Here is a 121,896-nt window from a genome sequence, read left to right on the forward strand (position 1 = left end):
TTGATACGTTTCCCTCAGTTTTAAAACAATGTTTAATTTTGTAACCCGGATTTGTTTTTTTCTCAATCGATTTATGAATTTCTAAAAGCGGTATACTATTGTTGCCTTTATTTATAGCGCTAAACAGCTAACACACTCTGATATTAAGAAGTAATCCTGCATTGCATAGCACACACAATCATATTCTAATCTAAAAGTACTAGACAATTTTAAACAAGAGGGGCGAGAGATACCAAAGGACATTTAAACTCATAGATAAAAATTAAACTGAAAATGCCATGGCCAAAAAAACAAAGACAAATAATAGCACACAAGACACAACATAGAAAACTAAAGACAAAGCAACATTAACCCCAAAAATCTGGGGGTAATGTCAGGTCCTCCGGAAGGGTAAACAGATCCTGCTTTACAAAAAATGTGAACCATTATGACAAAACATAATAACTTTTATCCTGTGGTGCAGGATCTGCTAACCCTTCCGAAGTACCTGAGATCACCCCACGTTTTTGGTGGATTTCGTGTTGATTAGTCTTTAGTTTTCTATGTTGTATCTTCTGTACTATTATTTGTCTGTTTGTCTATTTATTATAAGCCTTGGCGTTGTCTGTTTATTTTCTATCCATGAGTTTGACTCTCCCTCTGGTATCTTTCGTCCCTCTTTAATACATATCATATGCAACTTAAATCTGCGGATATCTTGTCTTAATATACTTGTTAGTATTCATAATCATAATACAATATGTATCGGTCTTAGTTATTCATATACAAAAATAGCAATAAATCTGTTTATTTAATTATATGTCTCATTCCCATAGGGATATTTTTTCCAAGACACCTGCAAAATAAGCAATTCGATTGACTGATTCGGTTTTCCAAAACAATTAAAACGATAAATGTTTACCAGGTTAATTTATACTTTTTTTACGCTTTCATTTATCGTTTAATGTTTCCTTTGTAAACATTTATTACTAGTATTCTGGTAAATATTTCAGAATAAAATCAAATTTGTGATTAATTTAGCGGTCGGGAATTTTGTAGCAAATGCCCTTTTAACCATAATGATTTGCTTCATATCTAAATTGCATAAGTTATCTGTTATTCTATAGAACATGATATTCTTTAAAATTCATTCCGACAATTTTATATATATTAAAGTGTGTATGTCGTTTGTAAATATTATAGTTTATATTTTTATTTATTTTTATTTATTTAAATAATTTCATACGGAACACAAATACCAGTCATAAGTAAAATCACAAAAAAACTGAAATTCAATCGGAAAATCCCTAATCACATGGAAAAATCAAATGACAAAACATATCAAACGAATGGACAACAACTGACATATTCCTGACTTGGTGCAGGCATTTTCAAATGTATAAAATTGTGGATTGAACCTACATGGTTTTATAGCGCTAAACCTTTCACTTCAATTGTATGACAGTCCATGTTAAGTTCCAGCAGCTGTTTTTCAATATTCATCGTATCTGAATTTTTCAGTTTTTTCATTTTCAATTTTACAGATGAAAAACCTAGCCTCGTGTGAATTAAAAAAATTTCGAGCGTTAAACAGAACAGACCCGACATAACATTTTATAAAAAGACAACCGTCCTAAAAGTATCCATATTATTTTGGCGTATACAATTTTGATCATTGTATTTATGATGAGTTTATTTCTAAACAACTGTATCAATTCCAGTTGTTGTCCATTCGTTTGATGTGTTTTATCCTTTGATTTTGCCATTAGGTTAGGGACTTTCCATTTTTAATTTTCCTCGGAGTTCAGTATTTTTGTGATTTTACTTTTCCACTTTTCGGGATTCAGGGTCCTCAATGCTTTTCAACTTTGTACTTTATGTTGCCTTTTTAACATTAACTTTGTTGATTTGAGCGTCACTGATGAGTCTTTTGTACACAAAACGAGTGTCTGGCGTATACATTTTCAATCCTGGTTCTATAGTAATTCCCCATTTCCATTCTCAATTTTATTATTTATTACTTTTACAAATGGTTAAATAATAATAGAGCTCAGCGTTATGTACATAAATGATTCATCCGCTTTAAACACACTATTTTGTATTCTACGTTATCCTCAAATAAAATTTTAATTAACTAACCGATTAACCGGCTGTTTTTATATATGCCAGACTGGGTATCTTGTACAATAAATAACACATAAATTATCGTTTCTCCATAAAAAAAAAACCAATACTCCTGTGTTATTTCAATGATCTTACAAAATGATTTCTTAAGATTAATTAAAAGCGATACAAGGTATTCATCAGTAAGGTAGCAGCCCAACGGAAGAAGTCTAGAAGCCGTTGAAATGTTTCTGACATTCACAGGTGTTAATTCAATACATCAGTTGGTTAAGGATGTACGGGGGTCTTTCGCCATCTTGCATTGTGAATAACAGTGAACCTCAGGTCTAGATTTTCATTTAAATTACCCAAAGTCGATGAGGAATGTAGATAACTAATTTGAAATTTCATTTAAATGATTATTTATCTTATAAATATTAATATTTTAACAAGAGTATATTATTTTGCTTGATTGTTTAAAATATTTAAAAAATTATTGTTTAAGGGGGGATAACTCCGAAATAGTGCATTTCTGAAGGAATCTACTTGAAATTTTGCTACTTTACAAATATTTTACCTGGAAAAACGAACTATGACCCTATCTTTTCTTTTTACATTCTCAAAGCATGTAATAAAAGCTATCATCTCGTATCTTATTTAGTTAAGCTTCTGATCACATAATGATGGTTTTTCTGTATAATCATACAACCGTTGTCATTTCGTCACAACCTGTAGCTGGAGAAAATGCCTGGTGACCTATCATTTTATCATAATTTTTTATCATATCCCTATATATACTACATTTAAGAAAAAGTATGAACAAATTCTACTATTTTTAATTTGGACACCTATACCGCCTTAATCTATCTGAATATCGTTTGTCTTTTTGTCGTGTTTCGTTCTTTTTTTTTTGCAATGGCATGGCAACACAAATAAGAACTTTGGTATAAGTGCAAACTTTCGATCCAAGTCACAATTTATAAATAATTTACAATTATAGGCCAGAGTACAGCATTCAGCACGGAGATTTGGCTCTTAGCGAACAAGCTGGCTATAAAGTCCCCCAAAATGACTAATGTAAATCAATTAAAAATAAGCTATATAAAAACGAGACACAAAATGACAACAGGCTCCTGACTTGTTTTCGATTTTTGAAGTTAATATCCTTTGGTATATTTCTTAATTCAAATAATTACACCATTACAGACACAATTATAAATTAATGGTTAGATATTGCATAACATAACACCATTACAAACTCAATCCTAATTTGATAGTCTATTTAATGAAAATTTATCTGTGATAAGATATACGTAACAAAACATACGTCACGTGTTGTGGCGTTGAAACATTCATGTGACGCATAGTTAATTATTCTATTGATGTTTACTGGTGTAGTGTCGTAAATTAATGTCAGATAGATGTTCGATGGTTTTTTTTTTAACATTGCGATATCAGAAATGGAAGATTCTAATATGAGGCAGGTGATACCTGTAAATGGGGACGAGGTCAGAAATTTAGAATACTCTATTTTTCTCCCGTGGTATGGAAGTATATAAATAAAATATAAAGAATTTGTTCATATCATAGCTGGCAAAGCCAGATCCAAAAAGACCGGGGGGGGGGGGGGGTACTTTTGTTTGAAAAATTGGGTTGATCAGATATGGAATCACTGTACATAGCATTGCTTGAGTGGTCCCATATAGTAATGTAAACTTGTTAATTGGTGACATGTTATAATTAAATCAGAGAACCTAAATGTTTTTTATCATGTTTATTCATGTAGAAGTAAAACTATATAAATGTTGTCATTATGCATTTGTTAATCAGTTATATCTTTCAAATGACTTCGGATGTCTCAGTAAATGAAAGACATTTTATGCACATGTACAAAATATATGTGTCTGCATTTTCATGTAACAAGGGCGCATCTTAAATGTTATAATAGGTATATGTCCTTGATTTACCTTAATTTTAAAAAATATATAAGATCAATAACACATTCTCAATTAAAGAGGTACATTTGTATTGTATTTTGACCAATAGATTTAAAGGGTGTAAAAAAACATAAAACGGAAAAGACCTTAAGCTTGTTGTGTCAGAATTACTGACTAAATCAAGTACCTGTACACAGTGTCCACAATGCTAAGCACTGGAGAAGAACTGAATGTAACACAAGACAATAAAATGATACCTGCTTTATGACATGTATGTAACTCCTGTGAAGATTATTGGAAATCAGTCACCTTATGATGTACATGAACATTTATGAGTTATGCTAATTGCGTTAATACTTGCAAAGTCAACCTGAAGGGTAAATTCCCAAGCTGCGAGGTTACATTTGATATTTCTAGAACCATTGATATAATAGTCTAAAGTTATATGTAATGTGGAACGTGATGTGCAGTACTTTTAAATTTTGATGACAGACATGACTGACAAACCAATACAATAGACAATACCAGAATTGAAGCTAGCGAAGTGCAATTAGTTAAAACTTGAACAGACCTGTGCTTATTATTCATGTTGACTGCATGTCCCATACCCTTTAAATATTTCTGGTCTTCAATGAATAGAACATATTAACAAGAACATTTCAAACGAGACAAAGTATCAGCTAAATTTCGGTACAAAACAATTATGATATGCACTGCACCAAAAACCAATAACCGCAAAATTAAGGGCTCTAATTTAGAACAAGAGCATGCATAACATTGTACTAAAATCCCCATTTAAAAGTCAGTTAAAAAGGGCTTAATTCAACTTATCGATATATACATGATATTCATTGTTTCTTCACCATGATAACTGCATCGCAGTTCAACACATCTTTCTCACTTCTCACTATTAGAATTGATGATGTATAGTTGAATTCGCTTTTAACATCTTATTGCATCATTTTTTATACTCTTTTCTGATACTTAGGCTACAGCCTTACATGTAGTTTAAAAAATTAAGATGTGTTACTTTTCATACTCAATACCTGTAGCTTGTATGTTCATTATATATGAAGATATGTAGATGTTAATAACATGCATGTACTACATTTATCTTATGTAGAAAGATTTAATAATTTTGAATAAGAAAAATATATCTTAATTGTACGTTATTGTCAAAATTTCGGCTTCGTTTAAAAAAGGGGCAACAGATTCCAGAGGGACAGTCAAACTCATAAATCGTGGAAAATAAACTGACGACGCCATGGCTAAAAATAAAAAGACGAACAGATAAATAATAGTACACACGACACATCATAGAGTGCTAAATAAGGACTTAGCAACACGAACCCCACCAGAAACTTGGAGTGGTCTCAGGTGCTCTAGAAGGATAAGCAGATACTACTCAGTCCACATGCATGTGGCACCCGTCGTGTTGGTCATTATATTCTAAACCCAGTAAATAGTCTCATTTAGTAGGTCACATCCGTGAAAGGAGAGGGGATTGTAGTTACGACATAAGGAACAGATCATTTACATCTGTGAAACAGTTATTTCATATCGGTCAAGCAACTTGCGATAGCTATGAGACTTCACAATTGACGAAGGGTTGACTACAACTTTACAATTTGGAACTCTTGGTTTAATAGCTTATTTGTGAGCAGCAACCCTCTATCAAGGAAATCATGATAGGAAAGATTCATTTCTTTTTCTATAGCAAGTAAGTTTTGTAACTAATAAAACTATTGAAATACATGTATGTGATAAAAAAAAAGTTGGTTTGTGTGTGTGAGTTCGTTTTTTAATTATTTTATTAGGTATGATTTAAAACAATGATTGTTTATAACAATGGATTTTTTTTATTTTTTTTTTGCTTATTTTTGTATCCATACCACGGGATAAAATAAAGTATTCTAAAAAATATGTATGAGAATAAAAAGTTCTCCATTCTTTATGTTTGCCTCTCCGTTTTTTTTTCCATTCTTTATATTTGAGAGCCCTATTTTTTTGGGGTATTTGAATGCCCAATTTTCATTGTATATTTGAGTGCCCTATTATCCTCAATCTTTTAACTTTTTCATTTGTAATAATTTTTCTTAATTCTTATGTTTTTGTCATCTATTCTGCACATTTTGTCCATTACTCACAATTAGTCTTTCAAACAAAACATAGTGATATCATGCACTACTTTAAACAAAACCTACGCGAGCGGCGAGTTTCCCAAGAGAACTCAAGGGGAAATCTTTTGAAAGAGAAACGAAAATAATGCAACGTTTTCGATGTTGGTTCAACTTTTTAGAAATTTATTTGTGACGTCATTTCGACATTTGCAATGTAAACAAAGAAACGCTTTCATCAGGTATTTTTTTTTTATTATATTAGAATCGTAATTTTTGACATGAAAAGTTCTTCACATTTTATTGTAATGGTGCTGTCGTCCATATTTTCTAATGGTAGTCATACATAGGAATTTGAGGGAAATGGAATGACTTGCATTGCAGCGTCCACCAGGGGCAAATGCAACTGTTTGAAAGTTTGGAAACACGTTTACGATTGTAATTTCATTAGTACAATTTTTTTTTATTTTGATTTTAGTCGTTTAATTGATGTGCTTACTGTTATAATAAGTACTTAAGTATTTAAGGGGGCTCGCGGGTATAAGATTTTCAGAAAAAAATTAAACATTAAATTTTCATTACAAAGTTTATTTATTACCTTAAGTAGTTGTTACTTTATCATATGGTACAAAAATGATTCCAAAAAATCAATTCGTGTTGGCCCCAGCGGACTTTTAAAATGTAGATATCACTTAAAAAGCTGCAAATTGTCTCCCTTTGGTGCAAAAATGCCATTTTTTTGCATTAAAATTGAAATAACTTCTTTAACTCATCGGTGACCTATATTTTTTATTGTTGTTTTCGAATAAGCTGTACATAAACTAAATAATTATAAAATTTTAGCGATTTCTGTAATTTAGTTCTTTTTTTATTTCGATATTACCGCTATTTCTCCTATTAGTTCAACAGAAAAAAAGGACATTAACAAAAATGTATGCTTCTTTCGAAAGCAGATTGTGAGCGTAAATGAACGGTGACCCCATTTTTTTATTTCATTTTTCTATTAAGTATAAGATAAAGTTCATTTATAGAAAAATATAGAGAAATCCTATATTAAATAAAAAAAATCATTTAGACCCGCGAGCCGCCTTAAGTACGTTGTCATAACATTTTACTCAAATCCCGAGCTCTAATCGATACCGGAAAAGATATCTGCGCAACTGCTACACAACCGCAAACGATATCTGCGCAGATCCGGAAATTGAAAAACGCGACAATTTTTTAACGATTTTGAGTTCACTAGCACAATGAAAAATTTCGGGAAAATTTTCCCGATATTTTTTTTTTATTATTATTGATTTTTCTACTGTTTTTGTAGACTTTGCCACCAAATTTGCGTAGAAACAAATAGAATTAAACAAACTAGAGAACCGTACACAACAACATTATATAGGGAAGATAATTAAATGTCTCTGTGGTATCTACCACAAACCTTGAAGTTAATCATTTCATTATTTACTTGATGCATACAATCTGATATTGTCTATATTCTTTAGAAACTTTCTATAAATGTTTCATCTATTCTTAATCCTATGCGATGAATTCAGTAATATAGACGTACATGTGGAATGTTATAGACGGCATGTTTAAATCGCCATTAGTAGTCAGACCTTACTTGTTTACAAAAGTTCAGAAGGTATTGTAGCCCATGTCCCAAAAACGTTCATTCTTAATGGTACCTATCCCCACTGTAATACAATCTTTTTTTCTATCATACAAATCAATAAAGATAATCGTTTTTTCTATATTATCATTATTTTTTTGCCGATTATCCCTTTTTATTCATAACATTATTCTCGAACTTTAGCCATTTTTTCTATTATTGCCTATTTTCGTATTTTCTGACTTTGTTTGTATATGTCTTACATACCCTATCTTAATAGATCATTGAACTCTGTCATAAGACTGTTTAATTTCTATTCGTCATAAACATTGTAGCTCAAATTTGCGTTAAATAGTAAACTTACATTCACATCCTAAGACGGTAATTTCAATAACATGACTATTTTCTATATATGTTTTCATTTACATTATTATAACAATAACCCTGAAAGTGTAATCACTATAATTTTGCGTTCTCTGTTATCAATTATAATCATTTGCAAATATTTCCCAGTCTAATTATTTCAAACTGGATGGCCATCCTTTAACAAGTTACAGTATTTAATGTCTGGTTAGTTTTTTTAACAATTTGTTTATCTAAAATAAAAAAAAAAAATTGTCTCTTTCAAATTTGAAAATCAATTTCATGTTTTAACAATATGCCTGACTACTTATTAATCGTTGGATAATATTACCAATGTTATTTCTGATGGGGCGGAGCTTACATTTTAATTTGCATAAGGATAGTCTATTTGAAGATGTGTGTGATAAAGACTATTGCCGTTATAATTATAATTGATTTCTAATCACCTATCAGTGTCATCAAAGGAATTTAATAAATAATGACTGGACACTTCATTAATGAGTTAATCCTGTAACACCTATCTATAAATGGACTGGTTTATTATGAGCGAACCGGTTAAACTCCGCCCAGTCAAGTGGAATAAATCGAGTAATAATTGTCTTAGATTTCGTGGGTACAGGTGAACTACGAATTTAAATGTTCAACGAATAACATATTTTCTATATAATTGCAATTGTATGCACACCAGGACAAATCAACGCACTTATACATCCACAAACATGCAAGTTTTCGGAATACTTTTAAACTGAGTTTTGCTGTTCGTATTGCTGTTAAGTTTTTATTCTACATTGGCAAGAGGTATAGGGGTAGGATGAGAGCTCACATTACATGTTTAATCCCGCCATATGTTTGATCCTGTCAGGAACTCTTGGTCTTTGTTAGTCTTTTGTTATTTTAAACAGGACGTCAATTTTCACAAATAAGTACAAACTTTTGTTTAGGGCTAACCGAAGCCCGCCTCCGGGTGCGTGATTTTCTCGCTAAATGAAATGTGATCTTCTGTTGTGTTCAGCTCTATGGTCGGGTTGTTGTCTCTTTGACCCATTTTCATTCTCAATTTTATTCGACCTTTAGTATCAGAGGTTGCTGCGTATTTTCTAATCAAGACATTTGCGGTGTTTGCAATGATCATTGTTATAAATAAATGGAAAAAATCATGCCACATATCGGTATAATAAGTTTGTATTATGTTGCTGTTGTCATACTGTGAAATATGCGTAGTTTACATTATTCATGACCAGCCGTACAGCTCTCAGATAAATGATCAATATTATTAAGTTACAAAATAAACTAACGAAGTAGTTATATTGCATGAAAAGGATGAACCAACACTGTTTTATTACTTCTTTTGTCGTTAAAGATATAGGTAACATAGTTATGAATCTAACGGACTCCAAAGCAAAATTGAAAACGGTTTTCCGCAGCATAAGCGACTCTTGATTTGCATAGCTATCCAAGAGTGTTAACATCATGTATAAGTAATTTAAAACCAATTACAATCAATTAATTGTCATTTCCTTCGTCATCATCTACCTCATCGTTGTGTAATAAGTAAACAAATACTAGAGAGTATTATTAGAATTGGGATGAGATATTAAACAAGTAAACACAAACTTTTTATTTCTTTTCCATGCCAAGCAAACATATAGGGCCAATTCTTATTCTCCTCAAAACCCTTTTCCTCAATCTTTTGATCCAGTTGATTGTGAATTTATTTTTTTTCATCATTTTACTTTTGTGACCTTTTATATATATATATATATATATATATATATATATATATTTTATTGTTAATTGTGGACTAAGATCTGGTTTTATTATATCATTATCATAGGTAGAAGTATTTTGATTTATTGCTCCATTTGTTTTAGATTAATATTGAAAACTCATGTTTGATTGTCACTCGAGGTGTAATCCCCCATCTTGTTTGTTATCTTTGATAGTGATATTGATGCACAACCAATCAATTAAATATCTTTTGATTTAGAAAAAAAAACTCTTATTGGCATTTAACATAAATCAACAATATTTGATTAAAATTTGCCCAAGGTTTATACTGATTTAATTATAATAAGTCATTTTTGGTGATTTTATTTATTTTTAATGTTCTAAATTTAATTAAGTTGTTGATTTTCGGTGTTATCAGAAATTTAACCTCAAATATAAAAAGTGCTTCAGTTTTAATTTGTTAACAAAAGAATGGACAGATGGGTTTATATGTTTTGTTTAACAAATAAAGATATATATGTAGTAAATTAGTGAGTTTTTATGTTAAACAAGGGAATATCTGGAATCAAAACAGCTATCACGACACTGCCGTATGAATTAACGTGTTCAATTTATTTCATTTTCTTTATCAAAAAAGGAAAATATGAATACAAAGGTGTCCTATTAAATAGGACTAATGTTTTGTTTTTCTGTATAACCGTAAAAGTAATTTCTAATACGTGATGCATGTTGTGTTATTGTTGCTTCTTTTTGTATTCCGAAGTGCTCAAGACATTCCGATTTTGAATATGCTTACTTTAGATAAAGTGGATAATTTTGGATATACTGTATTAACCGTCACCAATATGTCTCTTGCTAAAGTGGACCAATTGTATGGAGATGTTTTCAAAATTAACTATACATTTAAATATGCAGGGGAGAGATGTACTCCGAAAGGGAAAATGACAACCATAGCGGAGACAAAATATTCGACTGGAATAGACGTCTTCATCGGACCAGGTATATATAAGTTTATGTTCGAAATTTTTCTGTAATGAACAAAAATCATTTAATGACCTTTCGCACGGTATTTACTGAAACACATGGATACTGCACACGTTGTCGTGCAAAAAATATATTACCATTCGTAATTTAAAGTAATGGAAACACGAGGGTGTCTAATCGATCACAAAATCTCACACACATTACACCCGTTAATCGACTGTTGCCCTATTAAGTTATTCATTGCAGCAGTTTCAAGGAAAAGTGTGCCGAAAATATTTGGGTTTTTTTTATTCCAAATTTGTAAACAATTGGTATTGTTGATCAAGACGCAAGTGTATTAAGTAAAAAGTAAAATCACAAAATACTTAACTCCGAGAAAATGTCAAAACGGAAAGTCCCTAATCAAATGGCAACATCAAAGGATAAAACACATCAAACGAATGGACAACAACTGTCATATTCCTGACTTGGTACAGGCATTTTCAAATGTAGAAAATGCTTGGTTGAACCTGGCTTTATAGCGCTAAACCTCTTACATTTATGACAGTTGCATCAAATTTCGTTATATTTTACAACTGTATATAAGTAATAATTCATCACCTTCATGCTGCTGAAAAAAATACTACTTTATATAGGTATGTCATTCCATAGAGAAACCGGTGTTTGGCTTTGAAACATTAACTCCAAATCTACATCCAATACAATTTTTTTTTTTAATTTGAGTGTCAATTTGTATACGTACAATAATTAGTATTTTATTGACGAAATGCGCCTAGCGCATAAAATTATCAGCCTGGTATCTTTTTTTACATATACTGCGGACACTTGTTCATGTTGTTCAATGCACAATTAAGAATTCTTTGTAATTTTAAGTGCATTAATAATCATCTCACATTACCGTTATCTAACCATTCGTGTAGATATAAGTTACATCGAGGTGATTAATTTATGAATGTAAAGTGTCTCTGCATTTTTGTATTTTTTCTGATTATCTTATTTTCCAAGATTTCATTAACTAAACGTGTTCTCTTGTAGTGTGTGGGACCGATCTAGAAATTGCCGCTTGTATGGCGTCTTCGTGGAATATACCTATCATATCTACTTCCGGTTCCAGTGACCTAGTAACAAATAAGACAGAGTTCTCTACCCTTACAAACATGGCTTTTACAATGGAGAAATTTGCTTTCTTTTATGTTCGTATATTTAATTTTTATCATTGGAAAAATATTATATTAATTTACGAAGAAAAACATCCTTTACTTAGCTTGCTTGCTAAAAGTCTATATGATGTGTTCATAAGAATGAATATAACAACGATAATTCTACCGTTTAAGGAAAGAAACTTTGAACCTTTGTTGCAAGAAGGACACAAACACTCTAGAGGTAACTTATCATTCTTAGATCATTTTTCTTTTTTCTTATTTATTTGTTATAATTAAGACATAGGTTTCAAGGAAATAAACAATCTTAAGTATTAGGAGGAATAGCAAGAATGTTTTGTTGGTTTTTATGCCCCATTTATGAGCATTATGTTATCTGGTCTGTGCGTCCGTTCGTTCATCCGTCCGTCCGTTCGTTCGTTCGTTCGTCCGTCCATCTGTCCCGCTTCAGATTTACGTTTATGGTCAAGAGTTTTGATCCCAGTTTCACAGTTTACTGAACATAGAAAATGATAATGCGATTAGGGCATCCGTGTACTATGAACACATCATTGTTTCCTTTAATTCAACGGACATAAAAAGCAGATATTTTTTCATAAATCAAAACTGCTCAAGCAATGTTTCGAGGAAAACAGCTAGTTGGTTATTAAAGGTACCAGGATTATAATTTGGTACGCCAGACGCGCGTTTCGTCTACATAAGAATCATCAGTCATCGGTGACGCTCATATCATCAAAATATTTATAAAGCCAAACAATTTCAAAGTTGAAGAGCATTGAGGATACAAAATTCTAAAAAGTTGTGCCAAATACGGTTAAAGTAATCTATGCATGGGATGAGAAAATCCTAAGTTTTTCGAAACATTCAAAGTTTTGTAAACAGGAAGTTTCTAAAAATGACCACATTATTGGTATTCATGTCAACACCGAGGTGTTGACTACTGGGCTGGTAATACCCTCGGTGATGAAACGTTCACCAGCAGTGGCATCGACCCAGTTGTTTATATAGCAAAAGTACCAGGATTATAGCTAAAATTGTTTTACAAAAGTTTTACGGACACCTCTGTGATTTAGTTGACCAACAAAAGACATGTGTGTGAGATTAAATGATACATACAGAATCGTCTATTATGTAATTGAATCAATTGTTTCCATTTCCCTGTTGTGTCATTTTGACATTTCTTCGAATGGTGTGTGATGCATTCATATCCCAATACGCTCATCCTGTTTGACTCATGAATTCATGTGGTTGTCTCATAGTTTTTTTCGATCTTGATTTGCATATTTTTAATGGACTTTGAACATCAGTAAACCTCTTTGAGATATTTATTTCAATTAAGATGACATGAAAAGAGTATTTAAAATACAAGCTGGATAAAGGATAACAACGAAATAATGAAAAGAAAACAGTGAGAGGACTAACAAAATAGTGTACGGGGTAAAAAATTAACAGTCTCCTTAATTAGGAGTTTATCTGATAGTTGTCCCATTTACAAATATACCTTATCTTCTTCTTTTATACCTTTTACTCTTGACTTGAAATAAAACCTTGTTCTATAACAGGAACCGTAATAATACACATGAAACTTTAATATGCATGGCTATTTGTTGCTTTACATCATCTCATCATAGATACCAGGATTAAAATTGTGTTACCGGCCTCATCAGTCTATCGAATCAAAACGTCTTAAAGGCCAGTAAAGTGAAATTGATAATCAAGACTCCGAAATGTTTTGTCAAAAGGATATGACGTAGGCAAAGTAACTCTAGACTTGTAGATTTAATTTTTACTCATGTATTGTAGTATTTGCAACCATATCCACAGACGACGATTTTCGGAAGCTTATTTTAGCTGCACAGTCGTTGGGAATGACAAATGGAGAGTATGTACATTTGTTTATTCGATTCTATGAAGTCGAGCATACAGGACTTCATAGTTGGGAAAGAATGGATGAATTTGATGAGGTATATACATGAGCTAATCTTTTTTTAGAGTTAAATTTATTTATAACTCATATTAAGGACATAAAACATATAAATTAGTTAGTAATGCAAAGTAGTTCGTATAAACCAAAGACTGAAAATTGAAACAGCTGCTGTAGAAAAGGGATATGAAGTATGCCGGCAAACTTTGTTTTTATCTGAAATGAATGTGTTTAGAAAGAATATGAAAACGTGAAGCCTATTTCTGGGAGTAAGACACGTGTTCAATATCCCGTTACACTCGAGACCAAAAGTTCAAGGGACCAAATATGTTACACACCATTATAATTAAAATATAAAAGCCATATCAAAACGAACAAATCCGAGCGATGACTCTTTTCATTAATTCATTTGCAATTGCAATCTAGGCTTTATATGAGTTTGAATCAACATAAATGTATATATATTTTTAAAAGTCCATTTCTTGATATTTGAAGTGAAGTCCGATATCATGTGATTCAGATAATTTTCTTTTGAAATAATAACAAAGATAATGATAACGACTTTATTTTAAAAAGATGGCTCAATAAGCATTCACCAATCTACATTGCAGCCCTCAAAACCGGTGATAAGAAAATAACAATCAAAACCAAGGAGTAAACAAAGACTCATAAAACCAAAAGACATTTACATCAACAGATACAAATAATAAATAAGAAACAATACGAACTCCACTAAAAACCGGGAGTGAAATCATTTGCTCCGGAAGGGTAAGCATTTCCTGCACTGTGTATCAATCTTTGTTTTGTTTCCTAGGTAGCTAGATCTGCTTATGACTCAGTCCTTGTTCTGCAACCGAGCAGACCCGAAAGTAAACTATTCACTCAATTTGTGAAAGACGTTAAAGAGACGGCATTCAACGAGTACAATTATACAATGCACAACGAAGAGGTAGGAATCCTTTATTTAATGTACACAATCAATGTAAACATACCATATTTCTAATAAATATGCGTGCTTCTATTTTTAAATTATCTAACCACACAATCATAAAAACGGGAGGATTTATGACAAAAGATGACATACTCAGAAAACCATTAAAAAATAAACAGTATTTTCCCTAAATATTAATATATAATTAAGTCATCATAGGCACCTAGATTGAAATTTTGCGCCAGACGCGCGCTTCGTAAAATAAAATGACGCACGAATAAAACAAAGTTTAAAAGGCCAAGAGTAAGAGAGTAACTTAAGTTGATTGTTTTAAGAGTTTTATCATGACCAGATCTGATGCATCCCAGTACCAGACGTTGTCATCATTCATAACTCTTCCAGGACGGCTCTTTGCAAGTCATTATTATAAACGTATATATAAAGCATGAAACAAATACAACTGCATCATTTGGTTTCTCGATGGTGAGTTGTCATCTTCATATTTTTTGATAACTACAAAAATTAGCTACAAAAAAGAAAATAAATACGACTATTTTACACGTACCACGCAACTGTTCTCGAAAAAGGGATCAGTGTTTTCTGAATTTGAAAGACGCGTGATATAATTGAAGTCATTATACAGTCGTGAAACATAAAATCAGATTGTTTTAGTCCGATAAGGGAAAAGTTGGATACGCTGGCTTAAAGTATGGTGACCTATAGTTGTTAATTTCTGTGTCATTAGTCTATCATGGAGAGTTCTTTAATTAAAAAGCATACTACATCTTCTTTTTTATAATAAGCTTCGATACATTTATTTCTCATTATGTTTTTTTTTAACCTAGATATATTTGATTACGGTCAATCAAGTATAGCATTAACCTAATTGAGGGGCGTAAAGGGGGTATATGCACGGAAGAACGCGAAAAAAAATTGCCATTTCACGATGAACGAATAATGAAAAATGTCTTGCACGTTGATCTTTTTACCGATTTCACGAAACACGGTGAATAACGAACCTTTTTCACGGCAGCACGTGAAATCAAAATGGCAAAACACGTTGCACGAAAATAACCCTTTACCATCCCCCTAATTGTTAGTTATAAGATTTATCTCAGCAAACTATCTTTACCATTGATTTATGTCTCAGGTGTGAAATCCTAACGATTGAACATTTTTCATTATGATATTGATTTCAAAGATGTATCTTTAATTGACAAAACGGATTTCGTGCAGTGCTTAACACGAGTATTAGCAATTCTTTTTTATTCTGTTGATTTTATAAGCTCTGATGACCTGTTTTCTTTAGATGAAGTACGTGACTAACTGAAGGACATATTTTCAGGCACTTAGGCAAGTTTAACTATTCAAACTGAATATACCACGGGTGTTCTACATGGCAGCAGACAATCTTGAATGTCATTTATTGATAAGGCTCATGGCTGTTTCTCGTTTCTGATTCTTTATTCCCGATTCAGTTGTCTTCCTTATTTACTTATTTAACAATTTTTATTTTGTGTCCCTTTATAGCTTGCTGTTAGGTGTTAGCCAAGGCTCTTTGTTTACTTTTTACTCGTTGTGAATTGGATTGAGAGTTGTCTCATTGGAACTCATACAACATCTTATTTTTATTAAACAGTATATTGAAACGCTAATCATTTTCAAAAAAAAATTGATTTGCCTTATATTTAAACCACCCTACCAGAATTATAGATTTAACTTATACATTGAAAAATAAAAATTTCTCCTGGATCATATCAAATGTTGAGAAAATCAGATTTTAAGGATCAGCATTTAAAATGACGTTTGTAGCGAAGATGAGCGAAAAAAAAATTGATTTTTTTATTTATTAATTCAAAACGAGTTTGAATCAATTTAATTGAGAAAATTGATAAAAGGAGATAAATGATAATGTTACGAGTCGAACAAATAACAACAACAGTCAACGAAAGTTAAAATATGATTAAGCAACAAAAATCCTTGACGTAAACCTGTGTTGAATCCATGCGCTCTGGAAACGAAAGCATTAATTTAGATATTGTTCATGTCAGCCAAATAAAGATATTTAAGAAGTTTAGATATTTTATACAAATTAAAACAATAACTAGTGCAGAAACCTAACCGACTTATTAAGAAATATGCTATTCATCGTCAAAAATGTCTTATAGAAGTTCGTCGTTTTCACGAATGTCACCGGGGCCAATCAAACTTTCAAAACTTTAATGTGTCTCTAATCCACCAACGTTTGTCAAAAATGTCTTATAGAAGTTCGTCGTTGTCATAAATGACACCTGGGCCAATCAAACTTTCAAAACTTTAATGTGTCTCTAATCCACCACCGTTTATCAAAGTCAATGAGAAACATAAACATCTTCATAAAATGTTTGCGTCCGAAGCGCTTTCCTGGATTAACCTTCATCAGGAAAAATAAAAGCAAAATAAAAAACTGGTATAAGATTTAATCACAAAAAATATTGAACTCCGAAGAATATTAAAAACGGAAATTTCCTAATCAAATGGCAAAATGAAAAGTTCACACACACCAAACGAATGGACAGCAACTGTCATATTCCTAACTTGGTACAGGCATTTTCGTATGTAGAAAATGGTAGATTAAACCTTGTTTTATATCTAGCTTAACCTCTCACTTGTATGACAGTCGCATTTTTGGAATTTTCTATTACCAGGTAAATATATTCACGACTGCTTTTTATGACTCAATCTCTGTGTATGCTCAAATCATCAATGAAACAATAGCGGACGGAGGAGATATACGAGATGGTCTTAATATAAGTAAAAGAATGAAAAATCGAGTGTTTCATGGTAAGTAGACATCTATACTATTAAACGAGAAGACCTCATTTTGGGTGTCGCTTCTCTTCTTTCCACAATAAATTAATCAACACGCCTTTGTGTCCTATAGGTACAGTGCATAGTCGCATTTTTCATCCATTCATATGATTATTCAGATTTAGTTATTTTGGGAGAAAAACGAGAAAAAGGGCATCCGGATATTGTCCCGTCATTGCACAAAATTTTAAGTCAGATTATATTTCCGGTTTGCGTTTTTCTGTATACTTTGAACATACATATACTACGAATAAAGTGTATTTTCAGAATTCTATCTGCTATCATTTTCAAGTTTACTATCCACGGTGGTCACAGAGTTTATTGAATAGAGAGGGTCTGTATACTATATCAATGACCACCATGGATCGATTAGAAAACTTAGAATTGAAAGTAAATACACTTTATTTATATATAGATACAGATAAGCGCTAAAATTATTCATGTGCACTTTTGATACCTTTTCTCCAGTCATTAAATCTTTTTCAAAATTCATTGATTACAAAAAAAAGAAGATATGGTATGATTGCCATGTTGACAACTCTCCACAAGAGACCAAAATGACACAGAAATTAACAACTATAGGTCATCTTGACGGCCTCCAACAACGAGCAAAGACCATACCGCATACTCAGCTTTAAAAGGCACCGAAATGACGATGTAAAACAATTCAAACGAGAAGACTAGCGGCCTTATTTATGTACAAAAAATGAACGAAAAACAAATATGTAACACATAAACAAACGACAACCACTGAATTACAGGCTCCTTACTTAAATGTTCATAACATACTAAATGTATATTCATATTGAAATTGATAGAAAACCACACATTGGGAATTTTGGAAATAAAGGAGGAGGGATTAAAAAAAACATTTTCCTGTCCCCAATAACCTATGATTTATGATACTTTTGCTGAAATTCTCCAGTCATTCAATATTTCACAAAATTCTTCAAACAACACTTTACATACTTTAAACTACGCTCTGAATGCCCGCGATTTCGCGGGTGTGTTCTAGTATGTATTGAAAATATCAAACTTGTTAAAATTTAACAACGGATACTCAAAGTTAATAGTGATCTGTTTGATAAATTTTGTGGAAATCAAACATAGGAAGTACATACTTAGGAATAAGCAGAAAATAAACAAAATATTACAGATCAGCATCAAACCAGTTGTTAGATTTTCCACGTCTACTAACTCAAATTTCGCACTTTACAAAAATATCAAGACAGAATTCATATTTTCAAATGTTTGAAGATATATTTAAAGCAAGGTCATATGCACCTAAGGACATATATAAAGACAACAGTAGTATACCGCTGTTCGAAACTCATAAATCGATAGATAAAAAAACAAATCCGGGTTACAAACTAAAACTGAGGGAAACGCACAACATTAAAATGTAACACACATAGAAACGAACTAAGCATTAGACAAAATCCGATGAGAATAACAAATATAACATCAAAACTAAATACATAAATTTAGGATAGAAAAGTACCGTGACATGTCTATATTAAAATTAGCCTGAAAGGTTAAACATTTTCCTCTTGTGCCTAATAAACTAAGTTTAGATTTTCTAAAGATATTGATACAACGAACAAAGATTCACATTTTTCAGATAAATTATTTTCCAAACATTAAGGTGGTACCCAACACTTTCACTAAAATTTATTTGTCTCGTTTAATTGTCATAAAATTTTGACAAAGTATTTACTTTGAACCTTTAACAAAACTATAAAAATTTCAAAAATTTTGAACCAACCGTTTTGTCAGAAAAATTACACTGGTTATATAGCAGTTTTTGATCATTGAGAAGCTTAATATTCCCTTTACAAAACAACGTGATTAAAACGTTTAGCTGACTTTACGGAGTTATCTCCCTGTAGTGTTAGGTACCACCTTAAGTAGAAATGTTAATCATAGAAGTAAAGTACTGGATAACTTGACACTCTCATTCATAAACTAGTAAAGTACTGGATAACTTGACACTCTCTCTCATAAACTCTATACAGTTCAAAGAACTGCATGTCAAATTTGTGCCGTCAATGTGGTATACAGTATTGGATTATTGACAAAAAGAATAAACTCATTTTGGAAAGTTCACTAATTATTAAAAAAATCTTGTTAAATATCTTGCAATGTTAAAGAAAGGCATAATCTGTATCGGTTATGAATACGGAAGTATTATTTTTTTATTTAGATTCAAATATAACATTACAAACATAAGCTGTTCAGAGCTTTTAACCAAATATATAAAATAACATTAACACAACATTAAAACTCACAACATGCAGACAAAATATATAACAGCAAAACCATATTGAAATAAATGCAAAGCATTAAATAAATAAATATTTTAAACATGCCGAAACTAAAGCACAAATAAAATTTAAGCACAATTAGAATCAAGCACTTATAAAAATACAGCACAAGTGTAAAGTTTAAGGCATGATAACATTAAGAGCTATTACTAAAGTTTAAAAAAGCGTATCTACATGCAGAACAACAGCATTTTGAACCATTCCAGGACTGTATAAGGCTTTTAAAACACGGTTTTCGTCCTGAAATGGGCAGGTTCTTTTTTCAAAGTATTCATATTGTTTACTAGGTATCAGTGGTAAAATATCCATTGATAAGAATGGGGATAGAGAACCAGATTTTCAGCTTTTAGACATGAACATGGATTCTGGGGATTTTGTTGTAAGTACAGACTGAGTAGCATAGAAAAACTACGTTTACTTTTTGTTTTTCCAGTTAATATAATAACATGAGCAACACGACGGGTGCAACATGTGGAGCAGGATCTGCTTAATCTCCGGAGCATTTGAGATCACATAAGGTCTTTAGTGGGGATCGAATTGCTTAGTCAGGTATCTTTCGCCCCTCTTTTAGACATATGTTTTACTGCAGGGTTTGTTGCTCGTGCTGTGTGGATGCAGTATTATGTATCAAAGTAATTTTTTGCAATTATAGGCTGTTTATCTGTATTATAGTATGGGCCCTTTATAGCTTAACGATCGCTATGAGTCATGACTCCGCGTTGAAGACCTATAATGTTTACCTTATAAATATTATGACTTGGATGGAATGTTATCTCCTTTGCACTCATTCTACATCTTCTTATTTCTATCTTATTATAATTTAATTTTGGATGCAATGCGTCTTCTGATTGGCTGACGTTATTCTGTTATTAGCCCATAGACATAATTTAGTCATGTGACCGTGACGTCATCAACGTTTTTTCATGGTTATCTAAGGTTTAAAATGGAATTTAAAATTAAATTATAAGAAATGACTGTAATATTTTTTCTGTCTATTCAAAATAACATAAAAAATGTGGTGCACACTGTTAAATAACCCGCTACGCGCGTAATTCAGTGTGCACCAAATGTTTTATGTTATTTCTTCATTGACAGAAAAAATACTACAGTCATTCCGTAAATAAAATTACATATGCATTACATTTGTTTCTGGAAAATAGAGTCCACTAGAGACAAATAGTATGGGTTAGAATGGTAAATTATGGTTTTAATGTATCAAGCAATAACTATAACACGTCAAGATTTCAAAGTATGGCGGTGGAACTAATTTAATCAATGGATTAAAGATCTCCAAAAGACTACTTTTAAGATTGTACCAAACAGAATGACTAGATCTAATTTGGCTCGTTTAATTTTTTTCACCTTAACTGAAAAAAACCAACATTTGTATTATTGTTCATTTATTAATCATGATTGTTTTGTAATAAACTTGTTATTCCATGTTCATTGGTATGTTTTGGAGTTGCTGTCTTTATAAACGAAAATACATTTAAAATTTATCAATGTTCATGAGCCTGTTATGGTTTGAAACATTAGGATGATTTGAAAACTAAATGTTCCAGTAGCACTCATGACTTCATTGTAAATTACGTTATTTAGTTATTTCCTTTTAGCACTATTTTGCAGTTCATCTTATTACATCTTTCTTATACTATTTGCAGATTGTTGCAGAATATTTTGGCTCCATTGGAACTATGGTATTTAGAAATGAGACTTCAATACATTGGCCGTCAGATCGAGGACCACCAAAGAACATTCCAGATTGTGGATTCAAGGGAGATAATCCCCACTGTAAAGTGAAAGGTTTGGTTATGATTTTTCATCAACGTGTCAGAAAAACAGCAGTTTTTTTCATGTTGATTAAAATACTGCACATGGGAAAAAACTCAGATGACCAATTAGTTTTTAATGTCACGCTACAGTCTAAATCGCAATTTGATTTATGTTAGAGAATCACAAACACAATAGGTCAAATATATAGAAAAAATTGAACTGGCAAAGGTAAGTTTTGTCTGGGAGGGATATGATAGTTTATGCACATAATTACTAAATGTGCAATAGCAATGGTTCGTCATTATATGGCTAGTCATGGACTTACAGTCATTAAACGATTATCATAATAAATAATCAACCAATAAAAATAATGAATTTTGTGTTTTGATCACAAAATTTGTACTCCGGGTACTGAGTAATTGTTTGTGACAGAAATGTCAGAAGAAGTTGCTAAACAGCAGTAACAATAATTAATTTGATGATGTCAAGACAATAATGCTCCATGCAAATCAACTATGCAATTTGTAAAACTATTTTCCCCATTTTGTTTATAGAATTTAACTCTACTGGACTAATAGCTGGCTTGTTTGTTGCTGTTTTTCTTGTAGTAGTTGTAGCAGGACTTATAATGAACAGGTTAAGTATTATCAAAAAGTTATATATAAAAGTAAGGGGGAAAGTCCGCTTTCTGATAGCGAAAAAAACACTGATATGCCAGTACGCAAATAGTGAAGAATTCCCAAGGTACAATATAAAACCGTAAATCGAAATAAACAAACAACACAATACACAAATACAATCATATACTCTTTTCAAGCAATGGAAACAAATGGAAAGCAAATGGAAATAGTGAAAACATCTGCCATATTTCTAACTTGGTACAGTCATTTTCCGGGGTTTATTCTGTCCTTCACCACATCTAACACTTCCTCTTTTTTCTAAAATGATTGAATGTCTACAGCATTATATGAAAAAAGAAAATATATCTCACGAATACATATAAATAAAGGCAACAGAAGCATAAAGTAAAATCAAAAAAATTCTGAACTCCGAGGAAAATTCAAAAAGTCCCTAATCAAATGGCAAAATAAAAAGCTCAAACACATCAAACGAATGGATAACAATGGTAATATTCCTGACATGGCACGTAGAAAATGGTACCTAGCTAAACCTCTCACTTTTATGACTGTCGTATCAAATTCCATTATATTGTCAACGATGTTCAAACAAATCAAACAGACATAATATGTAAAAAATAAATAAATAAGAAAATAAGGGAACAGCACTCAGCATATTGTTATAATCTTAATTACTATAAACAAAAATACACCGTTGTTCGAAGGTCATAAATCGATATTTTAGTAGAGGGAAGAGAAATAGAAATCAGTTGAGAATTGAAGGAAATAATTTATGATTGACAATCTATCACTTTTTTAGACGATTGAAAAAGGAAGCTGATTTGAAGAGTCAGTGGTGGAATATTCGATTAGAGGATATCATATTCAGGTCACAAGTGGTCGGTAGTAAACACAGCAAATTTTCCATGCTGATGGTAGGGTACTTATCATAAAGTAAAGACATTTGCCTCGTTTAAGATTTCTAGTTTACATATTGAATGTTTTGAACTATCACTCTAGCGGTACTGTTTTTGATGGAGTATAAGTTCCTTATTAATCATCAGCACATTTTCGCTGGTCAAGGTTTCGATCCACTCTCTTCCTCTTCACCCTTGGCGGATTAAGAACTTCGAATCAACGAGGTAATGATTTTCATTGGTTGCAGTCGTAACTGACTGCATCCAATCAAAAAGAGAATATAACATGATCACGTGTTAATGTAGAAAATGTATGTACACAATCGTCACGTGCTAATTGAAGTCTTTATCCCAGAAACATACGACGATATTAAGTAACAATTGAAATGTTCTTAATCAACAAATAAAAGTTCCTGTGTTTGTTTCGTGTACCAATGTAAGAATGTCAAACATACATTTTCGTTTCCTACTCCACCAAGTTTGTAGACTCTAGACATTACCGTGTTTACATCTTAACACTGAAGAGAGTTCAAATGCTACAATTGCTAAAGAAAAGTGTATCCTGAATGGGCGTGACTTTAATCAATCGATAGATGGCCCAACGTTGTTATCACAAATGTTGACTTCATCTGCAAGGGAGTAGAGGGAGGCGTGGATCGTAACCCTTGGCTAGCGAAAATGCCATCAGCCAAGTTATCATTCGATGGTCTTGGCATTATTTAAATAATACACTTTTCTGAAAATTTCATCTTTACAAAAAATATTTTCTAAAGATGTTGATCATTGAAGATTATGCAAATTATGCAGTACCTACAAAAGAGCAACTGGCTTGAAGTAGAAATGTGGTAAGTTTTGTGAACAGCGTAGAATATTAACATCTTTTTTTTCCTACAAAAATATTTGTTTATGATATATTGATTTTTCTAGAGCACTGATGAGTTACGTTCCTTGCAAAATGAGATAACAAGCACCACAACTGACTTCACATCACATAATAAGAAACCAGCTTTATATAAGGTAAAGGTGTATGAAAACCACTGTTTAAGGATGATTGCTCCTCTTGTTTTTGTATTTTTGCCAGACATTTGGAATCCTCTTGTTTTATCCATGTGGTTCCATTATATAAATTTCCACACTAACCCTTATATTTCTTTTTTATAATTATATTACATATAGTTTAAATAGCTATATTTAAAAATATCCTGAAGTCCTTTTTATTTTTTCATAGTTTTTAAAAAAAGAGAAAAGTGGCTCAAGTTAAAAGTAAGAAAAACTAAAGACTCATTTCCCTCAAAATTTATATTGGCTTATATTTTAAAAATAAGCACACGGACCCTTAATGTTTTCTGCTTTTTGTTCCTTTACTTGTATAATATCATTTAATACAAGTCTTTTGAAAAGCTTGTTATTTTGAAACACAGTAACAAACATACTTTATACAGAATCGAGATTTGTAGGGCGGGTGATGCAATCATAGCAAAATATGTGGGGTCTGAATATGTGTGGAATATATACAAATTATTAAAGTTAATATTTCCTATGGATCTACGAATTTCATCATTTTTAACGTGCCTCATTTCCTAGAACATAGTCTTAACTTACATGTGGGCCCATTTTATAATAGTTTTCAATTTTGTTCCCATTATTTCATTATTTATCTAAACTCGATAAAGATTCTTGTCGATAGTGGAAAACTGTATAAGTTGTATAGTTGGTTTTTCGTTGTGCCGTTGAAATCCTTTTTTATTTTTATATCAACTATTTACAGGGTACTTTAGTTGCAGTAATGAAGACTAATTGTCTCAAAATGGTTGTAAACAGAAAATTCCTGATAGAGTTAAAAAATGTAGGTACGCCACGTTATTTTGTGGGGAAAGCATGTTCAGTATTATCATTATTTCGATTTCTGTAATAATAATCAATAATGTCAATAAGACAACTCTCCACTAGAGACAAAGTCAGGGAGAAGTAAGCAAGTAAGGGTCACCGTACGGTCTTTAACACCAAAACCTCCATTGTGAGTTGAATTAACTTCCCTCTTATGATGATAGTTGTTACTACTATGGATTAATTAATATTCGTGGGATACTAATTATCGTGGATTTAGTGGTTTCATGTGATGGATCAGGAATTAAGATGTTCAACAAAACACAAAATTTCAATTGGCCTGTATACAGACTTTAGAAAAACACGAAGTCAAACAACCACGAAAATTCATTTTTTTCTCAAACAACGAAAATTGTAGCCACCATAATAAATGAATCCACAGTTTACTAATAGTGATCGTCTTCCAAATAAAAAAAAGATATTGAGAGATAAATTAAAAAAAATCAACGTTGAAGAACAAACTGCATTGATTTTGGCTTAAGCACAAACAACAAACAACATAAAAACCAATGATATAGGAGTCAGATCCATCCAAACTATTGTCAGCCCTCCTGTACGTATTACAGAGTAAAAACTTGGGATACATTAGAGTAAACACATGATTGTAACTATTTGACTATCATACATGTGAGAAGTTTAGCTAGCTATACAACAAGGTTTGATCAACCATATTCTACATAATAAGATACCGGTGCCAAGACAGGAACATGACAGTTGTTATCCATTCGTTTGATGTGTTTGGGCTATTGAATTTGCCATTTAATTAGGAACTTTGCGTTTTGAATTTTCCTCAGGGTTTCAGATTTTTTGTGATTTTACCTGTTTGTTCAAGAAATCGTTATAAATAAAGGCAACAGTAGTATATCGCTGTTCAAAAGTATCAAACCGATTGAGAGAAAAAAAATGGGGTTACAAACTAAAGTTGAGGGACACACTTCAGCTATAAGAGGAAAACAACGAAACAACACAAACACTCCAAACAATGAAGCGCAACAAAATTTTAACCACAATGCAATATACATAGAAACAAAATATCAGATAACAAATGTTAGTATTTTTTTTTAATTCAGATGAAAGACCTACAATGTAACAATTTGGTTAAATTCTTCGGATTATATAGGACTCTTAGAGGTGTATTCCTAGTAATGGAAGATTGTTCTAGAGGAAGTTTACAGGTACGTCTACTTTTCACTTTTGCAAAACAAAAATCACCGCATTGTAGTTTATTTACATATAAGGTATTAAATGTGATGCTGATTAGTACCAAGATTATAATTTGATACACCAGACGCGCGTTTCGTCTACATAAATAAACTCATCATAGATACCAGGACTAAATTTTATATATACGCCAGACGCGCGTTTCGTCTACAAAAGACTCATCAGTGACGCTCGAATTCAAAAAAGTTAAAAAAAAAAAAAAAAAAAAAAAAAAAAAAAGCTAAATAAATTACGAAGTTGAAGAGCATTTAGAACTCAAAATTGCAAAAGGTTGAGCCAAATACATCACTGGTAATCTATGTATGGGATATGACAATCCTCGGTTTTTCAAATAATTCATACTTTTTCAAACAGTTAATTTATAAAATTACCCTATAATTGATATTCATGTCACAATCGAAGTGCTGACTTCTGGGTTGCTGATATTCTCGGGGACGAAACGTCCACCAGCAGTGACATCGACCCATATTTTTTAAATAGTTGTATAGGTGATATTGAAAAGGGACCATTACCTTGTTTCCAGGTTCTTTTTTGTCTACAAGTAAAATGAATGAGTTTCGAGATCTTGACATCTTATCTTATGAAATATTATCTTGTGGAATATTGTGTCTCATACACTTTTCTTCTCTGCTTATCTTCAGTAACAAATTATCCAGTATTTTTTTAAATTCATTGCATTTTAGTAAACAGAATTGAAAAATCAGTATAATTTGTATTTGATTTCGACATCACCACACTTTTTGTTCGAAAAATTTGAAGTGATTTATCTAGTCATCTTTTAAAAGCTTTTACTCGAGTTAAATGAATCAAAATAACGTTGTCAATCAATTGGTTGACTTCGGCTGCTGTCTGTTCTATGGTCGGGTTGTTGTCTCTTTGAATTGACACCTTTCTTATTTCCATTCTTAATTTTATTGTCAATGTTTATACTGTAATATTCGTGATAAATCGTTCATATTTCCAAATAAAAATCTTCATCCTATTCATACATGTATTGGAATGTGAGCTTCCTCTTATATAAAGCTGCATTGTATTTTCGTTTCATGATATAAGATGATAGATAGCCAAGGGCCAGGATCTTTTATTAACAAAAGATAGAAGAGCTTTGTTTGTCAGAAGTAGTTGTTTGATATTACGTGCATGTTTTTTTTATTATTATTTTCAGGATATCTTACAGAATGACTCATTAAATCTTGATTGGGATTTCAAAGCAGCTTTAGTGACTGACCTAGCCAATGTAAAGTATTTTTCCCCCACTATTTTTTTAATTTTTTGGTATTTTTAACGACACTTTTAAGCACCGCCATAATGAGCGAGTAATTATATATTTTGCTTACGCTTTTAATATGTTTATAACAAAGTTTTAGTATCTAAAACGGTCAATTGTGTTCAACTATTGGTGCCTGCTATTTAAATCTGCACGTTTTGTTTTGTAATTTTTGGTTTTCAAATGTGCTTGAAAGATGGATAAAGGCAAAATTAGTATACCGCTGTTCAAACGTCGTAAATCAGCTGAGAGAAAAGAAATCCAGGCTACAAACTCAAACCAATGGCAAAACATCAGTTATAAGAGGAAAACAAAGAAACAACAGGAACACTGAAGTGCAACAAAAACAAACGCCAACATACATAGATACGAACATTTTGATAACAGTGGTTGGTGAGACATGTAAAAATTGGAATACATACATGTATTTTCAATAGTTACATGTACAATTTTTTCAATATAAAATAATGGGAATGTCTTAACTTCATGCTTCACTAATTTTAAACCACGGTCGATTGAATAGTCTTTTTTTCAATATCTATTTTAAGGGGATGTCTTACCTTCACGCATCAAAAACTTTAAATCACGGTCGATTGATTAATATTTTTTCAATATCTAATTTTAGGGGATGTCTTACCTTCACGCTTCACCAATTTTAATTCATGGTCGACTGAACAGCGATAGATGTATAATCGACAGTCGGTTTGTCCTGAAAATATCCGAGTTTGGATTACCTTCTATTTTGGGAAGCAATCATCTCGAATGTGTGGAAAATGAAAAAGGTAAGAATATATATCATATGCGTTTCTGCTCCTGAGAAATATGCAACGAAAATTGCATTGGAATGACGGACAGAGTTCAAGTTGAAGTATAAGAATTTATGAGGTGTTGGTTTTTGTCACATTCAATTATCATTCATAAAAGTTTCTTAATGATTAATCAATACAGAATATATAAATTAGAATATAAATTAGAATATAGAGTATAAATTAGAATATAGAGTATAAATTAGAATATAGAGTATAAATTAGAATATAGAGTATAAATTAGAATATAGAAAATGGAATATAGAATATAGAAAATGGAATATAGAAAATGGAATATAGAAAATGGAATATAGAAAATGGAATATAGAATATGGAATATAGAATAGAGATTTGAATATAGAATACAAATTAGAATATAAAAATGGAATATGGAATATAAAATATAAATTAGAATATAGAATGTAGAATACAAATCAGAATATAGAATATGGAATATAGAATATAGATTGCTATATATAAGATACACATGTTAAATGCATGTCAATATGTCTCTAAGCAAATAAATCTAATTAAGACTATAAAATGGTGAATAAAATGTGCTGTAAGGCTTATAAGTGGGATAGGCTGCAAAATGTGCAAGAGATGAATAGAACTTTACCATCTTTATTTTTCATGTTTTTAAAGGTGCTATAACCCCATCTTCAAAATTGTTTCATTATATTGTATGGAACTTCCTACTCATGTTTTGTTAAAGAGCAAATATAATTCTACTAATGACAGCATAAATTCTTTTCAATTTAGTTTCCTGTAAGTTTTGCAATGAATTTAAACTGGTATTAGACACGCTTTAATTTATTTTCAGAATGTATATGGTTTGCCCCAGAATGTTTGAGAGGAGACAAAGTCTCCCAATCGTCAGATGTGTACAGCTTTGCAATGATAATGTTTGAGATTCTCACAAGAATGTCTCCATTTGAAGAGGAAACAGAGAAAACATCAATCCACGGTATATACATAAGGGAGCTATCATTTGATATTAAAGGGGACAAGGACGAAATTTGAAAAAAATAGGCAGGGCAGGAGTTTCAGTTTAAAAAACAAATGCTGGATGAGACACTGTGCCATAAAATACAGGGTGACAATTTAAGTAAAAAAAAGATACGATCGAATTAATTGAAAAATTAAAAAACAAGATAACAACTTAAAATAAATGCAGGACAAAATTTGTCATCTACACCCTCCCCCTTCATCATTAAAATCAAATTGAAGCTCCATAATGTGCATAATGGTTCAAAATATGTCTTAAACTTAGGCAAGATTTCGTAATTGGTTCCTAGTATTTCATTAAAAAAACTACCTTATTGTATGACCTTTCAACAAACATACAAACTATCAAGTTTTCAAAAATCAAGACAGAAGAATGAAGACTTCAACGAATAAAAACAAGACATGTTATTGAAGACCTACCCGGTACCTTTAATAACTCCTAATAAAAAAAATTATTTCAACTGCTTTTTTTTGTTCTTTTTTTTTGGTTATATCATAGATGTTATTTGAAAAATGAAGACAAAGGGAAACAACCCGTTCAGACCATCTCTCTCAGCATTGTCAAATGACGTTTTAGGTTTGTAACCCGGATGTGTGTTCTCTCACTCGATTTATGACTTCTTTTGAACACCGGTATATTACTGTGGCATTTTTGTTACGAACTATCATGTTATTAAAACAAGATATATATTTGAAAATCTAAGCTAATACAAAAAAATTTCAATATTATTTCTCTTCTTTATATTGTTGGTACCGCAGATGTTATTCGAAAAGTAAAGACGAAGGGAGATAACCCGTTTAGACCATCTCTCCCATCATTGTCAGATGACGTACCTAGGATGATTGATTTGATGCAGGCCTGTTGGGATGAAAGTTTATTCAAGCGACCAACGTTTCGTTCCATCAAGAAACAGCTGAAAGAAATTACCGGGTATGTACATTATTCAGTGCGATAACGGAAAATAAGGAATTTACCGTCATCGTTTATTTTTTTCCGTCCTAGTAAAATGTCCCGAGTTTTTGGTGGGATGATACGTCATGGTCAAATAAAATTGTTTTAAACTATTAACTTTATTTTTTATTTAACCTTCCATCTATTGGTGCGCTTCATATGTCTAATGTGTTTTGGATTTTTAAATATTTTGCGTCAGTCATCACTAAATTAAGAGACATTCGTTGTCGAAATGGCCATATGGCGTTGAAAAATTGTTACCGTTAATGTTGTTATCACAGATGAGCTAGTGTATAAAAAAAATGCCTGTCCGTCGTAACAAATTATATGCCGGGTATCTTGATCGATTTGTATTTAAATCATGAAATTATAGAACGAATTTTCAAATACAAAAAATCATTTTTGTACTGTCAATTGTTTTTGTTTATATAAATGTCTTCCAATACTAAATATAAATATAAATATCTATACATTTATATCAACGAATATCTGTGAAACAGTTAACCCGGTAGGAAATTTTGGAGAACATTTTTGAACAATAATTTGATAGTTGTAATAGACAAGATGTGAATACTCATATTGAATATAAACATTTGGTGCATTTTCATCCTTTTTTTCCTTATTTTATGAACAGCGTGGACAAATTTTGAAACTTTTCAATATCTTTGTTCATATAACAGATATCATCGAACATAGAATCACAAACGCGGTACCGAAAATCAATCATTCAACGACGAAATGTATGATTTCTGTGAGAGCAACACATCAATGTTTTCTTGCTAGTGTTAAAAATCGGTTTGTAAAACACCTGCAACCATAGATATATACCAACAACAACAAAAAAAAAAACGGCTTGCCATTTATATCTTCGTTACAATAATGTTATGTTATAAGAAATATTGAAATAAATCTAAGTGTTGCTTTTCCTTGTAACTCTTATTAAATAAGTATAGGAAACGGAAATGAGATGTTTTACTAAATTCATAAATTAATACACGCATTTATTATTTTGAATTTTTATGATGTTAAATGTATTGATATGTAATTATAATGCAAGATTTGATCACCTAAGCTGTATTAAGCCATATCTTTCTAAACGCACGTCCAGCTTACAAAATTTTATGATGAATGTATCTCCTTACTTTTTATAGTTTCAACTTTTGTATTTCCCAATCAACCATTCAATCGTCAAATATCTTTCAAGACTGTAATTTTTTTAATTTTTTTTTATCCTCTGTTTTTGCCTGGCTTTCCAAAGAATATCAGCTAGTCACAACATCTTAGATGCATTATTAAGACGTATGGAACAATATGCTAACAATCTTGAAGAATTAGTAGGACAGAGGACTGAAGCTTTTCTTGAAGAAAAGAAGAAATCTGATCAATTACTTGAACAATTATTACCAAAGTAAGTTATAGAGAGCAGTAAAACTTCTAACAAAAACAAAAAAGTGAGTGGTGTAATGAACTTTGGAAATATCTATACCAATTTAGTAGATTTAGCACTTTGAGTTGGAGGATTCAAAAATCCTCTCTTTATTTTTTGAAATACTAAGGCTTTTCTACCTCTGGAATAGATAACCTTAGCTGTACTTGGCAAACTGGAAGGAACTTTTGGTCATCAATGCTCTTCAACTTCATTTTTTATTTGGCATTTTTAACATATTTATGACAAACCAGACGATTTTAATTTTGAAATGATAAATTTCACCCATCTTAGTAGCAATATACAAACTACACCTGCATATGAGATATACATTTCACAACTTATTCGATATTCAAGAGCTCGCAGCTCCTACTCAGACTTTGTAAAACGTCATCAGTGTCTGAGCAGAAAGTTCATAAACCAGGGGTTTGTCAAAGAACGTCTCGTCTTTTTTCTAAAAAAAGTTCATCGGAAGGTAGCAAGACCTTGTTGATAAATATTCCGAATCTACTTCACAAATAATACATGATGGTCTTGGTGTATAGATTCTGTGTACTAACGTTGTTTATCATCTTAACAACATGCTATATTGTTTTTTCATTTGTCTTTGTTCTATTATTAATATTGCTTTTACTGTTGGATTGTTTTCTGTAATATCCATTTAACGTGGCTCGGTACTCATACATCCCGTCAATGTGTTTGTATTATCTTTCATTGTTGCTGGTGCGTTTTATATATGCAACTTTTTGTAATTCGTTGGTTCTTATAACGTGACTTTGTACTTTAAAAGATCCTGTCACTATGCTATTGTTCTATAATATGTCATTATGTTAAATTTCTATTATAAATTGGAAAATACGTGGAACCACAAACGTCAAAACTATCTAATTACGTAGTGGAATGAATCATTTGTAGATTCTTATAAGTTTTATAGAACTTTTGGACTATTTTAAATCTTGGTCTATTTCTGAAATTAATTCTGACATACTTTTGATTTTTTTAATCCTGTATGATAACATTGCCCATGTGAAATTTTATAAATTTGTTTGTATAAACATTGAACGAAAAAAAATGTGACGTATACATTTTCTGACGTCAGACACGCGAAAGTATTTCTTTTAAAATTGTAACATGATGATGACTGCTGTACCCATATTTTGACTATTTAATTTATTATGTCTGTTAAGTTCACGCATCATTGTGAATATAACGGAATTTGATGAGACTGTCGTACAAAGTGAGAGGTTTAGCGCTATAAAACCAGATTTAATCCACCATTTTCTACCTTTGAAAATTACTGTACTAAGTCAGATATATGACAGTTGTTGTCCATTCGTTTATGATGTGTTTTGTCATTTGATTTTGCCATGTGATTAGGGACATTCCAATTTGAGTTCAGTATTTTTGTGATCTTACTTTTTGATTCGAGCGTCACTGATTAGTCATTTGTAGATGAAACACGCATCTGGCGCAAATATACAATTTCAATCCTGGTAAAGTATCAATCATCAGTTTATTTATTAATAAGGACGTCCGATGTGTGATAATTTGTATCGTTCCAGAAGGTCCATAAAAGGACCAAAACCGGATAAGCTGTATTTCATTATCAGACACTGTTAAGTTGTAACAGCATACTTTTTCCTATATTCTATTCAGTAAATTAAGACAAAATTAAACCATACAATGAGTCTCGACATTTGATTAACGCTGTCAAAATTCGATCACATTATAATCGTAAGAATTTCAAAATAATTACTATTTCACTACAGAACAGTTGCAGACAAACTGAAGAACAACCAGATAGTAGAGCCAGAGGCTTATGATAGTGTTACAATCTACTTTAGTGATATTGTAGGATTCACTACTATATCGGCAGCGAGTTCGCCAATGGAGGTACAATTTGTTATATATGAAATTTAAAAAAACACTTGAATTACGAAAAACGAACAAATTAAAAAAAAATTTAAAAAACACACTACAAAGAAAAGTAAAAATTAAACAACACACACCCCATCAAAGTGGTAAACTCAGGTGCTGGGAAAGGTAAGCTGTTTGTGCTCCATGACTAGGAACACTTTAGAGCTTGGCGTAATGTAAAAGTTCTTGTCTACTGTTAAAGACATTGGATGTTTTCTAGATATATTTGGGTTATTTGATTATTGGGTTTCTGTCTTATCGAACTCATTTCATTTTGTTCACACTAACAACGGATATCTCTTAAAATGTTTGTTTTTATGTATGTTGCATTGTCGTTTGTTTTTGTTGCACTTCAGTTTTCTGTTGCTTCGTTGTTTTCTTCTTGTTGTGATCCCCTCGGTTTTGGTTTGTAACCCGGATTTGTTTTCTCTTAATCGATTTAAGACTTTTGAATAGCGGTATACTACTGTTTATTTAACACATTAACTAAATTTAATTTGGCTCGTTTAATTTTCTTAATATTTTGACAAAGTATTTACTTTGACCCTTTGACAAAAATATAAAAATTTCAAAAAATTTGAACCAACCGTTTAATCAGAAAAATTACACTGGTTATATAGCAGTTTGACAAACATTTATTTTGATCATTGAGAAGCTTGATATTCCCTTATGAACACAACGTCATTAAAACATTCTGCTGATTTTACAGAGTTATCTCCCTGTAGTGTTAGGTACCACCTTAATGCAGTATATCTTTATGTATTTACTTTTTATATACCTCTACGTTAATAAACAGCATCATGATAAGTCCTATTTCAGGTTGTGGACCTGTTGAATGATTTGTATTGTGTTTTTGATGCTATCATCGAACGATATGACGTTTACAAGGTAAGCTTTATAGCTAACAATTCGCTGTTTACGAATGTAATGCATTCTGGGTAATATTTTCAAAAAACATTGTGATTGGTTTAAAACGTTCTAAACAATGGAAATTCAACCAATGACGTAACGTTACGTTCATTTTGTGTACGGACAATGAGATAATCTATAGTCATTTAGATCCTGAAAAAGCGAATGAACCGTTAGATGTTAGACATGCGACAAGTTTCGATCATATAGTGTTCGAAAAAAGATACATGTAAGTAAACAGACGTACATACAATAATAACTTGTCAAATATTGCTGATTTTGTGCATTCTAATGTAATTTCATTTGTTCATATTATTTCTAACTTCAATCTTCACATAAATGAACGATAAGAAATCTTCATACATGACACACCAACTAAAAGTTACCAGACTGGACATCGTGTCTTCTTTTGAATCACAGTCAGATTTATACATAACATTATACATGTATTTAAAAGATATGTTCTGTGCCTCTATTTGTTAGCTATCAGTTATAAGTTTGATACTGTATTATTAATTTTAACAAATGAAAATGTCCTCAGAATGAAGTGTCTTTTAATAAAAAGCTGCATTCCAATAAATCCATCATGCAACAAAATTGACTTTGAGGAATGAAGTTGTTCCAAATAGAAAGAAATTTCAAAACTAGCTTTCGTCTTATGTGCAATATCTAGATGTACAAGAAAACGAATACAAATAAAACCGAATAAGTTTGTATTTTCTGATCACTGAAATACTTCTGGAAACATGATTATTGTTTCTGAATACTTAATAATATTTCAAATATATCATATCGTTTTGTGAATATATAATATCTGAATACATATTGTTTAAAGTAACATTATCCAATATGAAAGCACTGGATAAATTCGAATTTAAAAGGCAACTTCATCATCGCATAAACAATAACAATTACACGTGTGATGTGTGCATAATCTGCATATGAAGTACTTCTATACCATTTTGCAGGTTGAAACTATTGGCGATGCCTACATGGTAGTATCTGGTCTTCCTACACGGAATGGAGACGACCACGTTCGTCAGATAGCCATGATGTCACTAGAAATAGTTCAGAATGTTGGAATATTTAAAATTAGACATTTCCCTGGAAAACACCTACAAGCTAGGATAGGAATTCATTCGGGTATATTATTTGCATGTTCTGTTTTCTCTGTCTCTCTCTCTCCGGCTTTGAACTGACGAGTCTCGTGTAGACGAATCATGCAGCCGACAAAATTACAAGCTTGATATCTTTTATGAGTTTTGGGAACCATTTGTCGATATCTCTGCTTTATGCTGTTTCGTCCTGCAGCTCTGTAGATAGAGCCCTTTTCTGTTGACATACACAATTATCAATGTGCTATTTCTAAAACATATTTACTGTCTGTAACATATTGAATTATTCGTTACACTACCGATTGCCTTGGAAGTATTTGCACTCATTTTTGGCACGGTTTTGAAACGCTTCTTCTACCTTTTAATACAATGCTTACATTATTCTATGAAATTTAATTATTAAAATAAAAATTGCGTTGCAAAAATACAACACAACACCTTTTACAGGACCAGTATGTGCCGGAGTTGTTGGAACCAAAATGCCTAGATTCTGTTTGTTTGGAGATACTGTGAACACTGCCTCCAGAATGGAATCACACGGAGAAGGTATACAAATCTTAAAAGTCAATCATTGATTATCCTCTTGAAATTCAACACCATCTCAGTTGCCAACAAGGTGCCATCCTGATTTTTGTAGTCAAGCGGAAACGTTATACTGAATCCTCAATTAATTGACAAAAAGAAGCGTTTAATTCTTTATTTGGATAAAATGCCTATGATTGCTGAAAATAGCAAAAAAATAGTTGAAAAGCAAAGAGTAATGGTTTAAATTGTAGGTGAAATACGACATTTCCTCAAGTACCGAGGCAAACTTCCAAACTCCCCGTTATCTGATTCAAGGATGTCCAAAGCCCAAAGCATGTAAAGAAAAGGAAAAGTAGTTATTTTGGAAGCAATTAGACCAAAAGGGATTACAATTCATTTACAAAGAGATTAAACACTTTATTAGAAATTATAATTATAAATTTACAAGGATCAAGGTTCCGATTAGATGCGCACATTTTTTTCGTCAAAACGTATTCGAAATGTACTAATGCCAAACATTATTCAGAGGAGCGTTTCACCATACTAATCAAAATATTACATATTCATTTCAGCCATGAAGATACATGTTAGTCCTGATACAAAGAGTCTGTTAGATAAACATGGCGGCTTTAATTTAGAGCCTCGGGGAAATATCGAAATAAAGGTCGGTGCGAAAATTATACTTATACTGATATCTGATACTGATAAGTAAGCGTATATATAAAAAAAAAAGTACAAGATTTTTCTCCCTGAGTGACTTTATAGATTTACTTTTATTAGGAACGCCCTACGCCAAATATGTGAAAGCAAAGGATGCATAAGAACAGAAACAGTCAAGGATAGAATTTCAATTATAACTGGTACCCAGAAATTTAAAATGGATGAATATAGCTTCATTTATTTTAAAAACAAAAATGTGTTCATTGTACACTGATGCCCTATCTGCACTATCATTTTCTATGTTCAGTAGACCGTTAAAATAGGGGACAATCTCCAATATGGCAAAAAAAGATCATATCATAGGGAACATGTGTACCAAGTTTCAAGTTGATTGGACTGCAACTTCATCAAAAAGTTAACAACCTCGACCAAAAACTTTAATTGAAGCGGGACAGACGGACGAACGGAAGCACAGACGAGACAACATAATGCCCATGAATAGGGAATGAAAGGATAACATGTGCATAAACTTACGGTAATGTTTGATATAATGGACAACTTTAAGATATTGCAATTGATCCTGTCCATAACAGTGCAAGTCTTATTCTTAAATGGTGTCGCTTCTTCGGAGTGAAATATCAAGGAAAATTACCTATGCACAAAACGATACACAGAAAAACCTAATTGTCAACAGGACCAATATGATTGACAAAGTGTTGTCAGATTCTTAAGGTGGTACCAAACACTTTCACTAAAATTAATTTGGCTCGTTTAATTTTCATAAAATTTTGTCAAAGTATTTACTTTGAGACTCTAATAAAAATATAAAAATTTAAAATTTTTTGAACCAACCGTTTTGTCAGAAAAATTACACTGGTTATATCACAGGGAAAGTGCCACGCATGTTTTACACATGTTTTACATATGTAAAACATGTGTTTGGTAACGCATGGGAAACGTCTTTTTCCTACCAAGCATGTAAAACGCATGTTTTAAAAATGCGTTATTCATGCGTTTTACGCATGAACAATACATGTTATGTAAAACGCATGTTTACAACATGCGTTATTCATGCGTTTTACGCATGAAAAATACATGTTATGTAAAACTCATGTTTTAAACATGCGTTATTCGTGCGTTTTACGCATGAAAAATACATGTTATGTAAAACTCATGTTTTAAACATGCGTTATTCGTGCGTTTTACACATGAAAAATATATGTGATGTAAAACGCATGTTTCAAAACCATGTGTTAAACATATGTTGTAGGAAACATGCGAATAATATGTGTTTATAATGATGTGTATAACGTGTGTAACAAACATATGTATAATACATATTTCAAACTAATGAAAAGTGTTTTACCAATCATTCATAATTTTTTTTTAGCCAGTTATCTAGTTCATTCTCCTATATTCCATACAAACAGAAAAGGTTCTATTCATAAAGGATGTAATGTGACATATAATTGCTGAGATGTGCTTCTTTTGGAATCTGTTGAATTCAAGTCTATTTGGCAATCATACCAAATCTCTTCACAAAGTGATATTGAACACAATTCTCCATTTGACAGGCAATATATATATAAATATATGAAAATAAAATTACAGACCAAAAATGACTGTTTGTCTATTTTCAATTGGATTTATTCGAAAAGCAAACCTGTTATATGATTTTACGATACGATTTACAATAAATAGCTCCCCCTCTTTTTGTGCCTTTCTTGGAGAAGGCAGCCAACATATATCCTTGTATACAAATGTATCTATAAAATTCTAACTCATTTGAACAAAAAGTTTTCTGTGAACAAATAATGTCAGGCCTATATATGGTTAACAGATTGAATGGTTTGGTGAAAATCTGGAAAGAATACTTGTTGCACAAATGGACGTACAAACAGGAGAATTCATCATAGCCACATATTTTTAGTTTGGTTAAAATATTTGATGTGAACAAGTTTAAATGAAGCAATTGTCTTAAATGCTATAAATTTATTTAAGCTAATGGTGAAACAGTCATTGTTATTAGCTCTATGGTTCTGTAGTCTATTGTTCTTTTTCTTTTGTTTATGTTTCTTTATCTGAAAAAAATAAACAAACAAAAAATGCATTACTTTTTATGCTAATCAATAGCTAAAAGGTTTCTTTACTTCAATTACTCTTTTTAAATATGTCTCGGGTATCATTTGAGAATGTAAATGTGTCAATTAAGCGACAACAATCTGGTCATACAGCAGAAAACAGCCGAAGGCCACCGATAGGTTAATAAGCATTTTATATTTTCTGTCAACTGTAAATTTCTTTGTTCTAACTAAGAAAGACAATGTACCTATATTTTGTTTATCCTGAAATTACTTCCATGTTACACTTGAAACTTTAATTATTAAAATCTTAATCATTGTCTTTAATTTCTTTAAAAATTTGACATTCTCGATCAAATTCAACATACATTTCAACATGCTTCTCAACGGTTGTCACTAAAATGCATAGTACATTTTACACTCTTATAATATTACAAGAAGCTTTTATACAATTCTTAAATACTCTTAAAACAGATATATATTTGAATTTTGTCAACTATCCTGATAAATCAGTGATATATCACCTTGAATGTTTAATCATTTATTTATTTCTTACTTCTTCTTGACAATGGTTACAATTTGTTGATGCGTAAGGAGGCTTAAGGGTACAAACAAAGTCATTAAAAATTAAAACATTTGTTTTTTCATTACAAATTTATTTATTACACTACTATAGTTGTTACTCTATGATATGGTACAAAAGTTAACTAAAAAATCAATTTGATTTGACCCCAGATGACGTTTGAAATGTTTATATACATTTGTATCATTAAAAAAGCTCCAAATTATCTCCCTTAGGTGAAAAAAATGCCATTTTTTGGCATAAAAATTGAAATACTTTTATAAAACATCGGTGACCTATATTTTTTATTATTTTTCAAATGTACTGTACTTAAACTAGACTTTTGTTAAATATAATCGATTTCTGTAATTCAGTTCTTTTTGTATTTCAATTTCACCTTTTTTCTCCTATATTTAGTTCAACATAAATGCATGCTTCAATAGTTACATTAGATGTATGTTTCATTATAATACTTTATTCTGATTAGCTTACTGCACATCACATGTTATTCCGTAAGCAGTTGCAGTGCTCAATACAACTTTTCATTCATGATAACACGTGGTCCAACAATAAAGTGCACAGGTGAATTAAATAAAAAATATATAAAATTCGTGTTTTCATGATCATAGCTAAAAAATGTAATTATAAGTATTGAATGCTTCTTTTTGTAACTTTATAGGGTTGTAAAAGCGTTGACCGTGCACACATTTTAAGAATGAAGCGCTTCCGCGCTTCATACAAAATGTACTTCGGTCAACGCTTTTACACCCCAATAAATTTACAAAAAGAAGCATTCATTTCTTAATTAAAAAGCAGATTGTGAGCTTAAAGAAAGATGACCCCATATTTTTATTTAATTTTTCCATGAAGTATAAGATAAAGTTTATTTATTGAAAAAATAGCAAAATTCTATATTTAAAATAAATTTGATTCAGACCCGCAAGCCCCCGTTACTTTTCCATAAAGATTTCCCTGACTAAATGATTATGGAAAGAAAAGTGTTGTTCATTTATTCAATTCAAATGTATAATTTAAAATAATTGTTTAGTAAATAACAATTACAATGAGATAGCAGCTTATCAACCCACAAAAATTGTAAACGTAAAACTGAATATAAATTTGAAAACCAACTTCAGTCTTGCTGGAAAACAGTGCTTTTTTAAACAGACATACTGCAATATGGGTCTGCTCATTATTGAAGGCTGTACATAAACCTTAAGCTGACAGTAACTTCTATGTCATTTGTCCTCTGGTGGTTTCATTGACAATTTTATCACATTTTAGTTTTAAACATATTAATAATCTTAAAGTTGTTAATCTACCTTGTTTGGAACGTCTATTAATCATCCTTTTCTTGTCTATGCCAGCCAGCACCTCCCACTTCCTGGGGCAATCAGCTGATGACATGTTTTCTTCATAGAAGTCCTTGAAGTACTGCCAAAAATCAGCAGTCACTTCAAGGACTTCACATGAGTCCAGCATATTTTTCTTATGCATAAAAGATCTCTGTAAAAAAAAAATTAAATTAGCTAATTTCAAGGTTCTATTTTTAGGGTGGAAATATATCTTTTTTATTATGACTGTTTAAAGAGTATTTCTAATAAATGAAATTTCACTTTAATAGATACATTAGACTAGCCATACTCAGTTTAACCATTCAATTATACTACTAGTATTCAAAATGATATGCAATGAATAGTTTATGTTCCACTTTTTTCTTTCTATAAAAACAAATAACAGTTTTCTCATTACATAAGCAGGTGTTGCTTTTTTACATTATTTTTAATAAAGTATGATAAAACATTTGAGTTTATAAATTCAAAGTCAATGGTACAGGATAATGATGATATCTGGTGGACGATCTCAGAATTGATGACAAGCTGATATGTACTGATGTAATACAACTGTATACAAAATATCATTCATTTGTTCTTTTAAGGTGGTACCCAACCCTTCACTAACATTAATTTGGTTTGTTTAATTGTCATAAAATTTTGACAAAGTATTCAATTTGACCCTTGGGTTGTTGCATCTTTGACACATTCCCCATTTCCATTTCTGTTTTATCCACTAGATAATATAGATGTAATTAGTACAAGTCATCATGTCATATGGCTTTTAACAATGATTTGATCGAATATTGCATCCTTCATACATTTAAGGTTTTATTTCACAAGTCTTGGACTCTTTTGTATTTGCATTTTTAAATTTATTTTGCTTCAATTGATTATTTGGTGCTCATACTGTTTTTATTATATACTGAAAATCATTTTGTTATTTTCATTTTATCATCTCATCCAAAATTGTATGTAATTTTTAAAAGCAAGACCGTTCTTACTAATGAACACTATCATCCATCTGAATTGATGATTTCAATATATTTCTACATTTTGTATTATTACACTAAACTAAATAGTTGCTTCTGTTCATATGTATTGCAAATTCAAATCTCAAAAGAAAATTTTAATTCATATATGAATGCTGAATTATACAATTTTATTCTCAAATATTTGAAACAAAAATTAAAAGTAAATATGGTGAAAAAAAAGTATTCAAAAATACCTTTTACAGTAATATGTATGTAAAACATGCGTAAAACATATATTTTACATGTGTATGAAAAAACACATGTTTTATACATGTGATATTTTACATGTGTTTTGTAACACATGTTAAACATATGTTATTTAACGCCTGTTATACGCATGATGTAAAAAACATGTGTTAAACGCACAAAAAACATGCGTTTCACGCATATTTTGTCACATGCGTAGAACATGCGTAGAACATGCGTGGCACTTTTTGCTGTGTATAGCAATTTGACAAACACCAATTTTAATCATTGAGAAGCTTAATAAAATCAACGGTACCAATTTTGTTGCACCAGATGCGCATTTCGACAATACATGTCTCTTCAGTGATGCTCGTGGCCAAAATATTTGAAATCCAAAGCTTATATAAAACATGAAGAGCTATAATCCAAAAGGTCCAAAAAGTATAGCCAAATTCGTGAAAGGAATCAGAGCTTTGCATGAGGGAGATACATTCCTTAATTTATAATAATTTCTAATATTTTGTAACAGCAAATTTTAATAACACAAAAAAATCCGTATTTTCATGCCAGTACCGAAGTACTGGCTACTGGGCTGGTGATACCCTCGGGGACTAATAGTCCACCAGCAGAGGCATCGACCCAGTGGTAGTAATAAAATCAACGGTACCAATTGTGTTGCACCAGATGCGCATTTCGACAATACATGTCTCTTCAGTGATGCTCGTGGCCAAAATATTTGAAATCCAAAGCTTATATAAAACATGAAGAGCTATAATCCAAAAGGTCCAAAAAGTATAGCCAAATTCGTGAAAGGAATCAGAGCTTTGCATGAGGGAGATACATTCCTTAATTTATAATAATTTCTAATATTTTGTAACAGCAAATTTGAATAACACAAAAAAATCCGTATTTTCATGCCAGTACCGAAGTACTGGCTACTGGGCTGGTGATACCCTCGGGGACTAATAGTCCACCAGCAGAGGCATCGACCCAGTGGTAGTAATAAAATCAACGGTACCAATTTTGTTGCACCAGATGCGCATTTCGACAATACATGTCTCTTCAGTGATGCTCGTGGCCAAAATATTTGAAATCCAAAGCTTATATAAAACATGAAGAGCTATAATCCAAAAGGTCCAAAAAGTATAGTCAAATTCGTGAAAGGAATCAGAGCTTTGCATGAGGGAGATACATTCCTTAATTTATAATAATTTCTAATATTTTGTAACAGCAAATTTTAATAACACAAAAAAAATCCGTATTTTCATGCCAGTACCGAAGTACTGGCTACTGGGCTGGTGATACCCTCGGGGACTAATAGTCCACCAGCAGAGGCATCGACCCAGTGGTAGTAATAAAATCAACGGTACCAATTTTGTTGCACCAGATGCGCATTTCGACAATACATGTCTCTTCAGTGATGCTCGTGGCCAAAATATTTGAAATCCAAAGCTTATATAAAACATGAAGAGCTATAATCCAAAAGGTCCAAAAAGTATAGTCAAATTCGTGAAAGGAATCAGAGCATTGCATGAGGGAGATACATTCCTTAATTTATAATAATTTCTAATATTTTGTAACAGCAAATTTTAATAACACAAAAAAAATCCGTATTTTCATGCCAGTACCGAAGTACTGGCTGCTGGGCTGGTGATACCCTCGGGGACTAATAGTCCACCAGCAGAGGCATCGACCCAGTGGTAGTAATAAAATCAACGGTACCAATTTTGTTGCACCAGATGCGCATTTCGACAATACATGTCTCTTCAGTGATGCTCGTGGCCAAAATATTTGAAATCCAAAGCTTATATAAAACATGAAGAGCTATAATCCAAAAGGTCCAAAAAGTATAGCCAAATTCGTGAAAGGAATCAGAGCTTTGCATGAGGGAGATACATTCCTTAATTTATAATAATTTCTAATATTTTGTAACAGCAAATTTTAATAACACAAAAAAATCCGTATTTTCATGCCAGTACCGAAGTACTGGCTACTGGGCTGTGATACCCTCGGGGACTAATAGTCCACCAGCAGAGGCATCGACCCAGTGGTAGTAATAAAATCAACGGTACCAATTTTGTTACACCAGATGCGCATTTCGACAATACATGTCTCTTCAGTGATGCTCGTGGCCAAAATATTTGAAATCCAAAGCTTATATAAAACATGAAGAGCTATAATCCAAAAGGTCCAAAAAGTATAGCCAAATTCGTGAAAGGAATCAGAGCTTTGCATGAGGGAGATACATTCCTTAATTTATAATAATTTCTAATATTTTGTAACAGCAAATTTTAATAACACAAAAAAATCCGTATTTTCATGCCAGTACCGAAGTACTGGCTACTGGGCTGGTGATACCCTCGGGGACTAATAGTCCACCAGCAGAGGCATCGACCCAGTGGTAGTAATAAAATCAACGGTACCAATTTTGTTGCACCAGATGCGCATTTCGAATATTCCTTTTACAACACAACGTAATTAAAACGTTTGGCTGACTTTACAAAGTTATCTCCCTGTAGTGTTAGGTACCACCTTAAGGCGAAAGGTTGATGCAAGATCTGCATGTTACTCAGATTTGTTAACACATAAGGTGAACTGGAGTGCTTCTTAAAATCAGTTTCTGCTCCACTACTAACAGATTTGAGTTCCTCATGACATGTTCATGTAATAAAGCAATCTAATTAGTTATCAAAGGTACCAGGATTATAATTTAATACGCCAGACGCGCGTTTCGTCTACATAAGACTCATCAGTGACGCTCAGATCAAAACAGTTAAAAAGCCAAACAAATACAAAGTTGAAGAGCATTGAGGAAATAGACAGCTTGCTCCTTTCTGTGACTAAATTAAAATCATGTCAGCTTTGCTGTTCTGAAAGGTCTTTTTAAAACGCTTGTTCATCTAAAATTTCACATCTAGGTACTTAGAATATTATATTCTTTGGTTGAGCGTTTCTTTTGTTCCGTTATTATTCCCCTCGGAATGGCTTTGTGACCCACACTTGCTTTCGGTTAATCGATATATGATTAATGAACATCGGTTAATTATAGCCTGGCATCCTGACCCAATATAATCCTTCGTTTCCTGTCGAGCAATGACCCAGGATCGCTGGTATACTACTCGTGCCTTTATTATACAGCGTAAAGGGTTAATGAAGACACATTGGCTTATCAAGAAAATTAAAATTAGTCGGGTCATACCAGATCACCATCTCACGTCTTTCCCTATTTCTAATTTTACTAATAAAAATAATTAAAACTTTTTGTTTGCAGGGTAAAGGGTTAATGAAGACACATTGGCTTATCAAGAAGATTAAATTAGTCGAGTCATACGTCTTTCCCTATTTCCATTCTCAATTTTACTTAAAAATAATTAAAACTTTTTGTTTGCAGGGTAAAGGGTTGATGAACACATATTGGCTTATCAAGGTAATACAAACAAGTTGGGTCAAACCAAACCATCATCTATCAGAATACGACTCAAAGATCATAATCACTGATGATGAAAGTGATGAAATGCAGCCGCAATTTCTTAACACTGCAACAACCTTAAAACCATTAGAAGAGGATCAAAGATCAATATTCAATGGAATCATATAAGCAAATGACATCCATTGATTAAAACTTTATTTTTAAATCTATTTGAATTAACTAATAACAAGATGTGTTTTGTAATAGAAAATTTCATTAGCAACCAGTAATATATTTATTAATTTATTCAAATAAATTCTTACTGTTGCATGAAACACGTATAAATATTTTTATATATATCAAAGCATGGTTTTAATATTTTTTTCATTTTATACACAAGAAAATGGCTGTACCAAGTCAGGAATATGACAGTTGTTTTCCATTCGTTAGATTTACAAATGTATTGTAGCCTTTTACTTTGCAATTTTTTAAAGGACTTTCGTTTTGAACTTTTCCTAGAGTTCGATATTTTGTAATTCTACATTTTTTTCATTCTCTCATTTTGGGTACAAATGTATGGACACAAATATTTGCTACCAATCTGCCAATTTCATTTCAAGTCCGCTTCATTTTGAACATTTCTATTGAAATTTCTTATTGACAGAAAAATTCAAAAAACCTTTATACTGTTTAAAGATTGTTCAAGGTTCACTAATCTGCTTAACCCTTCCACAAAATTTAACATAATCGTGCATTTGCTTGTTGTCTTTATCCTATATTTTAATATTCAGTGTTAAATGTCTGCATGCATTTATTTGATTTACAAAATTATAAGTCTGGTATCCTTGATTACTCTTTTAGCTCACCTGGCCCAAAGGGACAAGTGAGCTTTTCTCATCACTTGGCGTCCGGCGTCCGTCGTCGTCCGTCGTCCGTCGTCCGTCGTCGTCCTGCGTTAACTTTTACAAAAATCTTCTCCTCTGAAACTACTGGGCCAAATTTAACCAAACTTGGCCACAATCATCATTGGGGTATTTAGTTTAAAAAATGTGTCCGGTGACCCGGCCAACCAACCAAGATGGCCGCCATGGCTAAAAATAGAACATAGGGGTAAAATGCAGTTTTTGGCTTATAACTCAAAAACCAAAGCATTTAGAGCAAATCTGACATGGGGTAATATTGTTCAACAGGTCAAGATGTATCTGCCCTGAAATTTTCAGATGAATCGGACATTTCGTTGTTGGGTTGCTGCCCCTGAAATGGTAATTTTAAGGAAATTTTGCTGTTTTTGGTTATTATCTTGAATATTATTATAGATAGAGATAAACTGCAATAATGTTCAGCAAAGTAAGATCTACAAATAAGTCAACATGACCAAAATGGTCAGTTGACCACTTTAAGAGTTATTGCCCTTTATAGTCAATTTTTTAACCATTTTTCGTAAATCTTAGTAATCTTTTAGAAAAATCTTCTCCTCTGAAACTACTGGGCCAAATTTAACCAAACTTAGCCATAATCATCATTGTGGTATCTAGATTTAAAAATGTGTCCGGTGACCCGGCCAACCAACCAAGATGGCCGCCATGGCTAAAAATTGAACATAGGGGTAAAATGCAGTTTTTGGCTTACAACTCAAAAACCAAAGCATTTAGAGCAAATCTGACATGAATAAAATTGTTCATCAGGTGAAGGTCTGTCTGCCCTGAAATTTTCAGATGAATCGGACATTCCGTTGTTCGGTTGCTGCCCCTGAAATGGTAATTTTAAGGAAATTTTGCCGTTTTTGGTTATTATCTTGAATATTATTATAGATAGAGATAAACTGTAAACAGCAATAATGTTCAGCAAAGTAAGATCTACAAATACGACAACATGACCAAAATGGTCAGTTGACCACTTTAGGAGTTATTGCCCTTTATAGTCAATTTTTAACCATTTTTCGTAAATCTTAGTAATCTTTTAGAAAAATCTTCTCCTCTGAAACTACTGTGCCAAATTTAACCAAACTTAGCCATAATCAACATTGGGTATCTAGTTAAAAAAATGTGTCCGGTAACTCGGCCAACAAACCAAGATGGCCACCTTGGCTAAAAATAGAACATGGGGGTAAAATGCAGTTTTTGGCTTATAACTCAAAAACCAAAGCATTAAGAGCAAATCTGAGAGGAAGTAAAATTGTTGATCAGGTCACGATCTATCTGCCCTGAAATTTTCAGATGAATCGGATAATCGGTTGTTAGGTTGCTGCCCCTGAATTGGTAATTTTGAGGAAATTTTGCTGTTTTTTGCTATTATCTTGAATATTATTATAGATAGAGATAAACTGTAAACAGCAATAATGTACAGCAAAGTAAAAACTAAAAATAAGTCAGTCTGACCAAAATAGTCAATTGACCCCCTAAGGAGTTATTGCCCTTCATAGTCAATTTTTAACAATTTTCTTAAAATTTGAAGATTTTCAATAACATTTTCCACAGAAAGTACTGTTATAGATAGGGATAATTGTAAGCAGCAAGAATGTTTAGTAAAGTAAGATCTACAAACACATCACCATCACCAAAACACAATTTTGTCATGAATCCATCTGTGTCCATTGTTTAATATTCACATGGACCAAGGTGAGCGACACAGGCTCTTTAGAGCCTCTAGTTTATGTCTTAATCTTAGAAGAGACAAACACTTTTATTAAACTGAAACATTCTTCCTCAAATATATTTCGAGCCCAAGTTTATTGCTTTTATTTTTGTTCAACTTAACAGTTACAGTGTGGTCTATAAAAAAAAACATTATACAGAATTCTCTATAAAAGTGCTATTCCTAATTCAATTAAATGAATTCATTGGAATGTCACCTTTCTTTCTAATCTAGTTCAATTTCATGGTGTTGTGTGTTGTTATGATATTGTAATTAGTGTATTTATTTATGTTGGCCTGATTTGTGTTGTGTGGCCTGATAGTTGTTTACAGAATAATCTTAGAACTGTGCAGTTTAGAAATCACTGGAACAATTACAGAATGATTGGAACTTTCCAGAATGATCCTAATAAAAGATGCGTTATATAAACTTCTACATTTTACTAGAAACTTCCGTTGTAAATTTCTAGGACGTTCCATTCTAGAGTGTTCTAGTATTTTCCGTGACAACTATATATATATAGACACTAAAATTCTCACACTTAGACTTAGACATCGATAAACATGTATACTCATATTTTGACAGTTAAGTTGACAGTAATATTTGTGTAATACTTTTTGTAAACTTTTGTATAATAAATATTGTTAAATTTTATTATTGATTTGTGTCTTTTGTTGGCTAAAATTTAAAGGTAATTTCTGGCCGTAACAGTGTTATATAAAATTTAGAGATTTTTTCTCCAATGAACACTTATAACTTTCAAGAAAATGTTTAATTGTATAACATGTATAAGTGATAACTGTAATATAGAATGGTTCACCAGGTTTCTTGGTTAGATCAAGGTCCTTTGCAAGTTCGTGTGGTTCTGTAATGTGTTTTGTGGAATTGTTGTGTCCTTTTTTGGAACTTTTGGCCATGGTGTCTTCAACATGTAGACAAAATTTGATTGCCCTTTTCTATGTTGATATTTTTCTTTTTTATATTTCACTCCTTCATTTTTGAATTTAAGTCTGAATGGTTTTGCCATTTATCTACATTTTTCTGGTCATAAAAAAGACTCTCAACAACCTTCTCACACTTGTGTTCACACACGTATAGATGTGTTAAAAATGTTCAACAAAAGCAAAAAGGGCATGCTAAGATAGATTGACATCCTTGAAAGAGCAATCAATGGTAAATCATACAAGTGAGAGGTTTAGCTAGCTGTAAAACCAGGTTTAATCAACCATTTCTACATCTGAAAATGCCTGTACCAAGTCAGGAATATGACAGTTGTTAATTCATTCGTTTGATGTGTTTGAGCTTTTGATTTTCCCATGTGATTAGGGACTTTCTGTTTTGAATTTTCCTTTGAGTTCAGTATTTTTGTGATTTCACTTTGAATATTACATTACTTCCATCACTAATAGGCAAATAAAATATCAAAGTTAAATGTGTTTATTATGATTAACAAATTATAAACAAAATATCATTAATAACAAGATAACAAAAATACTGCATCATTATCACAATATTGTATAGGTATAAAAAAGAGGTTTATAGCACTTACTTTGTAATATTTGTTATATTTGTAAATTTCCAAGTTCAGAAGTTGAATTCAAATTGGGGATTTTTAATTGAATATGATAAAATATGGTAGTGAGAGTAAATTTTTGAGCATAATTTGACCTGGAAACTGATATTTAGTTGCTTTAAGTCTCTTCAACCTCACTCAAATAAATGTAATGTGGTCTTGAATGTCTCAAGAAAATTTGGTAATGAACTAAGTGAAAAAAAAAAGACCATGTTAAGTGAGTTAGCTCTATTTTCTTTAAAATATTGATAACAAGAATGTGTCAATAGTACACGGATGCCCCACTTGCACTATCATTTTACATGTTCAGTGGACCGTGAAATTGGGGTCAATACTATAATTTGGCATTAAAATTAGAAAGATCATAACATGGGGAACATGTGTACTAAGTTTCAAGTTGATGTAACTTTAACTTCATCAAAAATTACCTTGACCAAAAACTTTAACCTGAACTTCGCACTACATTTTCTATGTTTGGTGGACCATGAAATTGGGGTCAAAACTATAATTTGGCATTAAAATTAGAAAGATCATAACATGGGGAACATGTGTACTTTGTTTCAAGTTGATTGGACTTAACTTCATCAAAAACTACCTTGACCAAAAACTTTAACCTTAAGCAAAAGAACACACGGACGGACGAACATAAGGACAGAGGCACAGACCAGAAAACATAATGCCCATCTACTATCATAGGTGGGGCATAAAAACACCATCAGGAACAAGTAAATAAAATATATTTTAAATTATGAATTCACATAGTTGTATTTCATAAGAAAATACTATATTAAACATGCTAAAAGTAAACAATGTTCTTTCCATATAAACAACTCAAATAATGAGAACAGAAATTTAAACAAATGAAAACTATTTCTGACCTGCACAAAAATAAAATCAATGCTTCGTATGCTACTTTCTTAACTGGAAAAAGATGTTCCATTCAAATTCTATTCTATTCAATGAAGATTAGAATAAACAATTCTCACAACCTTATAGCCTTTTTTCAGCCTTTTTACATTTGTAGGACATCCTTTCAGACATTGTCTATTGTTTTGTCCTCATAAAAAAATTATAAATTCTTTAATATCTGTGTTACAACATAAGCTGATTACATCATTTGTAGTACATCCCTTAAGACACGGTCTTATTTTTTTCTTCATAGAAAAATTATACATTAATTAATATTTGTGTTACGATCGTGCTGACATGAGCTGATTCAATGTGATTGGTGGAAATAAAACACTAGAGACACGTGATAAATGAGTCAGTTCCTTTGGTAACTTTAGCTTCTCTGGAATGGCTTTCTTTACTTCTACTCTCGGAAGTGATGACTTTATTGTATGGCTTCCCCGTGTTTTCTAAAAAAAGAAAAAAAAAAGAAAACAAATTAGTTGGTTTAAAAAGATAAAACTATCCAGGTTTACGAAAAATGGAAAAGTAGGATCACAAAGACCCAATACTGAACTGTACATTCAAATTTGAAGCTATAAACATCATTAAAAAGCGGATTTCCCAATGCTTGTAACAAAGTTTTGGTTGGAATGCTTGCTTTGTATGTATAAATGTTTGCTCAAACGTTGTAATTAAGATTGACATCTGCAATCAATATAGATAGGCAATGTTAAACCTGTATATATTATATTTTAGGTTGATAGAACCTATTACGAATATATTATACAGATATAAAGCTAGCAAGCTAACCTAAGTGCATTAGGAAATTAGCTTTACAAGGGAATAACAATGTCTTGAAAATACTACCATTATTGAGCTAAAACTAGAGGCTCTAAAGAGCCTGTGTCGCTCACCTTGGTCTATGTGCATATTAAACAAAGGACACAAATGGATTCATGACAAAATTGTATTTTGGTGATGGTGATGTGTTTGAAGTTCTTACTTTACTGAACGATTTTGCTTCTTACAATAATATCTATAATGAACTTTGCTCATTAGTAACAGAAGACTATATTTGGTAAAAATTTACATAAATTTACCAAATTAATGAAAATTGTTAAAAATTGACTATAAAGGGCAATAACTCCTTAAGGGGTCAATTGACCATTTAGGTCATGTTGACTTATTTGTAGATCTTACTTTGCTGAACATTATTGCTGTTTACAGTTTATCGCTATCTATAATAGTATTCAAGATAACCAAAAACGGCAAAACTTCTTTAAAAATTACCAATTGGAGGGCAGCAACCCAACAACCAGTTGTCCAATTCATCTGAAAAATTCAGGGCAGATAGATATTGACTTGATTAACAATTTAACTTCTTGTCAGATTTGCTCTAGATGCTTTGGTTTCATACCCCAGGAGTAGATTACCTTAGCCGTATTTGGCACAACTTTTTGGAATTTTGGGTCCTCAATGCTCTTCAACTTTGTATTTGTTTGGCTTTTTAACTTTTTTGATCTGAGCGTCACTGATGAGTCTTATGTAGACGAAACGCGCGTCTGGCGTATAAAATTATAATCCTGGTACTTTTGATAACTATTCATAGTTATAAGCCAAAAACTGCATTTTACCCCTATGTTCTATTTTTAGCCGTGGCGGCCATCTTGGTTGAATGGCCAGGTCATCGGACACATTTTTCAAACTAGATACCCCAAAGATGATTGTGGCCTAGTAGTTTCAGTGGAGATTTTGTAAAAGATTACTTAGATTTATGAAAAATGGTTAAAGATTGACTATAAAGGGCAATAACTCCTAAAGGGGTCAACTGACCATTTTGGTCATGTTGACTTATTTGTAGATCTTACTTTGCTGAACATTATTGCTGTTTACAATTTATCTCTATCTATAACAATATTCAAGATAATAACCAAAAACAGCAAAATTTCCTCAAAATTACCAATTCAGGGGCAGCAACCCAACAACCGATTGACCGATTCATCTGAAAATTTCAGGGCAGATAGATCTTGACCTGATAAACATTTTTATCCCATGTCAGATTTCCTCAAAATGCTTTGGTTTTTGAGTTATAAGCCAAAAACTGCATTTTACCCCTATGTTCTATTTTTAGCGGTGGCGGCCATCTTGGTTGGTTGACCAGGTCACGCCACACATTTTTTAAACTAGATACCCCAAAGATGATTGTGGCCAAGTTTGAATTAATTTGGCCCAGTAGTTTCAGAGGAGAAGATTTTTGTAAAAGATTACTTTAATTTACGAAAAATGGTTAAAAATTGACTATAAAGGGCAATAACTCCTAAACGGGTCAACTGACCATTTTGGTCATGTTGACTTATTTGTAAATCTTACTTTGCTGAACATTATTGCTGTTTACAGTTTATCTCTATCTATAATAATATTCAAGATAATAACCAAAAACAGCAAAATTTCCTCAAAATTACCAATTCAGGGGCAGCAACCCAACAACCGATTGACCGATTCATCTGAAAATTTCAGGGCAGATAGATCTTGACCTGATAAACATTTTTACCCCATGTCAGATTTGCTCTAAATGCTTTGGTTTCTGAGTTATAAGCCAAAAACTGCATTTTACCCCTATGTTCTATTTTTAGCCGTGGCGGCCATCTTGGTTGGTTGACCGGGTCACGCCACACATTTTTTAAACTAGATACCCCAATGATGATTGTGGCCAAGTTTGGTTTGATTTGGCCCAGTAGTTTCAGAGGAGAAGATTTTTGTAAAAGTTAACGACGACGGACGACGACGGACGACGGACGACGGACGACGACGACGACGACGGACGCCGGACGCAAAGTGATGGGAATAGCTCACTTGGCCCTTCGGGCCAGGTGAGCTAAAAATGAAGATCAAGGTTGTCTATTTTTCACTTTATACTATAGAAACATTTTTTTTCCATCATACAAGTTTTTCATTCTAATGTCTGTTCACCATGTGGTATGAGTGCCAATGATACAATTTGTAAAAGTAAACCATTATAGGTCAAAGTAAGGTCTTCACAGAGCCCTAGAAAGTTTACATAAAAAATGTTCACTTTGAACTTGAGAAAAGAAGCTTGAATATTTTTTTCTTTCAGTAATTGTCCTTTAAACAACTTCGTGTATATCAAATATTGATACAAATCATGCAAAAATAATGTGCTAGATTGTCAAATAAGCCTTATTGAGCAATTACATGCTTACCAATATTGCAATTCATTGCCTCATATGCACAGTCCACTAAACACTGCCATGGATGAAGCTTTTTATATAATGACTAATTTCAAAAGTTTTCGATCCTTTGGTTCTATGTATACACAAATTTGACTGCAGAACTTCATTGACAGAAAAAAATCTTTACAGTGTGATAAAAAATCAAAGTGCTTGTAAGCACTGAACAGTATAGTTGCTTCAACTTACCCTTCCGGAGCACCTGAGATCACCCCTAGTTTTTGGTGGGGTTCGTGTTGTTTATTCTTTAGTTTTCTATGTTGTGTCATGTGTACTATTGTTTTTCTGTTTGTCTTTTTCATTTTTAGCCATGGCGTTGTCAGTTTGTTTTAGATTTATGAGTTTGACTGTCCCTTTGGTATCTTTCGTCCCTCTTTTATCAGTGAGAAGTAAAATTAAATATGGCATTGGTTGCAGTTGATTTCACAGCAGTTCTAGACAAAGGAAGATAACTCCAATTTTAAAGATGAATTTAACAATGACATCATTTATAATTTTAGAACAGATATTAGATTCCTGCACCTTGCAAAAGTTATGTAATTTTCTTGTCATGTGTAACATCATTGTGTGCCATGAATATCTGAGCATATATTACATTGATACATTTCTGGAAATGTTCGTTGATAGGATGTATAGAATGTTATGATCAATGCACTATATTTTGTATATCAAAAGGTAGTGATAAGTCTTGGAAGATTTAGATATCAAGTCAGTTCCATAGGGTTTTGATTGCATGCAATCTTTACCAAAAAATTGTAGAAGATGCACTCTTAATTTCATGCCTTTTACTTTTCAGAGGAATTGGAATTTGTTCCTTATAGGACTGTGTATGATCAGGAGTATTAAAAAGAATAAATCAAATGACTTTAGACTGGAAAAATGACAAATACAGTTTTTTTTGTCAGTTTTGTATCAAGAGGATTTACATTTTTTATCAAATGTCATTACAGGGGATTGTAATTTCTAGTCAATATAATCACAAACGAAAGGGTTCATTAATATGTTGGTTAATGGATCTTTCTTCATGATTTTTGTTTGGTGTGTTCCCATGCTATATATATACAAAAACATTTGAGGATATATATGATAAAGTTGAAATGTACGGTATAATACTTTTATGTTTCTTAAAGGAACTTTCTCCCCCCCCCCTTTTTTTTTATTAAAAAAAAGTAAAACATACTTTTCAGATAAAGGTATGGCACTATAAAAAATCTTGGCCTAAAAATTAATTTAAATTTTCAGTTTTATGTTTATTCCTATTTTTCCTTCAAAACTTTTGTATTTTAGAGAAGCTAAAAAGTTGTGATGGGCTATAGAATTTATTTGAATACTGTCTGATTCTTAGACTGACTATTGTGCTCATTCAATAATGTATACATGCTTCATGCTGTGATTTTTATCAAATACTTTATTTAAAAAAACTCACATATATGAATTTTGCAGAATTTCCACATTCCTCAAATATCTAGAAATCTTTCAAATTAGACTGAATATTATCTTCTAGACGTTAATAAAGAATTCTTGTATGCTATCAGTACAAAAAAGAAGATGTGGTATGATTTCCAATGAGACAACTCTCCACAAGAGACCAAGTGACACAGAAATTAACAATATGAGGTTACCGTACTGCCTCCAACAAAAGCACTTAGCCCATACTGCATAGTCAGCTTTAAAAGGCCCCTTGTTCTCAATTGGCAAGTAACCCCCAAGGGTGACTGGGGTATAGAAATATGGTCACTTGGTCTTCTCTCGACCGGCAGTAAAATGCTTGCCGAAGTTTGTTTGGCTGTGCGGGATGTATCAAGTTCGCAGTCACGTATGATCAGAAGGGGGACATTAAATCTGATGCCTCGTGTAAAGAGAGTGCCACGCTCTTTGCACGTTAAGAACCCTTGCAACAACTCTTTTGAGGGATCCGTAGGTGGCCTGTTGCAAGGCAAAATTTCTGTCCCTATCCAAGATACCCTCATTTTCCAGTGGCAGTCCAAATTTCCCCGACCATCATCCCAGATGGCCCCTATCGTATCAACCTACCTATTGTATTTATTGTGAACTTGTTCTCGTTCTGAATATGCATGAAATATTTGCCACTGGACGTTAAGCAACCAGCAATTAATCAATCAATCAATCAATTGGCAAGTTTGGATAAGCCACATCCTTTCTTTTCTATAATTTCTTTTGCTTGATGTCAAATCCAATAATGCATGGGATAAAAAATTTTAAAGATCATTCATAAGGAACATGAATACTAAGTTTCAGGTTGATTGGACTTCAAACTTCATCAAAAACTACCTCGACCAAAAACTTTAACCTGAAGCAGGACAGACGAACGGACTGACATATGGACAAACAGAGGAACGGCCGCACAGTCCAGAAAACATCATGCCCCTCTACTATCATAGGTGGGGCATAAAATATAACAAATATGATGCTTTGGAAAATTTAAAAAACTAGATGTGTCAAAGCGACACGAATGGCCCCGTCTCAAAAAAACGAAAAATCTGCAATTTCTATAACACATGTGGACACAAACATGATGGTAGTCTCACGTATCATAAATCAGCTCAAAATCTGGAGGCATGGAGCAAAAAAGTCTGTATAACTATGATTTTAAACAATATTCAAAGTTGTAAACCCTCAATTTTGGCAAAAATTTGCGAAGCGAAACAAAACTTAAACTGATTTGTAACTCATCATGCATAACTCACATACCAAAAATCAGCACAAGATCTGAAAGCATTTAGAACAAAAATCTTGTTTAACTGTGATTTTCAACAATTTATCAAAGTCTATAGCCCTTAATTTCAGCAAAAATTAGCTGAGGGGAACAAAACTTAAACTTGATCTGTAACTCATCTTGGTTAACACACATGCAAAAAATCATCCCAATATCTGAAAAAATTTAGAAAAAAGTCTGTATAACTGTGATTTGCAACAATTTTTCAAAGTCCAAAGCCCATAATTTCGGCAAAAATAAGCGGAGCGGAACAAAACTTACACTTGATCAGTAACTCATCATTGCTAACTCACATACCAAAAATAAGCCCAATATCTGAAGGCATTTAGAAAAAAAAAGTCTGTATAACTGTGATTTTCAACAATTTATCAAAGTTCAAAGGCCGTAATTTCGTCAAAAATTAACAGAACGGTACGAAACATAAACTTGATCTGTAACACATCATGGTTAACTCACATACCAAAAATCAGCCGAATATCTGAAGGCGTTTAGAAAAAAACTTCATATCATTGTTGCAGAATGACAGAATGACGGAATTTCGGACAACTTTGTTGCGGGGCCATAAAAAAGGTTTTAGTGAACCATATCCCACTGCATAAGTTGTATTTACAAGTCGAAAAAATCTCATTAATCATAAAATAAATGGGGAAGGAGTTCATGGGACACAGATGATGCCTTCGCTTGCACACACCATTATAAAGGAACAATACTTAAGAACTATAAAAGTGACACTACCCAAATTCACACTTGATGTGTGTTTTGTGGTTATAAGCATCATGTATAAAAGTCATAATATTTGGTTGAGGCAAACTTTTCCATTTGTAAAGAGTCATTACTCTTGAAAGGTAAAAGTGACACCGCACATTTTCAAATGTGGTAATAAGAATTGTGTATAAAATTTGGTTGAGGCAAGCAAAGGTGGAGAATGAGAACCAATTTCAGGATGTAGGGACCTACAGACAAACAAGGGTAAAACTTGAGCATTTTACAAACAAGGGTAAACCTTAAAGAACAGAATATACAATTTTTAAGGCCACTTTTGCACATTTATGTTTAAAACTTACTGATGTGTAATTTTGCATCTTTTTCTTGACTAATGTATAATATTTGCAGTATCTCTCATGCTCTTTCTTTATGTAAGGTATACTGATCCGAGATTCCTTGGCAGGGGGTGGTGGGATGGGATAGTCCCATTTATAGTCAGGGGTATAGATTCCTCCTGGGAGATGAGGGAAGTCTGTCATCTCAGTTGTATCTGTCCTGAAAATGATGGAAAATATATTCATTACATTAATTGTATAGATTCCTCCTGGAAGATGAGGGAGGTCGGTCATCTCAGTTGTATCTGTCCTGAAAATGATGGAAAATATATTAGTTTGATAGCAATGAAAAACTGTCGGTCATCTCAGTAGTATCTTTCCTGAAAATGAGGGTAAAATACATTAATTTTATTGCAAAGAAACACTATGAATTTCAGTAAAAGTTAACTTGCATGCATATAAATAAATAAACTCATGGTAGATACCAGGATTGAAATCTAATATTTGGGCCAGAGGTGCATTTCGTCTACAAAAGACTCATCAGTGACACTCGAATCAAAAGATGTTTAAAAAAGGCCAAAGTACGAAGTTGATGAGCAGTGACGACAAACCATTACTTAAAGTTTCGCCCAAAACAACTAGGGTTATCTATTCCTGAGGTAGAAAAACCTTAGTTTTTAAAAATTCAAAGTTTAGTAAACAGTTTATTTATAATTAAGAACATTTCAACGTATCTGACAATTATCTGTTTTACTTTACTTTGTGTCGGAGGCCTTTCCTTGAATACTCTGATTCACCTTAATTTTATTGGTAAAAGGAATCACAAGTGACCAACATCAATGCTCACTGAAAGTCTTTTTTTAAACTATATGATGAATACAGAGTAGGCTCAGAATTGAACATTATTGAGCGTTAAATGTTTATAAACTGCAAAAGTCATACTCTATCTGTAAAATGAGAATCTTTTGTCTCAGCCAACGTAAATTTCCATTTTACTTATATTGCTCAAATTTCTATCTATTTTAATAGTACAAATAAATTGTATAGTCCTTTTTAAAAGAAAGCATTGTATCTAACGCTCATCTAGTCTCCTATTGACCTATATATAGCAGTCATAATATGACAAATCTTTTAAAATTAGTTAGTTTGACTGTATGAGCACATACTTTGAATTCAGAATTTTAATAACATAATGTTAGTTCAGAATGTTAAGCTTATATTTGTTATTCTGGTTGCTGAACAATCGACACAAATAAAAATTAAAACCATAGTGAGTTTGCAAAAGCTACATACAAATAATGCTATCTTCTTTTCCAAGAAACCTACCTCGCTGCAACTTTTCGCGATGATAGTTCATTGCAATTTTTTTTTAATGTTTATATATTGTCAATGCCTTTCAAGTTTATACATACAGTAACATCTATGATTAAACAAATACCTTTCAGATCTTCCATACTTTTCTATAATAGCAGGTAGATGACATTTTGATTGGACCGACCGTACAGTGCTGCCCCCTAGTTCAGAGGTTGCATCAGACATGCCAGACATGGCAGAATATCTCTCAGGATAATGGTTACGTGACACAGGTGCTGGGATTGCTGTGGTCCATTGCATTTGTAAAATACCATATTTGGATTGTCCCTTGTCCCTAGAATAGAAAAAATGATTTGTAAAATACCGTCTTTAGATTGTCCCTTGTCCCTAGAATAGAAAAAAAATCATTTGTAAAATACCGTATTTGGATTGTCCCTTGTCCCTAGAAAGGAAAAATCATTAGTAAAATACCATATTTAGATTGTCCCTTGTCCCTAGAAAGGAAAAAATCATTTTTAAAATACCATATTTGGATTGTCCCTTGTCCTTAGAATAGATATAAAAATTTGTAAAATACCATATTTAGATTGTCCCTAGCAATTAGTGTCACACTGTAAGAAAAGTTACTTGTATACAAAAAGAAAGCTAAATCACTTTATAAGCAGAGTTTTAAAATTGTTAACACTGTTGTAAGACAGTCCTCATATTCAGTGTGTAGTGTTATAAGATCCCTACCCCGTTTATAGACCAGGTAAAATCTGTGTTTTGTTTAGGGGAACCCCAAAATAATTTAAAAGATAAACCTATAGAGCACTGTTCCTTTGCTTTTGTGTTTTTGGCTGTGCATGTACTAATTTTATGTCATGGATTGATACCCTATATCCTTTGTTTTTTTTTTGTAGAGATCAACTTGTAGCTATAGACTTTAGAAAGTAACATAAACAGTCGGTTAAAGAGCTCTTAAGAGCTCATGTTCTTTGTTATTGTGTATATACGAAACCCGACTTTAAATAAAGATTACTTTACTTTACTTTACTTTAAACTCAAAAACAAATAAATAAGTTATAATAGATACATACTCATCCTTTGTATGAACACCCAGTTTCCCTGGTATAGATTCTATCATGTGATGTCTTTCTTCTGCTGGTGGTAGAGAACCCTGAAAGAAAGAATACAACAACTATAGCAAACATGATAAAGAGCTGTGCCATGCATGCTTCTTATGCCTGTCGCCAACTGGACAGTTTTTTAAAAATATTTTAACTTCTAAAGTTCCATAACTCTGCAATGTCATAGAAATTTATATATATATAAAAAAAGTTTATTTCACTATCAGATACAAAAACAGTAAAAAATATTTTCTTTCAAATCTCAAAACCCATGTTGATGTTTCCTTTCAATGTTTTTATTTATCATTTCTTTTTACCAAATCACACCTGTATGTGTTTTGTTACAAATTGCGGGACAAAAAACTTTTATCTTTCTTTCTTCTTTAAAGGGGCACTAGCTGTTAAAAGTTCATGTTCATCAATTTGACTCAAATTCTCATATTTGATTTTAACAATGTATAACATTTATCTTAAATTAAAAAAGTCTAAAATAAACAATTTTATCCTGATTGAGAGTAATTTCTAGAATTTGATTGGCTGATATTGTCCTAATAAATTTCAGTACAATTTTTTATTACGTCAATAGGAATTATCTCCCTTATTTATTAAATCAATTGGGATTATCTCCCTTATACCATTGCCCTAATAATTTATTTTTTTTAAATTCAGTTGCTGTATAGTCCTGATATTTTTAATTTTTCACAGTTTTATATTAAATATCTAAAATATATTTGGTTGATATTGTCCTCATATTGAATTTAAATATAATCTTTATGTAATATAACAAAATCAGGATAAATTCGTTACACAGTGTTCAATTGTCCTAATAAGGAATTTATTGGGTCAATAAAATTCATATTGGGTTTGGCTTCGCCTCACCCGATATGAATTTTATTAACCCGATAAATTCTCGTATTAGAATAATTGAACACTGTGTAACTAATAAACCTGGCACGGGCTCAATAAAATGTATCTTCGTTTGTGTGTTTTTTAGTCAACACGCCATCTAATTAACTATCGAGTTAACCCCCAATGCCCATATAAGCAATATAAACATAGAAATAAAACCCGTGCAATTGGATTTTTCTAGGTCAGTTTAATATCTATTATAGATTAAAAAAACATGTATTAAATGTCAACTATTGGCAAACCATGTCAAATTCAGTGAATTTTAAAAAAAATTACATCAAGCCCATTTGTAAAATGTTAGACTTTTGAGCTTTAGACTTGAAATCAGAAGTAATAAAATAAATTGTTACTTACTGTAGATTCCTTATTATTCAATACAAATTTTCTTTGATTTCCTAGGTACAGGGAAATCACCAATTTAAATGTTCAACAAATTATTACTTTTCCATAGAAAACCCAGGAATTCAAATATCAACGAAAAATGGATTTTTCCCACAATAAATTAGTACTCACGAAAATAAATGAATTCACAGTTCGCCCACATTTTTTTAAAGCGGGGGTATAATTAATAAAAATTCTTCATCAAGCTCAAATGTAATATGGCAAGGTTTGGGGCCTCTTAAGAAATAAATGAACAGCTACTGATTGTTGTTTCATAATTTCAAGAATTTTTACCTACTTAGCCTACCCACCCACTTTGACTGACTTCAGAAGTCTTAACCCTGCCTCACCTGGCAAAATGGGCAAAGTAGGTAAATTAACTGCTACTTATTGTTGATTCAAAATTTCAAAAGTTCTTACCTATAGGCATAAGGTAAGAACTTTTGAAATTTTGAATCAACAATAAGTAGCAGTTAATTTACCTACTTTTACCAACTTGAGAAGTCTTAACCCTGCTTCGTCAGGCAACATGGGCAAAGGAATAAATTAACTGCTACTTATCGTTGTTTCATAATTTCAAATTCTTACCTTGTGTCTACCCACTTTGACTGACTTCAGAAGTCTTAACCCTGCTTCACCAGGCAACATGGGCAAACCTTCACTTATGTAGTTGACAACCAGAGCAGATCCTGGTTTCATCTTCCCTTCGTTGTATTCTCTCTTTACCATTTCCATTCTCTTTCTCTCTAATGCTGTTGGTGTCTGGAAAAACTTCATCCAATCTGGTTCTGTGGAAACACACAACAAAAAAATTAATAAACCAGATGCTCCGCAGGGCGTAGCTTTATACGACCGCAGAGGTTGAACCCTGAACAGTTGGGGCAAGTATGGACACAACATTCAAGCTGGATTCAGCTCTAAATTTGGATTGTGATTAAATAGTTGACACAGCATAGGTTTCTGACACAGAATGAATGTGTTCTAATGAACTTAAAATTTTTGTTTTCTCTTAGAGCAATTCACTATGCTGTTGAATATTAATCCTCTCAAAAAAATGTTTGAAGAAATTTTCTTTTTTATTTATGAAATTTCAAATGAGAAAAATTGAACCCAATTTTTTTAATCACATTCCCCTTTCCCTTATTCCAAAACTAATCTCAATTAAAATTTCTAATGGAGTTTGCAACAATAACTACTCATTTAAATACATCATAAAATATTAAGATGTAAAAAAACTGCTTGTTATCACTGAATGGTAAAGATTATTTTAATTTATCAGTTGGTAGTAAAAAGTGAATATACATTGTATATTGTATATAACAAAGATTTAAGTTGATTCTGGACAAAGAAAGATAACTCCAATTAAAAAAAATCTTGCTATTGCACAATATTTTGCAATTAGATATTTCTTGCTTACTATTCTGGACAAAGAAAGATAACTCTAATTAAAAAAAAATTTGCTATTTCACAATATTGTGCAATTAGATATTTCTTGCCATTGCGCAATACTGTGCAATTGAAAAGACTTGCTATTGCACAATACTTAATATAATAATTTTGGATCCTGATTTGGACCATCTTGAAAACTGGGCCCATAATAAAAAATCTAAGTACATTTTTGGATTCAGCATATCAAAGAACCCCAAGATTTCAATTTTTGTTAAAATCAGACTAAGTTTAATTTTGGACCCTTTGGACTTTAGTGTAGACCAATTTGAAAACAGGACCAAAAATGAAGAATCTACATACACAGTTAGATTTGGTATATCAAAGAACCCCAATTATTCAATTTTGATGAAATCAAACAAAGTTTAATTTTGGACCCCGATTTGGACCAACTTAAAAACTGGGCCAATAATCAAGAATCTAAGTACATTTTTAGATTCAGCATATCAAAGAACCTAACTGATTCATTTTTTGTCAAAATCAAACTAAGTTTAATTTTGGACCCTTTGGACCTTAATGTAGACCAATTTGAAAACGGGACCAAAGGTTAAGAATCTACATACACAGTCATGACAGTTAGATTCGGCATATCAAAGAACCCCAATTATTCAATTTTGATGAAATCAAACAAAGTTTAATTTTGGACCCTTTGGGCCCCTTATTCTGTTGGGACCAAAACTCCCAAAATCATTACCAACCTTCCTTTTATGGTCATAAACCTTGTGTTTAAATTTCATAGATTTCTATTTACTTATACTAACGTTATGGTGCGAAAACCAAGAAAAATGCTTATTTGGGTCCCTTTTTGGCCCCTAATTCCTAAACTGTTGGGACCTAAACTCCCAAAATCAATACCAACCTTCCTTTTGTAGTCATTAACATTGTGTGTAAATTTCATTGATTTCTATTTACTTAAACTAAAGTTATTGTGCGAAAACCAAGAATAATGCTTATTTGGGCCCTTTTTTGGCCCCTAATTCCTAAACTGTTGAAACCAAAACTCCCAAAATCAATCCCAACCGTTCTTTTGTGGTCATAAACCTTGTGTCAAAATTTCATAGATTTCTATTAACTTAAACTAAAGTTATAGTGCGAAAACCAAGAAAATGCTTATTTGGGCCCTTTTTGGCCCCTAATTCCTAAAATGTTGGGACCAAAACTCCCAAAATCAATACCAACCTTCCTTTTGTGGTCATAAACCTTGTGTTAAAATTTCATAGATTTCCATTCACTTTTACTAAAGTTAGAGTGCGAAAACTAAAAGTATTCGGACGCAGGACGACGACGACGACGCCGACGTGATAGCAATATACGACGAAAATTTTTTCAAATTTTGCGGTCGTATAAAAATTACTAATGTATTGTTCATTTGACTTCTATGTATTTGCAGAAAAGAATTCTTAAAAATCCATTTGTATTAATTTATATTTTATTCCTCGATGCATGTTAATATATGATACATACGAACTCTGACTATTAATTCCATAATTTTTGGTCAATAATTAAAAAAGTTTCCCATTAGGTCTCTATGTTAATTTTATTTTTTGAAGTGTTGATTACCTGATGGAGTAAGTATAAGTAGTGTAACAGCCATCCAACCAAAACAAAAACAACATACATGTGCTTTTAATGTTTGTTTATTTGTATCATGTGACTATACCGATTTGAATATTAAAGGACATCAATGAAAATGGTCATCACTTTATAGTTTTGATTCTTGATTTTATATCATTATATAAGTTAACTAACTATACACAAGCTTGTCATGCTTTTATCATGGTGAGTTGTATAATAATACAAAGAGGCTCTGAAAAGTTTATTAATAAAAACAGACTAAAGTTAATATACATTCAGTTATTTATTATAATGTGCAAAATGCACATCTTGACTTTATGTATTTGGAAGCAAACAATTTAGGAAAATAAAAAAAATGTTTTTATAGTTTGTAAATTCTGTCATTACTCATGTCCACTAACATAACATATGAAGGTAAACATATAAAACAATATTCATTTTCATATCCTTTGCCTATAAAGTACTTTTTTACTAGTTTATACTATATCTAATTTTTAACAGAAAATGGTAAATGCAGTTTCCTATCATATATAGAACAATTATTACAATCACATGACATGAAATCTAAGTTTGGTTGATGGTCAGTAAGGTCATCTTAATATTTAAATATACAAAGACTTTAAGTCACATGGTACAAATAAACAAACATTAAAAGCACATGTATGTTGTTTTTGTTTTGTTTAGAAGGCCGTTACACTACTTATACTTACTCCATCAGGTAATCAACACTTCAAAAAATAAAATTAACATAGTGACCTAATGGGAAACTTTTTTAATTGTTGACCAAAAATTATGAAATTAATAGTCAGAGTTCGTATATTCATATATTAACATACATTGAGGAAAAAATTATTAATTTATAAAAATGAATTTTTAAGAATTTTTTTCTGCAAATATATAGAAGTCAAATGGACAATAAAACCATTCAAACGGGAAAACCAATGGTCTAATCTATATAACTAGAGGCTCTAAAGAGCCTGTGTCGCTCACCTTGGTCTTGTGCATATTAAACAATGGACACAGATAAATTCATGACATAATTGTGTTTTGGTGATAGTGATGTGTTTGTAGATCTAACTTTACTGAACATTCTTGTTGCTACAATTATCTCTATCTATAATGAACTTGGCCCAGTAATTACAGTGGAAAATATTTTCTAAAAATTTAAAAAAATTTATGAAAAATATTAAAAATTAAATATAAAGGGCAATAACTCCTTAAGGGGTCAATTGACTATTTTGGTCATGTAAACTTATTTGTAGATCTTATTTTGCTGAACGTTATTGCTGTATACAGTTTATCTCTATCTATAATAATATTCAAGATAATAACAAAAAACGGCAAAATTTCCTTAAAATTACCAATTCAGGACAGTAACCTAACAACAGGTTGTCCGATCCATGTGAAAACATCAGGGCAGATAGATCTTGACCTGATAAACAATTAAACCCTGTCAGATTTTCTCTTAATGCTTCGGTTTTTGAGTTATAAGCCAAAAACTGCATTTTACCCCTATGTTCTATTATTAGCCATGGCAGCCATTTTGGTTGATTGGCCAGGTCAAGCCACATATTTTTTAAACAAGTTACCCCAATGATGATTGTGGCCAAGTTTAGTTTAATTTGGCTCAGTAGTTTCAGAGAAGAAGATTTTTTTAAAAGATTACGAAACAAGAGGCTGTCACAACGACAGCAAAACGGATTTATTTACATTTATTTGTGTCCTGGCAATATCAGATGATATCATTACTGATGAATGGTGAAAGTGAAAATCATCAATATCAAATTTGACCTCTATTTTGTCATCAGTATCAACATTTTGAAATAATAATATTTGAAAAGCTTAGATTGAATGGTTCATGAGTAAATGCAACAACGTGAATGGAAACGCCATTTTACGATCTTTCAAGAACCATAACTCCTGAACAGTAAAAGTCAAAATCGTCATTATGGAACTTGACCTCTATTTTGTCATCAGTAACAACATATTAAAATTTCAAAAGCTTTGGTTGAATGGTTCATGAGAAAATGCACGGACACGACGGGAAACACCATTTTTCAATCTTTCAAGAACCATAACTCCTGAACGGTAAAAGTCAAAATCGCAATTATTGAACTTGACCTCCGTATAGTTGTCAGTAATAACATATTAAAATTTTAAAAGCTTTGGTTGAACGGTTCATGAGTTAATGCACGGACAACATTTGATTGCCGCCTTTCAAGAACCATAACTCCTGAACGGTAAAAGTCAAAATCGCCATTATTGAACTTGACCTTCGTATAGTTGTCAGTAATAACATATTAAAATTTTAAAAGCTTTGGTTGAACGGTTCATGAGTTAATGCACGGACAACATTTGATTGCCGCCCGCCCGCCCGGCCGCCCGCCGTACATCCCCAAATCAATAGCCGACATTTTTGTCACAAAAATCCGGTTAAAAATGGTTAAAAATTGACTATAAAGGGCAATAACTCCTTCAGGGGTCAACTGACCATTTTGGTCATGCTGACTTATTTGTAAATCTAACTTTGCTGAACATTATTGCTGTTTACAGTTTATCTCTATCTATAATAATATTCAAGATAATAACCAAAAACAGCAAAATTTCCTTAAAATTACCAATTCAGGGGCAGCAACCCAACAACAGGTTGTCCGATTCATCTGAAAATTTCAGGACAGATAGATCTTGACCTGATAAACACTTTGACCGCATGTCAGATTTGCTCTAAATGCTTTGGTTTTTGAGTTATAAGCCAAAAACTGCATTTTACCCCTATGTTCTATTTCTAGCCATGGCGGCCATCTTGGTTGGTTGGCCGGGTCACACCACACATTTTTTAAACTAGATATCCCAAAGATGATTGTGGCCAAGTTTGGATTAATTTGGCCCAGTAGTTTCAGAGGAGAAGATTTTTGTAAAAGATTACTAAGATTTACGAAAAATGGTTAACAATTGACTATAAAGGTCAATAACTCCTAAAGGGGTCAACTGACCATTTTGGTCATGTTGACTTATTTGTAAATCTTACTTTGCTGAACATTATTGCTATTTACAGTTTATCTCTATCTATAATAATATTCAAGATAATAGCCAAAAACAGCAAAAATTCCCTAAAATTACCAGTTCAGGGGCAGCAACCCAATAACAGGTTGTCGGATTAATCTGAAAATTTGAGGGCAGATAGATCTTGACCTGATAAACAATTAGCTCTAAATGCTTTGGTTTTTTAGTTATAAGCCAAAAACTGCATTTTACCCCTATGTTCTATTTTTAGCCATGGCGGCCATCTTGGTTGGTTGGCCGGGTCACGCCACACATTTTTTAAACTAGATACCCCAATGATGATTGTGGCCAAGTTTGGTTTAATTTGGCCCAGTAGTTTCAGAGGAGAAGATTTTTGTAAAAGTTAACGACGACGGACGACAAGTGATGGGAAAAGCTCACTTGGCCCTCAGTGCCAGGTGAGCTAAAAAATGAGAAACATGAAACACTTATGAACCACATAAACAAACAACAACTAATGAACATCAGATTCCAAACTTAGGCCAGGTGCAAACAATTGAAGGATTGAATGTTTTAATGGTACCAAACCTTCTCTCTTATCTGAAACAATACCTATATATGACTTGACATCAAATTGAAATTTTTTTTATCACATGAAAGTTATGCTTGAATTCACGCCAAAATCTCATCAAACCCACCCTTTTCTCTTGGTGTTGACTTTGCCGAACCTCCTCCAATGGTACTGCTAGATTTGACAGGTGAAAGGTTATGTTTCCTGTGGGACTCCTGTCTTGGTCTATAAGATGCAGCTGGAATGAATAAATTTGCATAATTTAAAATCCTAGAATTCCTGAGTTGATATTTTCAATCACTTGATGAATTAACAAGAATTTGTCAATAGTACATGGATGCCCAACTCTCACTATTAATTTCTTTGTTCAGTGGACCATGAAATTGGGGTAAAAAAAACTTATTTAGTATTAAAATAAGAAAGATCAGACCATAGGAAATATGTGTACTAAGTTTCAAATTGATTGTTCTTCAACTTCATCAACACCTACCTTAAACCAACACTTTAACCTGAAGCTAGAAAAAAAGAATGAATGCACAGACCTAAAAACATAAATGGGGCATAAAAAGAATATTTGTCCTTAGGATAGCATGCCATGCTTTTTTCTTTCACTTTTCCATGTTCAATGAGGTGGAAAATATTATTGAGAACCTAAATTACACAAGGAAGCTATTAAACCAAGAGTTCCAAATGGTGAAGTTGAAATCATCCCTTCGTAAATTTTACAGACGCCATCACGATTTGGAATAACCGTTTCACAAATGATATCGGATATGTTCCTTACGTCATAACTACAATCCCCTTCCCTTTCATGAATGTGACCTACCGAATTAGACTATTTACCGGATTTGTAATCACATAAGCAACACGACGGGTGCCACATGTGGAGCAGGATCTGCTTACCCTTCCGGAGCACCTGAGATCACCCCTAGTTTTTGGTGGGGTTCGTGTTGTTTATTCTTTAGTTTTCTATGTTGTGTCATGTGTACTATTGTTTTTCTGTTTGTCTTTTTTATTTTTAGCCATGGCGTTGTCAGTTTGTTTTAGATTTATGAGTTTGACTGTCCCTTTGGTATCTTTCGTCCCTCTTTTATGAATCATTTTGAAAAGTTCACTTAAGTTAAACATATTTATTTATAGTGGATTAGGAAACAAGTTTTGCAACTTATATTAATCCCTTTCCACTTTGTGGGTGTGAGTGCTGCCTTGTAGCGGCATTAACCTGCTCTTTTTCGAAATCTAAAAGTTCCCTTATATCAAAGAAATTGAATAATGCATGAATCACTCTGATCTTTCATTTCATCAATTGACTATTCTATACATCACAGTCTTTTGTTACTTTTTTACATTCCATCAGAAGCATATCATACATACCTCTAGCTTCTATCTTCTCTTTAGACAGGAATGGACTGGCTTTGTAAGACTTATAGCTGTAAGTATCAGATATATCACGTCCAATTCCTGAGTCCTGGATACTAATAATACCGGAGTCATTGGTACTCAAAGTATCACCAACCTACAAAAATTAATAATTTGATCAATTAATTACATTTTCTCTCATTAAATACGAATTAAGACTAGCAATACCCAATTCACTGGGGAAAAAGGGGGATGGTTTCTCACATATTTCTTATATGCCACTACCTACAATTTTTATTTCCATGTTCAATCCTCCAACAAATTTTTTTCTGGAATAACCAGGAACAAAATATCTGTCATATATTTTCCACCCAACCATCAAGTCCTGGACACTAATAATATTTAAGTAATTACCACTCAATGTATCAACACTTGACAGATATCAATGCACTACTAAAATAAGTGTCATGTTTGCTAGTTCTGAAAAGTATGCTATTATTAGTAAATCAGATATGGGAACATGGGGCATAGTGCAATTAATTGGGGATGAGAAACTTCCATTTGATGTTGTGATTAGTTTATGTGATCTAGTGCCGGATCCCAAATTTTTCAAAAGGGGTTTTGGCACTGACTACCCTAAGAAGGGCCCAATTCATTCATGCCTTAGTGATTCTCTTTATAATCAACCAATTTTTTTCCCACAAAAATTTTATTGTTATTAGTTTTGGACGGTGTAAAGTGTGATTTTTGGAAATGTAAATGAATGCATGGCAAGATGGAGAACTGAACGCATCCATGTCATGGAAATTTGTATATAGTGAAATTGGAAATGTTTTATAGTGCAATAAAGAATGTTTGAAGTGAGAAAACTATTTCTTTTAAGTCTGTTCTGTGACCTTACTTGACTATGGCTATCCATTGAACCAATTTGACTATCTGTATCTTCACCAGCACCAAGCTGGGTTTTGCTGAATAATTTACTCATGCTCTTATAATCTGAAACAGAAAGGTATGATTTTATTCTCATGTTACAATTGTAGTTTACACTCCTTTTGATTGGCTTATCATCATGACACGTGATCATACTGACACTGGCTTTCATGATCTATGAAAACCTATGATGGAGGCATGTCAGTTCTGGAATTTCGGTTACGTTAATGAATTTGATAACAGTTACTGAATTAATAAACTGGACCATTAACGATTTCATTATACACATCAATGTTTCTTTGGTTTTGGCATTTATAAACAAGAAAATTGAGATGAAAATTTTCCAACTTGGCTATTATATGTAAAATGATACAAGTGTTTGGTAAACAGGAAGTTGTCGAATGATGAATCTGAAAATGCATCACACGGTATAACTGAATAATATAAACCCTGAAACCAAATTTCAGAAATCCTTGTCAAGTAGTTCCTGAGAAAAATGCGACGAAATATACATGGGACGGATGGACTGATGGACAGACAGAGGTAAAACAGTATACCCCCCTTTTTTAAAAAGCGGGGGTATAATAAGTACATAAATTATGTGGATTTTAGACTATTTGATCAATCCTTCTTATATCAACCTGTAGATAGATTTTAATTTATCAGGCAGAATTCTAAAAATTTGTCTGAAGTTCCGGCTGAAATTATTCCCAGCATGCTGTTTTTTTATTCATAAATGCCAAAACCAAATAAACACTGAATTTACCCTGAATTTGTTAATTATTTCAGTAACGGTTACCAAATTTGTTAACGTTACTGAATTTGGAGTTTTCCAGAACTGATCTAAGCACAATGGATTCCGTCAACAACAGATTATCTTGTTCAATTGAAATAAAATATCTAAATATCTACACTTTTTTACTTAAGTTATCTAATGTATACATACTTCACCTTTCCAAAACTCATGGCACATGACAAATTGTAGAATTAACTTCCAGTGGTAAAATCTTGATGATATATCACTGGAGCTCAAATGGCACTTTTTAAACAAAATCTGATTCTTGTGTAATTTATTTAGGTTTTAAGAAAAATGTATGAAGAATTAATCAAGATGGAAATTTTGAATCTGAATCCAAACAGAAACCATTAAAATTCTTGTTTATAACTGATGAGGAAACTAATTTATCCCCAATCGACTACCCTTATTTCAATTACATACCAAATTATTTCATTTAAAAAACAAAACAAATAAATATATTTGAATTAACGATTTTACAATGAAAACCAATCACACAATTTTTCAGATTTTTTCATTACTTAGTTCAAAAAACAACAATAACAACAAAAATCTAGTGATCTGACCTGCACTGAACCTTAATCACCCAGTTATACAGAATATGTAAAGTTTTATACAGAATCAATACAGAGATTTAGATCTTTTTAACATTAATCCTAACGGAATATTGATTGAACTGCATGGTTTATGTTATTAATTATCTGATCTGTCGTAAAATTAAATCAACCTTTACTTTAAAATAAAACTTTCTTTCCATATCTATTGGAAATATTGTTGTATTTAATTTGCAATCTATAATTCCTTCACACAAGTAAATCAATGCATCTATAATTTCAATAAAATTCTTTTTCACTTTAGAGATTTTCTGTTCACTTATAATATACAAAGAAAAGTTGAAGTTTATCAATTTAAAAGAATACAGGAAATAATTTATTCATACAAATCAATCAATGTATATCTATCATTTCAATAAAATTCATATTCACTTATAAGGAAAATTTGTGTATACTTTTAATAATTTCTTGTATTTAATTTGAAATCTTTATTTTATTCACACAAATTAATCTATGTATCTAAAATTTCAATAAAATTCATATTCACTGATAATATGTATAAGGAAAATTTGTGTATACTTTTAATAATTTCTTCACACAAATATATCAATTTATCTATAAATTTCAATAAAATTCATATTCAATCAAAGAGATTTTCTGTATACTTATTATATACAAAGAAAAATATCAATTTATAAGAATACAAGGCATTTCATTTTAATCCAGAAAAGTATACCATGTAATTTTACAAATTATTCATGGCACTGGCATGCAGTCATGTCTGTAAAAGGTAAATGGACAATCACAAATGTCCATGCAGTTTTACATAAATAGTTGAAGGGTCAATAAACCAACATTCGGCCAGAAGTGACATGAATTATTTGTTACATAAAATATTAAAACAGACCAACAAGGTTTCATATTTAAAAAAAAAATCATTATCCTTAATGAGACAGCATCCTAACAAAATAAAAAAAATTGAACAACAACTAGAACCTACATTTTGAGAACCAGATTATGAATTTAAAACTATATCAATATTGTCTACTTTCAAATTTGAATAGAATCTTAGGAAGAATAGATACTTTTACAAGCATACAAAATTACATGTAATTCAAGGATTTCATCAAAAATATTTCAAAAAAAGATTTCTTTTTTCAAAAAAATCTTTTCTGAATTAGTTTATCAAAATATAATGTTCTTTTAAAAAGTTATACTGATTTCACCTTATTTTTCATAATGAATTTAAAAGTTTCAAATTGGTTTTCTTTTTGTGCAAGTGAAAATTACATATTCTTTCATTACGTTTGTTTGTATACTTTTAAATTTTCATCCTAAACAAACTTATAATCTGTTATAATCTATTTTCTCACTGTTTGCTGCACATTTTAAAATGACTTGACAAATAAAAGTAACGATTTCTCTCACTAAATTTTATCATAGATAAAGACTAATCGTTTTTTTCTATCTACAGTTTTTTCTATAAATGTATTTGTTTTTTTAAGGTAATGGCAAAAAAAGGTCATGTAATGACATTAGTAACTAAATTTTACAATGAAAAAAAAGAATTAAATAAATTTGTGGAAACCATACACTTTCATACAATAATAGAATAAAAACTCATCCGAAATACAAGACATATTTTTGGGCCAGATATTCAATTCTTCATCATACAACTTATCTGTGGCGCTCTTACAAAATAGTTTAAAGTCAAATAAAAAGTTACAGACTTTTTAACAAAAAAAAAACAAAAAAAATTTGTGCTAAAGATGGCTAAGGAATTGTTCATGCTTAGCATTGCATTGTAATGCTTACAACCTTGGTGTAGTTCAGAAAAAAATTATTTATCTTGTAAATGTAAAGACTTTACAAGAGAGTCACCTCTAACAGTGACCACGTTCACCCCCCTTTTTTAAAGTCCAAAATTTTACCTTAACTTAACACTAAAAACTAACTTTTGAGATTAGTAATACATAAACAGTGAAAGTATATATGATATTTTATCTATTCCCATTGATGAATCTAGACAACAGAACTAGATTGTGATCCGAAGTTATGCAGTTTCTATCCAAGATTTGACTTACTGAATTTTCCATCGTTTTCTCTTTCTTTGATATGTCTGTTTTTATAATATCTGTATAAACTAGGATCTCTAGGATCAAACCTGTAAAATACACAGACTTTATAATATCTGTATAAACTAGGATCTCTAGGATCAAACCTGTAAAAATACACAGACTTTATAATATCTGTATAAACTAGGATCTCTAGGATCAAACCTGAAAAATACACAGACTTTATAATATCTGTATAAACTAGGATCTCTAGGATCAAACCTGAAAAATACAAAGACTTTATAATATCTGTATAAACTAGGATCTCTAGGATCAAACCTGAAAAATACACAGACTTTATAATATCTGTATAAACTAGGATCTCTAGGATCAAACCTGAAAAATACACAGACTTTATAATATCTGTATAAACTAGGATCTGTAGGATCAAACCTGAAAAATACGGACTTTATAATATCTGTATAAACTAGGATCTCTAGGATCAAACCTGTAAAATACACAGACTTTATAATATCTGTATAAACTAGGATCTGTAGGATCAAACCTGAAAAATACAGACTTTATAATATCTGTATAAACTAGGATCTCTAGGATCAAACCTGTAAAATACACAGACTTTATAATATCTGTATAAACTAGGATCTCTAGGATCAAACCTGTAAAATACACAGACTTTATAATATCTGTATAAACTAGGATCTCTAGGATCAAACCTGTAAAATACACAGACTTTATAATATCTGTATAAACTAGGATCTCTAGGATCAACCCTGAAAAATACACAGACTTTATAATATCTGTATAAACTAGGACCTCTAGGATCAAACCTGTAAAATACACAGACTTTATAATATCTGTATAGACTAGGATCTCTAGGATCAAACCTGTAAAATACACAGACTTTATAATATCTGTATAAACTAGGATCTCTAGGATCAAACCTGTAAAATACACAGACTTTATAACATCTGTATAAACTAGGATCTCTAGGATCAACCCTGAAAAATACACAGACTTTATAATATCTGTATAAACTAGGATCTCTAGGATCAACCCTGAAAAATACACAGACTTTATAATATCTGTATAAACTAGGATCTCTAGGATCAACCCTGAAAAATACACAGACTTTATAATATCTGTATAAACTAGGATCTCTAGGATCAACCCTGAAAAATACACAGACTTTATAATATCTGTATAAACTAGGATCTCTAGGATCAAACCTCAAAAATACATAGACTTTATAATATCTGTATAGACTAGGATCTCTAGGATCAAACCTGTAAAATACACAGACTTTATAATATCTGTATAAACTAGGATCTCTAGGATCAAACCTGTAAAATACACAGACTTTATAATGTCTGTATAAACTAGGATCTCTAGGATCAAACCTGAAAAATACAGACTTTATAATATCTGTATAAACTAGGATCTCTAGGATCAAACCTGTAAAATACACAGACTTTATAATATCTGTATAAACTAGGATCTCTAGGATCAAACCTGTAAAATACACAGACTTTATAATATCTGTATAAACTAGGATCTCTAGGATCAAACCTGTAAAATACACAGACTTTATAATATCTGTATAAACTAGGATCTCTAGGATCAACCCTGAAAAATACACAGACTTTATAATATCTGTATAAACTAGGACCTCTAGGATCAAACCTGTAAAATACACAGACTTTATAATATCTGTATAGACTAGGATCTCTAGGATCAAACCTGTAAAATACACAGACTTTATAATATCTGTATAAACTAGGATCTCTAGGATCAAACCTGTAAAATACACAGACTTTATAACATCTGTATAAACTAGGATCTCTAGGATCAACCCTGAAAAATACACAGACTTTATAATATCTGTATAAACTAGGATCTCTAGGATCAACCCTGAAAAATACACAGACTTTATAATATCTGTATAAACTAGGATCTCTAGGATCAACCCTGAAAAATACACAGACTTTATAATATCTGTATAAACTAGGATCTCTAGGATCAAACCTGAAAAATACAAAGACTTTATAATATCTGTATAAACTAGGATCTCTAGGATCAACCCTGAAAAATACAGACTTTATAATATCTGTATAAACTAGGATCTCTAGGATCAAACCTGTAAAATACACAGACTTTATAATATCTGTATAAACTAGAATCTCTAGGATCAACCCTGAAAAATACACAGACTTTATAATATCTGTATAAACTAGAATCTCTAGGATCAAACCTGTAAAATACACAGACTTTATAATATCTGTATAAACTAGGATCTCTAGGATCAACCCTGAAAAATACACAGACTTTATAATATCTGTATAAACTAGGATCTCTAGGATCAACCCTGAAAAATACACAGACTTTATAATATCTGTATAAACTAGGATCTCTAGGATCAAACCTCAAAAATACATAGACTTTATAATATCTGTATAGACTAGGATCTCTAGGATCAAACCTGTAAAATACACAGACTTTATAATATCTGTATAAACTAGGATCTCTAGGATCAAACCTGTAAAATACACAGACTTTATAATGTCTGTATAAACTAGGATCTCTAGGATCAAACCTGAAAAATACAGACTTTATAATATCTGTATAAACTAGGATCTCTAGGATCAAACCTGTAAAATACACAGACTTTATAATATCTGTATAAACTAGGATCTCTAGGATCAAACCTGTAAAATACACAGACTTTATAATATCTGTATAAACTAGGATCTCTAGGATCAAACCTGTAAAATACACAGACTTTATAATATCTGTATAAACTAGGATCTCTAGGATCAAACCTGAAAAATACAAAGACTTTATAATATCTGTATAAACTAGGATCTCTAGGATCAACCCTGAAAAATACAGACTTTATAATATCTGTATAAACTAGGATCTCTAGGATCAAACCTGTAAAATACACAGACTTTATAATATCTGTATAGACTAGGATCTCTAGGATCAAACCTGAAAAATACAAAGACTTTATAATATCTGTATAAACTAGGATCTCTAGGATCAACCCTGAAAAATACAGACTTTATAATATCTGTATAAACTAGGATCTCTAGGATCAAACCTGTAAAATACACAGACTTTATAATATCTGTATAAACTAGGATCTCTAGGATCAAACCTGTAAAATACACAGACTTTATAATATCTGTATAAACTAGAATCTCTAGGATCAAACCTGAAAAATACACAGACTTTATGATATCTGTATAAACTAGGATCTCTAGGATCAAACCTGAAAAATACAAAGACTTTATAATATCTGTATAAACTAGGATCTCTAGGATCAAACCTGTAAAATACACTGTATAAACTAGGATCTCTAGGATCAAACCTGAAAAATACACAGACTTTATGATATCTGTATAAACTAGAATCTCTAGGATCAAACCTGAAAAATACACAGACTTTATAATATCTGTATAAACTAGGATCTCTAGGATCAAACCTGAAAAATACAAAGACTTTATAATATCTGTATAAACTAGGATCTCTAGGATCAAACCTGTAAAATACAGACTTTATAATATCTGTATAAACTAGAATCTCTAGGATCAAACCTGAAAAATACACAGACTTTATGATATCTGTATAAACTAGAATCTCTAGGATCAAACCTGTAAAATACACAGACTTTATAATATCTGTATAAACTAGGATCTCTAGGATCAAACCTGTAAAATACACAGACTTTATAATATCTGTATAAACTAGGATCTCTAGGATCAAACCTGTAAAATACACAGACTTTATAATATCTGTATAAACTAGGATCTCTAGGATCAAACCTGTAAAATACACAGACTTTATAATATCTGTATAAACTAGGATCTCTAGGATCAAACCTGTAAAATACACAGACTTTATAATATCTGTATAAACTAGGATCTGTAGGATCAAACCTGAAAAATACAGACTTTATAATATCTGTATAAACTAGGATCTCTAGGATCAAACCTGTAAAATACACAGACTTTATAATATCTGTATAAACTAGGATCTCTAGGATCAAACCTGTAAAATACACAGACTTTATAATATCTGTATAAACTAGGATCTCTAGGATCAAACCTGTAAAATACACAGACTTTATAATATCTGTATAAACTAGGATCTCTAGGATCAACCCTGAAAAATACACAGACTTTATAATATCTGTATAAACTAGGACCTCTAGGATCAAACCTGTAAAATACACAGACTTTATAATATCTGTATAGACTAGGATCTCTAGGATCAAACCTGTAAAATACACAGACTTTATAATATCTGTATAAACTAGGATCTCTAGGATCAAACCTGTAAAATACACAGACTTTATAACATCTGTATAAACTAGGATCTCTAGGATCAACCCTGAAAAATACACAGACTTTATAATATCTGTATAAACTAGGATCTCTAGGATCAACCCTGAAAAATACACAGACTTTATAATATCTGTATAAACTAGGATCTCTAGGATCAACCCTGAAAAATACACAGACTTTATAATATCTGTATAAACTAGGATCTCTAGGATCAACCCTGAAAAATACACAGACTTTATAATATCTGTATAAACTAGGATCTCTAGGATCAAACCTCAAAAATACATAGACTTTATAATATCTGTATAGACTAGGATCTCTAGGATCAAACCTGTAAAATACACAGACTTTATAATATCTGTATAAACTAGGATCTCTAGGATCAAACCTGTAAAATACACAGACTTTATAATGTCTGTATAAACTAGGATCTCTAGGATCAAACCTGAAAAATACAGACTTTATAATATCTGTATAAACTAGGATCTCTAGGATCAAACCTGTAAAATACACAGACTTTATAATATCTGTATAAACTAGGATCTCTAGGATCAAACCTGTAAAATACACAGACTTTATAATATCTGTATAAACTAGGATCTCTAGGATCAAACCTGTAAAATACACAGACTTTATAATATCTGTATAAACTAGGATCTCTAGGATCAAACCTGAAAAATACAAAGACTTTATAATATCTGTATAAACTAGGATCTCTAGGATCAACCCTGAAAAATACAGACTTTATAATATCTGTATAAACTAGGATCTCTAGGATCAAACCTGTAAAATACACAGACTTTATAATATCTGTATAGACTAGGATCTCTAGGATCAAACCTGAAAAATACAAAGACTTTATAATATCTGTATAAACTAGGATCTCTAGGATCAACCCTGAAAAATACAGACTTTATAATATCTGTATAAACTAGGATCTCTAGGATCAAACCTGTAAAATACACAGACTTTATAATATCTGTATAAACTAGGATCTCTAGGATCAAACCTGTAAAATACACAGACTTTATAATATCTGTATAAACTAGAATCTCTAGGATCAAACCTGAAAAATACACAGACTTTATGATATCTGTATAAACTAGGATCTCTAGGATCAAACCTGAAAAATACAAAGACTTTATAATATCTGTATAAACTAGGATCTCTAGGATCAAACCTGTAAAATACACTGTATAAACTAGGATCTCTAGGATCAAACCTGAAAAATACACAGACTTTATGATATCTGTATAAACTAGAATCTCTAGGATCAAACCTGAAAAATACACAGACTTTATAATATCTGTATAAACTAGGATCTCTAGGATCAAACCTGAAAAATACAAAGACTTTATAATATCTGTATAAACTAGGATCTCTAGGATCAAACCTGTAAAATACAGACTTTATAATATCTGTATAAACTAGAATCTCTAGGATCAAACCTGAAAAATACAGACTTTATGATATCTGTATAAACTAGAATCTCTAGGATCAAACCTGTAAAATACACAGACTTTATAATATCTGTATAAACTAGGATCTCTAGGATCAAACCTGTAAAATACACAGACTTTATAATATCTGTATAAACTAGGATCTCTAGGATCAAACCTGTAAAATACACAGACTTTATAATATCTGTATAAACTAGGATCTCTAGGATCAAACCTGTAAAATACACAGACTTTATAATATCTGTATAAACTAGGATCTCTAGGATCAAACCTGTAAAATACACAGACTTTATAATATCTGTATAAACTAGGATCTCTAGGATCAAACCTGAAAAATACACAGACTTTATAATATCTGTATAAACTAGGATCTCTAGGATCAACCCTGAAAAATACATAGACTTTATAATATCTGTATAAACTAGGATCTCTAGGATCAACCCTGAAAAATACACAGACTTTATAATATCTGTATAAACTAGGATCTCTAGGATCAAACCTGAAAAATACACAGACTTTATAATATCTGTATAAACTAGGATCTCTAGGATCAAACCTGTAAAATACAAAGACTTTATAATATCTGTATAAACTAGGATCTCTAGGATCAAACCTGAAAAATACAAAGACTTTATAAAAAGGAGATATAGGGTTTAATGTCAATGAAACTAAAGTAACAAAAAAATATATAGTGTGTATATGGTTAAATGAATTTAACAACAATTCATAGAAAAAAAATGTAACCATTTGCTAGACAAGTGAAGAAATATAGCTGTCCACATGAATATATTTTGATGTTTAATAATTGTGAAAAGATGTTACTTTTTTAACCCCCATATATATTTGATTTATATTAAATTATCACAGAGGTTTTTTATTTTACTACCACGGACCATAACAGCACATTAAAAGACCGAACTTAAAAAACTTGAATTGGGATCTGTGAAAAGACCTAATAATCGAAATTGGGATCTATCATAAAATACCTCAGATATAACAAAACTCATATATGTTATATACTCAGACATTTTTCACACTGAATATAATTAACTATAATAAAAGTAAGGATAGATATATTTAAACATTAATATCTTAATTCAAATAATTACACTTAGGTTTCTATCCATTACCTAATAAGGTCAGATTAAACTAAACTATATGGCTACAATTAAATAATAAAACTACTTTGAAATTCAATTTTACATTGTTTGATATAGTAAGTGGTAACACCAGTATATTACATTGAACTTTTACACTGAAGTCTAACACTTAAAGTTATCACGCTGAAGTCTACACTTAAATTAGCACACCAAGGTCTGGTTTTAAGCAAGACTTTGGGGTCAGATTTTGAGTAACAAACTGAGATCTGAATTGAAAAAAAAATACTTTAGACTGACATTAATTTAAACAATGACGTTTAATATTAAAATACCACACTGAAGTCTAATATTAAGGCACACATAAAAGGTGACATAAAATTTTCACGCTGGTCTTATTTTAAGCAACACACTGAAGTCTCATTTTAAAAAACACAATAATGTCTGATATTAAATTTTCACACTGAGGTCTGACTTAAGTTACACACAAAAAGATGGATATCAAATTGTCACACTGCAGTCATTTAGGTAAACACAAAAGGTGATATCAAATTTTCACACTGAGATCTGATATTCAATTTTCACAGAGGTCTGACTCGAGTTACACACAAGAGGTCTGATATCCATTTTTACACTGAAGTCTGATATTAAGTTTTCACACTGAGGTCTGATTTAAGTTACACACTAGTGGTTTGAAATCACATTTCACACTGAGGTCTGAAATTAAATTTTCACACAGAAGTCTGATATAAAATTTTCACACTGAAGTCTGATATTAAATTTTCACACTGAGGTCACATTTAAGTTACACACAAGAGGTCTGATATTAATTTTCACACTGAGGTCTGATATTAAATTTTCACACTCAGGTCTAATTTAAGTTACACACATATGAGGTCTGATATTAAATTTTCACACTGAGGTCTGATTTATGTTACAAACAAGAGGTCTGAAATCACATTTTCACACTGAGGTCTGATATTAAATTTTCACACTCAAACCAGCCTACCAGTCCTCCTCCTCTGCACTGTAAGTTGTCCCCTCCTTGTGATGTAAAATAGGCTCATCTCTTGCCAGAAACCCTTGTCCAGGCAAATTTAATATTTCTGCCTGACCATTTCTAATATATAACAAGTTAATATTAAGTATTTTTTTACAATGCCTTACATATCTAAAGATTATCTGGAGAATTCAGAAAAAAAACATGACAAACAATAGTTAATAAATATAATTTTTTTCAATCTCAGCTTACATTTTAATTTATAAGTTTTACGACATTGATTTATATTATAAACGATATACCTGTTATCCATCTGTTAATAGTTCTTTTTCATATAATCGTCTTTTGGCTCCAGAATTCATTTTTTTTTTACCTTCTATGTGGTAAGACATCATGGTAGTCATGCAGTAAAACCAAAATAAGTCAAGTCTACTGTTTTCTAATGATTTTATGGAGTAAAGAAAATATCAAGTAGTAAACATTCCCCACAAATTTTACTACTGATTCAAAGCTTGTGATTACTTTTTTTGGTTGCTAGTAATTGACAGAGTACCAGGATGTCCTACCACAGAGTAGGTCACCTGTTGAAAAATTGTAGAACCAGGAGTCAAAAGTCGGTAATATGAAAGTTGTCTGTTTTCTATGGTATTACCATTCCAGTAAGCTTCATTCAATTAATATTGACATTGAAGGGTAAGATTTTTTCCCACCATATCTCACATGACTGGCAATTAATAAGTTTTTGGTCACATGTCAAAAACGTAATAGACTCGTCCACTGGGAAAATGAGGATATCAGGTTAATCAGATATGCGTTCCCATTTTTTATATCCAAATGGACGAATTTTTTTTATTATCAATGACACAAGTCTGAAGAAAATTTCAAGGTTTTGTTTTTGATAAAGTTCTTCAACTTGACATCTTCCACGGATTCCATTTATCTATCTAAAGGAATGATGAAAAATACGAGAAATGAAAGTAATGTGTAATGGGTTTTAAAACAGGTTTTGTTTCCGCAAATAATTTTGCGCAAACAACATTTCAAGGTCAGTTATGATTGATTGCCTATTTTTAGATACGTAAATTGGAAGTTTTAGTTTTAATTCTGTTAGTGTTTAATACATTTCATTTCATAACAAAAGGATATTATGTTTATTTTTTAGAAATAAGGTTTTTGTAAGGGTCGGCGGGAATAAAAAAAGCATAAAAAATCAATTTTATTTTTATTCTGCAAATCGGCAAAATCGGATCGGTAAACCAACAAATTATAAAGTCCTGGCCTTAGTTATTCTATAAATAACCCATTTCTGATGTCAAGAGATTAAACTTTCCTTCCATATTTGAAATGTAAAGTCGTTAAAAATTTCTTAAACTATACCTATTTTAATAGAGTAGGCATAACCGTTTTCCTAACCTACCCTCCTATATTTTAATGGAATAGTCATAACATTTTGTACTTACTTGACACCACGTCTACTTCTATTGCTAGACCTACTGGATCTGTCTGATAACTGTCCTTGTGTTTTGATTCTATGAAATAAACAAAAAAATACAGTTATTTGAAAGCATAAATGTAATGAAGAAAATTGTCCATCCGTCTGTCAGGAGATAAAAATACCAACAAACTGTACGCACTTGAAGCTTAATTCACATTACAGAAAGCCTTGATTTTATTTTTTATCAAATGAGTAAAAGAGGAGCAAAAGATACCAGATGGTAGATGATAAAAAAATAAACTGTTATCACAGAGATATGTCTCGCCTTTTTTGTAATTTTGATTATGCAAATGTTGAAATCAAAATAGCAATACTTTAACATCTTACACAATTAAGGTTTTATGCAAATATTTAAAGTCAATGAACTACGACTGAGTTACATGGCTTAACAATCTCCATGTCATGAAATGAGATGTGCAAATGCTAATTCAACTGCCTGCCAAATACCATTGACTTATAAGTCTTTCCCAAACCTAAATACAAACATTGTAACTTTTAAACAATGTAAAAGTTTCAAAGTCAATGAACCATGAAGAGGGGATGGGGCTATATAATCTCCATGGAAACGATACTTGCAAATTTATTGCATACCAAATAACATTGATTTAATATTAGCAGTTCATCTTAAACTGATCTAATCACAAACTAATACATGTAAACTAAGATAAGTTTCGAAGTCATTAGACTGTGACTGAGGGGAAAGGCCAAATATTCTCCATGGAAATGAGATGTGCCAATGATTATACAACTGGATACCAATTAACATTGGCCTACCACTAATGGCTCCGCTTGAACTGACCTAATCACAAACTAATACATAACTTAGAAAAAATTTCAAAGTCAATAGACCATGACTAAGAAGGCGAAGCCAAATTATCTCCATGGAAATGATACATGCCAATGCTTATACAACTGAATACCAATTAACGTTTGTCTACCACTAATGGTTCCCCTTGAACTGACCTAATCACAAACTACTACATGTAAAATAAGCAAAAGTTGGAAAGTCAACAGACCATGACTAAGGGGGGGAGCCAAATTATCTCCATGGAAATGAGATATGCCAATGATTATACAACTGCATACCAAATATCATTGACCTACCACTTGTAGTTCCCCATAAACTGATCTAATCACAAACTAATACATGTAAAATAAGCAAAAGTTTCAAAGTCAACAGACCATGACTGAGGGGGCAGGGCCAAATAATCTCCATGGAAATGAGATGTGCCAATGCTTATACAACTGCATGCCAAATATGATTGACCTACCACTTGTAGTTCCCCATAAACTAGACCTAATCACAAACTAATACATTGTTGATGCCATCGCCGTCGTCGCTTCTGGAAACTTTGTCTCGCTTTTTGACTCCGTCAAGGCGAGACAAAAATTGACAACACATATATGGTTAAAAAAGAAAAAGACAAACAGACAAATAATAGTACACAACACACAACATAAAAACTAAGGACTAAGCAACAGGAACCCCACCAAGAACTGGGGATGGTCGCGGGTGCTCCACATGGGTATAAATATTCTACTTCGGTAGGTCCGTATAAAGTAAACATGAAGATGATCAGCCATGAATCTAACCATGGATCATACTGTAAAGCATGGTCAGGAATGGACATACACTAGGGTTGTGCTTAGTGCCCTGGTGTGTTTGACAGCGGCATAAAGATATAAATGGGCTGAGAATGTCTAACAATTAGCATTAAACTTTCTCCAGCTTGTTTCTGGATCCTATTTATTGTTCGTTTGTATATTCAGTGGCAGATCCAGTGGAGGGTGTTCAGAGGGTTGGACCCCCCCCCCCCCTTTTCTTTTTGACAATCAACGCATTTGAATGGGGACATGTGCCCTTTTGTCCTAGGTTGGGACCCCCCCCCCCCTTTTTTTTAAAAAAGCTGGATTCCCCACTGATATATATGTTAATGCCAAATTGTTTACATTATTTAACTTGAATTTAATTTATAAAAGATTTTTACACTAACATTAAGTGTAAAGTGCTACATGTATATACTTTAGGAAACAACAAATTAATGAAATATGAATAAGAAATATTAGATTCATATCATAACATATAATAAAATAATGTTAATTTAGTCCCTCAGTCTACAAAAACAATTCAAATGCATCAGAAAACAAAAATATCAAATAGGAAAAAATATTTGCAGTCCAAATCCAAATAGTCAGGAAACAAAAACAACAAAAAGAGAAAAAAAATATTTGTGGTCTAACAGAAAAAAATCCAAATACAATCATGAAACAAAAATATCAAATAAAAATAATTTACTCAAAGATTACAGAAGATATTATATAATTTAATTAAATCTAACAATCAAAACAAAACAATTAGAATTTTAAAACTTACAATATAGATCGTCGACTTTGTGTTGACATAATTAATAATTGTACAAATATAAGCTCACCTTCACTGATTAATTAAAACAATAGAATCATTCTCACCTGGGTGGATTTGTGTAGTATATACATTCACTTGATGATTCCAAATAACGCAATATTTTCTCAATTCGAATTTCCATTTTTTATTTTTCACTGAATTTTAATTCACACTTCTATTTCTTGAAAAATATCATATTTCTGCACATTTGTCAATTTTTCAATTAAGGCATTGCACTAACAAAATGTACAAAAAACAAAGAAAAAAAAATGTCCACAAATTTCTTTTAATAACAAACACATCTTTATACCTTTGTTTAAAGTTTTTAACATATGTTCTAGTACTATGTATTGAATTAAATAGCCCAGATTTTATCAAGAATATTACAGATTTTGAGATAATTAAGGTGTTTATTTAAATACTTGTTCACAACACACTCAACACTTGAAAATGTCCAAGTTACAATGTATAAAAGGGCTGATCAATGTTTACAAGTATTCAAGTGTTCTATAGCTTCTTTTATAAAATATTTAAGTCCTTTTTAAATTTTTATATTTTTATAAAGAAACCTATTTAAACTCTGGTACTTTTGCAGAGATAAAATAGATTTAATTTTTCTTATAAGTCTTTTTTACAAAATTTGTTTAGTTTTTTTTAATATTTTTATAAAGAAACCTATTTAAACTCTGGTACTTTTGCACAGATAAAAAAGATTAAGACTTTGACATGCATGAAGTGCATGGTCAGGATTAGTGGGCCAAATTAAAAATTAATTAAAAAAAGATTGAGATTTTATTTGATTTCTTGATTGCATGCTGTTCATTGCACAGTTTAAAAAAATGGGGATTAGAAAAATCTTTTTTAGTTATATTTGAAAAGTATGAATGCTATTTCACATTTCCCTTCTAAGCCAAAAAAACACCTTTTGAGGCATTACTACAAAAAAAAACTGTGTATACCCTTCTAGAGCCTCATAGTTCTGAAAAATATTTTTGGGAAGATTTGTGTCACACAATCTTTAGTTTTCTGTGAAGTGCTATTATGTCTGAAATGTGTTTCCCTTTATGTTATAGGGTTGGGCATTCTTCTAAAATTATGATTTTGATCCCCTCCATACCCCACAAACCCACCCTTGCATCATATCCTGTAACATTATATGGTCAATAGGAGTATGTCTTGCTCAACAAGTTCATTACAAAACAGGGTAGGAGATTGAATCCCACTGCTAAAAGAATATTTAATTTAAGCTACTCCTGAATTTAAACCCTTCTGGTTTTAAAGCAACTAGTCATATTTGCTTTTCTTTCTAAATATGTGTATATTCAAACTTTTACATTGCCATCTCTAAGTTTGATTAGTGACTTTCCGTTTTGAATTTTCCTCTGAGCTCAGTATTATTTTGTATGATTTTAATTTTTACCAAAAGAATAGTTATTTCCTACATTCAATATCTCCTATTGTGTCAAAAATTTCTACTGAAAGTACATAATAGAGAAAAGCAAAGATCGATCGATTAAAAAGATATCAAATATCTTTATTACTTTGATTGATTTTTACCTATTAGTTTATTTGTTTCTAATCATCCAGAACTGTTAAAACAAACAGTGGTATAAGATTTCTTTCCTTTGTATATATAACATATTTTCTTAACGTTTATGAAATGAGATATGTCATTAAGCATGCTTAAGTTTATATTTGAATGTAGTATTCACTTTCAAATATTTGTGATAGAATAGGGTGTTTTGTATTAAAACAATTGTTTATACTGTTTTGAGTACGGTAGAAATATTAAACATGTGTTCAAATTTCATATTTATAAATAATATTAATAAGAGAGAAAAATTACAACTGTTTCATTAAACTATTCTTTATGTACTGTGTAAAAAGAATTTTCTATGTGACACATTCATAACAGAGAGGGAGGAAATACTGAACACTTTGAGCTGCATGGGGGTTGGGGGATGAAAAATTACTTACATAAAAGAGGGACGAAAGATACCAAAGGGACAGTCAAACTCATAAATCTAAAACAAACTGACAACGCCATGGCTAAAAATGAAAAAGACAAACAAACAACAGCACACACGACACAACATAGAAAACTAAAGAATAAACAACACGAACCCCACCAAAAACTAGGGGTGATCTCAGGTGCCCCAGAAGGGTAAGCATATCCTGCTCCACATGCGGCACCCGTCGTGTTGCTATGTTATAACAAATCCGGTAAATAGTCTAATTCGGTAGGTCACATTCAGGAAAGGGAAGGGGATTGTAGTTACGACGTAAGGAACATATCCGATATCATTTGTGATACGGTTATTCCGTAACTGTCAACCAACTGGTGATGGCGTCCGTAAAATTTAGTCATTTTCTATTTAGTAAACTGACTCATCATATTTCTTCTTTTTTTCTGGGTATTCGTAATCATAAATTCAAAGAAACTTAATAAACTTTCATTTCCTTTTGTTCATGCTTTCAACACTTTTGCATCACATATACAGGAATAAAATAAAAAGAGCCAATTGATAGTCTTGCACAGCAAGAAAAGTTACTTGGGTATAAAAAGAAAGCTAAAACACTTTATAAAGTTAAAAAATGTGTTAATACTGCTGCCATTTTTGTTATGTTATTGCAAGTTCCATGATTTTCTACACAAAATCCAAAACAGCACGCAGATTCAGTTTATATCCATAAGATTCCTACCCCTTTTATAGACACGGTAAATCTGTGTTTTGTTTAAGGTAAACCCCAAAATGATTAAGATAAAACCAAAATAATTTGAATAAATAGTGAATGGATATGCACAAGAAAATTAATTATATTAACGATTCTCTGATTGAGTTACATGTACTTACTTTTCCAGATCTTCTATATCTAACAGCTCTCCATCATTCTCATCTAATTCCTGAATAGGAGTACCTGAAATGTCAAATTTCAATCATTAAAATATTCTTTATAAATGCATCACTATAGCACACTAACACCAAGATATTTTTCAAATTAGGTTTGGGAATTATTTTTTTTCTATGACACATGGTACGTTTCTTTTCTTTAAATTGTTGGCCAGAATGTTTTTGACTATTTTATCAAAGCAAAATTGATTTGAAAAAGTAAGAAAATTGAAATAAAACCCACCAAGTCAAAATTAGTAAAAAAACAACATAAAACCAACCTCAAAGGAACAGTTATTATAAATGCACTTCATCCACAAGTCGCACATCAATTTAAGTAGGGATCTACCTTAAAGTTTGCTCAATATGATAAAAATCTATACATTGAAGTGTGTGTTTATTGTCACCATATAGAAAAGGCCTCTAGTTTTGTTTCAAAATATAATATAATTTTATCTGTCATCATATAGAAAAGGCCTCTAATTTTGTTTCAAAAATATAATATAATCTTATCTGTTATAATCAAAAACATTATTATCTTTTAAGTCAAGGCTATTCAACTTGAAGATATCTTCTTTTTAACAGTACTTAAATGTCATCAACAAGTTTTTGTTTGGTTTCTTTTTGTTTTGGTTGTGATAAATATGCATCTTCTTCAAAGACAACTAGTTATCGTGGTTATGTTAAAAAATCTTTTAAAATATTTCGTGTTTTTGTTGTTGTAGAAGTAATCATATCTCTGAACTGTAGACAGTAGATGGGGTCCCTGTGCTCACATTTAATATCTTTGTTTTCTATTACCCCTCCCCCTTCTCGAGATATATCAGTGGTAAGCACTATATAATCAATCCCAATTAATGAACAATACACAACTAAAACCAAAGTGCTTGTAAGCACCAAAGAGTAAAAATTGCTTTAATGTATCAATAAAGGAATTTAAATATTGCATTCTATAAAGAAGTAGTTGGAGGGGTAAATTCAGTAAATAAATATACGCCATCAGGGGCCACCCATTTGGGGAGAGCTTTCTGTGTAAAAGTGAAGTCATGTGCTCATCTGATTGGTAAATAATGTTTGTAATAAATATTTTTTGGTATATGGATCAAAACTAGAGTTGAAAAAAAAAAAAAAAATGCTGGATGTATTAATTTTTTTTACTACAGGGTTGAAAAGTAATGGGGTCAGTATAGGAATTCAGTGTGAATCTACATTGTTTGTAAACAAGGCCATGTGAATGCCCAAAAATTACGCATGACCCTATGTTTTTTATTGTTCCAAAAGATAGGGCTACATTTGTACTTTCATGAATGATATAGGAAAGTTTCTAATTTCTAAAAGTAAATCAGGTATAAATTTAATTCAATATATAGATTAGCATTAAAGTCAATAGGAGATTTTTTACTGAATTTACCCCTGGATTCAACTACAACTCTTGACAAAGGGAGATAACTCTAAAACATTTAACCAAAATTACTTAATTAATTTTAAGAGAGAAAAACAATGGTCGATTAGAAAGATTTTAAATACCTATGTTACTTTGATTGATTTTTACATTTTAGTTTATATGTTTCTAATCCTCTGGAACTGTAAAAACAAACAGTGGTATAAGATTTCTTTTCTTAATGTATAATAATATTTTTTAACACTTATGAGACTAGTTTCCGAGAAAAGTTACTGTACCTTTTACCTGGTAAAAAGTACCTGATAAAGAACAAGTTAAAAATTATCGATTGCAAATAAACATGTTGATGAAAAAGATTTTCATTTGAATAAACAGAATTCAGAAACATGTCAAAATAATATTTGTTTTCTTGTTTTTTGTTTATAATTACTTTGTTCATCAAAGTTGGTTTTAATTTATTTTCTACAGAATAAGTGTACTTGTCCCGACGGACAAGCTTGATACAGCTTTTACTTGTCCGACCTTTTTTCCCTCTGGTACGGGACAATTGGACAAGCGTTATTGTCGAGGCCTGATAAGAGGAGAAAATTATAACTGTTTCATTTAACCATTCTTTATGTACTGTGTAAAAGTAATTTTCCATGTGACAAATTCACAACAGAGGGGGAAAGGGCTGAGGAACAATGAACTTTAGTTTTCAAAAGTATCTAAAATATTTAGTTTTTGTTTGTTTGTAGAAGTATTCATTTCTTTGAGCTGCAGACAGTACATGAGGTTCTTATACTTACATTTAATTTTCTTTGATTTCTACCCCCTTTTTATACTTTCAAAGTTCTCCCTTAAAAATATCAGATAAAAGCACAGTGTCTACAAAAGCAATTCCAATGAATGATTGCTTTAATTTTCCAATGAAAGTAAATTCAAATATTGCATTGTATAAAGAATGGGTTCAACTACAACTCTTGACAAAGGAGAACTCCAAATTTTATAGATGACTTTAACAATGACATCATTGATATTATTTTTTTAGATTCCTGTATCTTGCAAAAGTTATCAACATCTAAGCATGTATTTCATTGATACATTCCTGGAAATGGTCATTGATAGGATGTATAAAATGTTATGATCAAAATATTTTCTTAAAATGGAATTTATTTCAATATGTGGTATTTGATTGATTGTTGATCTTTTAAGCCACTTTTTAGCGCCACTTTTCAGCTATTTCATGGCAGCCAGTTTTTCTTGGTGGAAGAAGCCTGTGTGCCTAGGAAAACAACCAACCTTCAATAGGAAAACTGACAATCCTTGTCAATTAAGATTGGAGTAGAGTGCACCTGTAGGAGCCGGGATTAGAACTCACAACCTAAGTGTGGTATTTGAATGGAGATAACGTTAGAGGTTGTTGCTGTGTAAAATCCATTTTGTATGAAGGCAAAGATTAAAATACAATAGTTATCTTCTCAATTTACAAGGGAACATATCAAATTTGTGAACAAGGTAATTTTTACACAAACATTCAGTTAAGTCATGACCAACCATGCCAGACCTTCCCCAGTAATAAAGGTTGCTAAATCACTTAAGTCAGAAGTCCACTACTCATTCAGTCCAGTAGAGAAAATCTTTCAGCAGTCTACCTATACCTGTTTCTGATAATTGGTTTTACTGCAGAATTAGAACAGAACAAAGCATGCACACGCAAATACTAAACTTCAAGCAACATGCAAGCATGCACAAAGTATAATAATTCTTATCATTAACTCATAATATACATGCAACAAGTAGTAAGCTTTGCAAGTCTCATGCACATGCTCAGAATCTGTATACCCTAATGAGCAACCTGGTTAGAAAAGAGCATTACAAAGCATAAACAAAATATCTAGATTACACATGCAAATACTAAACACCAAGCAACAGGCAAGCAAGCAATTATTAACTCTAAGCATTAAGCATGCACCAAGCAAAAGCAACAAGTTGTAAACTTGTAAGTCTCACGCACATGCTTTGACTCTGTATACCCTCATGGTTAGAATCCAGATCATTTGTTTTTTTCTGATTATCAGACATTCCCTTGTCAACTGTCTGTGTAGTTGCATCTTCCATATTGACATCTTCAGTCATATCCTCATTTGAGTTTGGACGATTTAAAACAACTTTATCCTCAATTACCATATCACTGATCTCACTTTTTCTCGCTTGAAGAATTTTATCATCATTTCCCTTCATCAAATCATTCAAGAGTAAATTTTTTGTATATTCCGGGTCATAGTCATCAACCATTAAACTTTGACCTTCCTGATCCCTTTGTTTGTAATTTGTCATGGTTGAGTGAATGTCAGCTTCCTCATCACTGTGTAAGTAGTCAGACTGATACTCATCATATCCACTCAGGGTACCAGAAAGATCAGTCAAACCTCTTATTGCTGGAAGAAGTTACACTGTGCATAAACTAACTATGCAATCTATACTTAGAAAAAATTATTGCGAGGAACAACAAAAATAACTTGTTAAGGTGTCTTGCGGGTCTAAATCAAAATTTTATTCTTATTTAGGATTTCCCTATATTTTTCTACAAATGAACTTTATCTTATACTGAATAGAAAAATAAGATAAAAAGACGGGGTCACCCTTCATTTACGCTCACAATCTGGCTTCAGAAGATTAGCATACATTTTTGTAAAGGTACTTTTTGTCTGTTGAACTAATAGGAGCGGTAATATAGAAATAACAGGCCATTATTTGAACTTGGAATTATTTTTAATTATGGAATTTGCATAATTTCTTGTGTTTAAAATTTTTAATAAATTCCATGTTTATTTGGTATTATAATCTTTTCAGCGGTTAATAACACTTTCCATACAATGTATTTTGGTTAGGTAGTGTTGTGCGCGGCACAGTACATTCTATTGAAAATATACTATTTTCTTTGTAATAGAAAGTGTTGTGCGCAGCACAGAACATTTCAGTACAGAATTAACATGGAATTTATTAAAAATTTCAATAACAAGAAATCAAGCAAATTCCATAATTAAAAACAATTTCAATAGCCTGTTAAATAAAAAAAGAACTAAATTACAGAAATCGCTTAAATTTTACAATAGTACAGTTTAAGTACAGCTTATTTGAAAATTATAATAAAAAATATAGGTCACAGATGAGTTAAAAAAGATATTTAATTTCAATGCCAAAAAATGGCATTTTTGCACCAAAGGCAGATAATTTGGAGCCTTTTCATTGCTATATACATTTTAAAAAGTCATCTGGGGCCAACAGGAATTGATATTTTGGAATGATTTTTGAACCATATGATAATAAAGTCACAACTTAATAAGGTAATAAATAAAATTTGTAATGAAAAATAACTGTTTATTTTTTTTCTGAAATCTTTATACCCACGAGCCTTCTTAAGGGGCAGATCCGGCCATTTTTAAAAAGAGGAATTCCCAACCCAGATTAAAAGGGGGTTTCCAACTATATGTCCACATTCAAATGCATTGATCGTCCAAAAAAAAAAATGGCGGTTCCAACCCTTGGAACACATCCCCTCCCCCTTGGATATGCCACTGTTGTTCCATGGATCTCCAATTGAGGTCAACAATTATTAATTCTTATAAAATCTTTAATCTTTACTATTCATAAGTTTTATGTGTTGCAGTTGAGAAACTATAAAAATACAAACAAGACCAAAAATATTAAATTCTAATACTTTTCTTACAAAACAATTTGTAAGATACATTAGCAGTGAAGATAATATTTTGCACAAAAGCTTGTCATCACAAATGCACATGCTTTTTCATGCTGTTGACCCTCATAAATACTGAAAATTATGAAACTCTCAATATATAGTATGACACTTAACACTTGAATTGTAAATTTCAAAACCCTTTATGCTAAATATCTTTTGTCAAATTAATTCTTGACATTTTTATAGTACCTTTGTTTGAGGGACCAGGAAAAGGATAACTCTTCAAACAAGAAAATCATCACAATTTCAACCTATTTAAAAATGTTGACATGAAATTATTGCAAGGTTTTTATTATTGCAAAAATTGCGACAGAGCTGTAAAAACAATAATTTAAAACCACATTTTGAAATATTTTATATGAATTAATAAGGATTTTTCTCAAAATCGTAAAAATTTAAATCTCATTTAAGTCTAAAATGACAAAATTGCAATAATAAATGCACGCAATCTATACTATTAAACGAGAAGACCTCATTTTTGGTGTCGCTTCTCTTCTTTCCACAATAAATTAATCAACACGACTCTGTGTCCTATATGTACAGTGCATAGTCGCATTTGTCATCCATTCATATGATTATTCAGATTGAGTTATTTTGGGAGAAAAACGAGAAAAAAGGCATCCGGATATTGTCCCGTCATTGGACGAAATTTTAAGTCAGATTATACTAACGGTTTGCGTTTTTCTGTATACTTTGAACAAACAAATAGTACGAATAAAGTGTATTTTAAGACTGTTCAGAGTTTATTAAATGGAGAGGGTCTGTATACTATGTCAATTGACCACAATGGATCGATTACTAAACTAAGAATTGAAAGTAAATACACTTAATTTATATAGTAATATACAGATAAGCGCTAAAATTATTCATGTGAACTTTTGATACCTTTTCTGAAATTCTCCATTCATTAAATATTTTACAAAATTCATTGATTACAAAAACAAGAGGCTCTCAAGAGCCTGAATCGCTCACCTGGTAAACAATGCCTTATTGAACATATTGAACCATGCCAGGCAAACATGTACAGCTAACAATTCTTCAATATTACAAATATATATGACTTAAGGGGTCAATTGACAATTTTGGTCATATTTAACTTATTTGTAGATCTTACTTTGCTGATCATTTTTGCTGTTTACAGTTTATCTTTATCTATAATGATATTCAAGATAATGACCAAAAACTGCAAAATTTCCTTAAAATTACCAATTAAGTGGCAGCAACCCAACAATGGTTTGTTTGATTCGTCTGAAAATTTCAGGGCTGATAGATCTTGACCTAATGAACATTTTTACCCCATGTCAGATTTGCTCTAGAAATGCTTTCGTTTTTGAGATATAAGCCAAAAACTGCATTTGACCCCTATGTTCTATTCAAAGTAAGGGCGGCCATGTTTTTTGACGGATCAAAAATCGAAGCACACACTTTGTGTAGGATAATCTAAGGAACTATCATGCTAAGTTTCATCCAAATCCATTCAGTAGTTTCAGAGGAGAAGATTTTTTAAAGTTAGCAAATATGATGAACAAATTGTGAAAAATTGTCATTAAAGGACATTTACCCCTTAAGGGGTCAATTGACAATTTTGGTCATATTAACCTATTTGTAGATCTTACTTTGCTGATCATTTTTGCTGTTTACAGTTTATCTTTATCTATAATGATATTCAAGATAATGACCAAAAACTGCAAAATTTCCTTAAAATTACCAATTAAGTGGCAGCAACCCAACAATGGTTTGTTTGATTCGTCTGAAAATTTCAGGACTGAAAGATCTTGACCTAATGAACATTTTTACCCCATGTCAGATTTGCTCTAAATGCTTTCGTTTTTGAGATATAAGCCAAAAACTGCATTTGACCCCTATGTTCTATTTAAAGTAAGGGCGGCCATGTTTTTTGACGGATCAAAAATCGAAGCACTCACTTTGTGCAGGATAATCTAAGGAACTATCATGCTAAGTTTCATCCAAATCCATTCAGTAGTTTCAGAGGAGAAGATTTTTTAAAGTTAGCAAATATGATGAACAAATTGTGAAAAATTGTCATTAAAGGACATTTACCCCTTAAGGGGTCAATTGACAATTTTGGTCACATTAACCTATTTGTAGATCTTACTTTGCTGATCATTTTTGCTGTTTACAGTTTATCTTTATCTATAATGATATTCAAGATAATGACCAAAAACTGCAAAATTTCCTTAAAATTACCAATTAAGTGGCAGCAACCCAACAATGGTTTGTTTGATTCATCTGAAAATTTCAGGGCTGATAGATCTTGACCTAATGAATATTTTTACCCCATGTCAGATTTGCTCTAAATGCTTTCGTTTTTGAGATATAAGCCAAAAACTGCATTTGACCCCTATGTTCTATTTAAAGTAAGGGCAGCCATGTTTTTTGACGGATCAAAAATCGAAGCACACACTTTGTGCAGGATAATCTAAGGAACTATCATGCTAAGTTTCATCCAAATCCATTCAGTAGTTTCAGAGGAGAAGATTTTTTAAAGTTAACAAATATGATGAACAAATTGTGAAAAATTGTCATTAAAGGACATTTACCCCTTAAGGGGTCAATTGACAATTTTGGTCATATTAACCTATTTGTAGATCTTACTTTGCTGATCATTTTTGCTGTTTACAGTTTATCTTCATCTATAATAATATTCAAGATAATGACCAAAAACTGCAAAATTTCCTTAAAATTACCAATTAAGTGGCAGCAACCCAACAATGGTTAGTTTGATTCATCTGAAAATTTCTGGGCTGATAGATCTTGACCTAATGAACATTTTTACCCCCATGTCAGATTTGCTCTAAATGCTTCCGTTTTTGAGATATAAGCCAAAAACTGCATTTGACCCCTATGTTCTATTTTAAGTAATGGCGGCCATGTTTTTTGACGGATCAAAAATCGAAGCACACACTTTTGTAAGGAACAATCATTTTAAGTTTCATTCAAATCCATTCATTAGTTTCAGAGGAGAAGATGTTTGAAAAATTGTTAACGACGACAGACGACGACGACGGACGCCAAGTGATGAGAAAAGCTCACATGGCCTTTTAGGCCAGGTGAGCTAAAAAAGATGTGGTATGATTGCCATGTTGAGACAACTCTCCACAAGAGACCAAAATGACACAGAAATTAACGACTATAGGTCACCGTACGGCCCTCAACAACAAGCAAAGCCCATACCGCATACTCAGCTTTAAAAGGCCCCGAAATGATGATGTAAAAAAATTCAAACGAGAAAACTAACGGCCTTATTTATGTACAAAAAAGGAACGAAAAACAAATATGTAACACACAAACGACAACCACTGAACTACAGGCTCCTTACTTAAATGTTCATAACATACTAAATGTATGTTCATATTGAAATTGATAGAAAACCAAAAATTGGGAATTTTGGAAATGAAGGAGGAGGTATAAAACTTCTAACAACACTTTACATACTTTTAACTCCGCTCTGAATGCCCGCGATTTCGCGGGTGTGTTCTAGTAATTTCTAAATTTACAGTATAGTGTGGTACTTACGTGATCCTTTACTAAGGAAAGACAACTCTCTCATCCTAGTGGAAGCTCTGCTGGCAGATTCAGTCAGGTAAAGAGACTCTGGTTTCCATTTACGCTGTCTGCCATCCCATGCTTTGTCTATATCATCCAACTAACAAAATAAAACCTCATATATTTGGACTATAAACATACAGTCATTGAAGATACCAATTCATTTTTGACATAGGAATAAAATAAATGTAGACATCAACGAAAGAGTAAAAAAACAACACAATGAAGCAAGTAAAAGTTATTAAATTTACAAAGGCCTGCTCTGAATACTAACTTTCTCTAAGGCAAAAGCTGCTGGGTAAATTACTGATATGTCTTGAATGGAAAAAAAAGACCATCTTCAAATATGTATAAGGTATCTTGTTTTTAAAGATGATGTGGATGTATGATGTTTACCTCTTTACCAGTTCTTGGCAAATTGCAAATTTATACAGATCAAAACTTTTAAGCTATGGTACTTCAAAGCAGGGCTTCCAAAAAACATTTGAGCCAGCCGGACATTTTATATCTGATCCCGATTTTAATCCCTTAAGACTAAGTCACAATTATGGTAATCAGATGGCCATTCAAATGATAATGACATTAGATTAAAAAACGATTTTAAACTTTACTTTGTTTTGGATGTTTGGATGTAAACTGTTAAATTGGCAGTGCATCATTCAAAGTGTGCACTTCAGTGTGCACTTCATCGTGCTCATATCTGCCATAGACTCTTTATTTGTGCAAAATGACATGTCAAAAACTTCATTTTCGTTTTGAAAATCACGTTTTTCTAAAACCGGATGTTGACTTGACAATGGTAAAACATGGACCGTAAACGGATACGTAAAATCCGTGTACGTTTGCAAAGCATGACTGAGTGAAGAAGCTCTTTCCACGTTATTTCTTCAACAAAATGCTTGAAATGAACGTTAAGATACAGGTATCAATGATAATTTTAGCATTTTGAAGAAATAAAGGATGCATAATTAAATTCCCCACCTTTGCACATGCGCACACGTGTTCTAGTTCATTCGACGTAGTTCTGACGATTTTTCATTTAAACCTTTTAAATTTTTTTATCAAATCATGTAGATAAACTAATTTCTTATAATTTTAATCTTTTGGACTAAATTAATGAGCTACAAACCGCTGAAATGTAAGAAAATAATTGTGAATAGACCGATCCATTGATACGATGTCCGGTACTGAACATGGTTTACCTTAGTCCAAATAATTATGACGTCTGGCAAGGCTATTTTATTTTTTTTCTGGGACGCCTTCCTACGACGTTGTAGGAAGGCGTCCCAGAAAAAAATTTAAAATAGCCTTGCCAGACGTCATAATTATTTGGACTAAGTTTACCTGTCAACTGAACAGGTAGATATCACCTGTCCAACAACTTATTAGCCTTGATTAAAATTAGAAAGTATTGAAGTAGGGGCTGTTTTGATAGTAATTAATCATCATGTCACTTTTATGACCGGAAATGTGTAGATGTTAAAGGCAAAAGGTTGGGTCAAAAAGATCGTGACATATGTTAAAATGACCGAAAAAGCCTTGAAAACTAAAATGTATATGACATTTCATGCTTTGCCCAGCCGGACTTTTACCGGACATTAATCAAATGTCTGGAATATATGACCGTTTTGGAAGCCCTGCTTCAAAGGTTCTGTTGGAGTCTCAATGACTCCTGTCTCTGGTTTAGAAGGGGATAAAAATACAAAAAAAGAGAGCAAAGACGAACAGAAAATTTGACAAATGATCCCTTATATTAGATTTTGTAACAAATAACATTTACAATAACAATTTTATTGCACCCAATGGTCATTTTGACAATTTCGATGAATGGAAGGTTATGGCCAATATCTTTTAATAATTAGGGGTCGAAAAGGGGTGCAGAAAACAACTTTTTTTCTAAATTGTCTCTTCTTGAAGCTCATCTAATACTGGGAACTAACCTTAACCTCTGGTTCACTATCATACAATGAAGATGTGTCATCAACCCAGTTGTTGATCCAGTCAGCAAAACTATCAGATCTGTAGGGAACATCTAACCTCATAGCTAGCTCCTTCAAGGCTTCTTCCTGAGAGAACAAAATTTAAGTGTAAATAATTGTAACAAAAGTTCTCAAAATGTGGTTGTCAAAAGGTCATACCCAAACGAAATTTTGCAAAGGAACTACTCAGTTTTGGTATTTTGCAATATATATATAATGGTAAGGACCAGCAGATTTTCTTTAAGAAACACCAGGGACAGTCTGCACGGTTAGCCACAAGTCTGATGCCCTAGACTAGTAAAATTTCATTCAGACTAGTAAGTTTTTGCAAAACTTTGTTTGGACCAATAAGAAAAATGTCAGAATATTGATCTTGTTGAAAACGTTTTTGGTGCCGACTGCAGGGAAAGAAAAGATTTCCATAACTTTGTTTATGTTATAAGCAAGTTTGTACTTGGATTTGCTCATTTACCATACAATTTTTTTTTTTTGCATTAGGCAGCCTTCTTTTTCTGACATTCAATTGAATAGCTCCTATTTCAATTTCAAACAAACTCATTTAAAACATATCAATTTTAATATGTTGCAATGACCAAAATCACATGTGTTATAGAAAACAATATTATAACATTCTAGACAATGCCTTGACTTGAGAGTTTAGTTTGTTGAACCATGCAGCTCAACGCTTGACTTTATTCCAGGTGATTTGGATTAAATACCCAAATTTTTTTTAATTTTTTTTTCTACGTGAATAAATGACTAAAGTTGTTCTACTTTATTTTCTCACTCTTGTTTATTCATCTAACTGGACCGACTTTTCTTATGGACATCAATGGACTTGATATTAGGAGCCAAATAAGGCCCTTACTGCTCCTACCCTTTTAAAGTTGTATTTTTATTTATCTCACACAGAGTTGTTACAAGAATTCTTTAATGTTCAGAGATATTAGCACTTTATCAAGTTGAGTGGTCTGATATAACAAGCCCAATCAAACAAACCAAGAACCAACCTTGCATGGCCATTGTTATATTATAGTTCATTTCTGTGTGTGTTACATTTTAGTGTTGTGTTTCCGTTGTGTCGTTTGTTTTCTCTTATTTTTGAGTGTGAATTCACATAACTATAAGACGACTGTCACGGTTAACTTATCTATCCCAAATTCATGTATTTGGTTTTGATGTTATATTTGTTATTCTCAAAGAATTTTGTCTAATGTTTAGTCTGTTTCTGTGTGTGTGTGTTACATATTTTAATGTTGTGTCTTTGTTCTCTTATATTTAATATGTTTGTTACCCCTATTTTGTTATTTGACCATGGATTTATGAGTTTTGAACAGCGGTATACTACTGTTGCCTTTATTCATACTGCTGAATTGGATAAGTCCAGGTGGACAATATAATTCTAAACATGAGATAAACTATGGGACCTACACATCAAAATACCCAGGCCAAAAATAAATTAAAGTGTTTGGTATTGCCACCTACCAACCAGAAAAGCAGCACATCTGAAATTTTATGATACAAATCATTTCAATATTTCAATTTTTTTTTTTAAGTTTTATCTTGCTTTAATTGTCTATAAAATTGAGAATGGAAATGGGGAATGTGTCAAAGGGACAATAACCCGACCATAGAGAAGACAAAAGCAGAAGGTCACCAACAGGTCTTCAATGCAGCGAGAAATTCCCGTACCCGGAGGCGTCCTTCAGCTGGCCCCGTAAACAAATATATATACTAGTTCAGTGATAATGAACGCCACACTAAACTCCAAATTGTACACAAGAAACTAAAATTAAAAATAATACAAGACTAAGAAAGGCCAGAGGCTCCTGACTTGGGACAGGCGCAAAAATGAGCGGGGTTAAACATGTTAATGAGATCTCAACCCTCCTCCTATACCTCTAGCCAATGCAGAAAAGTAAACGCATAACAATACGCACATTAAAATTTAGTTCAAGAGAAGTCTGAGTCTGATGTCAGAAGATGTAACCAAAGAGAATAAACAAAATGACAATAATACATAAATAACATCAGACTACTAGCAGTTAACTAACATGCCAGCTCCAGACTTCAATTAAACTGATTGAAAGATTATGTCTTCATCGTATGATATTGTAACTTATATAATGTTTTTGACCCAAAATAATTCCTGACCTACCTACCCAACACTTTGATCAATCAATGTATGCATTAAAGGCAACACTGAGCAAATAATGTTTAAAGTGTGGCACTAATACTTTACCTCTGCCTCTTTTGTATCAAATTGTTTTCTTGTCTAAAACATGTAACTCATGTTATTGTCCAAAAAAATATTCCCTACAAACCTAATTTGAACCCTATGAGGTATGGGCATGCATCATTATAAACAGATAATTTTTTAAGTGTGGCACCAATACTTTACCTCTGCCTCCTTGGTATCAAATTGTTTTGTCATTCCCATTGAGTTCATCAGTTCCAGTAATTCATCTTTATTAACCACCCCACACAATGCTGCTAACACTTCCTTAGCCTGTTCTCTTATGTCCTCCTATAAAACAAATTGTGTATCATGTGTATGGCAAAATCAATCAATAAGTTAAATGAATCTGGTCAGTTTTCAACCTCCCTATGATCACATCATAAGCATATTGTTCACCCTCCTTAAAATCTAAACAAAAGCACACACTGAAATTATTGAGTTGGTACTTAACACAGAATGTGGAAAATGGTGGAAAAAACTGGATTATCAAAATTATTTTTACTTATCCTTTTTTTCCTTTGTTTGTTGATATATATATAATTAATAAGCAATAAGATATTTCATTAACAAACTTTCAAATAAATGGATTTTTCATTTTTAACTTTCACATAAACAATCTTTAGTTTTAAATTTTATCTAATTCTATAAATTGTATTACAAAGAAAAGTTAACTGCTGAATCCTGCAGTTTTGTCAAACAACTTTCCCTCTTATGAATAAAAAGAGAAAACAAATAATGTGTCCATAGTACACGGATGCCCCACTCACACTATCATTTTCCATGTTCAGTGGACCGTGAAATTGGGATCAAAACTTTAATTTGGAATTAAAATTAGAAAGATCATATTATGGAAAACATGTGTACTAAGTTTCAAGTTGATTGGACTTCAACTTCATCAAAAACTACCTTGACCAAAAACTTTAACCTGAAGCGGGAATGAAAGAACGAACAGACAGACGGACGGATGAAGGGACGAACGAACAGATGGACAAACGGACCCACAGACCAGAAAACATAATGCCCCTCTACTATTGTAGGTGGGGCATAAAAACATTACATTGAGAGATATATATATTATATGCTATTTAATCTGTGTTTTCTATCGACTAAAACATTTATGCAATGTGGTGTTGTCCCAAACATTCATTTCATAGGGAAACTAACATGTGCTTTTATACATACAAGAGTAAATGATAGGTAAACTGTAATAAAAATTTAATCAAATATTTTTTTATTTGTTAAAAAGCTATTTCAAATGATATAAGCAAAATGATCCAGTGCCTAGCTTGGCCTTGGGATTACTGTAATAGACCTGCCAACTATATCCTGATTGACTGGGATAATCCCCCATGAGAGGTGTTGACTTGAATTTTGAAATTCTTTATCGTTTAAACTGAACACCTCAAAACAGGTATTCAAATGTGTTTTTTAAAGGGTATATTTGAGCAAACACATATACTAATTCAGACAATAGAGTATGAGATTTAAAACAATATACAAGGAGCATTTGGTCCGCTTGCACTTAAAATCGTTGGCAGGTATGTCACTACAATAAAGGACATTATTTAAATAGACACACTGGTTGATCAGGTACAAAGTTATAAATACATTTTAAACCAGGAAGTAAAATCAATCTAAGGACTGGTTCATTTATTTTTCATGGGTGATTTAGTTTAATGTCAGTTTATTTTTAGTTTAAATTACTTTATGTCTGATACAAAAAACAACCAGAATTTGTACGATATGAATAAAAATGGCAGAATTACTAATCAAAATATTGGAAAAGAGAAATAAAACTGGAAAAAATAAACTTTTCCAACTTGTTTTACCTTGAATTACATCAAATGATATAGATTATCATGGTTACAATATACAAAGTCTGAAAGGTATTCAGTTGATAGCAAACAATTCGTATACCGTATAAAAATGGCTCAGAACTTAATGCTTTGTCAATTCTGTGAAACTTCAAATGAACCAAAATATAAATGTGTAAATTGTGATTTAATTTTGTGTGAAGGATGTAAAATTAAAATTCATACAAAAATAAAGAAAACTGAAGTTCACCAGGTACTTGATCTAAAAGAATTCAGTAACTTGGGAGCAAGTGAAACTATTCGTCATTTAGACCTCAAAGATATTCATTGTTCTATTCACAATGCTGAACAATGCATTATTTACTGTGAGGATTGTAAAGTGCTGCTTTGTGCAGTCTGTCTACTAGAATCCCACCAAACTCATACTCTAGCAAAAATCGCTGAAGTGTATCATAAAAAGGTAAAAGAACTTCAAGAGTTGGAAAACAAGATTCACCAGGAATTGCCTTTCCATGCTGACCTTGAAAAGGAACTGAAACAAACTAAATCCGTCGAAAATGACCAATACAATGAAATAAAACAAAGGATCTTGAAAAAGGAAAGTGAACTAAAAGAAAATATCACTAAGCAAAGAGAAAATCTCATCACAGAGTTAGACAAGCTGTGGAAACCAAGGGAAGACAAAATTTCAAAACAGTTAACAGATACTGCAGAAAAATGTGACACCCTTGCAAGAAAGAAAGCTCAAATTGAAGAGACATTCCAATCCCACAATGCAACAGCTATTTTTACAGCTTCTGGTAAACTGGACAATGATTTACCTACAAGACCAGTGAATACAATATCTGAACAAAAATTATTATTTTCCGAAACAAGAAATCTTGAAAATACAAAAGAAGTCTTTGGTTCTGTATTAATTGGCCCTGAGTGCAAAATCACTGGATCATTTACATTAGATACAGAGGATGACGTCTACAGGATTCAAACTTTGGAAAATAAAACTAATATCTTGTGTCTTTATAAAAAATCTACAATTAAATCTTTTGAACTTAAAGATTCAAAATGTATCACTACAAGTATAGCAAATAATGCTGAAGTAGATATAATTGACTGGACAAAAACCCAGGATAATAAATCATTTTTCGCTGTTGTTGAATCATCAGAAATAAAATGCCTATCAACTTTTACATCAGACAGTAAGATAGAAACATTTATGTCTATCTCACCACTTTTTGCCATAGGAATTCATGCAACTAGCAAAAATATTCTTATAGGATTTAAGGAGGATGGACCAGCTTTTCCTTTACAACAAGAAAGTAGAAGAGGAATACTTGTATATGACTATAACTGTAGACATATGAGAACATATGAGTATGACACAAACAATCAGAGATTATTTACATTACCAGATTACATCACAACTAATATAAACAAAGACATCTGTGTGATAGATCATACTAATATTACATGGGAAGGTAGGGTGGTTGTTCTTGGAAAATATGGGAACTTAAAATGGACATACAAAGGTCATCCCAGCATAAACTCTAAAAAACTTTTTATTCCTATGGACCTTGTTACCACTTCAAAAGGTTCAATTTTAGTAGCAGACAGGGACAGCAATGCTGTTCACATGTTATCAAAGGAAGGTTGTCTTCTCACTAGTCTGAATGAAAATCATGGTATTAAGAGACCATTATGTCTAATTATAGATCAAGATGGTCAGTTACAAATAGGATGTTCTGGAACAAAAATTGGGCTCAGTAAAATTCTCACTGTAGGTATGTCGTGCTAAAGACAATCAAGTATTTTGATAACTATTTACACCACTGGGTGGATGCCACTGCTGGTAGTCATTTCTTTCCCAAGGGGTATCACCACTTTTATTCACCAGCCCAGAAGTTAGCACCTCTGTCGTGTTGACAAGAGTATCAATTATATGTTTTTGTTTTTTAATAAACTAACTGTTTTCAAAAGTATGAAATACTCATACATTTGAACAACTGGACAAGTAATTATTTTTGTCTGGGTTGCCCGTGGACAAGTTAAAAAATATACAAGTTAAAGTTCAAATCCAACAAAAATATAGGATTTATTTCAAAACGTATAAAGATGTTAAATTTATGTAAAAGAAACCAAAGATCTGCAAGTGAAAAGATATATTTAAGTCAAAATATCAATGTTCATGACGATAAATATTGAATAACACTGGAAATAGATCGATTCCCAAAAAGAATAAAAATAAGTATGCGAACCAGAGTCAAGTAAAATTGCATTTGGCCTTGTCCATTGACCTGAGATCTTCAATTAGGTTTTATCCATCATTTACTGGAAGTGTTATTTCTTTAGATTTTGAATCGAGATTCAGATTGATAAAATACACCGGGTAAGCAAGACAAAAAGAATGACGAGTCAAGTAGAAAACTTGAAATCAAACAGAGAAGGATAAGGTGAATTAAAAAATTACGGAAGCGAGAATTTCAGACATCGTGGATATCAGATTACTCCTTGAAAAGAAATTCAGAAAATGAAATATATTTTTGTCTTGTTTATAGATCTACAGTCAACCTTATTTATTGTCAAAGTGGTAAATAGACATGATAGAAGGGACACTTTAATTGCCCATCAACTATCAAGAAAAAAACAAGCGTGTTTGTTGTGAGAAACAATTAGTTATGATTATGTAGCTTTCATTTCTTCACTCATATCCTCAAAATTTAGTAAATTTAACTGGGTACCACTTTTATTCAAAAACTTCAAAATTGTCCTTGACATGTCATTTCATTTGGTTGGTTTGCAGTTGGGTTTCTGTCCCATTGATGTTATGAACCTATTTTCTACGTTCCTAAATTTTACACATATATACAAATTGATTTCAATTTTTTGTGATGCAAAACAGGGCTTAAAATCATATATTAGCTAAACAATAAAATATTTCAATATTTTTTTGGGCCATCAGCCAGCAAGTAACTTTTTATCCGGACATGTAAAATTTACAGTTTTACTTGCCAAGGAACACATACTGACAACAAATATTTCCACACCCCCTGCCCAGGTAGAAATTTCTGTATTTTATTCAGAAATTATTGCGATGTTTTTATAATTGTGAAAAATGGGACAGGTTTATTATTGCAATAATTCAAACTTACATTTTGAAATTTAATGTATTAATTAAGCAGGATTTTTCTCAATATCACAAACATTGAAATCACCTTTTAGTCTAAAATGACAAAATCACTATAATAATAAATGTCTGCAATAATTTCTGAATTTACAGTGCCGTATTAGGCACAACTTTTTGGAATTTTGGGTACTCAATGCTCTTCAACTTTATACTTGTTTGGCTTTTTAACTAATTTGATCTGAGCGACAATGATGAGTCTTATGTAGAGGAAAAGCGTTTTTGACATATCAAATTATAAGCCTTGTACCTTTGAAGTATTAGTACGAAGTATCATGCAAGTTTTCTCTGAACCTGCCACTTAAAAATTACAGTCCCCTATGAATATATGAGATTATAGTCTGTTATGTTCATTTCACTATTCATCTGACAATTGTTTATCTGCTCCTTCTAAAGATATTGAATAGTTAAGCACTTTTTTGTTTTAATACAACTGTTTAAAACAAAAGAATTTAAACGAAAAAAATGACAAATTTCTGCAATTTGGCATTTCTATATCACTTTCGTTTGTATTTGTCCCAATTTTTTCTTGGCAAATAGAAACAATTCTTTCAAAGATAGTCCAACAAAATTATTTCCTCTTGACATACATATGCTTCAGCATTTCTGTACCCAACTAATGACATTGCATAGTCAGGTCCAAGGTCCATTTACAAACATGACTGATTAAAAAAAATTTAACATGACAATTCAAGAAGAATTTTATTAACTACAAATAAAATTTCCTATTCTGACCCAAATCATCATGATCATGGATTCACGTTATGGTATTTTCATAAATATTAGTTAACTTTACTTTTTCTTATGTAAAAAAATATTTGTATTGAAAGTTTACCACATGTTTTTAACATGCAATTATTCTATGTGTAGCCATTTTTTTTTTATTCTCTTACTAATCATCTACTACAACATTTGTTACATTTACCATAAATGACCTAGAAATCATTAATTAAGAAAGTTCCAATTGCCGAAATGCATTCTTTTATACAAATTCATTTTCCAAAACAGATTTTGCATATAAACTTAACTCATAAGAGTGACCTATATTTTAATGTTCAATAAGGTATTATGAAGAAAGACTTCAGTTAAATTTTTGGCAATTTATAGATTTAATAAAAGTGAAATCCTATCACATGTCAAAAAACAGAAGCCAGTTAGTTATATTGAATGCCAAAATGCAATTGTAATCTCCTTTTTATTGTGGGTATGTTTTACCCTTTCTAGAGACTTAATTTTAGGGGGTTTCAAACATTGCTAAATTAATCTATTTATATAAGAGAATATCCCAATTTAACATATCTTTAAAATCATGTTATTTCTGTTCTTACCAAAGTAGTGAAAATAATGGTGATTGACTTTAGTCTGCAGATTTGATCTTTTACCATTTCTTTTCTTTTTATTAATATGGTCACGTTAAAAAAATGTGGTTTCTTGAATGTGGGACATATATTTCAGTTTTGATACAGAAAGCATATCTGTTGGAATTATTAATGTCATTTAACTAACTCCTTCTATATCTGTCTATGATCTTATTCTTAATACCTATATAGAAAAAGCAATAAGCACTTATTTTGGTTTGACAAGGGCATCATGGGTAGAACCAAAGACCTCCAACACTCAAAGTAAACAAAGCTAGGACACCACTCAGAGAGTAGTTCATCAAGAGAGAGTTTAACATAAAAAGAATTTGGAAAGAATATTATTCATGAGAGATCGTAGAATTAGTCTGTTTTCAAATTAATCACATTCATATAACACATTTATGACCTTTATTTCATATGCCATTTTTTGTGTCAGTCATTTCATCAGACAAGCCTTTGTTATTTCAAAGTGCCAGTAAACTGTAAACATTGAGCCTCACATTGACTTCTCTTAATCATTGCTAATTTTTTTGTCCATTTATTGCAACAGGTTGTTTTTGTAGCTTCATTTTACCCTAATAAACTGTGGCTTTAAAAAAATTATTGTTTATTGTATTCTTATTATAAGTGTAAAGAAATGTTTCCAGAGAAAAAAATATTCATGGATAGCACACAATTCAGATTATATTCACATACTAGGCAAGATGTGATTTTACCATACTATTAACAGGTCATCCCATTTCTCTTGTAAGTTTAGCTACCTTCAAAACCAATTATAACCCACCATATTCTTAAGGAAATTACTGTTAAATCAGGAATAAGAGAGTTGTTTTTCACTCGTTCTTTTGGTTGATATTGTTTGATTTTGTCAATTTTTATTGACTCCCCCTTTTTTGAATTGGAAATAATTATATATATGTTTAACTTTATTTTGAATATTAAGACAGCAGATTGTTTGATCGGCTTTTAAAATTGGTATTTGTATGTTGTTGGAATTACAGAATCCTTTCTGTTGCCCAAGAAATTCTAGTTTCATAAATCCACACACTTGTCGCACAATTAAATTCATTATAGAAACCTGAAAAAAATGACATCATGGCTACCAAATAGAAATAATTAAATTACATAGATATAGGTAGATGTGGTATGAGTGCCTTCAACGAGGAGCCTTGGCTCACACTGTACAGGAAGCTATAAAGGGCCTCAAAAAATACTAACTACAACTGGTGTAAAACCATTCAAACATGTATGTTTCATTGTTGTACTTTTGATCTGACAGACAACAAACAATCTCAAAGCATTCCAATTTTTTTTTTTTTTTTCGAATAAAAGAGAGGTGAAAGGTACCAAAAGGATATTCAAACTTAAAAATAAACTGATGACGCCATTTGTATAAAAGACAAAAGTTCAAACCCTGTGATGTATTGCCTAGTGTACTGACCACAATTTAATATTAAGTCGTTAAAAACAAAGATTTTACTGTTTCACATGATCAAAAACAATGAGGTCAAGGTCAGATAAACCCTGGTAAGACATATATGTACACCTTTAAATCGTTCTTTACATTTAATATGGGTGATCTTTTCCTTATAGTGTCAAAGAAACAAGCCAAACAGTGACAACACTAAACATTGACCAACAAGTGAAACTGTGAGCTACTGCTCACTGATGATACCCCCGCTGCAAGTGGATAATTTTAATAGTGTAAAAATATGCAAGTGTTCGGTAAACAGGAAGTTGTTGAGTGATGAATCTGAAAACGCATCACACGGTATAGCTGACTTGTATAAATCCTGAAACCAAATTTCTGAAATCCTTGTATTGTAGTTCCTGAGAACTAGAGGCTCTAAAGAGCCTGTGTCGCTCACCTTGGTCTATGTGAATACTAAACAAAGGACACAGATGGATTCAAGACAAAATTGTGGTTTGGTGATGGTGATGTGTTTGTAGATCTTACTTTACTGAACATTCTTGCTGCTTACAATTATCTCTATCTATAATGAACTTGACCCAGTAGTTACAGTGGAAAATGTTAGTAAAATTTTACAAATTTTGTGAAAATTGTTGAAAAAAATGACTATATAAAGGGCAATAACTCCTTAGGGGTCAATTGACCATTTCGGTCATGGTGTCTTATTTGTAAATCTTACTTTGCTGAACATTATTGCTGTTTACAGTTTATCTTTATCTATAATAATATTCAAGATAATAACCAAAAACAGCAAAATTTCCTTAAAATTACATATTCAGGGGCAGCAACCCAACAACGGATTGTCTGATTCATCCGAAAATTTCAGGGCAGATAGATCTTGACCTGATAAACAATTTTACCCCACGTCAGATTTGCTCAAAATGCTTTGGTTTTTGAGTTATAAGCAAAAAACTGCATTTTACCCCTATGTTCTATTTTTAGCCATGGTGGCCATCTTGGTTGGTAGGCGAGGTCACACCACACATTTTTAAAACTAGATACCCCAATGATGATTGTGGCCAAGTTTGGTTTAATTTGGCCCAGTAGTTTCAGAGAAGAAGATTTTTGTAAAAGTTAACGACGACGGACGACGACGACAACAGACGCAGGACGCAAAGTGATGGGAATAGTTCACTGGGCCCTTCAGGCCAGGTGAGCTAAAAATGTGACGGAAATTTTCAACTTGGTTATGATGTGTAAAATAGTACAAGTGTTCGGTAAACAGGAAGTTGTTGAGTGATGAATCTGAAAACGCATCACACGGTATAGCATACTTATATAAACCTTGAAACCAAATTTCAGAAATCCTTGTATTGTAGTTCCTGAGAAAAATGTAACTGAAATTTTCAACTTGGTTATCATGTGTAAAATAGTACAAGTGTTCGGTAAACAGGAAGTTGTTGAGTGATAAATCTGAAAAGGCATCAAACAGTGTAGCAGACTTATATAAACCCTGAAACCAAATTTCAGAAATCCTTATATTGTAGTTCCTGAGAAAAATGCGATGAAAAATATTCATGGGACGGACGGACTGACGGAAGGACAGACAGAGGTAAAACAGTATACCCCCGTTTTTTCAAAGCGGGGGTATAATAAAACAGTATACCCCCCTTTTTTCAAAGCGGGGGTATAATGAAACATGAAAAAATGTATTGGTCAGTTGATACAGACAGATGTATACACCTTACAATCATTCAATGCTTCAAATATATTTAAACTTTTCCTTGGAATATCTTAGAAAATATTTATTGCTTCACAAGGAAAACTAAATATTAACCAATGAGGTAAAGGTCAGAGGAATCCTGCCAGGCAGACATGTAAACCTTACAATCATTCCATAGACTAAATATAGTAAACCTATATTCTTTATCATGTTTATATAGTATGTTAATTTTAAAACTAGAGGCTCTCAAGAGCCTGTATCGCTCACCTGACTATACTTGGGTTTTTTAAATCATATAAAAAAGATAAAATTTGGCTACAAAGTAACAACACTTGGCCAGCACCTCATTAAGAAAGGAACATTTATGCTATGTTTGGTTTCATTCAATTCAGTGGTTCTCTGATGGGGGAGTGAGTGAGTAGAAGAAGACTTTTATATGCATTTTCCATAGGGTCCTATGTTAAACTAAGCAAACCCTGTTGGCAACCATCTTGGAAGAGGGATTGGCTACAAAGAAACAACACTTGGTCAGCACCTCATAAGGAAAATTTATGCTATGTTTGGTTTCATTCCATTCAGTGGTTCTCTAAAAGAAGTCATTTGTATGTATTTCCCATTGGGTCCTTTGTTAAACTAAGTCCCCGGCTGGCGGCCATCTTGGATGATGGATCGGCTACAAAGTAACAAAACTTGGTCAGCACCTTATAAGGAACATTCATGCCATGTTTGGTTTCATTCCAACGAGGGATGACAGATGATGGACGCCAAGTGATAAGAAAAGCTCACTTGGCCCTTTGGGCCAGGTAAGCTAAAAAGGACAAAAACAAAAAAACTGAATTTCCAACAGTATTTTCAAAAGTTCTCTTCCTAGTTTTAGTTTTTGAAATTATGTGACCTAAGTTTCATGGTAAGCTGATCCCTTTTCCCTCTTTGATACATGGGACAGAAGAAAGCAGGAATAAGAGCAGGTGGGATCATAACATAGGTGTCAACATTCAAAATCTCAAAACAGGGAAATCTCCCTCAAACAACCAAAATATTTCTGCAGGGAGATTTTCTGTGCCATTGTACTGGCTCTTCACTGTTTTTTTTTGTAATGAGGGACAGAAGGACTTTCTTGAAGACTCAGGAACTGGACTTTTATTTTTTCAGGCAATCGGAGTTGACACTTATTAGGACACAGGAATACATCATAATTCTCTATAGATAATTGTCAAAATATAAATGTTAAATTAGTCTATAGTATAGTGAGATAATATTTTATCTATTTACAATGCAAATAAGAAATATCGGGATCAGATAAATAGTTATAAATATTGAACCACGAATACTCACCTTTTATTATCAGGTGGTTTAGATAACAAGAGTAAAGTCTAAAAAACATATAATTTTGTATAGTAACACCCTATTAAATCTGCCTAAAAATGGCTCAGAACTTAATGGTTTGTCAGTTCTGTGAAATTTCAAATGAACCAAAATATAAATGTGTAAACTGTGATTTAATTCTGTGTGAGGGATGTAAAATTAAAATTCACACAAAAATAAAGAAAACTGAAGTTCACCAGGTGCTTGATCTAAAAGAATTCAGTAACTTGGGAGCAAGTGAAACTATTCGTCATTTAGACCTGAAAGATATTCAATGTTCGATTCACAATGCTGAACAATGCATTATTTACTGTGAGGATTGTAAGATTTTGCTTTGTGCGGTTTGTCTTCTAGAATCCCACCAAACTCATACTCTAGCAAAAATAGCTGAAGTGTATCATAAGAAAGTTAAAGAACTGCAGGAGTTGGATAGTGAAATTCACCAGGAATTGCCTTTTTATACTGACCTTGAAAAAGAACTAAAAAAGATGAAATCCGTTGAAAATGACCAATACAATGAAATAAAACAAAGGATCTTGAAAAAGGAAAGTGAACTTAAAGAAATCATCACTAAGCAAAGAGAAAATCTCATCACAGAGTTAGACAAGCTGTGGAAGCCAAGGGAAGAAGAAATATCAACACAGTTGAAGGAAACTGTAGAAAAATGTGATGTCCTTACAAGAAACAAAACTCATATTGAAGAGACATTTCAATCCCACAATGCAACAGCTATTTTTACAGCTTCTGGTAAACTGGACAATGATTTACCTACAAGACCAGTGAATACAATATCTGAACAAAAATTATTATTTTCCGAAACAAGAAATCTTGAAAATACAAAAGAAGTCTTTGGTTCTGTATTAATTGGCCCTGAGTGCAAAATCACTGGATCATTTACATTAGATATAGAGAAAAGCATCTACAGGATTCAAACTTTGGAAAATAATACTAATATCTTGTGTCTTTATAACAAATCTACAATTAAATCCTTTGAATTTAAAGATTCAAAATGTATTACTACAAGTATAGCAAATGATACTGAAGTAGATATTATTGACTGGACAAAAACCCAGGATAATAAATCATTTTTCACTGTCATTGGATCATCAGAAATAAAATGCCTATCAACTTTTACATCAGACAGTAAGATAGGAACATTTATGTCTATCTCACCACTTTATGCCAGAGGAATTCATGCAACTAACATGACTAACAAAAACATTCTGGTAGGATTTAAGGATCAGGGAAATAATTTCCCACTACAAGCGGAAAGTAGAAGAGGAATATTAGTTTATGACTATAACTGTAGACACATGAGAACATATGAGTATGACACAAACAATCAGAGATTATTTACATTACCAGGTGTAATCACAACAAATATAAATGAGGACATATGTGTTATTGACATCACAAATAAATGGGAAGGTAGGGTGGTTGTACTTGGAAAATATGGAAACTTAAAATGGACATACAATGGTCATCCCACAATAAACTCTAAAAATAATTTTAATCCTTGGGACATTGTTACAACTTCCAAAGGTTTAATATTAGTGTCAGATTATGCCAACAATGCTGTTCACATGTTATCTATGGAAGGTTGTCTAGTCACTTGTCTGAATGAAAGTCATGGTATTGAAAGACCTTCATGTTTAAATATAAATCAATCAAGTCAACTACAAATAGGATGTTATGAAATGAAAAGTAGGCAAAGTAAACTTCTCACTGCTGATATTTCATGCTAAAGACAAATATATGTTATTATGAAAGTATGCAACAATGTTCCCTTAACTTGCTATGATATAATTAGAAGGACATTAATATATAAATTTTGTTTTGATTTTCAAGCTACATTTCTCAAACCTTTTTAGTCAAGGCTTGATATGATATGTCTGCATGTTTAAACTGAGTCAAAAGTTTGACCCCTGTAACACATATTTCCACCTAAAAGTTTTAAATAATTAATAGTACAAATATCCTACAATTTCATTTCCTTGTTGCACCAACATGACTAACAGATGCCATTGCTGATCTGTATATTATGTAGGGTTAGCAATGTAGCTATGCCTTTTCATGAAATCCTATTATAGAAAGAGGTTTTACTGTATATGATATTAATACATTTTTACATTTACCTGAGAGTCTATGAGTCTTGCTAGAACATCCTGCCTGTCAACAGTTTAAAGAGATTTTACCATAAATAATATTAATACATTTAAGGAATGACTGTAATATTTTTTCTGTCTATGAAGAAATAACATAAACTAGAGGCTCTAAAGAGCCTGTGTTGCTCACCTTGGTATATGTGAATATTAAACAAAGGACGCAGATATATTCATGAAAAATTGTGTTTTGGTGATGGTGAAGTGTTTGTACATCTTACTTTACTGAACATTCTTGCTGCTTACAATTATCTTTATCTATAATGAACTTGGCCAAGTAGTTTCAGTGGAAAATGTTAGTAAAAATTTACAAATTTTATGAAAATTTTAAAAAATTGACTATAAAGGACAATAACTCCTTAGGGGGTCAATTGACCATTTCAGTCACGTTGACTTATTTGTAAATCTTACTTTTCTGAACATTATTGCTGTTTACAGATTATCTCTATCTATAATAGTATTCAAGATAATAACCAAAAACAGCAAAATTTCCTTAAAATTACCAATTCAGGGGCAGCAACCTAACAACCAGTTGTCCAATTCATCTGAAAATTTTAGAGCAGATAGATCTGGACTTGATAAACAACTTTTTCCACTGTCAGATTTGCTCTAAATGCTTTGGTTTTTATGTTATAAGGGCTATTCCAGTAAAATTTACCTAGGAGGGGCGGAACGCCGACGATATTTTTTTCCATAGGTGGGGGGTTATCAACATAATTGTATTCTGGAGGGTGGTGGTCCCGATTTAAATTCATTTCTGTTGGTGGGGGGTTTCTGAAACATATTGTTCCCCCTGTTGTGAAGGAAGATTCTCCTGAAAAGGTCATCCGACTGCAAATAAAGTTGGCAGACCACTAATTTTAAGCGTCCGTTTGTGTTCTTGTCAAACCAGTGATCGGGAAGGACGTGCCCCCTGCGCCTATAGCGCATATTGACAAGAAATGGCGCATACAGTGACAAATGTAAGCGCCCACGTGGCGCACGATACTTTTCACTTCGTTTCGAAACGTTTAGATATCGTCAAATGAATTTCCGATCGTGTTCCATGCCGCCATGTGTGTGTACACAACTGTGTAATGTTCCTCCAATAATAGGAGCACTTATATATTTTTGGGACGTCTCGGATGTTTACCTATGATAATAGAACCATGCGATTTCACGTCTCGGGTGTTTTCCTATTGTAATAATAAAACCATGCGGTCTAACTGATAACCCGAAAAACGTAATTAACCATCATTCATGATATATATTTTTTTTATAAACAACTTTAAATTTGTTAAATTTGGCTAGTACAGACGAGATTTAGCCCTTATAATAATCTCATTTAGTTTAGCTTGCTATTATTTCGATTGAAGAACCCCATAGACTTTTTAGGAATATAGTTTTTGTCTCCATAAAAGACGCTTAACTGTCCTTGTCATTTTTTGGTCTTTGGCTCATTTTGACATTTTGTAAACATGACTTCTTCAGCGATTTGTTGTTTTGTTCTATGAATTAATGGTACTCTATACTGTTATTCTTGTCACCGTGATGAAGATATAATGATACAAGAAGTGCAGAGGAATTGCCTGAAATGTCCTCTGATACGGAACGTCTGGAATAAGTATGGTATCGACGAAGACCCAAATTTAATGTAAAAAAAACCAACATGAACATGAACAAGGCAACAGTACCAGTTTAAACATTGTAAATAAAGGTTAACTTAAATATTGTTGCGGTTGGAAGAAGTTATTGTATATTCATTGAAATTGAAATGGCAGAATTTGCTGTACTTAAATCTCTTTCCTTGCAAAGAATATGTCCTTAATAAGGTGGACTGGCCAATTCTTTGCAATTTTTGTCCCAAATAATATTTTATTGCATACAGTTGATAACAACTTCAAGTACCCTCTCCCTTGTATACCGTCTCCCCACAAAAAAATATGTGTGGGTGACATCCAAACTATGCGGTCCATAAAAAAATATTTATATTTGGCACAGACAATTAGATTTTTATTGCGCATGTTGCGTGGGTGGTATTGAAGGAAAAAAATGGCCTAATTTTTGCGGAAAAATATGGCCTTGTTACACAGGAGAGTATATCATCTTCCTCAACATTTGCCTATTGAAAAAAAAAATGTATATAAGAAATACAAAAAATAAAAAAAGAATTACATTGTGCCTACCAAAAATATTTTATGGCTCAAACTAAACTCTGAACATCAAATGGTTGGTGCCAACCAGTTTCCCCACCTGAAGAATATGTCGTACCTGAAAATGTTATTGACAGTTTTAAAAATAAAATGGGCCATAATTAAAATCGCACCCCCCTTTTTCGGTCACAGTGAGCTATTGCCGTCATGTTGCATCTGTCGTCTGCTGCTCCATAACATTGTTACATGTTTCATTTTATATTTTAATAGCAACATAGCTAGTATAAAAAAGAAGATGTGGTATGATTGCCATTGAGACCAGAGGCGGATTTAGGGGGGGCCAGAGGGCCCCCCCTTTTTGGATGCACTGAAATAGATAAACCAACAAATTTTACATTTATTTGACAGGATGCAACATTTTTGTATACTTTAAAAAACTAGCTAACTTTTATTTTTTTTCTCTAGGTAGGGGGTCTTGGAAGAAAATACATGTTCTAGGTGGGGGTGTATTTTTTTAATCTTTTCCATAGGTGGGGGGTCAAAAAATAAGTGGCGTTCCACCCCCCCTGGATAATTTTTACTGGAATAGCCCTAAGCCCAAAACTGCATTTTACCCCTATGTTCTATTTTTAGCCATGGCGGCCATCTTGGTTGGTTGGCTGGGTCACTGGACACAATTTTTAAACTAGATACCCCAATGATGATTGTGGCCAAGTTTGCTTTTATTTGGCCCAGTAGTTTCAGAGGAGAAGATTTTTGTAAAATATAACTAAGATTTACGAAAAAAATGGTTAAAAATTTACTATAAAGGACAATAACTCCTAAAGGGGTCAACTGACCATTTTGGACCTGTTGACTTATTTGTAAATCTTACTTTGCTAAACATTTTTTCTATTTACAGTTTATCTCTATCTATAATAATATTCAAGAAAATAACCAAAAATAGCAAAAATTTCCTTAAAATTACCAATTCAGGGGCAGCAACCTAACAAAGGGTTGTCCGATTCATCTGAAAATTTCAGGACAGTTAGATCTTGACCTAATAAACAACTTTCATCCTGTCAGATTTGCTCTAATTGCTTTGGTTTTTGAGTTATAAGCCAAAAACTGCATTTTACCCCTATGTTCTATTTTTAGCCATGGCGGCCATCTTGGTTTGTTGTGCGGGTCACCGGACACAATTTTTTAACTAAATACCCTAATTATGATTTTGGCCATATTTGGTTAAATTTGGCCCAGTAGTTTCAGAGGAGAAGATTTTTGTAAAAGATAACTAAGATTTACGAAAAATGGTTAAAAATTGACTATAAAGGGCAATAACTCCTAAAGGGGTCAACTGACCATTTTGAACCTGTTGACTTATTTGTAAATCTTACTTTGTTTAACATTTTTTCTATTTACAGTTTATCTCTATCTATAATAATATTCAAGATAATAACCAAAAACAGCAAAAATTTTCTTAAAATTACCAATTCAGGGGCAGCAACCTAACAACGGGTTGTCCGATTCATCTGAAAATTTCAGGACAGTTAGATCTTGACCTGATAAACAATTTTACCCCATGTCAGATTTGCTCTAAATGCTTTGGTTTTTGAGTTATAAGCCAAAAACTGCATTTTACCCCCATGTTCTATTTTTAGCCATGGCAGCCATCTTGGTTGGTTGGCGGGGTCACCGAACACAAGTTTTAAACTAGATACCCCAATGATGATTGTAACCAAGTTTGGTTGAAATTAGCCCAGTAGTTTCAGAGGAGAAGATTTTTGTAAAAGTTAACGACGGACGACGACGACGCCGGACGCCGGACGCCGGACGCCAAGTGATGAGAAAAGCTCACTTGGCCCTTCGGGCCAGGTGAGCTAAAAATGTGGTGCGCACTGAATAATGCTTGTAGCGGGTTATTTAACAGTGTGCACCACATTTTTTTATATTATTTCGAATAGACAGATAAAAGATAAAATATTAAAGTTATTTCTTATAATCTAATTCTAAATTCCATTTAAACCGGAGTAAACCATGAAAAAAGGTTGATGACGTCACGGTAACATGATCACTAAATTATGTCTATTGGATGATAAACTAAACACCGTCAGCCAATCAGAAGACGTGTTACATCCAAAATTAATTTATTTCTACATTTACCTGAGAGTCTATGAGTCTTGGTAGTATAATAGCTAGAACATCCTGTCTGTCTACACCTATCACCTTCAGGGTACTCAATGCATCCATTTTAAATGAATGGTTATCTCCACTTAGCTGTACAGACAATTTACTGATAATTCTGTCTAGGTAATGGTCCTGTATACCTATATCCCTGAAATGCAATAAATAAATTATTCTCCACTGTAGTAGTTTTTCCAGTTTTAGCAGTCCTAGTCATTAATCCTGTACTGAATTTGAACAATAGCGAAACAGAAAAAAGTCCAACCCAAAAAGGAACTGTAAATTCAGAAATTAATTCTTGCATTTATTATTGCGATTTTGTAATTTAACATTAAAATGTGATTTTATCTTTGCGATATTGTGAAAAAATCTTGTTTAATTCAACTAAAAAATTTCAAAATGCAAGTTTATATTGTTGTGAATATAAATGTTGATTTGTTTGCAACAATAAAAACATTCCAATAATTTCCAAATTTGCAGTAACCAAAACATGTATATTTATCCCCCTTAATCATCCAATTTAAGGGCATACGATACAGTTTTGATCCTGTATTTACAAGTTCGTGAAAATTTGCATATAGGCTACTTTTTACCTGATTAAATCAAATATGTAATAAAAAATATACCTTCATGTGCTACTTTTTGAGTAAAATGAGGTCGAAATTTTGTATATTTGCTCAAAATTCAGATTTGTGGCCGTAATTTCTTTTTCGAAAGAAAGACATAACTTTTTTGTTATAAAAGATAAACACAAATTGTTTTTTGTTAAATAATCGGTAATTTCTGTATTTTATAAGTATCCTAAAAAATTATGCATTTTTTATTCAGAAATAACTCATATTTATCAAATGTTCATGAATTGAGGAAAGTACGTCATTTTTTGCTGCATGTTTATCAAAATTAAAAAAAATCCTCTATTTACAGTTTTATAAAATTTGGGTCACATAATCTCCCTGCAAAATGAAACAAATTGCTGTTTTGAAAAATAGGGGTCCATGAACTCGTTTTCAAATTAAATCAGCTTGAATGATAAAAATCAGTCGAAAAATGCATCTTTTCCCCGATATGTCACAATTTGACGTCGCGAAAATAACATTTTACGTTAGCAACGTCATTACCTCCCCTGTAACTGTATCGTATGCCCTTAAAAACTACTTGGCTGATCTATTATATATATTCTATGGATATCTAGAAGTTTGACAAACACTAATTTTGATCATTGAGAAGCTTGATATTTCTTTAACAACAGAATGTGATTAAAACATTCGGCAGATTTTTACAGTTATTTCCCTGTTGTGTAATGTACCACCTTTTTATTCTGATAACACACCCTTTAATTTAAATTGCCAGGAACACCTCTATTATTTATTACTAATTGTTTCGGTCGCTTTATTGCAACAGGTAGTTATTGTAGCTTGATTTTGCCCCAATAAAGTGTGGTCTCAAACAAAGATTGAAGTGTTTGTTGTTATTATATTAATTTTACATCAATCTATCAAACTGCATCCAAAAAAAATAATAAACACATTCAGAGGATAAACTTGATACTAATAACTTAGTCCAGGTCACTTGGAGATCACTAATTGCTCCTGTTGTCAATCATATCCTTTCTGTTAATAAATATTAGCAAACCTAATCAAACATATTAATCAGGAGATATGGTATAATTGCTGATGAGACAAAAACAAAAGATATGAACAAATAACATTTTTTGATTTAAGCGTCATTTATGATTTTTTCGTAAACGAAACACGCAGCTGGCGTAAATATTAAATTTTATTCCTGATATCAATGATGAGTTTATTTACACTACAGAACAGCCTTCAACAATGAGCAAAAACCCATACGCTATATAATACTTGTGAATTACTCCAAATAAAAAAATGTATACTACTGGGAATGGTTCAATGTTACACAAACCAATGTATAGAAATGATGTATTCACCAATTTTACTATCACAAGTTACAGCTAAACAGCTTTCAACAGTGAGCAAAACCGAAGATTCAATATTACACAAACCTATGTATAGAAATGATGTAATCACAGATCTTTTTATGGAGATCCTCGTCTTCTGTATCCAACATTCTGATTAGATTCTGGAGGATGGAATCAAATGAGGCAGTGCCATGTAAATCAGGTAAAAGGTCATCCATCAGTTGGCGGATTACATCCATATCTACAGCTGGTAACATGCCTTTCCTGTGACCTGACTTACTGTCATCCTGTAATAGTAATACATATGCTAATTCAACATGTGTTTGTAACGTTCATTCTGATTGGATAATGTAGCCAATCTTCAAAATACACAGCAACAATGGCATAAAAAGATTCATTTTAATAACACAGTGAAACTGCCATAAAAAGAAACACTGTTTACCAATTTATATATGAAGATGTGGCATGAGTACAAGTGCCAGTGAGACAACTCTCCACCCAAGTCACAATTTGTAAAAGTAAACCATTATAGGTCAAAGTACTGTCTTCAACACGGAGACTTTGCTCAAACCTAACAGCAAGCTATGAAAGGCTTCAAAAATGAAAAGTGTAAACCAATTCAAACTGGAAAACCAACAGCCTAATCTATATAATAAACGAGAAACCACATGAACAAACATCAATAAACCACAACTACTGAACATTTTCAGGCTTCTGACAAAATGGAACAAACTGATGCAATAGACCAATTCAGATATATAACTTCCAACACTCAGAGTTCTTTGCAAATGAGGTTGAGATCACACAAAATCAAGATGTCCAACAGAGTTGAAAGCAGAGTTTCCGCTGGTGGACAGTTTGCGAAAAAAATAATATTTGTGGCGATAAAAATGTGTCATTTGCCAAAGAATTTGGCGAAAGAAATATTTATAACAATTTATTTTCCTCCATCTTGTTTATTTTATTTTTTTTTTTCGATTTTCTAGCACTTTACCTGATCAGACAATGCTTGGAATTCACCTTGACCTCATTAAGATTTGGATAGAAAATCAATAATCAGCTGATTGCATTTTATAGCTATCGACAACAAAGGACTAATTAATAAAGGTGTTGATTGAATTGTTTGACAAAATGATATGGTGGTTAAATGCTTCCGCTAAATGTCAAATACAGGATTTATTTGCCACTTTGCGATGCACGTGTTTGGGATCAATTTCATATGATAAAAGCCTTTGTTTTGTTTTAAAACCACTTCTAAGTACAAAGGGCACATCAGTA

At 31.9% G+C, this 121,896-nt stretch overlaps 5 protein-coding genes and 1 long non-coding RNA gene across 6 annotated transcripts; 4 read left to right on the forward strand and 2 right to left on the reverse strand.

Annotated features, from left to right (window-relative positions):
* Positions 1–17,520: 17,520 nt before the first annotated feature.
* On the forward strand, positions 17,521–23,221 carry LOC143058130 (atrial natriuretic peptide receptor 1-like). The gene is made up of 5 exons (XM_076231591.1): positions 17,521–17,652; positions 20,291–20,382; positions 21,665–21,806; positions 22,331–22,417; positions 23,214–23,221. Exons 1-5 carry the CDS (start codon positions 17,631–17,633, stop codon positions 23,219–23,221), a joined length of 351 nt encoding a protein of 116 aa, XP_076087706.1. The 5' UTR covers positions 17,521–17,630.
* Positions 23,222–28,316: 5,095 nt separating this feature from the next.
* Positions 28,317–37,055, forward strand: LOC143058132 (atrial natriuretic peptide receptor 1-like). The gene is made up of 8 exons (XM_076231593.1): positions 28,317–28,467; positions 29,315–29,458; positions 30,259–30,430; positions 31,710–31,859; positions 33,647–33,770; positions 35,672–35,846; positions 36,266–36,364; positions 36,916–37,055. The coding sequence occupies exons 2-8, from the start codon at positions 29,389–29,391 to the stop codon at positions 37,053–37,055; spliced, it is 930 nt and encodes a 309-aa protein (XP_076087708.1). The 5' UTR covers positions 28,317–28,467; positions 29,315–29,388.
* A 1,776-nt stretch (positions 37,056–38,831) lies between these two features.
* LOC143059282 (uncharacterized) lies at positions 38,832–41,146 on the reverse strand. The gene is made up of 2 exons (XR_012973465.1): positions 40,969–41,146; positions 38,832–39,084 (listed from the first exon to the last, which is right to left on the reverse strand). It is a non-coding gene; the product is annotated as an uncharacterized LOC143059282 (long non-coding RNA).
* Positions 41,147–49,664: 8,518 nt separating this feature from the next.
* On the reverse strand, positions 49,665–120,901 carry LOC143058020 (uncharacterized). The gene is made up of 18 exons (XM_076231480.1): positions 120,703–120,901; positions 118,662–118,833; positions 101,536–101,661; positions 99,096–99,221; positions 97,126–97,255; positions 91,862–92,266; positions 88,409–88,472; positions 83,115–83,183; positions 81,664–81,774; positions 73,764–73,843; positions 70,301–70,395; positions 69,415–69,556; positions 68,168–68,278; positions 62,034–62,233; positions 60,126–60,205; positions 59,171–59,380; positions 57,757–57,952; positions 49,665–51,174 (listed from the first exon to the last, which is right to left on the reverse strand). The coding sequence occupies exons 1-18, from the start codon at positions 120,873–120,875 to the stop codon at positions 51,007–51,009; spliced, it is 2,658 nt and encodes an 885-aa protein (XP_076087595.1). The 5' UTR covers positions 120,876–120,901; the 3' UTR covers positions 49,665–51,006.
* Positions 103,242–104,979, forward strand: LOC143059318 (uncharacterized). The gene has a single exon (XM_076232799.1). The coding sequence runs from the start codon at positions 103,300–103,302 to the stop codon at positions 104,977–104,979; it is 1,680 nt and encodes a 559-aa protein (XP_076088914.1). The 5' UTR covers positions 103,242–103,299.
* Positions 112,286–115,008, forward strand: LOC143058021 (uncharacterized). The gene has a single exon (XM_076231481.1). The coding sequence runs from the start codon at positions 112,300–112,302 to the stop codon at positions 113,968–113,970; it is 1,671 nt and encodes a 556-aa protein (XP_076087596.1). The 5' UTR covers positions 112,286–112,299; the 3' UTR covers positions 113,971–115,008.
* Positions 120,902–121,896: the final 995 nt, after the last annotated feature.

Source organism: Mytilus galloprovincialis, chromosome 14 (assembly GCF_965363235.1).
Source record: "Mytilus galloprovincialis chromosome 14, xbMytGall1.hap1.1, whole genome shotgun sequence".
Taxonomy (NCBI): domain Eukaryota; kingdom Metazoa; phylum Mollusca; class Bivalvia; order Mytilida; family Mytilidae; genus Mytilus; species Mytilus galloprovincialis.

Coding starts and splice junctions, on each gene's coding strand:
- LOC143058021 (XM_076231481.1), top strand. CDS start 112,300: ATGGTTTGTCAGTTCTGTGAAATTTCAAATGAACCAAAATATAAATGT.
- LOC143058020 (XM_076231480.1), bottom strand. CDS start 120,875: ATGTTACCAGCTGTAGATATGGATGTAATCCGCCAACTGATGGATGAC. Junction 68,279..69,414: donor AGAGAAGATAGAAGCTAGAG/GTATGTATGATA, acceptor TATTCATTCCAG/CTGCATCTTATAGACCAAGA. Junction 60,206..62,033: donor TCAAAGTGGGTAGACACAAG/GTAAGAATTTGA, acceptor TCTTTCTTTCAG/GGTTCTCTACCACCAGCAGA.
- LOC143058132 (XM_076231593.1), top strand. CDS start 29,389: ATGATAATGTTTGAGATTCTCACAAGAATGTCTCCATTTGAAGAGGAA. Junction 31,860..33,646: donor CTTGAACAATTATTACCAAA/GTAAGTTATAGA, acceptor ATTTCACTACAG/AACAGTTGCAGACAAACTGA. Junction 35,847..36,265: donor TAGGATAGGAATTCATTCGG/GTATATTATTTG, acceptor CACCTTTTACAG/GACCAGTATGTGCCGGAGTT.
- LOC143058130 (XM_076231591.1), top strand. CDS start 17,631: ATGAAAAATCGAGTGTTTCATG. Junction 20,383..21,664: donor TGGATTCTGGGGATTTTGTT/GTAAGTACAGAC, acceptor TACTATTTGCAG/ATTGTTGCAGAATATTTTGG. Junction 21,807..22,330: donor TCCCCACTGTAAAGTGAAAG/GTTTGGTTATGA, acceptor TTTTGTTTATAG/AATTTAACTCTACTGGACTA.
- LOC143059318 (XM_076232799.1), top strand. CDS start 103,300: ATGGCTCAGAACTTAATGCTTTGTCAATTCTGTGAAACTTCAAATGAA.